Source organism: Euleptes europaea, chromosome 12, assembly GCF_029931775.1.
Source record: "Euleptes europaea isolate rEulEur1 chromosome 12, rEulEur1.hap1, whole genome shotgun sequence".
NCBI classification, from domain to species: Eukaryota; Metazoa; Chordata; class Lepidosauria; order Squamata; family Sphaerodactylidae; genus Euleptes; species Euleptes europaea.
Genome location: NC_079323.1, coordinates 51,644,872 through 51,789,050, shown reverse-complemented (window position 1 = coordinate 51,789,050; position 144,179 = coordinate 51,644,872). Strand labels below are relative to the sequence as shown.

General features: G+C 40.6%; 1 protein-coding gene across 1 annotated transcript; it reads left to right on the top strand.

The window, feature by feature from the left end:
- Positions 1-57,815: 57,815 nt before the first annotated feature.
- On the top strand, positions 57,816-142,181 carry TMPRSS15 (transmembrane serine protease 15). Its single transcript, XM_056858205.1, has 27 exons — positions 57,816-57,939; positions 59,014-59,135; positions 62,704-62,771; positions 70,311-70,455; positions 73,119-73,126; positions 74,763-74,797; positions 78,854-78,865; positions 80,518-80,637; positions 83,891-83,999; positions 86,728-86,837; positions 89,325-89,462; positions 91,186-91,335; positions 94,897-95,002; positions 95,962-96,112; positions 97,381-97,522; positions 101,980-102,069; positions 104,460-104,585; positions 105,543-105,683; positions 105,802-105,912; positions 116,158-116,290; positions 121,922-122,017; positions 125,549-125,598; positions 126,296-126,470; positions 135,627-135,808; positions 136,622-136,717; positions 140,265-140,404; positions 142,026-142,181. The coding sequence occupies exons 1-27, from the start codon at positions 57,816-57,818 to the stop codon at positions 142,179-142,181; spliced, it is 3,036 nt and encodes a 1,011-aa protein (XP_056714183.1).
- The last annotated feature ends 1,998 nt before the right edge of the window (positions 142,182-144,179 follow it).

Genomic DNA, 144,179 nt, shown 5'->3' with positions numbered 1-144,179 from the left:
GCTATTGCCTAAGAAGATCTATGCTTCACAGTCTTGGGAAGTATGAATAATTTAGGAGTTGAGCCTTCTTACTTGACCAAATGGTTGAGTGGTGGTTTTAACAGAGAAGGTGCATTTGTCAGATCACATTATTAACCTGCCAGCATCATGTTACCCTAATTGTTAGGTCCCTTGGACAATCACAGGAAGAAATGATCTTGGTTACAGGGCCATAATTTGTGAAAACTGGCTTCCACTTGAGTTTATAACTGAATCATTCAGCAATTTCATTTGTGAAGAAAAAAAAATCAAAACCTCTGTTATTTATCCAACAAACTTGGGTTGCTGTTTGTGGTGAAATGATATGAGGTTCTCTGGGGGCTCAAAGAAGTCATGGTGACATATTCCCAGAGTATTCAGGAAATCAGACTGCTTGCTGCTGGAAGTGTCTTAAGCAGTTCTTTTTTTGATCAAATGACTTATCTGTAATTTCATACTTCATGATTGTCCCATCACTTAAGCCATCTTGATGCCAAAAGATTTGAGGGTATATTCTTACATCTCTGGCATCAGAAGGGCAAATGATCTTAGGGTGTCACCATTGTGGGTGGCAGGTCACATGACAGCTCTGTAGAAATGCGTCCTTTAGAATTGACTCAAATTGGGTTGTTTTCTTAATGTCTGTAATAAACTGATGGAGGCTACAACTGAGACAGAGCTAGCAGTGGAAGACCTAACTCAGTTTTCTAAGCACTACCTCAGCAAGCATTTCTCTTCCAACTGCCTATGCAATGCTCTCACCCTATCCTTTAAGGAAAGGAGGGGGTGTCAAAAGACCAAGTGAATCCAGATTCCATTCATGTGGTTAATCCCAATTCTAATCATAGCTGCTTGCTACTCCAGACACTTGGTCTTAATAATATAATTGGAAATTTAATCTAGCTGCTTTCTCATGCAGTGAAATGTCCTATATTATGCATATATAAAGGAGATTTGGTGGTTCACAGTTATTTGAGTCCACCGAAAAGAAAGCATAGATGAGCATAAGAAGTAAGTATATCTAGAGCATTTAGTTTCCTTGGCTTGCTGATAACAAATTATAGAATAATTATGTGGTCATGACCAAAGTTTGCTTAGACAATTTACATTTCCTTAGAAAGGCAGCTATCATTTGAAGAAGGGAAAACTGCACTTGTTTCTACTAAGTACAATCATACTGACTAAATCAGAAGTTAGCTTAGAAGGAGGGATTTACTTAGGACAGGGAGACAAAAAGTGGAACAGCCCAAATGGTATCTCCAAGGCTTTCCAACTCTCAGCTAACTTCACTGTACTAAGCATTCAAATGCAGTACTTAAAACAAAAATAAAATAAAAACTAAACAATATTCCTATGTAACTAATAACCCCCTAAAAAATGTAACACAGGGAATCAGTAAATTGATGTTTCCAAATGCCTTTCATCTTATCCTTGTGGGTATTCTCCCTGATTCTGTCTGCACAATAGAAAAGTATATTGATTAGCACTGCTAGGGCCACTCACTTAGAAGGGACTGCAAGCTTGCATAATGGGAAAATCAATTTGTCTTAGACAGTCACACCAACATTTCATACTTAGAATTATCCTTTATGGCAAAGGTATATAGATTTTCTTTCATAAAAAAGAACATAATGTAAGAAGAGTCCACACAATGTAGTTCAGCATATTGTTTCCCACAGTGCTAGTCAGATCCCTCCAGGGACCCCACAAACATAGCATAAATGTATTCAAAGGTGTTCTGCATTTGAATATGGAGGTGTCATTTAACTGCAATGATCAATAGATTTCTTTTTCTTTCATGAATTTTTATAAAACCTTTTAGAAACGATGAGACCTAGTGGTGGGGATGGGTGCAGAGAAAACCTGCATTATACCTAGGGTTGTGCATATCGATATACCTGAACCAAACATAAACCCAAAATTAGCCATTTTGGCAATATTCAGGTTTCAGGTAGACCGAGTACCAAAACCTGGGAATCTGCCCGAAGCTGAATAGGCTATTCCCAAAAATTTCAATGGGGAATTTATATAAGGCTGCTTATAAAGACAATACCACCAAATTTGCCCAGAACATACTCCTCCTTCTATTCAAAAAGTTCCCCAAGTTTCAAGTGAATTGGACCCCAAAGGTCAATTTTACAGACCCCCGAAGTAGATACCTCTCAGTTCTCCACTGATTCATAAGATGGCAGTTAAGCAACAGCTGAGCAGGAGCACTCCAGCTGGCCACAGCAATAAAAGGGAAAAAAAAAAAAACAATTTTCCTACTTTTACAGTGACTGGCTGACAATAAACATTTCTTACCTTCCTGCTGAAAAATTTGCATTTAAGAACATAAAAACATAAAAAGGTCATGCTGGATCAGACCAGGGCCCATCAACTCCAGCAGTCTGTTCACGCAGTGGCCAACCAGGTGCCTCTAGGAAGCCCACTAACAAGAGAACTGCAGCAGCATTATCCTGCCTGTGTTCCAAAGCACCTAATATAATAGGCCTGCTCCTCTGATCCTGGAGAGAATAGGTATGCATCATGACTAGTATCCATTTTTACTAGTAGCCATGGATACCCCTCTCCTCCTTGAACATGTCCACTCCCCTCTTAAAGCCTTCCAGTTGGCAGCCATCACCATAACCTGGAGCAGGGAGTTGCACAATTTAACTGTGGCCATTTATGTATGGATTAATATTCTGCTCCCTCAAAGCTCTTTTTCAAATCTGCCTTTTAAAACGCTTATTCATGGCACCGAATCAAATGAGAAAGTCTGATGTTGACTGGAGCCTTGAATTATGCAATGGTATCCCAACGTGCAGAACTTTGCTCCGATAGGGCTGGATTATCTCAATGGTGTTCCTCCCACAGCCATTTACCCACCTCTTTCCCCGCCCTCTGTCATCCCACACATGCGCGCGGCACCCTCGAAAAAGCCTGTTTTCCATTGGTGGAGATCTCGCTAAGGACTATGTTGTCCTTTTTAAAAAATGTATCCCCGATAAAATAGTGATATACCGATAAATTGGTACCTCCCTCATGGGAGGTCTTGCCTTGGATTTGCCGCTCTCCGGATGCACATCTTCCCCACCCGAATTCTCAAAACTGAAAAACAAGAGGTCTCAGCATTCACAGCAATGGGAAAATATGCATCTACAAAGTGGCAAATTCAAGTCAAAACCTCCTATGCAGAAGTATATTGATTTCCAGAGCAAAGTTTTCTTGGCAGCCCAAAGCAGAGGCTGCAAGAATCCCAGCTGCACAAAGAGAAGCAGGGTGTGCGTTGTGTGCCTTTTGCCCAGGGTAAAAGGACTGGGAGGATCACACCCCCACCCCCATCGCCGCCTTCACCTCAGAGCTGCAGCCCGTTCACTGGAACCTCCTGAATCCTTGCAGACTCCCCCCCCCCATGGCCCTGCTCCCCCAAAGAGAGAGGAGTTTTTCCTTCAGAGAGCAGAATTCCAGAAGCTTTTCCCAGAGCATGCAGAGAATTCCAGAACTTTTCTCCTGCAAGCCCCCCCCCCAAAAAAGGCAAAATGTGGGCCCAGTATCCCAACCTCTAGAGAAAAGGAACAAAAGCTATTGAACAAAAGTCTAGTGCTTTATAGCAAGAGTTGGGAAAAAAAATGTTCCTGCATGGGAGGGCATGCCTTGGATTTGCCGCTCTCTAGATGCACATTTTTCCCAACAGAATGTTGAACACTCAAAAACAAGCACCCCTGCCTGCTTAGAAAATTCACGAGAAAATATGTATTTATAAAGCGGCTAATTTGAGTCAAAACTCAGTTGTCATGAAGAGGAACATGGGAGGTCTTGCTGTGGATTTGCCACTCTCTAGATTCACATTTTACTCAAAGAATGTTCATAAGTCAAAAGCAAGCACCCCTACTTGCTTTGAGAACTCAAGGGGGGAAGATGCATCTACAGATAGAAGGGGGGGTTTTTATGAGACCACTGAAAAAAGTTTCCGGGATCTGAGAAAGAGTGAAGCAGGAGAAGAATATGCTGCATGGCAGTGGCGAGATAGCAAAATAGCAATATATATCGATAAAGGAAATGAAATAATAATTAAAAAATAACGGCGAGTTGTTTGCATTCATGCCGCATTCTGCGTGCGAAAAATGAACAGGGAAATGGCTTCCTCCCTTGATGGCAGGTTCGGAAAGGGGATGGGGTTGGGAACAGCAGGTAGGCGGTACAAAGGTGGGGGGAGACCTGGTGGGCGGAGGAGAGGCGGGGACAAGATCATTCGCAGCTTTAATTATTCATGCAACCTATCGCGGATTCTTCGCAGTCACGGCGGGGCAATCCAAAAAAGTCGCGTTAGAAGTGCTTTTCCAAAATGCACGGTTTGTGAGCACTGGCTGTGCAGTGGCGTCTGATTCATCGATTTTCCATGCAAAACTAAAAAAAAAAAAAAAAAACCTGTGGGGTACTTCAGCATGGACTGCGCAACAAATTGCCATGCATAAATGGCCTGTGTGTTGTGTGAAGAAATACTTCCTTTTATCAGTTTTGAATCTCTCACCCTCCAGCAGATGACCCCACATTCTATATTATGAGAAAGAAAAGCTTCTCCCTGCCCACTCTCTCCATACCATGCATAATTTTATAGACCTCTATCAATGCTTAACTGCCTTCTTTCCAAGCTAAACAGTCCTAAGCATTTTAACTGCTCCTCATAGGGCAGTTGCTCTAGTCCCCTGATTATTTTGGTTGCTTTGTTCTGCACCTTCTCAAGCTCTACAATAATTTGCCATCTTTCTTGTTGTGACCTGTTTGTTTCCTTTCACAAAGTAAAAGTGCTTTCCTTTGCACACACTCGTGTGTGCGCGCGCACACACACACATCCCTTTCTGTTGTTCTGCCATTAGGAGGATATAATAAAACAAATGACAGGCATGCCTATTGGGAACAAGGGGAGAGGCTTGAAGGCTTATTAGATATAATGGGAACCTGGAATGCTAATTGACTTGCATAGATGCCATTGAAATAAATTACAGCACGCAAAAGTTGCGATGAAAATGTGGAACAGATTACAAGAAACCTGCCTTGGGCCTCGAATGACAGCCTCCAGAGTGGACTGGCCATCCGAGGGAGAATAATGATGGTCCCTGGAATCAGATAAAATGCCCTAGGGTTGGAATGAAAGCCCCCCAGAGTGGAATAACAGCCCCTGAGACTGGAGTCAGTGCTCTGGGGGGCTGTCATTTCAGGCCCACGGCAGGTCTCTCTAAACCCATTATGCAATTTTATTGCAACTTTTGTTTGCAAGACAATTGGCATTCCTGGCTCCCATTATATCCACTGGGCCTTCAGGCTTCTTCCATTGCCAATGGGCATTCCTATCATTCATTTAAGTTAATAGGGTTGCCAGCTCTGGGCTGGGAAATTCCTGGATATTTTGGCAGTGGAGCCTGGGGGAGGGAGGGGTTTGGGAAGGGGAGGAACCTCTGTAGGGTACAATGCCATAGAGTCCACCCTCCAAAGCAGCCATTTTCTCCAGAGGAACTGATCTTGGTCATCCGGAGATCAATTGTAATATATCTCCAGGAGCCACCTGGAGGTTGGCAACCTGATTTTTATTTCCTCCTACCCAAGCTCTCTGTTGATCCAGCTGTAGATGAACAGAGGGGCTCTGCCTCCCACAAAGGAAGGAGGGAAAGAGAACTGCAGCTCTCTATCACTTGTCTCCAAAAGTGATTGGCTGGAAGCAAGGATCCGATTGGTCAAGAAATCAGTAGATTCAAGGAAGAACAGGAACACATGCTGTTCCATGGGGCTTGCAAGTAAAGGCAGCTTTTTGCCTTGGGGGGGGGAACTGAATCCTTCTTTGGAGGCGGCATGGCTGCGCTGCCTCCAGTGCAGCCCCTCCCCTCAGGAATGGGCTGCCCATCCCATTAACTACACAGAAATGCTCTTAGGATTGCAGCCTTTGTCCATTACAAAGGTATTTGCCAACTGACATTTCTAGACAGAAAATCAAGGATTACTCTTGAAAATGTCATGTAAAAGGGAAAAAAACAATTGTCATTATCACCTCCCCTAAATGAAGATACAAGACAGCCATAATTCACTTTAACCAGTTTATTTAGATAGTTGATTAACATCATATGCTCATTAACATATTAAAGGGCAGGATGCATAAGGGAAGTGGCTATCATCATATTGGTTATTCAACCCTATGCAGTCACTATGGCAAGCAGAAATTTTTATGAGAGAATAACACCATAAAACAAATTATATATAAAAAATTGAAATTATATTGTATTGTTACTTCACATAAACATAAAAGTGATTTTCATATACATTTTATATACTTTCACCGCAATAAAGGAAATAAGGTACTTGTTACTTCACAAGCCCACAAGAAATATTTCTTTTCCATCATATTGGTGACTGCACCCTGGCTCCAAATTGGCCAGCGATGACCATAGCATTGTTCATTCTTGTCTGTACATGAATTATGCCAACCCTCCCTATGTGACACACAGTCAACTAAGGGTTGGTTGATGCTGTTCAGCACCAAGAGCATTCCCTCCCAACCCACTGTACAAATGCCATTCTTCGTCTGATGCTTCAGTCATGTCCTGTGCCTCATTTGATTTCTGAAGGGGTGGAACCATAACCTTTTCAGCCTTTAGTGACATGAATGCCTTTATATTTGGCAAGTAATGTGAAACCCCATTTCCTTTGAAATGATGCTATTCTGTTTTAACCAGCCACTGAGAGTTCAAGCCAGGCACTTGATTCTAAAAATGTTGAGCTCCTAATGTCTTTTAGATAAAAGTGTAGTTTCACCAACTTTACCAGACATCTAGCAATGTAGTGGTTCATTTTGCTAGATAATGGCAATTTTAAGTTAGAACTGTACTTGCCATTATAAAAATAGTTTTTGAATTGCGTGAACAGTTGCACTCTTCCCCCCCCCCAAGAATTTGCATTTCCCATTTAGATGGGCACAAGCTGTGAAAGCTGTCTTGAGAAAAAGCTTTGTATAAATGCAGCAGTACATTTCCTGGTAGGCGGTTTGAGAGGACCAAGACAGGAAGGGGAAAAAATAGCAGATGGATGCAACGTGAGGGAGACTGAAAGGAAGGGTGTGGGTCTACTGACAGCGGTTTCCAGGGGTGGCATAGAGCTTTCAAATGAGTCCTCTGCACCACCTGGAAATAATAATAGTATGCCCTTGTGCAATTAGTTCTAATACTTCCCAACACAGACCAGTTTGATTGCCTTATTTAAGTATAGAGGAAAACACAAAGACAAAGCAACTCACAAAGAACTGCAAACAGCAGTTGTTTAATGGTACTATATTTATACCCTGCCTTTCTCCTCAAAGGAGAAACCCAAGGTGGTCAACCAAGAAACAGCAAATGCAAACTGCTGAATGCAGGCTAATGAAAGAGACCTTGCTATTTTGCCCACCCTGTCCTGGAATGATGAATTAGTGACAGCCTGGGTCAGTTCCATTGCTTTATAATAGCAAATATGTTAGTCATTATTCATAACATATTAATTCTCCTGGACCTCTCAGCAGCTTTCAATACCATCAATCATCTTTCTGGACTGCCTTTTGGAGTTGGACCCGGAGGCACTATTCTGCATTGGTTCTAGTCCTACCTCGAAGGTTGGTTTCATAGTATAGTGTTGGGAAACTGCTGCTCTAGCCTATGGCGATCCATAAGGCTCCATCTTGTCCCCTATGCTTTCCAACATCTATGTAAAGCTGCTGAGAGAGGTCATCTGGAGATTTGGGCTGAGTTGTCACATGCAGATGGCACTCAGCTATATCTTGTGCTACCAGCAGATCCCAGAGAGGCTGTGGAAACTCTGAACAGAAGCCTGGAGAAAGTTTTGGAATGGATGACAGCTAACACCTGACAAAATGGAAGTACTAGTGTGGGGGGGTCTGACCCAGGAAATGGGTTATCCCCTGTTCTGGATGGGGTTACACTCCGCACACTGGTTCATAGCTTGGGGTGCTCCGGGACCCACGCCATTTGTTGAATAAACAGGTGGCAGCAGTAGCTAGGGATGTCTTTTACCAGCTTCAGCTGGTGAGTCAGCTGCAGTCCTTCCTGGGGAGAAAAGATCTTGCCGCTGTGGTGCATGCCCTGGTAACGTCTAGATTAGATTACTGCAATAAGCTGTACATGGGGCTGCTCTTGAAGACTGTCTAGAAACTGCAGTTGGTACAGAATGCTGCTGCCAGAGTACTGGCTAGAGTGAGTCACAGACACTGTATCACTCCCATCTCGTTCCATCTACACTGGCTTCCAATTTGCTTCCGGGTTCAGTTCAAGGTGCTGGTGGAAAGGTGGCACAGAAATATTTTATATTAATAAAATAAAATAATTAATTTTGGTGGCATACCTAACAGTGCTATAGTGAAGGTTCTTTAAAATATACATATATAAAAGCCTTTGCTTCAAATGGAAAACGGAAATAACATAACAAATGACAAATTTCATTACATCTTATCTTGTCTCTAGTTGATAACTGTGATAATCTTTTAACATGACTGTGCTGTCATATAAGAAACATGACCATATTAATGAGACTGTAAAATCTCCCCACTGCTGAATTCTGCGTCATTGCAATTAAAATATGCAAAAATAGGGTGGAAAAAACTGTTAAACTCTTTCATACTTTTATATTTTGAGTAATCTTAAATTGGCAAGCCACTTTTGTGTCATGCACTAATTTTGTATATCTTATTAATACCAGATTTTTTTAAATCAATTTTTGTAAATTTGTGGCAGTTTTGGCAGTTTTGTCAGGTTGGACAATAAGATGGACTAGCTTCTGGCTGGTCGAGTAGACCGTATTAATAAACTTGACTTGACTGTAAAATCGTTTGCAGCACAAAACTGATCTCTCCAAAAGAAATGCTGTGCCACGTATGAATTTAAAAGCCATTCTAATTGTGCCACATTACTGCTTTAAAGAAATTCTCTGGAATTTCATTTGAAATCATAATTCTATTCTTCAGGAGAAATAATTTTTACAATTGCCAGGTCATAAATGCACATCGTGCAATTTGGTCAAATGCTCTTCTGTTCATTTTATTTTATGATATCTGAATTTGTCTCTTTGGACTTATTCTAAGCATAAGTAGTTGTAAAACATCATAAAACTCCTCCCTTGTGGTTTAGCTCATTTTGTTTAGAATGCTAGAAGATAGTCCAGCCATCATGTGAGTGCAAGAATTTCATTAAAGGGAGATATCTTATTAGACACAAAACTGCCTTTGTACTGAAACACTTTCTTTCTGGTAGTAATCTGAGGTCATTCAGGCAGTAACATTAAATGCAAAATAATATTCATGGTCTGGTGCCTTTACTGAATGAATGTTTTTCTGCTCAGCAGAAGGGGCTAACTGAGATTACAGCACTACCTGGCTTCAATGAAGAAGAAGAGTTGGTTTTTATATGCCAACTTTCTCTACCACTTAATGAAGAAACAAACTGACTTTTACAATCACCTTCCCTCCCCCTCCCCACAACAGACACCCTTTGAGGTAGGTGGGGCTGAGAGAGTGTGACTAGCCCAAGTTCACCCAGCTGGTTTCATGTGTAGGAGCGGGAAAACCAACCCAGTTCACCAGATTAGCATCCACTGCTCATATGGAGGAGTGGGGAATCAAACCTGGTTCTCCAGATTAGAATCCACCGTGCCAAACCACCACTCTTAACCACTACACCATGCTTGTGAATGGATCATAAGTAGCAAGGCTGGGAGAAGCCTTTGCCTAAATCCTTGGGGAACTGCTGCCAGCTGCAGTAAGAGCCAGGCAGGGCAAATGGTCTTACCCAGTGTTGTGCAGCAGCTTCATGGGCTCATGTGTACCTGCGGAAAGCCTATCTGAAGGATTCCCATTTGGGTCTTCAGAGAGAATGTATTTTCTATAGGTACCTATCCTCAATCAGCAAATACATGTTATATTTCAACTCGGCTCTTCAGAAGTCCCCCTTGCCACGGTAAACCACTTCATCTCTAAACTGTTTTAAATCTTCCTAAGAAGTAGTTTTCAGATTTGCATAGTGAAAGTCAAGAGATAATTCTTGCATAACTAATCAAAATCTGATACAAACTTGCCCTGTTTATTACCCTTGGAGGATAAGAAATCCAAATGAAATTTCTTCCAGCTTGCAGATCCAAATTAAATAAGCTAGACCTGACCATTTTCTGATGAATCCATTATGAATGAAACTGCACTCTGTTTTCAGCTTTATTTCCATATCTTGGCTTTGAGTTTGTGGTACCAACACAGTAACCGAAAGAGAAGATTCAATGGGGAAACATATTTGCCTGACAGTCATGCTGACAACCAAAACATTTAGTCCATGTCTGTACCACACAACCTCATCTCTTAGTTTATACGGTTGTCCATAGTGATTTCTACAGTTACATTCCTGGCTGATAGGCAGCCCACCAGAGCAGAGACTAAGGTTTCCATTGTCACACCAGTAAAAAAGAAGAAGAAAGGAGAAAGGGATATGATAACTATGTTCAAGTACTTGAAGGGCTGTCATACAGGAGAGGGTGCCGAGTTGTTTTCTGTTGCTCAAGAAGGTTTGACCAGAACCAACGGGTTGAAATTAAATCGAAAGAGTTTCTGTCTAGACATTAGGAAGAATTTTCTAACAGTTACAGCGGTTCCTCAGTGGAACAGGCTTCCTCGGGAGGTGGCAAGCTCTCCTTCCCTGGAGGTTTTTAAGAAGAGGATAGATGGCCATCTGTCAGCAATGCTGATTCTGTGACTTTAGGCAGATGAGAGGGAGGGCATCTTGGCCATCTTCTAGCCATTAGGGGTGTGGAGGGGGGAGGTAGTTGTGAATTTCCTGCATTGTGCAGGGGGTTGGACTTGATTGCCCTTGTGGTCCCTTCCAACTTCCAAATGATTCTATGAGAAAAACGCACATGCACAAATACACATATACCAAGGAGAGAAGTATCTGACGTTTCTCTATGGCCTTTTAGGCATGGCTGTTTCCCTCATGGGCACCCCTCCAATGACTTCTGGTCTTTCTGTTTCTGACCGTCAGAGGTCACCTTGCTCTCCCCCTGCATTTCCCCTCATTTTGCCTGTGTTTTCAACTTTGAGATAAATCAGGTCCCTGAAAAAGTGGGCAAAAGGCAGGGTAACGCAGGGAGAGAGTGAGATGACCTCTGACAGTTGGAAACTGTCATGCAGACATGCATAAAAGGCCTATGAGAAGATCTTTCTCCTAAGTAGCCCTGCGGGACCTATTAGTTTTTACATCCTGATCTTAACGTGTAAAGCAGAAAGTGGGGTATAGAGGTGAAGGGAGGCAAATCTTGTGATCTCTTGTCTTCTTGGATTCTTCAAGCATTTTCCTCTTGGGTCAGGCCAGTGGAGGGAGTCAGGGGTTGAGCACCATCCAAACTACCTCCTCTCCACCTCTCACGGCCAAAACCATGAGGAACCTATCGCACCTTCTGCATAATCGCTTCCCAGTTGCTGCCTTTCCCCATACCCATGGTGATCAGCCCGGACAGTAGATTGTCGGAGGGCTGCTATCAAGATGCCAGCTGTCATTAATTGGCTGATTCTTAAAGGGCCAGCAGCCATTGATCTGCTAGCTGATGTACAGGCCTTTTCAGGATGCATCCATGGCTCCACTGGGCCTGGTGGGTGTGGGGCTTTACTACGTGGTGTGCCAAGAAAGAGGGGGGTCTGGTGTTGACCCCACCACCCCTCACACCAGCATTTTACTCTGCAAATGAGAATTTCAGTTGCTTTTGGAAAGGATGTCCGGATCTCATCTGCTTGACTTTTGGCATGGAGGATCCTTTGAGTGATACATACAATCCTTGAGAATTTAATTCCAGTTAGTTGGATCACAAAGAAATTTTAGGTTCTAATTTGCTTCCCATTGAAATCTATCACCTGAATATAGTAACAATATTGAACTGCACTATGATAAACAATATAGGCAGAGTATGAATAAATTTGTGGGCAAACCCTTTTACTAGAGTTGAATGAACAGCTTGGGGCTTAAGTCATATCTGAATTATTAAATACAAGGGCTGGGAAAACAGTATTGTTTATCAAGAATTATAAACTGGCACACTTTTGGAGGACATACATATTCTTACACTGTTGCTTGGGAATTATAGTATAGGTTTTTTGGGATGGGGAATCTCATTGCCCAAGAATCCCTTTCTTTTTCTGTACACTGTCACAATGCCCTGCCCTATGCTCCATAGGTACCAGCCAAGATCTTCTAGTAGCGGTGACAAATGAGGTAGCAGTGACTCTGTGGCATTTGCAGCTACATTTACAAAGACTCAAAACAGTGTCAGGAATCAGGACATTTTATTTTTACTAGATTGGAAGTTGAATGTAGCAGTACTTTCATAAGCATGCAACACCATAAGAAAACACAAGGGCCATGCCACTATGTGGGCTTTGAGGTGCCATACCTACTACATATACCTTTATGATGTCTTCTACTCAAACACTTGACAACATTTTAAACCTTCTAATGTAATGTCAATACTTCATAACTAAATCAAATCTTATTGGCAGATCTTCTTTCCCTGCCCCGCAAACACCCTGTTGCACCTGTACAATTAATGGCAGTGGCTACACATTTTTGGTCCAAAGAACTTGCCCAGATCAAACTTGGGGGGGGGGTCAATGCTAAATAGCTAGTTAGAAGATAGTCTATGCCAATTGTACAGTAGCACCGCATTGCTAAGCATATTGATTTAGAAATAAAAACACTTATTGATTAGCCCATTGCATTACCAAAATGCCAAAAGCTATGCAATTGTACACAATCATGGCTGTACATTTCAGTGGATTCGTGGTAACACTGGATTCACTGGTTCAGCATAATATTGGATTCTCATCATGGCATATCCCTCTATCTAGGATAAATAGCATTGCTACATCACAGAGAGAGAGAGAGCAATTTAAAGCAGCTATTATCTAGTATTAATGAACTCCAGTTCAAAATTTTGCAGCACCTTACAAAGCTTAGGGCTGGGTGTGCCACCTCATTGCAACATCATCTGAGATGATGGTGGATGTCATAACAACATTCAAATGATGTCACAATGACTTTTCAGGAAGATGTGCCAATTAAAATATGTCTTTTACTTTACAATATTTTGGGTCCTTTGATTACCTTCTTCATTGTGAACATAAACACAGTTTTAACGAATTATAACAAAGCTGGATTTGGGGAAATGTGTTTCCTTTTTCCATTTGCAAAATGTTCAACTAATCTTGTTGCGGTTTGGCGTTAAACAAATCAGTAAATGGAGCACACAAACAGAACTTGAATGGAAGTCTGTTATAGCTTAGGTTTGAGAGATGAATAAATGCTAGAAATTTAAATCTGCCTGAGCTGTTTCAGGAAATGTGGGAATTTATTCATATATTTACTTATTCTAAAATTTCTATCCAGTTCTGTAAGGTAGCTTACAAATGAATAAAATCATAACACCAATAAGTGTACTAAAAGCAAATAATCAACACTAATCTAAGCACAATTGCATTCACAGTCTTTTTTTTGTGATTTCTACAAGGAAGACACTACATAAGGTCCTAAAATATCTTTCAGCTTTATTAAGATCACTTTGAGATAGGGCTTTAAGCTTCCCTGTCAAGTTATCAGCTATGCCACAACTGCCTCTTTTATTTTCTTGAATGGAAACTCATGTGTTATGCTACTTGATAATTGGTTGATAACATGAATTTGTCAAATTGCTCTCACCATGGATCATTACCTCTTATCAATGCCTATTTTCACCCAACAGTTAAGCCAAACTGGAGAGAACAAGCTTATCATATGTTGGCTGGTTCCTGTCATCTGATGGCTATCACTTAAACTGAATGCATTTAAGGAAAAGCATCTTAGGAAGCAGCTAAACTTCTTTTCCTGTGATAAGAGAATCCTACATTGCTTGCGGTGTTGCACATGATTCCTTAATCCTTACATTGTATTTGTTGCAGATACTGATTTCTGTCACTCTAGTTTAGATTGATTCCTGTGGCCAAGAAGTCTCAGGGAGCAATCCTAAGCAGGACTATTTGGGAGTAACTCACATTTTATTCAATGGGGCTTAATCCTAAGAAAGTTTTTTTTAAAAAAAAAATTACAGCTTTATACTCCCTTGTTACCATCCACTCACTTCAGAGGATGGGATAATGTTCCATTCGTATTCCAACCAGACGTATGCCACACTGAAACTGAAAGGAGTAAAAAAAAGGCTTTCAAAGACTGCTGAGTTTTCTGTGTCAATGCAAAGATAGCTACAGATTTCAGAAATGAAAATCTGCTTTAAAATATTAGGTTGTAAAGCTTGCATTTTTGTAAGCGTACAACATATATTTTAAACCTACTGTTGTGTCTTGCTCCATTTACAGTATTTGCTTTGTAGCATCTTTGCAGCTAGGGTTGCCAGTCTCCAGGTAATAGATCTCCTGCTATTACAATTGATCTCCAGCTGATAGAGGTCAGTTCATCTGGAGAAAACGGCTGCTTTGGCAATTGGACTCTATGGCATTCAAGTCCCTCACCTCCCCAAACCCCGCCCTCCTCAGGCTCTGCCCCAATAACCTCCTGCCGATGGCAAAGAAGGACCTGGCAACCCTATTTTCAGCAGTTGTAGAAATGTGACTCAGCAAACAGGCTGGGTTCAGACATGATACTTAGTCACATTTACCCCCTGTCTGACTCAGTTATTCCTTGGAGTTCTGCATGAGTTTTCCATCCATTAGAAATGACCTCGCTGCCATCCCTCACAATGTCCTGGTTCTTCCCATTCCTCTGTTAACCCAACTCTTTCCTCTGAGCTCAGCCTGGCTGTAATTTCCATGCAGAAGGCAAAGCAAGGGAAACAGAAGCCAATCACAAAGCAGCATGTAAAGAGGTGGGGATTCAAATACTCCCTGTTTCCTGCTTTCTCGGAGTTCTTTCTGAGCAAAAGAAAGACTTTTTAAAACCGAGGCTTGGATTCCCCCCCCCCTCCTTTCAGATTGCTCCATTTTTTGTTTTTTGTTCTTAAAATGCTTTTTCATGCGGCAATTGGGTTTGGGGGGGAGGGGAATCTTCTCTTGCAGTGAGCACTGCAAAGTAAGCCTATTACAAAGCAGCATTTAAAGGGGCGGGGCTTGATTTGAGTTTGGAGACTGCTGGTGCAGAGATTCCCAACTGGAAAGGGAGGGTCCAGCCAGCAATGAACCTCAGGTAAAACTCCCATGCATAAATGACCAAAATCATGGTTTATTAGTTTGTGAAACTAGGATCTGGCTCACAGATGGTCATTCAATGCCTGGGTGCCTCACCAAATGCAAGAGGCAAAAGTGTATGACCTCCTTTTTCTGAAATGGTAGACAGCAATCTGAACAATACTGCCTGAAGGGGGTAGAATAAAGGGCAGGGATTTAATTGGCTCAGATGGTCAAAAGGCATGGCAGACCTGAAAGAAGTTCAAATGGCACTGTGAGTGCGGCATCTCTGGCCATATTTACTGGGTAATAATAAAGAAAGTATACCTCTATGCTCTGTAAAAACCATCTAATAAACTCAGCATAGGAAGCCAAAAAGAATAGAATGCAATGTAGCATATTCAGCTAGTAACAATGTATTGCAAATTTGTGAAATTACAAAGTTACAATAGCAACATCAACAAATGCTAAATTATGCTTGGTAAATTGGTGTTTGGTTTGCCATTCCCTTGCTGCACAGTTTTCTAATGCGAGTTTTCAAATCCCTATGCATGGTGGTACTTCGCCCCACAAAAGCTCATGGCATTCCAGAGTACTTTGCTGCAGTGAAGAAGTCTTGGGCAAAGTGCGGATAGTCAGAGTCCCTCCCCTACGGAATACCCAAGTCTTTCATTGGCTGCTTTCCCCCCATGAAAATCACATCACCAGCCCTGACGAGCCCCTCACATAGTGCTCAGCAACGTAAGACTAGCAGGCAGGTCACCTCATCCATTTTTTAAAAATGTAAAAGTTAAAAATAACGATATAATGAAAATATTAGCAAACACAAGAACTCTTCCGCACCCTGGCACCCGCCATTGACCGAGGGTAATCCTTTTTGTAATTTTTTTTGTGATTTTGTGATTTTCTTCCATTTCATTGCCAGGGTCATGCCCCTTTGGCAAGCTGCCCCTTTGAAGGAGCCACAAAAGAAGCCTCCCATCCTGACCCTGGACACTCAGCAGAGTGGCTATTATTGATCTTATTCAATGCTCTTAGTCTCTTTCTCTCTCTCTGCCACCGCTGTCCTGGTTTGCTGCTCCCTTGCTGCACAGTAATTTGAGTTTTTTTATCAATCTTCTACTATGTTATACTATATGGCTGGTTTTAAAGGAAATGAGTGTGCCACTACATCTGATCATTTTGCTGAGCAACCTGTACTCTGGACAAGAGGCCACAGTTAGAAAAGAATATGGAGAAACGGAATGGTTTCCAATTGGCAAAGGTGTCAGACAAGGATGTATTTTATCTCCCTATCTCTTCAATCTATATGCAGAACATATAATTAGGAAAGCTGGATTAGATTTAGATGAAGGTGGAGTGAAAATTAGAGGGAGGAACATTAATAATTTGAGATATGCTGATGACACTACATTATTGGCAGAAAATAGTGAAGATTCAAAACGACTACTGCTGAAAGTTAAAAGACAAAGTGCCAAAGCAGGACTACAGTTGAATAAGAAAACAAAAGTAATGACTACAGGAGAATTACACAACTTTAAGGTTGACAATGAGGAAACCGAAATTGTTCAAGACTTTCTATTCCTTGGCTCCACCATCAACCAAAAGGGAGACTGCTGCCAAGAAATCAGAAGGAGATTGAGACTGGGAAGGGCAGCCATGAAGGAGCTAGAAAAGATTTTGAAGTGTAAGGATGTGTCACTGGCCCCCAAGACTAGATTAATTCATGCCATCGTATTCCCTATTACTATGTATGGGTGTGAAAGCTGGACAGTGAAGAAAGCTGATAGGAAGAAAATAGATTCCTTTGAAATGTGGTGTTGGAGGAGAGTGTTACGAATTCTGTGGACTGCCAAAAAAACAAATCAGTGGGTTATAGATCAAATCAAGGCTGAACTGACCCTAGAAGCTAAAATGACTAAACTGAGGCTATCGTATTTTGGTCACGTCATGAGATGAGAAGAGTCACTGGAAAAGACAGTCATGCTAGGAAAAATTGAGGGCAGCAGAAAAAGAGGAAGACCCAACAAGAGATGGATTGATTCAATAAAGGAAGCCACAGCCTGATCTGAGCAAGGCTGTCAAAGATAGGACATTTTGGAGGACTTTCATTCATAGGGTCGCCATGAGTCGGAAGCGACAAAAATGACATACAATGGGTGCTGGTAGGGGAATTGGAGGGAAAGCAGGCAAGAGGGGGAGTGGGAGGAGGAACAAGAAAGAGGGGGGAAGGCAAGAGAGAAAATTCTGAGGAATTGTCTATTCACAATTTTCCCTTCACTTTGGGTTCGAGGCAAAAGCCATAATCAAGATAACAAAGGTCCCAGGAAATGTGACACAAGGGTGCAGCGGATGCAAAGTGACTGCTGAGGAAGGGGGAAATCATGGATAATTAAAAACTAGTTGTGGAAGAGTCCTGCCGGGATTGCGCAGCTGATAACCAAGCATAAATGGCCAGTGAGAGGCTGTGGTGGCAAGAGATGATGGCTAGGATGATGGACTCAGGGAGGACCCAACTCACTTTCCTTGCATCCACACAGCAGCTGCAGCAAACTAATTCTGAAAGCACCACAAGGGTCCAGTTCAGATCAGAATTGGGGAGCAGGGGGAAGAAGGGGTTCTGTTTTCCCCTATACCATTTTTCTGAGCTGAAACAGCCCTGGAGGGTAGTTGCCCCATTTTGGAGCTGCACGTGTTGATAACTGATTATGCAGCTCCAAAATGGGGCAAATGCTGCCCAACAAGGACAGCAAGTATTGAAACCAGACCAAATGGCCATTAAAATGGTTTCCCTCTCACGAAAAGGCAAAGCTTGTAGTGATTGGAAAAACTTTATTCTCATACTGCTGGTCTTGTTTTGCTCCTGGACTGACACAGATAACCCTGCCAAATTATTGTTGTTGGTGTTGTCTATAGGTACAGCTGTCTTGTCACTTCAACCACATCCAATTGCCAACTCTTCCCCCTCCCCATAGAGGCAGCAAAATTGTCCCTTGGCTTCTATATATGGCAAGTGGCTCAAACCTTTCTTGTGTTGTGCAGATGTGTAGAACTAGAGTTGCCAAGCTCTAGGTGGAGCCTGGAGATTAATGGAATTACAATTGATCTCCAGAATATATACATCAGTTCCACTGGAGAAAATGGCTCTTTTGGATGGTGGACTCTATAGCATAATATTCCCCTGAGGTCCCTTCAAACCCCAAACCCTATCTGTCCCTAGGCTGCACCCCCAAATCTTCAGGAATTTCCCAATCTGGAAATGACAATCCTATGTAGAACACAGCCAATCTCCCCCTTCCCTCAAAGAATAGCATAAACAAATTACTATGAAGATTCCAGTGCAAACGTTTAGGGTCTTGTATCTTAAAAATAGGTTTTTGTTAAGAAAAATGTGTTGGAGGAAAATTACCTGTGATTGCAGGTAATATATAATTTGGCCCTCTTTCATTCTGAACTTGAGACTTCTCTGAAATGACTGCACTGGGCATATGGAGATAAAGGTATTTAATAGCTAGATGGACAGCAAAAGCACAAATATCTTGATCAATTACTACTGGCCTGACCTTGAAGTCCTAATTATTAAATAGTTTTATACTATTCTGTGCTCAGATGACACTGATTCATCAATCTCATTAGATCACCTTTTCCCAAGGCATTTTTCAGTAAATGAACAGCAATCTTGCTTGCCTACAGTTCCTCTGGTGTACACGGCTGCATATATAGATTATACACTGTCTTTGTTCAAAGTATTAAAATTCATCATTCAGATGTAGCAAATGGCTATAAGCGTGTGGTCATTTATTTTACTTTAAGTGGTTCTATTAGTCACCTCAGTTAGACTTCACTAGAAGGAGAAAACCCTTGTGCAGTGCATGCTTGTCTACAAAGCAAGGTACTGAAATCCAACTATGACAATTTTTCTGTGAAGAATTGAAAATAAATTATGCTAATTTCCCATTGAGATATCAATCTGTAAGCACTGAAGATACTTTTTTCTTTAATATAACACACCAGTAAGAATTTTAGAGTCAAAGTATGCACAAAAATGTTATTGTATGATATTCAAAGAGCTACTTGAGATACAATGTGCTAGCTCAGATGGATGTTTGACTTTTCCCCCTTTGATGATTCCCCCTTCTTATTAAAGTCCCCTTAATTTGAAATATGTTTTCTGTGTAGCTTTGAACACATGTTATAATGAATGCACATACAACTTGAATATACTTGTGTAAACTGTAACAAAGAACCAACACAAGCTCACTTTACAAATGAGACTGGGGGGCAGTGCTGGGATAAATATTGGTTAAATCACACATTCAGCTATATGAGCATTAAATGAACTGTGAGAATTACTTAATGTACATAGAAACAAAAATCATGTGTACCCTATAGACAGATTGTACATGTGTTCACTGTAACTTGTGAACAGGGTTTGTGACATCCTGGGGGGTGCAGGTTGCTGCTTGAGAAATATAAACCCAGTGTGTGTTTGAGAATGAAGAAGGCGTTGTACCATTCTTTGACTCTTGATATAACTGTTGTTTGTAAAATCAAGAGCATCACTCTTATGCTGCAGTTAATGTGTGTACTTTAACCAGAGTTCAGATTCCCAACCAGCCATGATGTTCACTGGATAATTTTATGCTATTTACTAAAGTAATTTTTAAGCATTCTGAGATTGGAGATGAACATGCATGGAGATTACAGGGGCAAGCTCCAACTTGATCTCTACACATTCATTAGGAAACCTTTGTAGAGACTGTATACATACAAGTATATGCATATACAACTTTTTCTGCATGATACTTCCTCCCACCAGGGATCCCAGTCAGGGTTGGCTCAAGGTGCCCATGTTCAATAGAGAGAAAAGTGGGAAGTCTAGAATTAATATTTTCTTTTCAGGTATTCAAAATGAATGAATGAATGAATGAATGAAGGAAGGAAGGAAGGAAGGAAGGAAGGAAGGAAGGAAGGAAGGAAGGAAGGAAGGAGGTCTTCAGAAGCCCTCTGTATTCCACCATGGCAGTTATGAAAGACCAGATTCAACAGATATGGAGATTCTAGAAGCTTCCCTTCATGCCAATAGAAGAGGCTCCTCTCACCTTTTTGCCATCCCTCACAATCTGATTCCATAGATGATCATCTAGGTTTGCCTAGTGGTCAGGTGAGCCCCAATCCTGGTTTGAAATAAGAATCTTATGTGTTCAGTTGTGTATGAGTAGGCCTATAACTATGTTCTAATGAATGTGCATAAATTGGGGGAAGATCTCAGTGCCCTTTTCTACGCTTGTTCTTTTGCTAAGCTTAGAACAGTTGAGAATATCTTAGCTTTTTGTGAAGATATATTAGGATAATCCCCAGACATGTCACCCTGAGAATGAGTGGGTAGGTAGGAGCAGTACTGCTGTATCAGAACCATGGTGCATCTGGTCCAGTATTCTGTTTCATACAGTAGTGAACTAGATGCCCCCAGAAGGCTGACAAATAGTAGACATCCGCCAAAGCCTCCCTCTTCAGCTGCTCCTCAGAGACTGGAAACTAGGGCTGTTGAATTTTTTTTTTTTAGTATAGTTCAGATTCGGCTGAATTTGGCCCATCTGGATTCGGGATATGCCGAAGTCCGAACTCCCCCACTTCGGGTCCTTGCAATTTGGCGCGAATTCAAAGTTCGGGAAAGAAATTCGGCCGAATAAAGCCATTAAAAACACCACCGTGCCTTTCTGCGGCTCTGGGGGGGGCATTTTTGGGGGTAGAGGTCCCAAACTTCAGGGGAACTTCAAAGGACCCTTCTTGCAAGACCCCCCAAGTTTTGTAAAGATTGGGTCAGGGGGGGCTGAGATATGGCCCCCGAAAGGGGTCCCCCCACCCTTAATGTGCATCTCTGAGCAGAGCTTGCCACCCACGCACAAAGCTCCCAGCCCTGACAAACAGCTGAGCTGCAGGGAGCAAGGGCGGGGCAGGTAGGAAGAAGTTTGCAAAGCAACACAACTGCAAAGCAATACGTTTGCAACCATGCAAAGCAACACCTGACACCTGGGAGTTTGCAAACCATGGAAAGGGACAGAGGCAGCTAGCTATGCATAATGAGCAGAAGGGGGTGGAATTTCCCCTTTTGCATAGGACTCGGGACCAGGAAAATGCATTCTTTAAGTCACCATCTGAAAACCAGTTTTGAGCAAGCATAAAAATAGACCTAACCGATCTTATGAATGAGGGAAAACCTGAGGACACACAACTGAAGCCCCCCCTCAAACCAGGGAGAGAGAGACTCGAGGGGGCACACACACCCCAGGCAGAATGGGCGAAAGCCCCCTTTGGCTTCCCCCCACCCACAGAAACTGCTCCCTCCCCACACACAGAGAGACTCTGCTCCCCCCCCCTCACACACACACAGGAGAAAAATTATAGATTAAAGCCCCCAAAGGGGTCTTACTGTGGCTGTCTTCTGTTCCATCAGGAGGGGCTGGGAGGACTGGGTAATCCAATATGATTCTATTTAAGCACGGGAGGTTTTGCCTTGGATTTGCCGCTCTGGAGATGCATACAGGATTGGGTGATCCATTCATCCCAATAGGGAAAAGGGGAAAACCCATATCTCGGGACCCCCTGACCCAATGTTTACAAAACTTGGGGGTCTCTTAAGAAGGCTCATCTGAAGCAATGCTGAATGTTTGGGGGCTGCACCTCCTGCAGCCTCGGAAAGAGAAAAGGGGGGAGCCCATATTTCTGCCCCCACTGAACCCATCTTTACAAAACTTGGGGGGTCTCTTAAGAAGGCTTGTCTGAAGCTATGCTGAAAGTTTGGGGGCTGCACCCCCAAAAAAGCACCCCCTGCAGCCACGGAAATGGAAAAGGGGGCGAGGGAAAAGGGGTGGAGCCCATATCTCAGGTCCTCCTGACCCAATGTTTACAAAACTTGGGGTCTCTTAAGAAGGCTCGTCTGAAGCTCCGCTGAAAGTTTGGGGTCTCTACCCCCAAAAATATGCCCCCTGCAGCCACGGAAAGGAGCGAATGTGCACACGCACCTCCCACGAGGATTTCTCTCTCTTTCTCTCCCCAGCCGGGCCGGGCAGCAGCTGATTCCTCCAGTACTCAATCCTGATTGATTGGCCAGAAGAAGACCCATCTTGGCCACCAATTGGCCGGGGGAGAATGCTGCTTACTGACGGATATGATGCTGCACCCCGAATTTGCCGAATTTATTAGTGAACTCCCGAACTCGCTGAATTCGGCTCCCCCGTTTTCCCGCCATTTTTGAGTTCGGTTCGTCCCGAACTAAAAACCGCCAAATCAGGGGAAGTTCGGCTGTTTTTCAGTTCGGGACGAGCCGAATCAACAGCCCTACTGAAAACAAATGAGACAGTACTGAAATGATTTGTATAGTTCTATAGTGATTTTTTTTTTTTTTTTTGCCATCAAGTCACAGTTGACTTATGGCAACCCCTTAGGGTTTTCAAGGCAAGAGATGTTCGGAGGAGGTTTGCCATTGCCTGTTTCCACGCAGGTTGGAAGACTTCTGAGAGAACTGTGGCTGGCCCAAAGTTACCCAGCAGGCTTCACATGGAAGAGTGGGGGATCAAACCTGGTTCTCCAGATTAGAATCCAATGCTCTTAACCACTTTAAACTACACTAACCATAAGTAAATTAAGTAAAATACAATTAAGTAAAATACAATTTCCTCATTCAACCCAGTCACAACTAAGTGCCAGCATGGTGTAGTAGTTAAGAGTGGTGGTTTGGAGCAGTGGACTCTGATCTGGAGAACTGGGTTTGATTCCCCACTCCTCCTCCTGCTGGGTGACCTTGGGTCTGTTACAGATCTCTCAGAACTCTCTCAGTCTTGCCTACCTCACAAGGTGTCTGTTGTGGGGATAGGAAGGAAAGGCGATTGTAAGCTGGTTTGATTCTTCCTTAAGTGGTAGAGAAAGTCAGCATATAAAAAACCAACTCTTCTTATTCTTCTTCTCTAAACTGTAATCTAGTTTAAGAAAATGAGACTACCAGTAGTTCTGATATAGTAAAAAAAGAAAAAGAAAAAAGCAGGAGTCCAGTAGCACCTTAAAGACTAACAAAATTTCTGACAGGGTAGGAGCTTTCATGAGTCACAGCTAACTTCTTCAGATACCACTTCTTCAGTAGTTCTGAGATGACCTTATTTTCTCCACTGATTGATGTATTTGCATATTTTCCCAAGATGAAATAGTTCCCCCCTCAATCGTCATTTTATCAGCCATACGATATTGTAAGTGGTCCTCAGATACTTCCTGCCCAGTTTTTATGAATGCATACATTTTGTTTTCATAAATACATGATTTCTGTTTTGTTCATTTTTATACACCTGATTTTTAAAGAATGGCCTTCTTAATAATAAGATTTATTAAAATGCAGGTTACTACTGTGCCTGTTTCGTTACTTTTATACCCTTTTTTATTAATCTCTGAATTTCTTCACTTTTATGAAAATGTATCATTAAGAGCCAGAGAAGTGTAGTGGTTACAGTGGCGGACTTGTATTTGGGACACTGGTTTCATATCCTCATTACCTCACAAAGTTCATGTGTTTACCTTGGACCAGTAATTCCTTCTCAGCCTAACTTTCTCACAGGGCTCGTAGGCTGAAATATAGAAGAGTTAACTATGCATGCTGGTCTAAGCTCCTAGGAGGAAGGGCAGTATAAGATAGATCTAACAGATCTATCTTATACATAGATCTAATAGTAACAATGTTCCAAAAGTTGAAGATGGCTTTTCTGTATTCTGCTTTTTCAAATTCTTTCCTTTCTCTGCAATATCTTTCACAGCAGACATCATCTTAGGGAAAGAGTGACAGACAATCAAATTCTGTGAACCTTATATATACAAGTCCTGTTAAAATTGAGTAGCTGATGTACTTGTCTGGGTGATCATTTGCATGTAGACAACCCAAACCTACCCTGTTGGTCAAAATGACTGCATCAATCCTCCCTTACACCATGCTATCAGGGCTGTCTTAAGAGAATGATGGGTGCCTACTGTGATTTTTTTTTAATCTGGATCTAACTCTCTGCCAGGAAATTAGCTCTATCATTTCTCTGATGAACTAAGATGGTAAAGTCATAGTCTCTTGTTTCAATCCTGCACACTGTCAGATAGTTATTAATTTAATGTTTCCCTACTGCTGCTTCCCTTGTAGATTTAGCCTTTCATCTGTCAGGTGAGCAATTGTTTCTGCTGTACTTCCTTGCATTTTACGTGACCAGATTTTGGATTACATATTTGGGGGGGGGGGGAGGGAAACATACCTGAGCTTGATAACAAAAATGGAGTTGCAACTGTTTTATGTTTTCCCACATCAACACATTTTGGCCAAAGTGGAATTCACCTTTAAAGAAACAGTCTTACAAAATTACCAGGGCTTTTGTGACAGTCCAGTAGTGCCACCCACAGTACACAATGTTTTTTTTTAAGAATTGCTTACCTATTTTCTAATTATGGTTTAAAAAAGCTCTCTTTCATAAGTGTAAAGCCTGAAATCAGAAAATAAATTTAACTCAATGATTTTGAATTAACTAAATTAAGTGAAAACATAATTAAAAACCTTCCTAACATGTTATTTGAATTTCTACTACTTATGGCTAATGAGTAAGCAAGGCTAAAACTGATCTGGATCTCTAAGCAACAGGTATATAATATTCATATAATCCTTCTTTGAAAATTTAACTTCATAAAAAATGCACCTGTTAGCTACTCTAATCCATATTCAGCAGTAATTTTTTAATGGAATTGAATATGCTAATGAAAGTCAGGTGTAATTCTGTTATATCTACAAGTCAGCTCCTGAATCAGAAGTAACCTAATGTTATAATTTTTCCTCTGTTTCTCAAAACTGTTTAAAGATTCCACAAAGCACAAGGAAGGATTGGAGCAATATATTAAAGAAAATCAAATGGAAAACCTTACAGCAGAAGATAGATTTTGAATCAAAGCATATCTATGCAAGAAATTACCCAAGCAATAAAAAAAAACTTAATGTAGCAAAACATCTATAATCCACATTCAGAAGTGAAATAGGTCTGTATGATTGTGGCAGTGTTGCTTCCTTGTCCTCTTTATATATCAATGAGATATGTGCTTCCTGCCAAGATGTTGGGATCTGTCCATCTTTGGTTATATCATTTATAACTTTTTGTAGATTCAAAGGTATTTGCTCTTCAAAACATTTATAATACCAGTAGTAAGCCCATCCGGGCCAGGTACTTTCAGATTGAGAGCTCCCTTGACCATAAGGTCTCGAGCAGTAAAAGGGGAGCCTTTATTTCTTTAAGGAAAATATGGTGGATAGATACTTGGCTTCCGCCAATGTTGTTCTTGGGTCTCTATCCAGCATCAAAAAGGGGACTGTTTTATCTTTTGTTACAGTGACAGGTAATTTGATTAAGATAGGGGTAATCCATACTGCACTCCAAGATCTGCTCATGATCTGAGTTTGATCTCAATGAAGTTGGTTTCAGGTAGTCGGCTCATGGTTGACTCAGCCTTCCACCCTTCTGAGGTCAGTAAAATGAGTACACAGCTTGCTGGGGGTAAAGGGAAGATGACTGGGGAAGGCACTGGCAAACCACCCCACAAACAAAGTATGCCTAGTAAATGTCGGGATGTGATGTCACCCCATGGGTCAGGAATGACCCGGTGCTTGCACAGGGGACCTTTACCTTTACCTTTTTTAATCCATTGATTGTGATAGGAATTATATTGGGGGCAAGAGGGAATTCTATAACCTCGATAACCTGTGTCAAGTTGCCTCCCATCTAGCCTCATCTAATTGTGGTCCACTGGGTTTTTCATCAAACTTCGAAGACAATTCCAATGGATTCGTATACATAAAACTCACACACACATGTACACAGTACTTTATTCAGTCAAGGATGTGTGTGCTAGATAGGGAATCCTGTGGGCAAACAGGTGCTACATGTGCAATTTACAGCTCATGGCCCGGGCTGCATGCAAATTAGCCCTTTTAAAAAGGGTTAAAATTCTTGATTGGCAGTTAAGGAGCAGGAGCAGGGATCTAGATTTATAGTGCCAACTATTCCTTGTTTGCCAAGGATTTTAAAGGCGCTACCTGCACATGCTGCCTCAACTTTTCCATGTTCACACTCCTGGATCAGAGTTAATTTATTTATAGGTGATTGCGTAAGTACTCTGAAATAAATCATTTTATTAAACCTTTAATCTTTAGCATCATTCTGTACATTCAGAACACCATTACATTAGAATTGGTCCTTTGACTTTATATATCTGGAATGTCCAGACTGTTTGACATCAAGAATTAAATTGGACTGTCAAAGCCAAATTCAGGATTTATAGGAATCCTGTAATTGCTTCTTCCATGCAGGAAGTGTTCTTGTATGCTAGGATGTCCCTGTCTGAAGTGCCCAAGAACCAATAAAATATGAAGAAAGAAAAAAGAAAGTGTTGTTTGATATGACACAGGAAAGAAGAGATGATCTCTAGAATGAATGCAGACCCCAGTGTCTAAAAGATTCATTTTTCTCACAGAAAATAGACACCTAGATGCTATAAATCCTCTCATAAACACCACAAATACATTTCTTTGAGCTGCTGTCCCTCTCACTGTACTTAAAATCAAGCAGATTCTTGAAATGGTACCCTGAAGATACAATTCTGTTTGCTTGGACTCTTTTAGTATCTCCTGAGAAGATCTCGTGCAACTAGACTTGATGCCATGCGTGTTTTTCTTTTAAAATGTTTATTTGAATGTGTGAGTATTTTCTTTATGAATTATTTCTGTGTAAGATTGGAGGCAGGGGTCATATTTCACTAAAGTCCTCTTTACATATTACAGAGTACTCATCTTTTTGAACCCTGAAACAAGGACTCGAAACTGGCATTCAGTGGGAATGTTATGTCTCCCAAAATCATACCAGAGCTTTTCTCATTGCAACCAGCGTGTGCAGGCACAAGCAGTGTCTTTCCTTCCCTCTGCACGGTTTTCTCCTTGGCAAAGCTCCCCACAGAAAAGCTATCAGCTCCATTTGTGAAATCTTATTACACACCTGCAAGCTTTACAATGGAACTGCTCCATGAGGACTTTAAGGAGGAGAAAATAGTGCTGAGGGCAATGCAGCCATAACTTCTGCCTGTGTACCCTTGTAGGGTTGCCAACCTCCAGGTACTAGCTGGAGATCTGGTATTACAACTGATCTCCAGCCGACAAATATCAGTTCAGGTGATTTTCTCCAGGTGAATGGCAGCTTTGGCAATTGGACTCTAAGGCGATGAAGGATCTAGATTTATAGTGCCAACTGTTCCTTCTTTGCCTCCCCAAATGCCACCTTCCTCAGGCTTTGCCCCAAAAATCTCCAGGTATTTCCCAACCCAGAGCTGGCAACCCAAACACCCTGGTCACAAAGAGAAAAATATTCATGTGAGTGTGGACAACACAAAACTACTACTGGACAACTCCTTCAAAAGCCTCATATTGTTGCTCAGCTAATACAACGACTTGGCAACATGCATACATGCCCTAACTAATAAATGACAGAATTGTTATTGGTGCTTCAGCAGAAGAAATCTGCTTGTAATTTTGTGATGGGGCAGTGTTCATGAGGCAATGGACAGATCATGGCCATAGCTATAAAGTGAAAAGTTATAACAATTAAATGTATTTATTACATTCTTATTATATCTTTTTTTTCTCCATCATGGAACTCAAGGAGGTGTAAATGGGATTCTCAAGAGTTCTTCTCTCCAGGCACTATCAGACACAAAACTGCCTAAATTCACCAAGATTGCTGCAGCATATATTTTCCAACCCTAACTGGGGAAGCCTCCTTTTTGCAGGCTACTAAGAGCTCATGCATTCACAGTCAGAAATGAAGTAATGCTTCAGTGTTTAGAAGACATCTTCAGTACTGTTAAGAAACTATAACGACACACAAAGGATGGCTTTTAAAGTGGGAATGTAGTATCACTGATATTATCATTAGAAGATAACACAAGGACACACAAGGACACACAAGGACAATCAAGCCTGGGTTCAGTAGATCAATCCTATATACCCCACAGACAATTCTGATATGTTTCAGAGTACATTCACATGTGAGATTATTTCTACTCAGTCATGAGTACCAATGGTGACATCAAGAACATATATATTTAAATAATTAAGTGGATTTCAGATCAATCCTGAGGGAAAGGCAGATCCTCAAAGGCCAGGAGCAGAGCAGCCATGCCGCCTCCTCAGAGGCTTCCTGGCCACCAAAAAGAAATGTAAGTTATTTAAAAATAAAAAGGAAAGTGCCCCCACTAACTAAAGTGAGGCTGTGCCACTAAAAAAGGTGGCCCTGCCGCAGTGCAAGGGGGTGTTCCTGGGTCGAAAGGCATTAGGAAGCTGCTTAAAGGCAACTCCACCCCCAGGAATGCCTCAGGAATGCCTCCCTGAATGCCAGCATGGGGACTTGAGCTGCTGGAATGCTGGCATGGGGCAGTGCAGGTGCCTGAGCCCTGTGCTGCTGTGTCGTGTCCCGGCGTTGGCATGACTGCCACCTATGATGGTGAAAGTGCCCCTTATGCTGTGTTAAATGGGCACTTATGCCACCTCGGGATCACACCGACTCTTAAGGAGCTTTGCTCCCCCTTTAGGATGTTAGCCTTTGTTACGTTTTTAGCATTCATGAAAATATTAGTTTTATGTAAAACTCAAAGGATTACCTCCTTCTGATTCCCGTTCTTGCTCTTCCCTCCGTACATGATAGATGAACACAAATGGATAATAATAGATATGCCCTAGTTACGTTCACCCAAGGAGAAAACTACTATCAAAAATAGCCCCTACTATACAGTCAGTCACCTTTGGCAGTCTTTGACTTTTAATCGTTGTGATGTTATTTTGTTTCATTACTTTAATCTCAGAGAGCATCTCAGTCAATTCAGAGATGCTTTTATCTTAATCATCTATCCTTTGCCATTTTTATAAAAGCTCCGAACAGCCCTAGCACCAGTACAGGTTGAATTTTCTGCAAAAAAGGGGGGTTGGAAATGATTTTACTGATAGCAGAGAAAGCTATTATTTTATTCCAGCTTAAAAGTTTGATATTGATATATCTATAAGATCTCCCCCCCCCCCTGTATGAAGAATCCTAAAACATGAGTTCTTGGGTAAATTAGGGATATTTTGGCCTGCTTATACAATTCTTGATACAATAAATCTTCCAGGGAAGGAAAGATGGAAGAGAAGCAGATACTTAAATAGAAAGTATTAATCTAACCAGATACAGATTGGAGTGTGGAATCAGTATGAAGATGCCACAAAGTGAGTAGCTATACTAATAATATTAGTCATTTGGCTGGCCCAGAGAAAAGCCCAATGAGAGAGGAAAGAGAAGATGGGGCTAGGAATGCCTATTTCCCCCACTGACAGAAAAGAAAGGAGGGATAATTTCACCCTCTTCACCTTTTTTACTGCACCTCCATGACTCACAAGGCTGTGGTTCCCACAACCCTTTGAATGAGAGGTAATTTTACAATCATATTAACCATTAGTACCTTAATTCATTATTCATTGATTAGCATTAATTTAATTTTCAGAGTTTTGGGGTTCCATCTAGACTATTTTTTAAACAATTAATTACATTGTTGCTATGCATTTCAGTGCGATATGTTTACCTGATGCTTTATCATATACATTAAAAGTTGAAAGCACTGACTGTTGCTGTTGTTTTAAGATTATTCCACAGGAAAAATCATATATCTGGCAAAGTACTTTTACTATAGCCAAGCCAAGCCAATCCAAGCCAGGCCAAGCCAAGTGAAAGAAAGAAAGAAAGAAAGAAAGAAAGAAAGAAAGAAAGAAAGAAAGAAAGAAAGAAAGAAAGAAAGAAAGAAAGAAAGAAAGCTGTTTTCCTCAGTTCGGAAGCTAATTTGCATGGACATCATGCTATGTGCCCCAGATATTAATGGGGACCCCAGACTTAAAGGCACCAGCCTGCCAATTGGCTCTTTCTGCAGTCCTCAGCAATGCGGACGTTCTGTACCTGAAAACCGATGGACAGCTCAGCTCACAAATGCCTGGAGGATGGGGGTGACCCCTTTGCTGGCCCAAAAAATTGGACCCCCTGTCCCAAACTTCACCAAACGTTGTTGTCCTTCTGAGGAGAGGCCCTTTCGGCAAATTTGGTGACTCTACCTTCAAAAATGCCCCCACAGGAGCTTTGGGAATAATTCCCATAGACTATAATGACCCGAATTTTTCAGTAAACCCGGAAATAAAGCCGAATACCCATTTACTGGTATGGGCATTTGGCTTATTTCAGGTTTAATGGGGGGGAAATCAGGCCCAATAAACCCAAACCCAAAATTTACTGATTTTTTTTCCACAACCCTAATAAGAACCAATATCACTTGCTGGCTAATGGATGTATGTATCTGTGATATAAACAAAGCACTCATAAGCTTTTTTACTGGGAGGAGGAGGCATGGACTCCTGTATTTTTGTCTTCCTCCTCATAGATTGCTCCAGTTACTTAAGGCTGATTCACATATGCATGAATATCATTCAGGGTTTTGCTGGACGAGACAATTATCATCATCATTATGTCAAGACTTATTGGTGCCATTCTTTGATTAGCAACTTAATATGTGAAATTTTTCTATTGGAAACCACCATGTGTAAGGTAAAGTGAAATCTCTGTATTTGGTATTTGAATGCTTATGTCCGTATTACTGATGGAATCACTTCGTGTTGAAGTCTGTGTGAAGGTGCCCTAATGCTGGACTATATCCCGGTTATATGGTACAGTATATACTCATCCTACTTGTGTCTTGATAGATAGATAGATAGATAGATAGATAGATAGATAGATAGATAGATAGATAGATAGATAGATAGATAGATAGACAGATAGACAGACAGACAGACAGACAGACAGACAGACAGACAGACATGTTTGTCTTCAGTACATCTTCCTTTTTGTTAATCCAGTCTCTAAAGAATTCATATTTCACTTGGGAATTTGGGATGTTATGTTTACAAATGATGAAAATTTAAGGAAGAACAATAAGCAGGTGCTGCGGGGATATAAAACAACTACAAATATGCATGGCATGTATTATTATTATTATTATTTTTAAAAGAGCATCCATACCATAAAGGGAGGAGGAGGGAGATAATGCCATTCATCCTGAACCACTGGAATGTGGCACAATAATTACTGTCAATTTAACAGACAGAACATAACCATTGAGAATTCTGTCAGCCTTGAGCATCTGAGCAAGTCATGTTTATTGCCTGATTAAATATTAATATGATGAGAGGTCATGGTCTTTTGTGAAATCTCATTAGTAGACTGCACAATAGTAGGGGGAAAACCGTCTCTGTTCAGCGCTATTTGTAATAGGCTCTGTTTAGAACTGCATGACTAACCGTCAGCAAATAAAATAGCCTGAGTTCTCTCTTAATCTTGAAAGTACAATCTATAGGCTTCCTCGCAACATATTTTGGGCAGCAGCCTGCCTACTTCATGTATAAGACCAGATTGCAAAGCATTCATTATGTCATTGGTCCATCTAGTAAAAACATGTTCTTGCAGGTAACCAGGAACAGAATTTCAAAAGTCAGTGAACTATTGTTGGGTCTGAGCAGGTACCAAGATGATGAATACCACTGAGTGATGGATGTTGGTGCCTTTGCAGGTGCAAAAACAGGACACATCCTTGAAATGCAGCTGATCCTAAAAGATGCATGACCTATCTATGATGAACCCAGCCCATATGTAATCCAGGCAAAGAGTAATTTATGAACTCATGACAACAGTGGCTCTAGGTGAATCACCATGTTAACTTGTGTGGATGCAAAAACCATTCAAAATACAGTTTGCTTTGAATTGTTAACATATTAATATTGAATGGTTGGTGTAAGAAAATGGACAATAAGGGACAAGTAAATTCAATTGCCAGACATAAAAAACAGTTCCTCACTAGCTGTGACATGGCAGTCTTTGTGTGTGTGTGTGTGTATTAAACATGTGTGTGTGTGTGTGTGTGTGTGTGTTTAACATCAATCTGACTCAATTTACACTTTCGACCTGGAATACTGTAACTAGCTTGCCATTAAATTGCCTACCGCCTGATATAATTAAGCTATTCCTAGCTTTCAAATTAGGATGCTAAGGCAAAACCGTGTGAATGGCATGGCAGGTTGCACAAAATGGCTATTTATTAGTGAGGTTAAATGAAAGGCAGTGGTTCAAAACTGTGTTAAATACATAATACTCTTTGGTACACCATTTCAAAAGATGCTTTAGATTTCGAAGCAAGAACAGTTTTTAAGAAAAGCTTACTTAGAAACACTACTGCTAACACTTAGAGATGTCTACTATTTTAGGATACATTGATTTTAATCAAAGCTCTTAATCTTCAGCCATTCAGAAGCTCAGGCACAATTTGGCTCATGCCGGGCTCTCCAAAAAATAATGAACTCATCTGAAAATTGGGCAATATAGTCCTTTGTACATGTTTTGTAACTAATATCTCTCTGTAGTCAACACAACATATGTTTCTTGTTAAATGTAAGTGCTGGCCTAAGCTTTTATGTGAATTGTCTGAGAATTAATATCAGTAGCACTATACATTGTCTTTATTTATAAAGAAATTGAAACCTGAATTCCACAGTCACAGCATTTTTAAGTTTTTTCATTGTTAGCAAGGCAGCTGCGGAAGCCATATTGACAAAGAGCAGCAGTGACCTCCAGTGGTAAAAAATATTGTTCTCAATAGAAGTTATTTTCATTTTTTTTAAATGATGTTAAAAAAAAAAAACCCAACCCTAAGACATTCTTTTAAAAGTCAGTCAGCTAATTGCTTGTTCTGCAAGAAAATCATTTGGTGGAAGTCTTCATACTTTGCTCCGTGGAGTGGTAAGATAGGGGTAGGATTCGCTCCAATGCAATTTTAAAATATGCAATTTTCTTTTGCTGACATTCCCTGCAATCTATAAGGCAGTAATATTCTTTAATGAAAATTTATTGAAAAGACAGATTTTGGACTTAATGGCCAGCTTTCCCCTCACAGTATGTAACAATCCTGTGGGATTCTTATGCAGAATATATCTTTACTTCTGTCATATTACCATATTACATTCTGTCATATTACCATAGAACCCTGTGGCGCAGAGTGGTAAGCTGCAGTGCTGCAGTCCAAGCTCTGCTCATGACCTGAGTTTGATCCCAACAGAAGTTGGTTTCAGGTAGCTGGTTCAAGGTCGACTCAGCCTTCCATCCTTCCAAGGTCGGTAAAATGAGGACCCAGCTTGTTGGGGGTAAAGGGAAGATGACTGGGGAAGGCAATGGCAAACCACCTCGTAAACAAAGTCTGCCTAGTAAACGTCGGGATGTGACGTCACCCCATGGGTCAGGAATGACCCGGTGCTTGCACAGAGGACCTTTACCTTTACCTTACCATATTACCATATATCATACATCTCACTGATTTCCCCATTGCTGGGCTTCACCCATCTTCATAAAATGTTTACCCAAAATGTACGTAGTATAATAATTTATTTAAATCAAAATGTGTTTCAAACAATGTTGCCATACTTGTGTCATATTTTCTTTTGTTGTTGAACATTCCAGTACTAAACTTAGTTACATAAGAAATAAGCCGCATTTTATTTAAACAGGACAGCTACATAATGTGCTTAGGACTGGGGAGCTTTTGCAAGTGTCCAGAAAAAAGAAACAATAAGCAATTCTTAAAAAAAAAAAAAAAAACCCACACATTTAAAATCAATACCCCTCCAAACTACAGGAAACCCTATATGGTCTAGGAAATACTTTACAATGGATTAGACTCTGCAGGTAGTCCCTTGCCGGTAGGTTTCAAAGCAACCCAATTTTTGTAGTTTCCATGTATATCTGTTCTTGTTCCTCTGAAGCATATTTTGCTTCAGGAAGCAGATCAACAGTTATCTGCATTTAGGGTCTGTTGAAAATAGCATCCTTTTTCCCCCCCACTCACTAGCATTTATGGTGTATCGTGGGAGCAGCCAGCAGGGAGGAAGTGAATACAATTAAAATCCCACAGTTTTTGCACTTGGGAAATGACAATGCTGAATGTAAAGTTTGAGGCATTAGCCTCATTAAGATCAGCCATTAGGTGCTGGCAAATAGTCAGGAAAAAGAGCCTTTCTCATCTTTAAAAAGAAACAGGTTAGATTCATTATTTCTTATGTTTTGTGGTACATGGGCTCTGTTGTTCCTGTGCATGTCACTTGGAGGGTACGTTCTGAGCAGGATAAAATAAAGTTGAGACAAATATGAAAACATCACCAATGTTAATATCATGTTTTACAGTGAGATACAATATTTCATTGTGGTGGAAGTGGTTTGAACACATGTTCACTATATTAGGCATCTTGAGGTATGGACAGTGTACAGGGGCCATTACTAGGAATCATTTTTCTCTCACTGGCTTGTGTTTTGAAAGTGCTAGCTATTTGTGCTCTTTTTAATTTAAAAACCTGTTCTTGAATAAGGAGATGGTTGCTATTATAGTCTGGTTGCAAAGTTGCCTTTTCTCGGGTAGGTGATAGGGTGGTGTCAAAACAACAGATGGTACTGAATGGCATATCTGCCCTTGATCCTTTTCCAAGTGGTTGGATTAAAATTATATATTTAGTTAAAGAGCTTAGGACCACAAATCTGGGAGGAAATCTTATTGAAAGTTGGAACAGTGATATAGAGAGGCAGGGAAATGGTGGGCATAAGAGTGGACAGATAAGAGGGCAAGGAGGCTGAAAAGTATACCTATAAGATTACCAATGAACCATTACATCATCAGCCTGATTCTGAGGGTATGTGTTTGCTTTTTGGTCTAATAGGGTATTTAATGTTCTGTCAGAAAGTCTATGCAAGAGGTGTTGAACTCATTTGTTACAAGGGCCACATATGACATAAATGTCACTTGGTTGTGCCAGGTCATAACTTGCCAGCCCAGATCAGGAGCGGGGCGGGAGGTTGCCTTGGCTGGTGAGCCCACAGCACGCTCGCCAGCCCAGATTGGGACTGGGGAAGGGGGCTGCCTTGGATGGCTCGCAGGCCAGATAATAGCTTTCATGGGGCTGGATCCAGCCAATGGGCTTTATGTTTGAAACCCCTGGTCTATACCAATCTTTGCTTTTTATTTGTGGAAGACAAAACTTGTAAGAGATTCCCACAAAATCTGGCCATGGAGTTTTCAGAGTGATTAGGGTGATTTGGAAATATATTAATATATATGGATATATATGAATGTTTTAGAAAAGATCACATAAAGCATGAAGAAGCTAACTAGGGACTCAATTAAATTTTGTGTGTGACCCAGTTTGAGTTGGGAATCTTGCAACCTGACTAACAGTACATGTAAAATCCAGAAATTCTTGTTCCCAAGAACTGCAGAGCCAGTTTCTGTTGAGGAAGAAGAAGAAGAAAAAGAAGAAGAAGAAGAAGAATTGGTTTTTATATGCCGACCTTCTGTACCGCTTAAGGGAGACTCAAACCAGCTTACAATCACCTTCCTTCCCCTCCCCACAACAGACATCCTGTGAGGTGGGTGGGGCTGAGAGACTGTGACTGGCCCAAGGTCACCCAGCTGGCTTCGTGTGTAAGAGTGGGGAAACAAATCCAGTTCACCAGATTAGCCTCCACCACTCATGTGGAAGAGTGAGGAATCAAACCTGGTTCTCCAGATCAGAATCCACCGCTCCAAACCACCGGTCTTAATCTCTACACCACGCTTCAGCCTTCCTTCTCATGGCATTTTCATCAGCCCAAATGACCATGTTTTAAGATGTGTATGAAAATTTACCTATTGTGAACAGGGCTATGTTTGGATCTGCTTTTTGCATGCATTCCATCTCAATCTCAAATAATTGGAACTACATGCAAAACACCAGCATGAGCTCAGCATATAGCTAATGGCCGCAAGTAGCTTTCATATAACTAGCTCAACTTGAGAACGTCAAAGGGAAAAAGCAGCACATACAAAAGAAATACTGGTTTAAACAATTGGTCATGTGAATTAATCCTGACTTCTGGGACTTAGATCATGGATGGTGAATCTATAGATTACTGAAGAAAGATAACTGGAGGAAACCCTTGGAAGAAATAGGGAAGTGAAATTGCAGTTCATTGTGCATCCATGGGATTCTGCAAAATATAGAGCACTAGAAGAAAACAATCCTACACACTAGAGAAGACATCACAATAAGATATCGTGGGGAAAATATTATTGTGATGAAAGGATATACATTTCTTGAAGAAGACAGAAAATAGTTTAAAAAGCAAAAACACACCCACACTCACTTGTAACACTGACCTTAATGACATAACCTCTCTATGTACAGAAGCAAATAAAGGCAGACCAGATCACTGACCCTAACCTAGCCACATAAAGAGAAATTGACACAAAATCAAAGAGTTTCTGCACTGCAAATGATGTACACATTTCTTTTTCCATTAAAGAAGTTGAAAGCATTGCTCCCTTTCCCCCAAAGGACACCACAGTGGAATAAAGTATATTCATTTGTATGCAATAAAGATTTGCCACCTAGGAGTTCTAGTAAAAGAGTGAGCCACAAGAGCAAAGACTTTCAAATAGCACAGCTGTGAGTGCTTTTATCTTTTACTTTTTATTAAATGAGCTTAGGGACATATTTCTTCCCTAGGTGCAGGCACATAATTCTCATTAGCACTAATGGGAATTATGCATTCAAAGAAGAATATAACCCTAAATTGAGAGTTTATAATGCTACAGCTTTTTTTCCTATTATTTTTGAAACTGAGCTGTAAAACGAGGGCAGCCACAATGAAACAATGCTGGAAAGCAAAAACTTACAATGGAAAACTTCCTTTCTAATGAGGAAGTGCAAGCAGTAGTAGTAATGAAACAATGCACTTTGTCTTTACAAAAACATTGGATCCTTGCAAGGGATCAGGACAGCGTCCCCGGCTAATCATCATTGGAGACAAACCCCAGAGAAGGAATGTTTAAGACCTGCAGCTACTGCTCTGAGTCAAATAATGTTTTCAGATAAATGAGAGAAAGGGTTGCCAGGTCCCCCCTCAACACTGGTGGGTGCTTTTTGGGGGTGAAGCTGGAGGTGGCGTAGCCAGGCTGCGTGCGGAAGCGCTCCTGCGTCCCCTCCGGTGGCAGTCCCTCATTTGTGCGACTGCACAGCGGCAACCATGTCACTTCCAGGGTAAACCTGGAAGTGTGAGAGAGTGCAAGCGCGTCCCGCACAATGCCGCGCTTCTGAGAAGTGGAATCGTCGCCGCTGTGCAGTCGCACAAATGAGGGATTGCCACTGGAGGGGACACAGGAGCGCTTCCGCATGCAGCCTGGCTAATTGGCGGGCAATTGCCTGCCAGAACGTGGCATATGGCAACCCTAATGTGAGATACCACACTCTGGGAACTTCTTAAATAGTCGTAGTAATTGAGGTACCCCTACAGTAGACACCCAGTGCGAAGACATGTCCATACCAATTGGATGATTGATTAACATGCATATCACACATACATGTGTTCTATTTTTTTTAAAGATTGAGATTAAGATTTCAGTGACAAGGTGGAGGGAGTGGTTCTGCAAAGGAAATCTTCTTTACAGGCAGACCACAATAAGGAAGGGTGAGAAATGCAGAGAGAAATTTGTCAGTCTGCCACTGTAAGAATATATGAAGAAACTGGATATAGTCAGGGTTTTTTTAAAAAAAAAAAACTTCAGCAGCTAGTTCTCGCCTACTGTGCCTCCACCGTTTTCTCTCTATAGGAAAAACTGGAGAGAAGTGTGCCAAGGGGCAGCTGATTTAGAGGTCTGTGAACTTTGTCCATTCTGCTGAAACTTAGAACATTTTTAGATTAGAAGGAGAATTTAGTGCCGTGGTCTTTAAAAACAGCTGCGCCAGACCCTCAAATTGGTTCTCCCATTAAAAGTAATGGTCTGAAAATTCTGGAATCTGAGAAAAAAACAGATTTGAACCCACAACCTGTAGTAATAGTAGTAGCAGTAGCAGTAGCAGTAGCAGTAGAAGAAGAAGAAGAAGAAGAAGAAGAAGAAGAAGAAGAAGAAGAAGAAGAAGAAGAAGAAGAAGAAGAGTTGGTTTTTATATGCCGACTTTCTCTGCCACTTAAGGGAGAATCAAACCGGCTTACAATCACCTTCCCTTCCCCTCCCCACAACAGACCCTGTGAGGTAGGTGAGGCTGAGAGAGAATGTCTAGCCCAAGGTCACCCAGCTGGCTTCATGTGTAGGAGTGGGGAAACAAATCCAGTTCACCAGATTAGCCTCCACAGCTCATGTGAAGGAGTGGGGAATCAAACCCAGTTCTCCAGATCAGACTCCACCACTCCAAACCACCGTTCTTAACCACTACACCACGCTGTACTGTCCTACCTGAAAATTAGTAACACATTGTGAATGTGTCCTATCCAAATCCTGGGTCCAAAAATTATAACAATTATAGCATTTTTTTTTCCTTAGAGCACAGCCCTACTGGATGCAGAACTATGAATACAACTACATACAACATACGCAAACATTGACTATGAGTAGTAGTAGCAGCAACAGCAATATATTTTTTATTATTTAATTATCTTTTTATTCAGTTTTGAAACATTCACAATATATACATAAGATGATTACGCAGGAAACAAAAGGATCCAACCTGCCATACAAATGGTCTTGATATTTAAAACAATAAAAAATCAGAAACATTTTTGCCTAAATATACTATCATATGGTTCTACTTCTAATATTTAGCCTACCGATATTTTTATTTCTTTTTATAAGGTGCCTACTCTACCTTTGACGTCTATGAGAGTTTCCAGAATTTCTAGGTAGTTTTGCTCATTCATTTTTTTTCCTTATGTTTTGTTATTGAGCATTGTCTAGGTTATCACATGACTTACAAATTAATTATTTGCATGGTTGGGCAAAATCGCTGTTATAAAGATGAATATGCTCCCTCGGATGTCTTTTTTATTTCAAACAATTCCTATAAAAATAAGCGATAAGGTTATAAGCAAGTGGCAACAGAAAATTAACAAATTCGTGTGGAGAGGGAAGAAGCCACGTATCAAGTTTAAAATCATGGAAGACGAAAAAAAAAGAGGGGGACTAGAAATGCCAAACTTAAAACTTTACTACCAGGCGGCAGGCCTAGTATGGATAACAGACTGGATACTATACCCGAATGACAGAATGGCAAAAGTTGAACAAGCAGAATTACGGTGTGGACTCCATCACCTACTTTGGGGTAAAAATACAGCAAAAGATCTACTCAGTGTAGACAATAGTGAAGTAGATGGTCTAATGATCGAACTTGGTATCTGGTCTAAGATACCAGTTAGTCCAAATCTTTCAGCTACATTAAGTTTTAAGGTGGTCTTCCTTGTCATTTTTGCAACATGACATTTAGTATATTAAAAATCTGTAAAATTATTCATAATATTATGTCTCCAAAACTACCCTCTGTTAGCTGTACTGCTTTTAGAACAAATGTTGGGTTTTATCAAGATATCTTACCTGCAAAAATCAAACTTTTCCAGGCTATCCAAAAGGTGGTAATTACTGATTGCAAAGAATTTTTTGAAGTGAGACTTTGAAGATACTCAAGGGTGTAGAAGTGAAATGGCCAGTAAAACATTTATAGAGCTTTGTGAGCTGTGGGTTTTTCTTTTCTAGTATATTTCCCAGTGCAGCACCAGCAATTTTCTATTACTGAAATGAAAGAGGAAAAGTTGACTTATATTTTCCACTGAACAAATAGTCAAAGAAACTGCTTGCAAAGTCAAGCTAAACAATAGTCTTTGCCAAAAAAAAAAAAAAATTAATCAATTCATGCTTGATCCAAAATGATGGCATGACAAGATCCTCACTGTATTGATGGAAGCTTTGCCTAATGCTAATTCTGCATGTGTGAATGTGCATGCATGTGTTTTGCAATGCTTGGGTCAATTCCTAAAGCATTCTGTTTTAAAACACCTAAAATATCTTTGCCTACTTCAGATGCCCTGCAAAATGATTGTAAAATATACAATAAACCAACCGTGTTTTCCAAATGCATGTGCATTTCTGTACAATCCTACAAAATAAAATTAAAAAGCCCATCACATCAGTCCTGTCATCATTTTATTGCTCAATGATCTTGTCAAGCGTCCACTGTGAAGTGCTAATTAGGAGCAAGAAGTTAATTGGATTACCACAGAGGTCTAACCTGAATGTCTTTTCTCATGAGGTGCTTAAAAGCGCATAAATTATCTCTCATTCAGCATTCAGTTCCCCTGTTGACTATGGATCTTTGCAAAGAAATAAAATAAATGTGATTGAGCAGCTTGATCCAGAAATATGCCTCTGCAGTCCTGTTCTCTCAATTGTTGAGAGATAACCAGCAGAATCCTCAGGCATTTTACACATTGGATGGATAATTTTCTGGTGATAAAACAAAGATATATGAAGGTTATACATAATAGACAAGTGATTAAAAGGCAAAAAAGCATTGTTATATTATTTGCACCCCCCATGTTTGTTATGTCCAAACTCAGATTTGAAGCTTTTCCACAGGTACAAGAGGGAGAAAGGGTCATATGACCTGATTCTCCACCTCCCTTTTGTTTATCTTTATGTCCGGGTCCCACAATCTTCAATTTGGGGTTTCCCAAAAAGGTTTCCCCTCCTGCACTAGGGAAAAAACTGATAGGATCCAACCCAGAGATTTATTTTCATGAAACATTGGTTCATTTTATAAGAGTTATTTCCATAACTTAGTATATTACCAGTACTACTTGATGTATTTCACAGGATTCCAGAACAATTTTTCATTACTTCATCATTACTGGTTGTGAAGAAAACGCGTTATCTGATCTAACTGCACATGACCTAGTAAAGTAAGGCGAGGCAAATAAGACTATAACAAGAGTCCTGCTGGATTAGACCAGGGGTGCATGTAGTCCAGTACCCTGTTTACACAGTGACTAATCAGTTGCCCTGGACAACTAACAAACAGGGAATATATGTCTGGTGTTGCCTCCTAGCATTGGTATTCAGAGGCAGTAAACCTCTGACTACCAATGCTAGGAGGTTCCCTTTAGTTATCATGGATAGTAGCCATTGACAGATCTATCCTCCATAATCTGTCAAATCTCTTTTTAAAACTATCTATGTTCTAGTAATCCAAGAATGTGGGGTAGGGGTGTTGTCCAAAGAGGAGAATAGGGTCCTGAATACAGCATTTGGTAATCAATATGCCATACTGAATGATTGCAGGATAGATTACTTTCTGATATGCATTAATTCAGCAAGTACTATATTACATTACGCACTGTATTATTAAAGCTTTTCTAAGTACCAGTAAAATTTCTCCTTCTTGTGTTTCAAGTTAGCGTCTAAGGTATTTATGCAGGAACATTTCCCCGCAGTCATCCTCGCCAATTACTTTAGGACTTACTTTTGATTATGCATACCTTTTCTGCCCATCAGAGGTTGCCTTGCACTCCCCCCACATTCTGCCCATGTTTTCCAGATGCTGTTTTAGCCAGAATCTGGAAAATGCAGGCAAAACACGCTGGGAAAGCGAGGCAACCTTTGACGGGCAGAAAAGGCATGCATAATCAAAAGGAAGCCCCGAAGCAGTCGGTGGGGGTGACCGCAGGGAAACATTCCTGTATAAAAGTCCTGTGTTAGCTGTAAGTGGAGAAGAACAGGAGTTTATTTAGGTTCTTAGGTTTTGAAAAGTGGATTTGCACGTACATTGATAAGAACCTGGCATTGCTGTTGTCTTGGCTGTTGGCAGAAGGGGTAATATATGTTAAAATATGCTTGGGTTCAGATTATCTCCTTCTGATAGTACAGCTAGAACTTTGCCCATCACAAAGTTGTTATTAACTTACTGTTTTTCTGATGAGTGATATAACCATTTTGGCACCACTGCTACTGTTACTTCTCTATGACCTTCTTGCTGTGCCTGTCTCTTCTGCTATTAGCATTATCAGCAAAGATAAGAAACTGATTCTCTCCTATTTATGGCACATCTACTGCCCTTTCCTTTGGCACAAAGGACTTTAGACTCATATCAATATATAGTTATGCAGTTGATTAGGCAAGGAACTTTTGTTTCCCTTTAACACATTTCTTGTATAATCTTTTCATGCATTTTCTGTCCCCCTCCCAAAAAAAGAGAAGTGCTAAGAATTTGATGGTGAATGTGAAAGGTACTCTGCACATGTTTGGAGCTATCCTTTTCTTTTTTTATTAAGAGAAAATGAGAGTATAACGATAAAAGAAAATGGAACTATAACCTTACTAAAATACACATACTACAAATTCTTGAAAATAAACTAAAACCGTGTTGCTAATATAACTAAAATACCCATACCAGTGAACCAAACATTACACTATCTATTTATCTAAAATCCGATGATTATTACATCACTCCCTCTCTGTGATTTACACATTGGAGTGTTTTTTTTCCATCCTTGAGATAGTTGCATTCCTGCGAGCATCCAGTTCTTCCGTATTTTTGTCTTTATTATAATATGTCAACTTAATTAAAGCATAGGTTTCTTTAACCTTATCATTTGGAACTATTCTTTAATATTGATTCACATGTTTTCTGGTTGATCACTACAATTTTTTTAAAAAAAAATGTTTTATATCTGAGCCATGGTGAGCACATATCAAACCCTTCACTTTTTATAATGTTCTTTACAAATAATAGCACATAAAATGTATGCACAAACACCCCACACACATATATGCTTAGAACCAAAATTGTCTTTATTTTGTCTAATTGAAGCTCTGTTATGATGTCACTAAATTCCAGCTTGGGCCAAATTCTGGGCCCAATCCTGATCCTTGGATCAATCCTGATCCTGGGAAAGTTGGTTCCCATGCCAAACTATGGAATTTCCTCCCATAAAAGAATCAGCCCAGGTTGGTGAAAAGTGTGCCAGATTCACCCATTACCTGGATACCCCTGCAACTACTTTGCAGGCTTCTTTCTCTTCACTGGACTTCTACTGCACGGACGCCCTGGGATTCTCAGTTGTTCACTCACCTTGGGTCAGGTTGTATTAACCTCTTTCTCTCCCTATCCTTGTCTCTTCCCCCTCATTCTCGGCCCCATTTTCAGTTTTCTGAGCATGCATGTGTTTCGTGGGAGGGTGGTTTTATTCTGAATGTTACTTGTGTGGTTGTATTTGTGGTCTTAAAGGTTAGAGGCAATTTTGGTCTGCGTCCAATTATGTGTCTGAGTGCTTTTAAATAAATATTTTATTTACTTTGAATTGGTTGTTCTCTGTTGCTTTTCTCTTTGGAATATTGTTCAGGAATAAAACCTCCATATACATGGGCAAAAGATCCCTTGTTTATCTGGCTGGAGACCCTGTAACACACTAATGTTTCCCTCTCTGGGTCCAATTTGACTAATGCAAAGTTGTTAATGTCTCCAGTGCAGTTGTAGGTCCTAAGGTATGTTAGCTTTCTCCCTCTTCCCAGTATTTTTTTCCAGATCAAGATGACCTACCCTAGCTCTTGTTTGAGTCATGAAGAGAAAATACAGGTAAATGGTATAGAGAAAATTTTAATGTCTCTTTATCAAAGAAAATTGGCCGTCTCACATATTTCTTCTTCCATTAAAAATCAGGAGATCCATTTGTCAATTTTATGTTTAACGTGACATGTAATTTGGCCTTTACTGTTATTGTTGTATGTTGATTTGGTCACCAGTGCTATCCTAGGCAGAGTTACTCCAGTCTGAGCCCACTGAGATCAAGATGCTTACTTTGGTGCAACTGAGCATAGACTTGTATTGCAAATCTTGTGTGCTTGCTACTCAGAATTAGGTTTGACTTGGAAATGCCTTCTAAGGCTGAATGAGCCATTTTTCAGGGAACAGAATTTCAATTTATTCAATAAATTGTCCCAGATTGCCTTTTCCCAATGAAGAGGAGAAATTAATGTGTATGTTTTTATTATGACACACAATGATAGGCCTCAGGAAATGTAGATGTTATTCTTCAGTCTTTTTTGTTGTAAGCACAGTTGGTGGAAGCCTAACTGCAATAACAGTGTTGTGTGTAACCTCATGAAATATGGGCAATGGTTGAATGTTCCTGAGCTGTAAAAATGAGAAATGCTGTGAACTTCACAACAAATATGTTCATCAGATGAATATCACATTTTGACAGCCATGATCATTCATGAAGTGACCTTCAGATCTCATGCCTCACTGCTGCCTAACATGAACAGGTTTGTGGTTATGGAGTTCCAGTCCCTTCAGCATGAATCGATTCTGCCCTAGGGTCACGGATGGCTAGGTCAGGTAATTCAATTATGCGGTGGAGACTGTGCATAAGACAATGCAAATGCATGTCATGTATGCATGAAGTAATGTTAAGAACTCTGACTTAGATGAATGCCAAACAGTAAGACAAAACAACCACAGTTTAGCACTGTACTGTTTAAATATGCATAAAGTAATCCGCTGAACAATTTCAAGCTGTTCACAAACAGTCAAACTGTTCAACAAAAAACGGGGTCCATGCTAATTACAAGCACATGAACCAATCTCTTGGCTGCTCAAGCATCCCAACTCTAAAATAGAAGCTGGTTTTAATTTCGGACAGCATTTTTAAAAGATGTTATTGTATCTATCATCTTCCAATTGCTCTAGTACAGAGGTTCCCAAACCATGCTCCAAAGAGCGCTTGGTGCTCTGCAAAACATCTCCTAGCGCTCTGTGGAGAGACTGGAAAGAAAAATATGACTGTTGTTTGGTTTAGTATATAGGTGCTAGTTGAAAATCAGCGCTCCGTGATGAATTTCTCTCCTGAAAAGTGCTCCATGACTCAAAAAGTTTGGGAAACTCTGCTCTAGCAGACCTCTTTTGGGGGGATATATGAGCCATTTTTGAGATTCAGTAGTGTTCAAGGGGCCCTGACTGAATGGCCCAGGCTAGCCTGATCTCGTCAGATCTCAGAAGCTAAGCAGGGTCAGCCCTGGTTAGTATTTGGATGGGAGACCACCAAGGAATACCAGGGTTGCTGTGCAGAGGAAGGCAGTGGCAAACCACCTCTGTTAGTCTCTTGCCATGAAAACCCCCAAAAGGGGTCGCCATAAGTCAGCTGTGACTTGACGGCACTTTACACACACACACAGTGTTCAAGGATCCCTTTTTTGTCCCTCCCTTAGATCTTTCCTCCAAAAATCCAGGTTAAGCTGTTATGTCAAATGTTAGATGATTGATTCATGTTGTTGTTTTTATGTTTAGCATGAAGCATATTTCCAGTTGATGGTAATATCTCCTGATGTGTAAACTGCATCAACTTTTGCATAAATAATGGCAGGTGGGGAGCAAGCTTCAGAGTACCTGTCCCCTTCTCTGCACTCTGCTGTGTGCCTCTCAGCAGCTCTAACTCTTCTCTGACTTGAACTATTAGTGCAGCCCTGCATTCTGCCTTCCTTTGTGCCCAGTTCTCATCCATCATTTCCTTCTTGTGATATTATACGTCCTCGAACGTTCAAAATTGTCTGCTGGTTGTGCAATTTTACTCTAACACCTTTAGGGCAACAAAATTAGAATTTCCACCCCCTCCTTAAGATAATCAGTCTTCTTTACTGGGTATTTCTTGGCTTTCTCCCACCCACCTGAGGTAAACAAAAGCATGCACTTTTCTGGCTGCTGCCTCAGTACGCACCAAGCTTGGCATGACTGGGTCCGGGGCTTCTGGCAGCCAATGGGAATGAGCTTTGGAGTACCCTTTTCTTCTTCCTCTCTAGCAGCAGACTCCATATCCCTTGCTCTTCTCTCTTGATCCTTTAATTAATCAGTTTCATATGCTGTTTTGTCTTTGCAATTGTAACACTTGCTTTTTAAAACTTGGTGTACTGAAAATACTTCTTGTTGGGGAATAGATAGCGAGCTTCGATACATGTCAGACAGACAAAGGTTAAAATTGATTGTATTGATGCTGACCAGTTCAAGAAGGTGATGTAATCTCCAATGTGTCAATTAGCTATTGGTCAGTGAGGATCAGTTGTAAACATGTTTGTGGTTGTGTAATCAGAATCTGCATATTACTGCTTTCTTCCTTTGTTTAGAAGAGAAAGCAGTACTCAGTTACTTTTTGGATCTCAACCAGAGAGGATGGGGCAACAATGTATTTTAGAGATGCCATGTGCTTAAGTTTAGAAACTGCCAGATCTTTTTCTGGCCCGTTTAGGGAGCTAGAAATGTAGTAAGGATTTGTTGTTTTAACCTCAAGTATACCTTACCCTATTTTATAGTGAGTAAAGTTTTATTTTTGCTAAGAGAAAGGACTTTGTCTATTCATTGTGTGTGTGTGCCTTATTTGACTTTCACCAGCCATAATCATACAATTCATAACCTCTGATAAAAGGGAATTTTCCCAACACTTCTTCACTTCAGCATCACAGAAAATTGAAAACAAAACAAACAAAACTATATTGTATTGGTTTTGCCCATAAAAAGTTTTACTGTTTTCTACATAGGATTTATTTATGTGCTTCATTTGTACCCTGCCTTTCTCCCCAATGGAGACACAAAGACACTTGCATTGTTCTCCTCTCCTCCATATTATCCTTGTAACATCCCAGAAGGATAGGTTAAGCAGAGAGTACATGATTGGCTAAAGAAGATCAGCAAGCTCCTATGGCAGAATGATGTTTCAGACCTTGATCTCCAAGATCTTACTCCAATGTTCTAGCCACTACACCATGCTCGCTTTGTGGATGGTAAACATAACATCCCCTTCTCCCATTCTCTTTCCCAACATAGCCCTTCAGCAAGAGAAGTAAGACAAAGAAATTGAAAGAGAAGGAAAGAGCTGCATATATTTGCAGCTGGGAGTAAAATAAATAAAAAGAGGATAAGAATGGTGGGGAGAGGTGAGAGGCAGCAATATGGATCTAGTTAAATAAGACACGGCAAAGGTGGGCCATCGTAACTCAACATGATACAACAAATTGTTCCAGTTGGATGTGAAGATCTCAGAAGCTTTTCATTGGTTGGATGCAATTCACTCCCTTACACAAAGAGCTATTATATCACTCACTCAGTCATCTATATAGAGAGGAATATGAGATTTTCCTGTTCTGCAAGATTTCACTTGGCAATCAAGGCTACCCTTTGAATCCAGAACATGTGATGCTTGAGAAGTGCCCATAAAACTGGTATATAGCATAGGATTAGATTATTAGCCCTGAAGCTCAATTTGCTAGACAATGTAGATTAATCCCAGATATAACATGTTGCCAGAAACGTGCAATTTGGGAGCATCCCCAGACCATATGGACCAAATTGGCTTTAAGTGTCTGGCAGATCATTAGATATCTGTGAGTGCCCCCTTCAGCCAGTGGGGGTCCTTCACTCTCCTCTGTTGTGCCCAGCCTTGCAGATCTCCTCTGGTTTCAGAAATGGGGACAAGAGGATGAGGTTTGTGCATCCCCCCTTCTCACCTCAGGAGCAGTCAGCCTTTCTGTCGCCTGCTTTTCCTCCTTGGCCAGTCTCTGGAGCCCTTCTTTTATATGCCTCTTTATTCCTGACTCCATCCTTTTTTGGTCCTACCTGGACATATCCCCTGGCCCCAGGGTGGAGTCCCTCCCATTTCCCCCGCTCCCTCCCTTCCTTCCATCCTTACTTCCTTACTTCCTTTATTCCTTGCCCCCAAACTCCCCATCTCTCCCTGGATGGTGACATGACCTCCAGGTACTGTTAGAACAAAAAACCAGTAGTAGGCTCAACATGCAAGCAAGACGCTGATACTAGTTATGAAAACTCAAAAGACAAAATGTATTGATACAAATAACAAGGAAGCAAACAATGCTAAGTAACAGGGATTACAAAGCAAAATTGGACAACATGAAAGTTGAACAAAATACAAGTGTGATACACAGCTGACAGCCAAAAATGCTTATGCTTATAAGTATTCGAAAAACAAGCGAACAGTCTCTGTTAATAACTTGACTTGTCTCTAGTCAGTTTCACTTCAGGCAGAGATGGTGGGGTGGAAACGCCTTTCCGGATATTTTCAGTGCTTTCGCCACTAAAAAGTGGCTTCATCGGCCATAAAGGCTTGTAAATATTTCAAAGGTACAAACAATGAGTAACTTGTAATGCTCCCAGCCCGGGCTGCTATCTTCACAAAATCTTTCAAAGATGATCTGTGGCCAAGTCTTGGTCCTTCCCTGGCCCCTTCTCCAGCTCCCGTTGCATCTCAGGTGATGTGAGCGGTTGCGGTCCCTGGCCCCAAACTATTGGCTAGTCTCTGAAGCTCGGCAGTGGCATTGGGCTTGACATCACCTTGTAGATCGTAGTGTTTCTTGGACCAGTAAGTGTGGTCCTTCCTGGGGAGTCAGCGCAGACTATTCTGGGCATGGTTCTATGTCTGGACAGTATCTCTCTCAATGAGACATAGTGGCAAAATCTAGTGGGATATCGGTGTACTCATAACAGTTACATATATTTGCAGTCAAGTCACAGCTGACTTATGGCAACCCCGTAGGGTTTTCAAGGTGGTTTCAAGGTTCAGAGGTGGTTTGACATTGCCTGCCTCCATGTTATGCCCCTGGTATTCCTTGCAGGTCTCTCCTCCAAATACTTGCCAGGATCAAGGCTGGCCCAAGGTCACTCAGAGACTGGCCCAAAATCACCCAGCAAGTTTCCATGGCAGAGTGGGGAATTCGAACCTGGGTTTCCCAGATCCTAGTCTAACACCATAACCACTACACCACATTGGCTCTTGTTCAATGCCATAAGTAATAACAGAACAGGCAAAGATTTCTCTGGCATCTAATTTTTGTAGCATGGCACATAAAATATCTTTAATTTTCATTTAAAAAGTTTATTCTGGGAGTCACATATGGAAACCAGATCTGTCAAGATAATTAACAGAAGTGCAGCACAAATTAGCCATTTCTAATACTCTTCCATATGACACTATAACAAGCCAAGGTAATAATTTGGATTTCTCTCAAATGCCAGGCATATTTATATTTCAAAATTGTTACATTTCCTAGGATGTGAGAATATCTATTTAAGATGCATAGCCGGTAAGGCATCAGCAAGAATAAGCAAATGGTCCTTTTCCAGGTTTTCATCACAGATCCATTGACGCCGTTTATCCCCCCTCTATCACAGCAGCCAACGCTGCAAAATGGACCAAATCGTTTAACACACCTGCTACAAGAAAGCTGAGTCTGACTTCATCTTCTTAATGGAGGGCAATTCTGTGCATGTAACCAAATCATTTCCTCGCAGATGGATTAACAGAATGTCTTCAGCATAGATTAGGAATTCAGGGGATTTTTTTTAAAGCATAATGCTCCTCATTCTGTGTCAGCAACCTCTTTGCCCTGTGCAGTAACGATTAAAAGGGCAGAATAAAGACACCACAATGAGACTGTAAATCTCACTGAAGCTGCTGATGTTGCTGACCCAACATAAATTTCAGCATGACGTGAATTTGCTAGAATTTTTCACTTCAAAAAGAAGTTAACAAGAGTCCGGGTCTTTGTCCGACATCTAGAAGGTTATGAATAGCACTTAACTAACCAGTATTTAAGGTAATATAACCCTTCTGTCATCTGGTGCAGAGGTTGCCTTACTCCTATGAACCACTAAATTCATTTTATATAAATTATACCGGAGATCAGAAACTCCTGGAGTAAAACGGTGATTTTTATGCTTGGATGCTTTAGCAGTTAATTAGGGGTCTGTCAGAGAAAATATCAGTAATCATGCACAAGCTGTCTTGGTACATGGTGTGTTACATCACCGCTTCATTTTGAGTACTGGACTATCTACTCTGATGAGAAGCCTTGTTCTTTCATTGTGAGGGAATTGGACCTCAGTTAGGACCATCCAGTCAGCTTATAGCCCTGACCTGGATGGCCCAAGCTAGCCTGATCTTGTCAGGTCTTGGAAGGTAAGCAGGGTCAGCCTTGCTTAGTACTTGGATGAGAGACCACCAAGAAAGTCTAGTGTTGCTACACAGAGGCAGGCAATTGCACCCCTGTTTTTCTCCTGCCTTGAAAACCCTATGGAGTTGCCATAAGTTAGCTGTGACTTGGCAACACTTTCCATCACCACCAGTCATCTCATGTGGACCTTTTGCCACAAAAGACTCTTCTTACCTCATTTATATACTGGGGGAAGGGGGTTGGCCAAATTTACCTATCACTAACTTGCCCCTTTGTTCACCCAGTTATCCTGTCCATATGTAGGCCAGCCACATCCTTTCCCTGTTTCCTGCTTTCCATGCAATTTAAATTTGCACCTGGGCTTCTTTCCCTACAGCACCAACCCTATTCTCTCCCACTGGCACAGTCATGGCACATATTTCCCCTCACCCCATCCCATGCTCTTCCCCCCCCCCCAAGTAGAGTTGCCAGATCCCTCTTTGCCATCGGTGGGAGATTTTTGGGGCGGAGCCTGAGGAGGGCAGGGTTTAGGGAGGGGAGGGACTTCAATCCCATGGAGTCCAATGGCCAAAGCGGCCATTTTCTCCCGGGGAACTGATTTCTATCAGCTGAAGATCAGTTGTAATAGCAGGAGATCTTCTGCTATTACCTGGAGGTTGGCAACCCTGCCCCCAAGCCCTCTGAGCCCTGCCTGTGTGATTCATTCACTGCACTCCCCGGCTACTGACTTGGGTGAGGCAATTGTCCCTTCTCCATCTGAAGACTTGCACAAGGGGGCTTGGCCATGAAAGGCATGTTTTGCACATTTTGATCTCCCAGTCAATGGCCCCTTCAATCATATGTAACTTCCTTTCCCGCTTATTGTTCACACTCCCATCATGCACTGTTTTTGAGATTTGATTGAACTCCAACTTTTTGCTACATTTCCCTGATAACGGGGGGGAAAACTAGTAAATCTTTGTAGTGTAATTTTTGAGAGGGCTGCATCTCTTTCATATAAAATATTGCCATTGGCAGTTTTCTAAAGTCTTGCTTTAGGAAGAAAGTCTTGCTCTCCTGGCTTCCCTTTAAAAGATTAATTTATGCAATTGGCAAAGCTCCCCCTGATTTCTAAGTTGGCTCTTTATTTGATTGCAAGAGCCTCAGAGTTTCTATAAAAAAAAAGCTGATGCAATAGCCACTCAAAAATTGCTTGGCAGAAAAACACTATGCACCAGGTTTATGTTGTGGATGGTAAAATATGAGTCTTTTTAAATACTTCATATACAGAATAATGTACTTTCATGAAGAAACTTTAGCATTATCTGACTGCTTATTTGAAAGAACGTAAGATATTTCCTTGACTGTGGTTGTTCTTCCTCATTTAACCAGTTCAACCATAAGGTGAAGCCATGGTTTATGTTAAGTATGCTTGTGAAACCAAAATTTGGCTCACGGGTACTCACAGGCCTTGATAAATCACCTTCATTCATTGTCCTGTATCTCCAGAATGGTCTGACTGATATCCTACATTGCATTGACATGAGGGTGGTGGAACTAGGAAACAAGCAATAGTTAAGACTTACTGCGGTAAATAAACCAACTTCAATCCACAGTTTCAGATTTTGATTTAACATGCCCATTGTTTCACACACATAAATCCACATATAGTTTTCTTCTTTTAAAAACAGGGCCTCAGACTTACTTGAGAGCCTGTTTTGGTAGCACAAGCTGGGGAGTTGGGAAGAGCCAGCTCTGGGGGTCCAGGAGAAGCATCGGGGATGTGGTGAGGCTCAGAAAGCCCTCCACGGGGTGTGGTTGGCCACCTTGAGTGGCAATGCATGTGGCACAACGAGAAAGAAGCTGCTATTTTCCTGCAGACACCACACCTTCCCGCATTGCTGCAGGCCTGCCCCAATTTCAAATGAGCCAATCAGGCCTCTGTGGTCTGAGGGACAGACCCTCCCTGTGCGTGTGGACCTGGGTGCATCCACTCAGGTTCAGCAACAAAACATAAAGGAGGGCCATTCAACATGCTTTCTCTCAGAGTGAGGCTTAGTGTACCCTGGATGCCCTCGTCATCCAGTTGGGCGAGAACAACTTGGGCTCCAGAAATGGCATTGACATGCATAGGCAAACCTGTTGGCCTTGGCTGTGGAGTTCTCAGACACCAACTCTCTGTGGTCCATCCTACTGTAAAGGCAGGAGAGGTGAGGGCAGAGTGGCTGTTGGGCAAAGAGGTGAGGGCACTCAGGAGACTCAGTGATTTGGCACCTAGACATTTCTTGCCGCTGGGAAGTCTGGTATTGCCCGGATGGGGTCCACTGGTCATTCATGGGATGAACGTTTGGCTGCATGACATCTGGACAGCCTTAAGGTGTGGTTACAGCATTAGGCATTGGTGGGAGATGACCAGGCCTTCTCAGAGGACTCAGCCATCTCTTGTGGCAGTTTGGCATGGGGACTGGAACCCATTTGGAACCATTTCCCCCACTCTGAGGATCCCAGTAAGGCCCGTAACTGCATAGAGGCAAGCCCAGTCAGGGGCTTCCAGGGACAATCCCAGCTTGGGGGCTGTCAAGGGACTTGCCCAGTTTGGGAGCAGTCAGAATGGCTTCCCTTCAAGTAGCAGGGGACCACTCAGTTGGCTTCTGTCTACATGTTTCCCAAAATACTGCCATCTCATTCTGCTCCCAGCAAGTGGACTGGGAGGTAAGGCCATGTAAGGTATCATGCCGCAATACCATGCCAATGCTTATTTGCTGTAACAAATAAAGTTGTGGCTGTTTCCATCCAGCTGTTGCCTCAAGTATTTATTCCAAAATGGACTTTGATGTTGGGAGGGGGGTTCTCATGTCTGCATGCAGGGTATTTTTCTGAGGGCAGTAAAAGTAGCTGGTTCTGCCTGCTCCCCCATAAGTGCTGTGCCAGCAAGACAACGTTTTAGAAGAGGGACAAATCAATACGTTAGATCCTGCAGTTCGATTCTATTTCAGACAGAGTTCTTCTTTGGCAAAAGGAGAAATTAAAGACATCCAAAACTCACAGAATGCAACTTTCATACTTTCTCTTTCCTGCTACAGCCACTGGGCCCTTGCATAATTTTGCTAATTTTGCTACTGGGTGTTGGGAGGGACCTCACAAAACAGCACGGGGAGCTTTGCAGTGAGAAGATGAGTGACAACACTTCCCCCTTCCTCAATCAATGGAAGTGACATTCCACAGGAAGTGGCATTCCACAGGAAGTGACATTCCACAGGTGTAAGTATCATGAAGGTATCCACCATTATGATGTTTATGTATAAATACCCAAGAAACAAAGGAAATATCAACATACAGTGAGGGGAAAAAGTATTTGATCCCCTGTTAAATTTGCCCGTTTGCCCTCTGACGAAGAAATGAGCAGTCCTTAATTTTAATGGTAGGTTTGTTGTAGCTGTGAGAGACAGAATAACAACAGGAAAAACCCCAGAAACCCAGAAGACAAAAGTCAGAGATTGATGTGCATTATAATGAGGGAAATAAGTATCTGATCCCCTATCAGCCAGCCAGATCCTAACCCTAACCCTAACCCTCAACCTCCCTTGGCCTGGGGCTCCATGCAAGATCTCATCTCGTGGAGTTGCAATGATCATGAGAACGGTGATGAAGCAGCCCATAACTACACGGGGGGAACTTGTCAATGATCTCAGGGCAGCTGGGACCATAGTCACCATGAAAACAGTTGGTAACACACTACGCCATGAAGGACTGAGATCTTGCAGAGCCCTCAAGGTCCCCTTGCTCAAGACAGCACATGTACAGGCCCGTCTGCAGTTTGCCAATGCACATCTGAATGACCCAGAGGAGAACTGGGAATCAGGGCATCCTGCACCACATCTGCAGTTTCTAACTGCATAGGGTATTTTTAGGGATCTGCCACGAAGAATCGCCGAGGGCAATGTGTTGGTTCTGTCTTGCATAAAAGCTTTCCTGAGCTTGGGATTGTCAAGATGTTCCAGGTATTTTGGACCAAGGTTTGGTGGAATTCCGAAATGTTGAGGTGAGCAGATTGGAGGAGTTAGAGGGAATTTTCTCTGAGATTCATGGTCAGTTAATCTTTGTTTTATTTAGTTTAGGATGTAGCTCTCTCCAGCAAGGGATAGAGAATCCAAGTCAATGCCTAGCTGGGTGGTTTTCTTTTTTATCTTGATTGACCAGTCAGGACGATCAGCTCAGAGGGTGCCTTCCAGTAGGTATCTTAATAGGGTTAATTCTCCTGCATGATAGTGGATCTGTAGCCAGTATTTTATTGTGTGAAACCAGGCTCTTGTGTTTACTAGTTTTTGATTTGGTTCAGAACATAAAGTAAGGTAGGAAACGCAGTTTGGCAGCCCTACTAGTCTTCTGAGGAATCGGCCTTGGATTCGTTCCACTTCGTTGGAGTAGGCATGGATCCATATTGGCACTGCATATAATATGCTTATTCTGCCTGTTAGGGCTGGTCCCCATATTTATATATTATCTGACATATATCGATTACACCTGTGGTTTTATTATACATTGCTGACCTTGACAGGGATAATACATTCCAGACCATCTCGAGGTCTGCTGATTAGCTTTGGTGACTAGCTTTCATCCCTCGACACCCTTAACTTTAAGCAGCATACTTGCGAGCCCCAGCACTTAAAAGGAAAGGGGGGGGGGGAAAGAAACACCAATGTCTGCTCAAAGCATCCATGTCTGAAAGGCAAATTAGGAACAAAAGGAGAATCCTGTGCGCCACCTAATGCCTCAAATGACAACAGTGTTCCAGACTTCCATTGCAACTGTTCTGTGGTGTGCTGATGAGCTGATAAAAGAAAAAAAGAAAAACTTTGCTGGGTCAGACCATCATTTCATTTAATCCAGCATCCTCTTTCCCACAGTGGCTAACTGGGAAAGGCACAGCGGGGGACCTGTTGTCCACCCCCGCTGAAATAAATGGCATTCAGAGGCAAATTTATTCTGAACATGGAGGAGCCTGCCAGACATACCCACCACGATGTTGTCTAAGCTCCTCCTTTAAATCCAGGTAAGCAGGCAGCCTCACTGCATCTTGTGCAGAAGTATTTTCTGTATGATTGCAGGCCCATGAGCGTGACTGTTAGTGTTCAAATATAGGTCGAAATTAAATTTAAAAGCCTCAGAGAATTAAAAAAAATGACACTTACCAGGGTTATGTGACCAAGAAAAGCAATGACAACCGTAAAGGGGTATATTCAAATCCCATTTGCAATCCAAGGCATGTATTGTTTCATTCCTTTATGAAGATGGTTCAGATGGTAACACATGTCTATTTTTAGAATTCTTGTTAACTAAACTGAATTGATGTGAAGGCAGTTACTAATTACAGTGTGAATAATTGTGTGATCCAATTAAATTGAATATGAAATAGAATACTTAGATACATTAATAATGAATAGTTAGCAAACATAAATTAGTTTGATAAAATTGGCACACAGGACAAGCAAACAAGGAGTAATGCATTGTAATCCCCAAACCCTGCCCTCCTCAGGCTCTGCCCCCAAAAAAACCCTTCAATGGCAAAGGGGGACCTGGCAACCCTAGGCATAAACTAAACTGCCTTTTGTCCCTCAATACATTACAATCCCACATGCTTCACCCTCAGCATTTCTCATTTTAGAAGTTATGCAATATGTACCTGGAAATAGTTTTGGCAGGCCAGTTTGTTAATCAGGGAGACCTTATCATGGGCATCACATACCTTATCATGTGTATCATGTGTCTTATCATGTGCCTTGGCCGGGGAAGAGAACGGGGTATAAATCTAATAAATAAATAAATGAATAAATAAAGTCTTATGATCAAATATCTAGGATACAATCCTCTCAGCAATCTTGTCAATTTAAAAGTGTTTGGCTGTGTTGCTATTTCACATACTTGAGTCCAGTGGACTGTATTATATTTTTAAAAACCCTGTATGTTGCTTGTAATATAATAAGACCATTACTGACATGGCCTTGAAGATTTGCATGCTAATTATGACTACTTTCCACAAAGCTGGCAAAGTAGAGAAGTATATCTTTTCTTAGATTGTTAATTTCTTCTGCACATCCTGACCAGAATAAGAGAACGCACAAAAAGTTGTGTCCTTAACTCCACACACACACTCTAGTTGGATCCAACCATATCTGCTACCCAAGACTGGTTTTACTATTCATTTAGCAGTATGGTTGCCATCACTTCAACCAAATAAATTCCCTACTACTTCACCAATGCAACAAAAGTATTGCTTGCTACACAAACACCACTCTCCTAAGTCATCCTGAAAATATTGATGTTTGAACCTATGTATGTGTGTATGAGGGAGAGACAGAGACAAAGAATGTAGTTGCCTAAAAGGCCAAGATGCTTTCATCTTTGGTAGATGAGATGTCCAAAGAAGGTGTTTTCTTCTGCAGGTAGTTTGCTTGGTTGCATTTTAGTGTCACCCAGAGTCAGTTCTCTAGGATAGCAAACTGTCAGTCAGAATTTATTATTATAGTCCAAAAACTTTAAGGTAGAGCTCTTGTGCAAGTGGAAGTACAAGAAGACCACACTGGTCATTTCCATTAAATTAAACTTATTGTATCCCCATTTAGACGGCACTTTACACACACACACACACACATCCCCATTTACATTTCTGCTTGCCCAAGATCTGTGCTATCAACTCCTGCGCACTAGAATAAATAATCTAGAAAGCTCTAGGTGTTGTGCAAGATCTCACACAAGTAAAACTATATTGAGTCCATTTATGTGTTGGCTTGTGCATCTCTGGATCTAAGCCTGTGCATCACAAAAATGCACATATACTATTTCCCAATGACAGCCCTTCATACTATATTTGGTGAAGATCCAGTAGAACATAACAGGTGCAAAGAACTGTGAGAGGACAAGGATCTGGAAATCCTCATTGCAAGTTTGGCAGCTCATGTGTAGCCCTTTGGATCCTGACCTAAATCTTCTATGCACAATATGTGGTGGGAAGAGCTGCTACATTTAGGATTTGGGTGCCAATATGTCTTTAGCTCATGTTGAGCAATTGTGCAAACACACACAAACACACACCAGCCTTCATAATGTTTAACGAGTGAGATATGCTTTCAATATCTGTCAAAAACGGCCTTTGGAAACAGACTGCCATTGTTTCCATAAATCTATAACTTTGGTTTTACTTCTTGTTGATGCAAAGGTAAATTGATATGTGCCTAACTACTTGCAGGAAACTATAAGCCAAGCAACAGTAAGAAGCAACGTTTAATATCATTTAATGTCACTGGTGCAAGATAAATGGAAGACTAATAATGCAAAATTGACAATTAACATTTACAACCTTGGGTGTTTCTTGTGTACATATTTTATCTTGAAAATATTATCTTTTTTGAAGGAGGCATATTTGCTTCCTATGAAAATATACTTTCAGACAACCCTGCACTGGATGACACAGATGAATGAGCTGAAATTACTATATGTAAATGACGATTGAAATTCTATTTAATTTCTAAGCATCTCTGTTATATAAATATCTGTCCACACTGATCATCGTCCTTGTCATCCTTCAATGCATCTGGCGACAACTCTTGGTCACTGTTCCTAGGTTGAAACAAATCTTTAAAAGTCAATAATGAAGAACAGAATTCCACTTAATATTTATGAAATTCTGTTTGCTGTTCTCTTCATAATTTTGATATGTGTCTCCACTGTATTATTGACACTGCTGTGGCTCATAAACGAGACAACTCAACAAGGTAAGGAGTTATGTGAATTCTGTGGTAAATCTTAAGTCGCCTTAATTATTTTTCATGTTTGATGCTAATAGTATGACCTACTTTTTTGAAACAATGCTTTAGACCATGATTTTAATTGGAAAAAAATCAATAGAAGTGGGGAATAAGTTTGCTTTAGTATTGAAGTCTAGAATACCTTTCTAAGTAATTGTCCATCCCGTTGATTTAATGCTGTCTTAAGTCAATGGGATGGAGAATTACTTTAAAAGGAAGAACAAATGTGTTAATGGAAGCATATTTTGATTTATTACTGTGTTCTGTTAGGAGCCATGTTTGGTTGTGAACTGAGAAGTCTCAACACCAGTCTAGATGAGATAGCAAATTCTTTCTCTGAAGTTATTATTTAGCGATAAAAGTACTCTGGAAATCCAGTCGTGGATCTTTTCACATGTTATCTAATTTGGCAACCAGTATAAACAATTTAAAATCTGGGAAATTCATGAATGGATCTCTTGAAAGTTATGTTTGATTTAAAATATGCTGTGAAGGGAACTACAGACTGGATCAGCGCAGTGGCATGGGGGAAGGGGAGGACTGACAAATGTTTTTTTTTTCAAGTAAAAGCTTGAAAATAAACACATGGAATTAGATAATTCTAGAAAACAGAATGGAAAAATAACCTTCTAAATAGGGTATAAATGGGAATTTTGATTGGCAGCATCCAATCCTGTGGTTCCTGTGAGACCAAAATGCCTTTGGGTTTTATGCAATGAACATGAACAGCCCCTTTAGTGCTAAGCTTATGGACTCCTAGGAAAATACTAGTTCAGCCACACCACAGGAAACCTTTGTGCCCATTTATGCCCAGGTCAAAATTGAACACTAACACCAGCACTGCTGTGAGCTGTACTTCAAAATTCAGAAATTGTCATAAGTAATATGGTCCTAAACAATACATTTTCTTCCATTGCTCCTCTTTGAATCCAATTTTAAGTCAGTAAATAAAATAAAACACGAAGAGCTATAAACAAAATGCAAAATGAAAGAAATTTATCCTTGCTTTAATGCATCTGTTTTCCCTTTGATCTCTATCAGGTGGAAACAGTTATGCAGCCCAAGGAACATTCACAATGCTGTCAGGAGCATCTTTCAGCTTGGCTTTGCAAGACAAATCATCGACAGCCTTTAAAAGTCTTGCCTTTGATGTCCAGCAAATGGTAAGAATCAGCTGACAATTACATAAGAAACAAGAAACTATTACTAAATGTCATTTTTGCCAAAACAAAAAAGCCCTGAGGTGTGCAGAAAGCAGGAGGTATAAGTCTCTCTCTGTGTGTGTCGGTCTGTGTGTCTGTGTGTCTGTCTCTCTCTCTCTCTCTCTCTCCCTCACACACACACACACATACACACCACTCATCAGCACCAGGAATTTTAGAACACAGTGCAAAAGAAATTGTCTTTAGAAAATGATCTAATCCTTATATCCTTATGTTGTTATTGAGGGTTGGCATTGATGTGGGTACCTTATAGTAATAGTTGCTGTTCACATTTTATTTTTCCCTTGAACCCTGGAATGAAGATATGACATGAATTGCCAAAAAGTCTGCTGTATTTAAATGCAGGCTTTCATTTTATTTGTTTGTTTTTCCAGCAGATTTTAGTGTGGCTGACAAGTTAACAGTTTTGAGCCTGAACCTGTGTCAAGAGAAGCCAAGTGACACCCCTATCCTTCCATGCCATATAACATTTAGTGTTTATTTGATGTTGCCAGCACCAAGAGAGTCTTCCTACTCCAATCTCATGGCTGTACAGCTGATAGATGGCAACTTCTTTCATCACTTAGATGCCTCAGGCGCTCAGCAACTTTCTGTTCCTATATGTATCAGCAATACGCATTGTTCCTCTCAAAGCTAGTAAGAACCTCTTCAATCCCTAAAGGCCATGGTTTTTTACTATTAACCACATTCTTGTCAAGGCAGTGCAAAGCAGATGAAAAAAGGTACAATCCATAGCAATTTGACAGAAATCCCAAAAATTCCTGCTGAGCTGGAAAGTTTTCACAAAGGCTGGAGGGCAATCAGATACTGTAAGAGGTGGGAATGCTTTACATAGCAGCTCCTTGTCCAGCCCTGATTGGCCACCATACATAAGGCACTTAAATCCACTCCACCCCCTCATATGAAGAGAATGCCATAACCAGGTAGAGCAAGGAACAGGCTTCTGTCCACAGTGCCATACCACTACCACAGCAGTACAATATTTTTCTAAAAATATGTTCCCCACCAAGAATGGAGGAAATATGGAAACATGTTGTGATAGATTTAATCCTTGACTCCTACATTTCCCCCCCCCCCAAGCTATCTTAATTCCTTTTTTGCTAAAACAATCGTATGTTGGCTGGGACATTAATTCACCTGAGAAAATTGTGGAACAAATCTAGGCTAAGCATGTAGGCTTCCAAAATTTTCTTCATCCAAATTGGTTCCCAGATGTTGGTGTTCCATATTATCTGATAGTTTGCAAAGCAGAAGCAGTACATTAGGAACCATTCATTGTTTTGTTGTTATTTCCAATGTGTATACATACAGCTAAGTATGCATACCTAGTTTGTGCTTGTCTTTTTGGTTTCTACATGTTCATTAGCCTTCATGACCAGGTTGTTGGATTCATAGAAGCATCACTGGAGAATCAGGAAGCTGGACTCAGTGGATCATTAGTAGGATTGTGCAAAAAAACAAATTGGTAAATTTTAGCTTGGGTTTTTTGGGCTCAATTTTACTTTTGGTAAATCCGGAACAAGCCAAATACCCATATTGGTAAATTTAGGTAATCGGCTTATTTCCAGGTTTATATAAAAGAAATTGAGCCCAAAAAACCCAACCCGAAATTTACCAATTTACCAACAGTAAAAAAAAAAAAGATAGAAAAATGGGAGAAAGCACAGAGCCATGCCTTTGAGCGAAGGTGAATAGCCAAACCCCAATAAAGCTGAATGTTTATTTGGCTTTTTCGGGAACTGCCTATTCGGTTTTGGGAAGATGCCCAGGTTTTGGTGTTCGGTAAACCCAAAGCCTGGAAATTACCAAAAAGGCTAATTTTTTTTTTGGGGGGGGGGGTTATTTAAGTTCGGGTTTATCGATATGCACAACCCTAATCATGAGTCTGATTCAGCAAAGTTTTCTTGTGTTTTATGTTCTTAATTTGTATATTTCCCTGTGTATTAACTACATCCAAGAATGATAAAACGGTAATCTTGAGGTGATCATATGTATGATTGCATCAAGATTTTTTCTCCAGTTTTTTTTAACATGTTCATATGCACAAAAATCCTCCAAGAACCTTGGTGAGACTGCAGGTATTAATGTATCAATATTGTTTTAATGTTATTTTGTTGCATTGTTTACATAGACGTTGTATTGGCAACACAAAGAGGGAAAGATACAAATGTACTGAAGGAACAGATAGCTGCAGAATGAATGGTGGGAGAAATCCTTTTGTGGGGGCTGTCAGAATAGGACAGCTATACCAGTTTTCCAGCCACTGGCACCTGTTCTGTTTTATACATTTTTTCTAAGACTCTCTTTTTTGGGGAAAAAATCTAGAATATCTGAAAACAATATATTATGGAAGCTTGTTTTCACTGTCCTTGTGAGGACTCAAAATAAAAGCGATATAATAATTTGTATTAGAACCAACCAAAATAACACAAACATAGTATGCAACGTTTGAGTTCTCCAGAGTTCTTCATCTGGTTGGATGTTAAAAAGAAGAATGGAGGTGAGGGAAGATGCTTCAGAACCTTATCTTAAGGCCACTTGTTTGTATCCTTTGTAGACTGTCAGGTATGTTTGAATAGACACAGTGGCGCCAGGAACTGGTATCAGGTCTCTTGTATAGGTTGTTTCACTTTTTCCTGTATGGAATTATTTCCATCTATGAAATAAATCTGGGCCTCCAGGCATAACATAGTGTCATGCCTTTTTCACTGGTCCTCTGATTGCATTATGTTTGGAAGGTACCAGTGGTGGCTCATGGAGTAAGTCACGAGGGGATATCTCAGTCCCCACCGCTAAGCACTTTAGAGGGCAACACAGTGCCCTTACCAGAAAGCTTCCAGAAGTAATGACATGAAGGCGTGCAGGTAGTTAGTAGTGGTGGATCTCAACAAGAGAATGGGGGATAGCATTTCTTGCTGGCCACAGGTTCCATTAGCTACTCACAGGTCTTGAGCCTGCAGGGTACTGCACATGTGGGCCTAGAAGAACCATGCTGCTTCCTGAAAACACTAGGTGGGGGGTTGTGCTCTTGTCCACCTTCAATGGTGCTCAGTTGTGAGGGTGGGAATATTTCCTGTGACTCACCCCACAAGCTACCATTTAACATGTGTGCTATTTTCAAGCATGGTGCTGTACATGAGTTTACACCTCTCTGTGCATTGAGATTATCCCTAGGTTTTTACAAATCATGTATGAAGCGATCTAAATAATAATTCATGTATCTGAATATGGCATGCTTGGGTGGTGTGGGGGAGTAACTTCCTAATCTATGACGAAAAGTTGGAATAGAATCAGTGTATGCAGTATTGAATTTATACATTATCAATTTATCAGACTCCAATGTACAGTAGTGCTTTGGTTTTGGTGAGGAAAGCCAGTTATATGATTCCTTTTTATTCATCTGAAAACTCTCTGAAAAAATACTTATTTAAAGTACATAGATTTGCAGATAGGCACTTACAGTTATTAATCCAAGAAAAAAGACTGTCTCCCTCATATTTTTATCTAGGTAGATGACATCTTTCAATCAAGTGAAGTTCATAACGAGTATAAGAGATGTGAGGTTTTGCAGTTCAGGTGAGTGGACTGATAGAGTGAAAGTCTATATCAGGGTTCCCCAACATGGTGCCCATAGACACCCTGGCACCCGTCAACATATTTTCTGGTGCTAGGGTTGCCAACCTCCAGGTACTAGCTGGAGATCTCCTGCTATTACAACTGATCTCCAGCCGATAGAGATGAGTCCACCTGGAGAAAATGGCCTCTTTGGCAATTGGACTCTATGGCATTGAAGTCACGCCCCTCCCCAAACCCCTTCTCCTCAGGCTCCGCCCAAAAACCTCCTGCCAGTGGCAAAGAGCGACCTGGCAACCCTATCTGGTGCCCTCCAAGTGTTTTTAGGAAGTGAGTGGGGCCAGGAAGGGCTTTTGACCAGCAAGGCTTCTGATTGACTATTAGAGATTTGATTGGCTGTGCAGATTATTTTTAAATGTTGCTTTGGCAGCAACTGCCACCAAAGCAGGATCTGTACTGTGTTACTGAATTTAAGCTGTGGCAATCATTTTGTGGCTGGCTTCACCTCCTCAAGCAGCCATTGTGTGGCAGCCATTTTGTTGCTGCGACCACCATGCATGTCAGAACTCCAAATGTGCCCACAGGGTCAAAAAGGCTGGGGACCCTTGGTCTATATTGACTGTTTGCACCGTTACACCAGAAGTATCAACAAATGCATGGAGATTAATAGGTATATTATGGTGTGTAGGATTACTGACCAAATTATTTTAACAATACAATAGGTATATATTGTAACAATATATTCTCATCCATTTCATTCCCTTGTTTCACAACTTTTAACAGCAAGAACCAAATAATTGGGTAAAACTTTCAGAAGGAACCATGTAAACAGGGACTCTTGCTAGATCAGTTCTAGGCCCATTCCTTCTGATAGTTGATTTGATTTTCCCAGTCATCTGCTCAGAAGACCCTCACTCAGGTCAATCTGGTACAACATTGTGCCAGATTCATATTCCCCCTCCTTACAACACACACTATTGCTATTCTGGTTAGTTTTCAAATGACTATATCAAGAGATAAAGGACTTCCCCCCCTCATTGCTAAATACAACAGCTGGTTGATATATCTGAACATTTTTAATGAATCCTAAATCACCATTTCAGTGTCATCCTGGAACCTGTGATAGCAAGGAATGTGAACATTGAGTATAGTCAGATGCATACCCTTCATGTTAGAAAGCTGGTTTCAAAGGACTTGAGGGTTGGGGGAGAGACAGAATTCTAAGGCTTGAAACCCTAAAGGAGAAATGAATTCAAGGGGGGTGGGTGATTGTGAAAAGTGAAATACTGAAAGCACAAGGGCAAATTATTCCAAAGACAAGGAAAAATGAGAGACTGCTAAAGAAGTCAGTATGTGGTTTCACAAGGAATTCCCTGAACTAACTTAAAGGACAAAAATGTATCGAAGATGGAAGCTATATCAAAAAAATGAAAACAAAAGAGCAGCCCAAAGCTGTAAGGATGGTATAAGAAAGGCTCGAGCTGGGCCTTGTGCGGGATACTAAAAACAACAATAAGAACTTCATTCGCTGTGTTCTAAACTAGAAGAAGATAAAGGAAGAGGTAGGCTTGCACTTGTGAAATTTTAACAGGCAACAGAGACAAAGTAGAACTGTTTTAATTCCTTTTTTGCCTTGATCTGTTCCCATAAGAGGACTTGTGTCCAACCTAGGAAAAGCAGAATGAACAATATGAAGACTGACTTGCAGGCCAGGATATGCAAGGAGATAGAAAAGATTTTGCTTCTTGAAATGAATTCAAGCCTCCAAGGGTAGATGAATTGTATGGCAAGCTACTGAAGACATTAACAGGTTTTATTTCTGAGTCTATGACTTTAATCTTTTAGAATCCTTAGAGAACAGGTGATGTGCCAGAAGATTACAATGGGAAAATGTTGTCCCAGTCTTCAGAAAAACAGGGTGGGAGGTTGTGACAGCTGGTTTCTCCTCATAATAGGCCAAGTGAATGCCAAGTGGCACCCTGAGCCAAGGATTGTACTCATCAAGGGCTGGGAGACTAAGTGGTCCCAAAAACCTCAATTATAAAAATAAATGTATAGGGGGATAGTTTGTAGGGCATGGAATTAAACTCCCCAATTTCTAGGACTGTAGACTGGAGGATGTCACAGAGGTGGACCTAAAAACTACAAACTGATCATCTGGAGCTTATACCTAATAAAATTATATAATAGAAAAAAAAACAGAAAACAGAAAACAGAACCTTTATTGGCATTAACAGTAACAAAACAAACATGTAAAGCAGCTAGATATGGATCTAAAAAAGAATAAATACACAGTTCATCGGTAAATATTATAATAAACAATTAAATGAGGGTTCCCCTCCTTCTTTCTCCCTCCTTTAGGACCTTGGCCAGGAATTATATAATAGATTATTGAGTAGTTGTTCTGTGAACTTTTAAAGAAGAAAGTATGCTTACTAGGGAGGGACCATGGCTCAGTGATGGAGCATCTGCTTGGCAAACGGAAAGTCCCAGGTTCAATCCCTGGCATCTCCACTTTTAAAGGATCAGGTAGTAGGGGGTGTGAGAGACCTTTCTGCCTGAGACCCTGGAGAACCACTTCCAGACTGAGTAGATGGTACTGATCTTGATGGGCCAATGCTCTGATTCAGTATAAGGCAGCTTTGTGTGTTCATGTGAACCAGAGTGTTTTTATCAAGAACAAGTTGTGCCAAATTAAACTTATGTACTTTTTGATAAAATAACTTGTTTGGTAGACCACTGGAATGTTGTGGTCACAATGTGTCTTGATTTCAAATATTTGACAAAGTATCTCATGATATCTTTTTTGTCTCCTTTACATGTTACATTGATGTAATTGTTGCAACTGAGAAGACAAAGCACAGTTGCATTTCTGGGTGGAAATACATTTCTGGGAAGTGGATCCCATGTTGTTTTAACCACATAAGAAAACATTATTTTTCATGGGCTATACTGCATTGTGCAGCAGTTAAGGTGTCAGACTGGGGCCTGGGAAACCCACATTCAAACCCCACTTGCACCATGGAAGCTTGCTGGGTGACCTTGGGCCAGTCACACACTCTCAGCCCTGACTCTGGCTAATATTTAGATGGTAGATCTCCAAGGAATACCAGAATTCTGACCACCTCTGAAGGTCTCTTGCCTTGAAAACGCTATGGGGTCGCCATAAGTCAGCTGTGACTTGATGGCAAAAAGAAGAAGAAGAAGAAAATATTGGTATGGTTAAAGTAAACTGAAGATTCCTCTCATTTATGGCTTTTGTTTGCTTTCTTGACAATAGGCTTGTGTGTTTCTTTCATAATTAATTATAATAATTATGAAAATGAGGAGTTCCTAATTATCATAATTAATATGAAAATGAAACAAATTCCCCATCTAATCAGCCTGTAAAAAAACACACATGACTTTCTTCCATTTTGTTCTGGCTTCTTTTGTTATCGTCTTTGTGTCTCCTAGTGTAATGTATGAAGCAGCATTTTAGTGTAAGCACTTCCTGGTTGTTGTTGTTGTTATTTTGCCTCTTACAGAGCTTGGACAGTATTAAAAAACATTGGTGTAAATAAGGATTCTTTTGACTACATGAGAACATTGATCAGGTCTATAGTACTTTAAAGTTTTGGTATACTTTTCTTCTTTGAAGAAATATTTAAATTGTTATTTCACTGCAAAGAGCACATAATTGGACTGTTTTTATAAGAAAAACTTATGCTCTATGCTTTGGAGCAAGCATTCTTATTTTATCTTTGGAACATAGATGAGTCATCATGATAGCAACAGAAGCCTTTGTTTACTCAGCATGCCCTCTGGGTTATCAGAATCATTTAAGCGATTAAATAGAAGAATACTGTAGCCTCCGCCCTGATAGGTTTAATCACGGCTTCCCCAAAAGCCCAGACATATCAGCGACAGTCCTCTGGCACACATGCTTTGAAATACAAAAGTCACAAGTGATTTTTTTTCCACCAAGAAAAAACTTTATTCAGTTGAGTAAGCATGATTATAAAGTCACAGATTGTCTTCAGTCCAGATCTTGCTACAAGATAAATCAATACTGAGAGTTACTGAAACCAAGTACCAGTAGCAGTTCCCAAAAGGCAATCAAATATTCCAAAGCATTGCTCAGTTTAAAAAGAGCAGAGGCAAGTTACCTTTGGATGTCACAGACTCAACAAATTTTGAGTAGTAATATTATATTTCCAAGTATTGCCCCACCATACAGATTAAAAAAATCTAGAGTAGAATTTTGCAAACCCAGAGAAACCCCAGGTTTATTAAAATTAAAAAGAAAAGGGGGAATGATCTCCCAACCCATGCAAACATAGCAAGCATTTTAAAATAAAAATTGCAGAATGATAACTGAGATTGCATCAGGAGATCCTGGACACCATTTTGGGCTGCTAGGCAACCCCACACAACATTACCAAGACTCCCGGCCTCACATGGAGTATTCTGTCAAATTTGTTGATGGACTTATGGCCCATTCCAAAGCATCAGGTGAAATAACAGAAGCATCTGCTAACTCTTCCGGTTGATGGATGCTACAGCCATAGACAGTGCATTCCTAAGGAGAGTTACCCCAGTCTAAGCCCATTCATTTCAATGGGCTTATACTGGAGTAACTGTCCTTAGGAATACACTGTAAGTATACCAGCTTTCACCCCTTGCAACCCCTCTCAATTTCATCACCTTGAGTAACCATGCAAAGAATGCAGCGAGGTACAACATTACACATGAAGCTACCTTATACTGAAACAGACCATTGGTCCTTCAAGGTCAGTATTGCCCACTCAGACTGACAGCAGCTCTCTAGAGTCTCAAGCAGAAGTCTTTCACATCACCTACTATCTGAGCCTTTTAAGTGGAGATGCCAGGGATTGAACTGGGAACCTTCTGCATACCAAGAATATGCTCTACCATTGAGCTATGGCCTTTCACATTATTTCAGAAGGTCATTTTAGAAGGCTTCTGATGATTGTTATTATGTTGAAGATCATCATTATTTTTAGCAGCTGGGTTAGGTATATTAAAAATATTAAGTTATATCTAGCCAGGTTTTCTGCTTAATATTTCCAGATTCCCCTCCCTACTACTGTCTTGATCCCACATGGTATTTGTACATGCAGGTCCCATAATATCCAATGGATAGTCTTGGTTGGTGGTTAAAGGGGGATGCTTCTTTTTTTCACCAGCAAAAACTTGGTTAGAACCAGCCTATTAAATAAAAGAAATTATTTGAGTTGGATTTTCATAGTATCTAAGTGCATACAGCCTAGGGCTGCCAGGTCTCTCTTCGCCACAGGTGGGAGGTTTTTGGGGCAGAGCCTGAGGAGGGTGGGGTTTGGGGAGGGACTTCAATGCCATAGAGTCCAATTGCCAAAGCAGCCATTTTCTCCAGATGAACTGACCTCTATTGGCTGGAGATCAATTGTAATAGCAAGACATATCCAGCTAGTACCTGGAAGCTGGCAACCCTAACACAGTCCTTGTGTAGGAAATGATGCTGAACCTACACGCTTAGGGCCAAACTAGACATTATGGTTCCACGAGTCAGACCCATGGATGCTGATGTTGTTTGAGAGCTGAACTCAACCATTTCAAAATCCTGCAGGGACCCAATCTTGATCAGCCTGCAGCAAGTGGGACCAGACAATTTTGTTCCCCCCACCCAAAAAAGTGCTTATTCATGCTGAAACATTCAGTGTTCCAACATTTGAAAAGGTACAGGAGGGTATAAGATTGCCTGGTCCTACCATGCCCTCAAAACATTTTTAAATGGTAAGTTAGCTTGTTGTGCTGCTGTGTCATTTTACTGTTATATTGTCTGTTTAGGGATATAGTTATTTTATGCTACAGCATTAGTGTTTGTGATATGTTAAGGCACTGGGATTTTATGGTTATGTAGTTATAGGAAAAATTTTAATTGTTTTTAGAATGATGTTAGCTCCTCTGAGCTTGGCCTCGGCCGGGGAAGGGTGGCCTATAAATCAAACGAGTGGAAAAAAATTATGATCAACTTGATTGTATTTGACCTGCACCAGTTCCATGTATGGGTATAGATTTATCTATGGGCCAGACTAGATCTTATGGCATCCATGGTTTGACCCGTGGATGCTGATGCAATTGAAATTGCATAAGCATCCATGGGTCAAACCCATGGATGCCATAAGATCTAGTCTGGCCCATAGATAAATCTATACCCATACATGGAACTGGTGCAGGTCAAATACAATCAAGTTGATCATAAATTTTTTCCAGGTCAAGTTAGTTATTGATCTCATATCTAACTCTCACCAGGTCAGAGGAACAAGACAGTTTGATTAATTTGGGTAGTTTAACCTGTACAATTATAATTTGTGATTTTTTTTCCCAAGAGAAGATACTGGTCAGTAAGTAATTATTGTGATAGAACTTCCATTGTTAAAAAAAACATTGGTCTGAATAGATTAATAATAACAGCCCATCATTGGTCAGACAATTCAGAACATTTAATTGAATATTTTAAGTTTAATTTCTCATTAAATTCAGCCTCCACACTCCAATTTACTGACTGCTCATTTATTGTAGTTATTTTTATTATGTTAACTTATTTTGAATGAAACTTTTCACCTTCATATGAGTTATATTTTGTGAACTGACCTCCTGTAATTTTTGTTGTAAAAAACTATTCTGTATTCTTTAACATTGTGATTTTGATGGATATTCTGTAAACTCCATAAACTTAATTAAATGATAAGTTAATTTAGTTGGTATGATTTTAACTACTAATACACTGGAAAACTAACATTACAATCCCAAGAACACTTTCCTGGGAGTAAGTCCCATTGATCTGAGTAGAATTCTGAACAGACGTACTTGGATTGTTCTCTTTATCAAACAGATGTTCAGGACACATTGAAAATAGAAACTGAACTATAAGAGCCCTTCTACCCACTCAACATCTTATATCCCTCACCACTTATCAGTCAAACCTCACTGAAATTTATCAAAAGAGTGGGTGTGCTGCTAGGACAATTACAATTAGCTTCCCTCCCATTTCTACCATTACACACTCACACACAAACACAAGCACATTCTTTCCAAGAAATGAGAAGTCCAGAGAGAGTGTTACAGGGTTTAGATCCCTTTGGATGTGAGGGAATACTGAAGTGTATTTGTAATGTCAGGTAATCAATAAGTATGCAAAAAACATATCAGAAGAAAGCATACACTGAAAACAGGCAGTAGAATTGCTTCTCCTGCATTACTTTCTGAAATCTAACTGCACATCAAGGAATTGTTAACTTTAGCTAACTCAACTAGAATCTGGAGGTCTCTGTCTTACTTTCTCTGTATCCATATTCATACCTATCCTGCAAGCTAAAGGGCATTACCTTCCAAAGGCATGGGGGAGATTTATACACTTTCAGGAACATTAATGCTCTTTTGTTAATTCCACTTTCTATTATTTACCTGGGATAGGCCTATTCACTGCTATCAGGACAGCACAATTTGTAATGGCCCTGTTTTGATGGCTAATTTCTATTCATATTGCTTGTTTGGCAGAAATGGCAGTGTTATTGTGGTATTCAGTCTCTTCTTTGAACAATGGTTATCTGATGTAAATATAAAAAATGAACTGGCTTTGGGCATTGAAGGAAATAAAAGTGTCCATTTGCAGACTTTCATCATTGATGTGAACAGCGTACAAGTAACAGGTAACCATTATTTCCTTTTAAAGCCTTGAAACATTCCATTTGCTTAATTACTGTTGTTGGTTCCTTCCCGATCCACATTGGTATCTACAGAGGTATACTTATCTACTCCATCCAGTAACACTTTCATAATGGGCATAGCCACTGGCACTTCGCATCATCAAACATCCTCAATCTTGGTAGGGTGTACTCATCTACAAAACATTAATGATAGTTAATGATTAGGTCTTCAAGTAAGATTCCATATAACTTTCTGTTGTTAAGGATGTGAAGTATAGAAAGAGGTGAATGTAGATCTCATACTAATTAAGACCAATTTAGCTTAAAGTCTACCCAGAGATTCTGGCACTAATTAGTTTACTGTACTACATTAAAAACACTTGCTTTTTCAATTAGTAGCTACCCTGACAACCAATTCCAGGTCTGGTTTTAATATAGTGTGAAATATGATATGTATGAGCTACCCTTGTCATCTTATATTCTTATAGCAAAGTTAGCCAAATCTTTGGATACCCAAATCCAGTGACTGGAGTTGTGAATGGGCAAGATAGATCTTTCTACAAAGCTGAAAAGCACCCCAGGTTTGAAAGGGGAAAAAAAAAGAGAAAGTGAAATGTAAAAAAAAGGAGGGGGGTTAAAACCCAAATGGTAAAACAAGCACCTGTAGCTTTAACAAACTGATCTTTCAGTGGCTGTTGCTAGGCAACCACAGCATCCCAGGCTTGGAGTTTCCATGAGCAAAAGGCAGGGGGGCATTTTTCATGGTAGATTTTGCTTCTCTTTTGCCACGGACCCCAAAAAAAACACCCGATTTAAATGTTTTTTCATGGCCGCGATTTATCCACGTCAATCTCGATGTAGTTTTGGTTTTTCATGGGAACAAAGCACGCTGTATTTGACAACGGTTTGGTCTGTCCCTTTTTCAGGAGGCCTCCCCTTCCAACAGGCTCATTGTTTATGCCTGCCCCCAACTCCGCCCCAACTCTGCCCAGCAGATTACCTTGTGCAGATCACCAGCCCCAGCGCAAAAAACAAGCACCAGTCCCTCTGGTCTCCTCCATTTTTCTTCCACCCTTGCTCTGTTCTGCTTTTGGAACAGTCAGATTCCAAATTGGGGGTGGGGGCAAGGCAGCGCTTCCCTCAAGGCTTCCCTCTATATTCTATAGGTGTGGAACCCATTGCCCTTTAATGACAGACAGGATGGGGGGCAGGAATTGCATCCATGTGCCCAGAGAAGTGTTTTCCCCCCAGAAGGCCCCTGGCTTGCGCGCTGGCCCTGATCTGACCCCAGTGCTTCGTGAGAGAGAGGAGGGCTCCTGGCTTGCGCGCCGGCCCCGATCCAGCCAGTGTTCATGGCGGGGGGAGGGGGAGAGGAAAGAAGGCCCCTGGCTTTTGCGCTGGCAGGCAGCAAAAGGGGTGGTATTCTTGTCCAAGCATGAAACTCCCCCAGCCAATCGCCGTTCTTGGGGGAGGAGAAAGTAGACGTCACGGGCAGGGGCAGCGGAACTGAAGCAAACAATCCTTCACGGGCCTCTGAGCCACAAAACGCACACCAACAGGAAAGAACGGCTCAAAAGTGGTTTGATTTGCCGCTGTTATAACGCGGCTTATATTGCTCAATCTGGAAAAATCCGGAGCTGCAATGAATAACCCAAAATTTGCACCGACGCCAATCAGATTCGAAACCACAGCAAAGCTCCGTGAAAAATGCCCCAGGGAGAGGAGGCAGGACCTTTTCCAGGGCTGTTTTGGCCTGACTCATAGGGGCAAGGCCTGGCTAGGGTTGCCAGCTAAATGAACGGACATTTTGGCGTGGAGTCAGGGGAGGAAAGGGTTTGGAGAGGGAAGGGGCCTCGGAAACATATAATGCCATGAAGTCCCTCCTCCACAACAGCCTTTTTCTCCAGGGTGACAGATCTCTGTTGTCGGGAGTTCAGTTGTAGTTCTGGGAAATCTTCAGTTTACACTTGAAATTGGCAACCCTAGGCCTGGTAGGAACCTCTGGGTGATACCACCTGACCTGTATGACTAAATCAGTCCTTGCTGCTTGGTACTGATCAACAGCAACCACCCTATGAAAGCCAGTGTGATGTAGGGGATTAGAGCTTCAGAGCAGGGTCTGGGAGACCCAGGTTTGAATCCTCATCTGGCAGTGGAAGCTCACTGGATAATTTTGGGCCAGTCACATACTATAAATGTAACCCTCACAGGGTTATTGTGTGGATAAAAAAAGAGGAGAGGAGAATAATGTAGGCTGTTTTGGTGCCCACTGTGGGAAAAGGTGGGGTATAAATTAAGTAAATAAATAATAAATATAGCTGAAGATAGGCAAATAAAAGGAACATTGGTGAATGGCTGAGAAGGAGAGAATGAGGCAGGGAAAGAGGAGAGGATATGGGGGTTGCCAGGAGGAGGAAAAGAGGAAATAGCATGGGGAAGTGGATACAGGAGGAAGTGGATACAGGAGGAAGCCTTGAGGCTTCCTTAGCACACAAGAGGGCCTGGCCAAGAGGCTGGCACCACACAACGAGGCCACAGTTTTCCCAGGTAGAAGCTGCTGGGGGGGGGGGGGGAGAAAAGGAAAGCTTAAGACAGAGGAGCAGATTAAAGTAGGTTGGCTGTTGGGTGGGAAAGAGAGAAGGAAACATGAAAAGGGTAGAAGCTAGAGTTTCCAGGTCCCCCTTTTACACCAGCGGGAGCTTTTGGGGGCAGGGATCCCCCATGCACAGCTGCGCATGACACACTGATGTCATTTCCAGGTTTACTCTGGAAACATCAGTATTGTGTGGGACGCTCTAGCATGCTCCCCCAAATACTCTGTGGAAACCATAGAGCATTTGGGGGAGTGTGCTAGAGTGCCCTTGTTGTGATACCGATGCTTCCAGGGTAAACCCAAAAATGATGTCATTGCGTCACACACAGCCATGCATGCGTGGGATCACTGCTGCAAGCAGCCTGGTTCATTGGCGAAGAATTGTCCGCCGGAACTGGCAACTTGGTAAGCCTAGTAGAGGCTACGGGGGCTTTCAGGAATGGGGAATAGTGAATACAAAATGACAAGTGCAGGGACCAGCAAGAACTTGTGGGGCATCTAAGAAACAATTGCTGATATGCTTTGTTTTGTTTTGTTTTTTGCTTTGCAGATTTGGGAACATACACTACCAGTGCTCCTCTGGCAACTGCAGGTTAGTGCATACAATATGACAAGTGGGGAAACTTGTGGGGTATCTCATTTCTCAATCCCCCACTATTTCAACATTCTTTTTCATGAACGCTCCCATAGCCTCTCCCCCTTTTCTGCTTCCTTCTCTTCTTCCCATCCACCAACCAACCTATCTTCAGCTTTCCTTCCTTCCTTCCTTCCTTCCTTCCTTCCTTCCTTCCTTCCTTCCTTCCTTCCTTCCTTCCTTCCTTCCTTCCTTCTCACTTCCTGGCAGCTTCTGCCTCAGAAAACTATGACCCAGTTGAATAGTGCCCAACAATTTTTTTCCTTCAAACCTTCTTTCAGGTTTTCAGAAAGCTCTGTCTTATCTGTCCATGGCTCCAATCTCCAGATTTAAGTATCCACAGCTTTGGAGCTGGCGTGACCCCAGCACCAGCAGTTGTGCCACTTATGCCATCCAAAGTGGAACAGACGCTGGTGCAGGGCTACTTACACCAGCTCCGGGGAGTGATGTGGCTGTGTGAGGCTTGGGGGCTGGCACTGCCTCCCCAGCAGTGTTTTTCTGGTGCAAGTGCTCGCGCTGGTGACCAGGGGGAGTTCCCCGGGCATTTCCAGGGACAGAGCTATCAGCCTAGGAACACCACTTTTTGCAAGCAGCTACTTGTGCCTTAAAAATAGCTGGCATAGCCCCATGAAACTCAATGGAAGAGTATTCACAGGATTTTGTGCGAATTGCCATTTTTCTTTTTTCTTTTGTGCTGGGAAGCCTCTCTGCTGTGCTGTGCTGTGCTTAGGCATCCCCTAACTATCCCCCACACTCAGGATTGTGCAGTTATTCTTTTGCATAGAGATTTTTTTGTGGAATGTGGACAGCAGGGGGGCATTTCTCTTTACAGACAATTGTATATAGTCCATTGATAGATGAACAAATGAAAAGGCCCCTGAGAGTGTGGTTGTTATGGATTCTATAACAGTTTTGCCAAATTAGTAATGGACATATAGTTCGCAGCTATATCCTAGGTTCCTGGGCTTCTTTCTGTTAGTTGGCCCACTGTTAAGTAGCTGTTTTAAATTATCATAGAATCATAGAGTTGGAAGGGACCACCAGGGCCATCAAGTCCAACCCCCTGCACAATGCAGGAAACTCACAACTACCTCCCCTCTCCACACCCCTAGTGACCAGAGGATGGCCATGATGACCTCCCTCTCATCATTTGCCTAAGGTCACAGAATCAGCATTGCTGACAGATGGCCATCTAACCTCTTCTTAAAAACCTCCAGGGAAGGAGAGCTTACCACCTCTCGAGGAAGCCTGTTCCACTGAGGAACCGCTCTAACTGTTAGAAAATTCTTCCTGATGTCTAGATGGAAACTCTTTTGATTTAATTTCAACCCGTTGGTTCTGGTCCGACCTTCTTGAGCAACAGAAAACAACTTGGCACCCTCCTCTATATGACAGCCCTTCAAGTACTTGAACATGGTTATCATATCCCCTCTCAGTCTTCTCCTCTTCAGGCTAAACATACCCAGCTCCTTCAACCTTTCCTCATAGGACTTGGTCTCCAGACCCCTCACCATCTTTGTTGCCCTTCTCTGAACACATTCCAGCTTGTCTACATCTTTCTTAAATTGTGGTGCCCAAAACTGAACACAGTACTCTAGTTGAGGTCTAACCAGAGCAGAGTAAAGTGATACCATCACTTCGCGTGATCTGGACACTATACTTCTGTTGATGCAGCCCAAGACTGTGTTTGCCTTTTTAGTTACAGCATCACACTGCTGACTCATATTCAGTTTGGTCTACTAAGACCCCAAGATCCTTTTCACGCACACTACTGCTCAAACAAGCCTCCCCCATCCTATAATTATGCATTTGATTTTTCCTACCTAAATGCAAAACTTTACATTTGTCTTTGTTGAAGTGCATTTTATTAGTTCTAGCCCATTTCCCCAGCCTGTCAAGATCATCCTGCATCTTGGCTCTGTCTTCTACCGTATTTGGTACCCCTCCCAATTTAGTATCATCTGCAAATTTAATAAGCATCCCCTCTATTCCTTCATCCAGATCATTTATAAAGATGTTGAACAACACAGGGCCCAGCACAGATCCCTGAGGAACTCCATTAGTCACTTCTCTCCAAGTGGACGAGGAATCATTAACTAGCACTCTTTGGGTACGATCTGTCAACCAGTCACAGATCCATCTAACAATAACAGGATCTAACCCACATTTTCCCAATTTGTCAACTAGAATACTATGTGGAACCTTATCAAAAGCCTTACTGAAATCTAGAGAAACTATGTCTACAGCATTCCCCTGATCCAGCAAGGTAGTAACTTTCTCAAAAAAGGAGATAAGATTAGTCTGACATGACTTATTCTTGAGAAACCCATGCTTAGTGATCAGATCCATCCTTTCTAAATGCTCAAGGACGGACTGTTTGATGATTTGTTCGAACACTTTTCCTGGTATAGAAGTCAAGCTGATGTGTCGGTAGTTACTTGGATCCTCCTTTTTCCCCTTTTTGAAGATTGGGACAACATTTGCCCGTCTCCAGTCTTCTGGCAGCTCACCTGTTTGCCAAGACTTTTCAAAAATAATGGACAGAGGTTCCGAAATTACATCTGCAAGTTCTTTGAGTACCCTTGGGTGCAATTCGTCTGGCCCAGAGGATTTTGTTTCATTTAAAGAAACCAGGTGTTTGTGCACTACTCCAACGCCAATTCTAGGCTGCAAATCCCTTCCCTCATCACATGTGCTGTTTATGCAATGTTGAGCACCACTTCCCTCACGAGAAAAAAACTGAGGAAAAATAGGAATTGAGGAGTTCTGCCCTTTCTTCATCTTCTGTTACAATTTCACTTTCAGGTCCACGCAATGGGCTTATCTTGTCCCTGTTCTTACTCTTACTCTGTATATAGGAAAAGAACCCTTTTTTGTTGCATTTAGCATCTCTCGCTAGCCTAAGTTCATACTGAGCTTTAGCTTTCCTAACACTCTCTCTACAAGCACTAGTTATTTGCTTATATTCCTCTTTGGTTATAAGGCCCCTCTTCCACTTCTTAAATAAGTCTTTTTTATTTCTCAACTCTTTAAAAAGCTGTTTATGGAGCCACCCTGGTCTCTTTAGGCTCCTCCCATTTTTCCTTCTCATAGGAATGGTTTGGGATTGCAGTATTTTATTTTTAAGAAATGCCCACCCTTCTTGAACTCCCTTCTCCTTAAGTATTTCTGACCATGGGATTCTACCTAGCATAAGTTTAAGTTTGTTAAAATTTGCTATTTTGAAGTCCAACCTACATGTCTGACTACGTACAGGTTTTCCTTTCCCCGAGATTGTAAATCCCAAAAGTACGTGGTTAGGAGCTTATCAATAAGGACAGAGTCACCTTTGCTGATTGTCCAAAGATGACTGGTTTTAGCTAGGTTTACAGTGTTGTCCTAAGAACATTTAGGTGACAGTAAGCCCTATTGAGCAGACTTGAACGGGATTCTGAATGGACTGGCTTAGGATTGCTTTCTTGGGTGACAACAGATGATGTGCTGTCATTTTCACTTTTGGACCTGTTTTTTGACATTCTCAATTTTATCATTTCTAATTTTATTATTTCAAATACATTTGTTTGTTTGTTCATTGCATTTCTATGTTGCTTTCCCACCCAAATAAGGACCTCAAAGAGATGAACATCAATCATTCAATAACTTCAACATTAAAATCATTTAAAATAAAATGTGTGTGTGCACGCACACACACACATATACAATATTTCAATTAAAAACATAACCACATAACACACACACACACACACACACACACACACAAACCAGTGAGCATCCTGACCAATAACAGTATTGTAGTTCTAAGAATGTCTGAAAATTGTACTCAAAATTCTCTTTTAGTAATTAAAGTGGCCAGCTTGCTGGGGGTAAAGGGAAGATGACTGGGGAAGGCACTGGCAAACCACCCCGTAAACAAAGTCTGCCTAGTAAACGTCGGGATGTGATGTCACCCCATGGGTCAGGAATGACCTGGTGCTTGCCCAGGGGACCTTTACCTTTTTTAAAAATTAGAGTGCACAACTATTGATGATCATTAAAATAGATAGCTGGATCTATATATTTTTATATTTTGTTTTTTGGGGGAAAGCATTTGAATGGGGGAAAAGACAGGCTTTTAAAAAGGCATGTCTTTTCTCCTTTTAAAACTGCTAATAGTGCAGGGAGTCCAATTTTAAGTCAGTTAACTAAAATGACCATGGCTTGAGATTAAATTCCTTCACGGAGCTGATCAAAACATGGCTTTGCATTTACATAGTTTACTTTTTAAAGACTAATGGTCTCTATCACATGGGTTCTGAGAATGCAACAAAACATTTTGAAATTGACTCCTGTTGTCTGTTTCCAGTAGATGGCACTGTAGTGTAATTTTCTGAAGTTATAAGACTTAAAAGTCAATCGTCAGCACTGTCTTTAATACTAGTTTTTGGTACACTATTGTAGTTGAGAGTGGAGACTATGTGGAGGACTCCCATGTAAGTCTTTTCTCAGCTTTCAAAAAGAAGTCTGAAACATAAATGCAGTAACAAAGCATTAAGTTGTTTTGTGCTTTTACATAGTTATGTTAAAATGTGGATTAAACCACTTACATGTAGGTCTGCCAACAACTGCTGGATGTCTTGAGTTCTTATTCATAATTTCCTTGAAGTAAGATGCAACAGGTAAGGGGCAGAAGGGGCATTCACCTGGAGAAAGTGTAATTTCCACTGTCTTTTATTCAGGTAACTTTTGTCAAATAGACTAGCACAATTAGAACACAAGTACATGGCTGTCTTCTATTCCAAATTCAGTACTTTCACATAATTCTGAAAGGATGGACAATGTTGCTTTTATTCTGGACTTTGGATAGGGCAGCCCCAGGACTTTTAAGCATGGCTGTTTCACTCGCCATCACCCCTCTGATAACTTCGGGTCTTTGTTTTGATTATCCATGTCGTTTCCGACTGTCACAAGTCGCCTCGCTCTCCCCCTGCCCCACGTTTTGCCCTCATTTTCAGGGACTTGTTTCACCTTGAATTTGAAAATGTGGGCAAAATGCGGGGAAATGCAGGGGGAGAGCGAGGCGACCTTTGGCGATCGGGAATGGCATGCATAATCAAAACAAAGACACAAATTCGTTGGAGGGGTGACCGCAAGGGAAACAGCCATGCATAAAAGGCCCCAGTTCCCCTAGCTATAGTGTCTGGTCGGCAGTCAGGTGATAAGCTCAGAGAATGTATGGTTTACAGGGCCAAAGCGCTCACATGCACAGCTTTTGAATCCCTCAGCAGGCATTATTGAAAGAGCAGTTAGAGTCCAGTAGCACTTTAGATAGTAACAAGAGTTTCAGGGTGTAAGCTTTTGAGAGTCAAAGCTCCCTTCGTCGGACACAGTAGAGTCAAAGGGGAGATCTGAGTCCTTTTATCCTACTCAGTCTTTTGACTAGGAAAAAAGATTCAGATCTTCACTTCTACTCTACTGTGCCTGACGAAGGGAGCTTTGACTCTCAAAAGCTTACACCCCGAAACTCTTGTTTCTCTCTAAGGTGCTACTGGACTCAAATCTAACTGTTCTACAGCAGACCAACACAGCTACCCTCTGAAATGATTGGAAGAGATTTGCCATGGGAGTACAGTTGAGAATAGCTGCTCAACATTACATGTTCTGTTGAAGTTTGTGATTTCCCCAGACCAACCCCCCCCCAATTTAAATTATGTGTATGTGAGCTAGAACCCAGCTTTGCTTGTGTTAGAATGTTGAGTGCCATGAGCTCCAGTGTGTGTGTGTTAAGTGCCGTCAAGTCGCTTCCGACTCATGGCGACCCTATGAATGAAAGTCCTTCAAAATGTCCTATCTTTGACAGCCTTGCTCAGATCCTGCAAATTGAAGGCTGTGGCTTCCTTTATTGAATCAATCCATCTCTTGTTGGGTCTTCCTCTTTTCCTGCTGCCCTCCACTTTTCCTAGCATGACTGTCTTTCCCAGTGACTCTTGTCGTCTCATGACGTGACCAAAATACGATAGCCTCAGTTTAGTCATTTTAGCTTCTAGGGTCAGTTTAGGCTTGATTTGATCTATAACCCACTGATTTGTTTTTTTGGCAGTCCACAGAATCCGTAACACTCTCCTCCAACAACACATTTCAAAGGAATCTATTTTCTTCCTATCAGCTTTCTTCACTGTCCAGCTTTCACACCCATACATAGTAATAGGGAATACGATGGCATGAATTAATCTAGTCTTGGTGGCCAGTGACACATCCTTACACTTCAAAATATTTTCTATGAGCTCCAGTAGTGTTGTTTAAATAATTTAAAAGCTTCAGTGCTCCTACATCCTGAGTAAGAAACCCCATACTGATGATTCACACACCATTGTCCAGCTCATGGGGGGGGGATATAAACTCTAGGGGCATTTTTGGAGACTCCTGTGGTTTCGCATCTTTCATCAGACTAAGCCCCATTGGATAAAATGGTATTTACTTCTAAGTAGACCTTCTTAGGATTGTTTTCACAGACATTCTTTCTTAACAGATATTTAGATTATGCTTCTTATATGGTTCTTTTGTGCGCCATTAGAATCACGTGTTTCTGCAACAATGCCTTTATGAACATTAGCGTTTCCATGAGCACAAATCCTTGCACCTTCAGAGCATGATTTTATCATCCTTTCTCTCACAGCAGCAGCCCAAAACACTCCCTGAAATACAGTTCCTGCCCGTTGTTGTGAGCTTTCAGCAGGAAAATTTTAAAATTCTCTTTTGTGGCAGGGGGATGCTGCTCTGAAGTCACTCAGAGAAGTTTCAAGTCCAGTAAGCAATCCAGAATAATGCCATTTCTCATTTAAAAATTAATTTTAGTGAAGTGTTTACCTCCTGATGACCTTTGTGCTGATGGTGTAAGCTGCATAAAAAGGGACAAATTTTGTGATGGAATACCAGACTGCCCAGATGGTTCTGATGAATACAAGAAAACATGTGGTAAGTATTTACGCAACTGCAATTAGCCTTTGAACTTCTTTGAATCATTTTCTAATGCGATCTATTAAAAATCTACTAAAATAATATTCTTTTTCCCAAGGGTAATGAATATTCTTTTCCAAAGTGTAATGAAGAATAGCTTATTATATGTAAATTACTATTGTCCTGTCTACAAAAGTATTTTATATGCGCAATCACCAGTGTCCTTTTTTGATTATCTCCAAAAGGTTCAAAGTAAATTTCTAGCAAATATTTCTGAACGAACTTAGCACTAGAATTTATTTATTATGGTCATTTAGATACTTTTCCTCTCCTGCCAGTTACTGATATGATAAATGAAGTACTTCCTTTGAGTGAATTCAGATCTTGTGTTGTAAGTCCAGCTCAGAATATTGTTGAAAAATGCATTTGAAACAGGGAAAAAACCCTTCAGACTTCCTAATACTTCAATGTTACCACTTAGTTTAGGAATGACTGCAACAGCCCTAGGAAACATGGCACAAGCAGTATGGTGCACACATGACAAAGAGAAAGGAAGAAAGCATGATAACAAGATCAGCAGATAGGGTTGCCAGATCTGGGTTGGGAAATATCTGGAGATTTGGGGGAGTGGAGTTTGAAGAGGGCAGGGTTTGAGGAGGGGATGGACTTCAATAGGGTATAATGCTATAGAGTCCACCTTCCAAAGCAGGCATTTTCTCCAGGGGAACTGATCACTATTGCCTGGAGATCGATTGTAATCCCAGGAGATCTCTAGCCACCACCGGGAGGCTGCCAACCCTATCAGCAGGCCTATTAAAATTTGGAAAATATTAGAGTACATTTTGAGACAGGGGAGTGTAGCAGTTCTGGAGGGCCCAACATCTCCCCAGCTCCCCCCACACACACACACTCATATCCCATCCCCTCCATGACAACATTGTTTGCATAAAGGGTTAAATGGTTCCGTATTTGTAAATTTCCATAAAGTACAATGAAATCTGTAGTGATTTTACAGCTACTTGTGCCTACCAAATAACATATTTCTTTCAAAAGAACTATGTCTGTCACCATTCGGCCTGCATTACAATTTCCTATAGTGGTATTTAAGTTGAGCATGTGCTAAAAATATAAAAGAATAGCACAGGAATGGCGTAATTTTAACAGTTTCTTCCCAGCTCAGTTAGAGTTCAGTAAAATCAATTAACTTCTCACTTGACATGTAGTCAACAGGTGACATCACTTCCCAGTTTTAATGATAAAATGATCCTGAAATGAAGTGGCACCACAACCATCACAGAATACCTTAATTCAGCTACAGGAAGTAAGACTCACAGCCTGAAATACATTTAGTGGAAATGGTTAAAAAAAATTCTGGAGGCATGAGAAAATCAAAAAGGTTTCATTAATCTGCTGTTTTGTTGAAAAGAAGCCATGGAGCATATCAGTGTAAATGAGAAATGTAAGCATGATAAAAGGGTAGCCTCTTTGGGCATTCTTCCTCCTAAAATTATAAATATATAAATTTTAATAAGGTGCACATATAGATTAAAAGCCTAAAACTCCTAGTAAAGACAAAAACTAACACATTCAATATATACAAACATAAACAACTGTTCATGTTTGTATGTATTGAATGTGTTAGCTTTTGTCTTTACTAGGAGTTTTAGGCTTTTAATCTATATGTGCACCTTATTAAAATTTATATATTAGCATATAATTGTCTGAAGTTGTCTCTCACTAAACTTATATAGCTGCAACGAATGAACAACATATAAGTCATGAAGGAATGCCCACTCCTTTTTCCATCTGTAATCATAGAGCATGTGGAAGGCAATAATCTGAGAAAAAAATGTGGCTCCAAACTGAGATCTCTACAAGCAGGGGATGATCAAGGATCTATGGGGAGGCATCTTATCTCCCCTCCTCTTCTATTTCCTCTTTTCTTTCCCTAAAGCCCCCTTTGTTTCTCTGCTTTTCTTGTTTCCTTTTCTCCTTCCCACTCACCAGTCAATCTATCTTTTTCTGCCCCCCACCCCCGTCTTAGCCTGGAGGCTGGCACCCCTATCTGTGAGGCCGGTTAGTCTGAGAACATGCAACTGGCCCAAAGTCAGTCAGTGAGCTTCCACGGCAGAGTGGGGATTCCAGCCTGGGTGTCCCGGACCCTCATGTCAAATTCTAAGCACTACACCACATTGGTTTTGTTGGGTGGCTGCTGTTGAACAGTAGCAAGCAGCCAGGCCTGGGTGAGCTGTAGAAGTCATGTGGTAAAAAGTCACCTGCTTATTGATGCCAGGCCTGTCCCCGATAAGTCCTCTCTTAAAGGCCAAAAACAGCACTGGAAAGGGGTCTGCCTTTTACTGACAGAAAACAAGGCTTGAAGACTAGTGATGCTGTTGTAGTTGCCTAGCAATGGCTATTGAAGGCATTCATTTCTTAAAGCTACAGGTGCTGCTTCTATTATTTTGGGGGATTTTAACCACCCCCAATTTTTAAAAAATTGATCTGTAGGGAAAAAAAGATCTGCAGAAAGATCTGTAGAATGATCTGTCATGTCTGTTCATAACTCCCATTGCTGGATTTAGGTATCCACAGATTTATCCATGTTGAGAATTAGATATATAGGTGGATTTTATTTCAGCATCCTTGGACAATGCTGAAACACCTGGAAACTGGCAAGGGGAAAACTGTGGGTAGCCTCCCTCGATCAGAAAGCAATATTTGCCTTTGCCTTGGGGAGGAAAAAGTTTTGAAAGTTGTATTGCTCCATGTTCAGAACTTACTTCACTATGAAAAGAAGAAAAAATTAACTCCATGCCTTGTGTATGAAATCAGTTATTCAAATTTCTACAGATCCCCCCCCCTCAATGATGATAGGGAAAACATATCCATAAAGAAGATGCTATCTAGCATGAGCAATTGTTGCACAGCTGTATTGACATGCAAGTTGATTTGCGAAGAAATTTGTCTATTTTTCTCTTGTTCATGTTACATAAACTCAGTTTAAGTAACACAGGAGCAACTCCTTAAAACAAGGAAGTTGCTTCTTTCCATATAACTGTCAACTTTAAAAAATGATATAAAGAGCAATGAATCTGTATTTCTATCTTGCAATGTAACTAGGCTTGTCTCTAAACAAAAAGGTTATTTTTCCATAACATGTCAGGTAAACCAAATAGTTTGGAAACTCATATTGTTTTACTTTAATCACGGGTGGGAATGGTCTATTTTTGGATCTGTATTCATTGAGAAGAAAATGGTTATTTATTTACAGCTACATCCTGTGATGGGAAATTTATTCTGATGGACTCCTCTGGGTCTTTTCACTCTATTAATTACCCAGAGCCCTATATTTCAAACTTGGTTTGCCGATGGATTATACAGTAAGTGGCTTCCCAGAATTTTATGGTCCACAGAATCTATTTGAAGGTAAAATGCAACCAGATTTCCCTATTAAAGTCCTAACACTTTCCCTTAAGCATTCCAGTTAATGTCCTATGTTATGTGTTCTATGAGTAACTTTCCTACATTCCAGATAGGTCAGTGGCTCTTGAGATTAAAAGACACGACAGAGCTCTAAGGACATCTGCTAAAGGATCTACAAATATACCCTATTTCATTGCTAATTATTTGAACTTGTAGAAAAGGTTACAGTCAAGAAAGTGTACTTCCAGTTAGCAATTTCCAGGTAACAGTGTCAGTTGTGTAGACGAGGAGAGGAGAGAAAGGGAAAAGCTTGAACTCTTCAACAAATTGTCTTCTGCTTAATACTTCCTGCTATAGCATGATGACATCAACAAACACCTGCAGATGTTGTTGTCCTTTCCAGTTTACGGAAAAATTAATCAGAGGCAGCATTTAAAAAAAACCCTGAATCAAGACCAAGATTATCTGTAATTTGTTTTGCATATTTCCTTTCTATATCAACTAATTATAACTGCACTTTTCTAAAGATTTTTCAATTTCCTTTTTCAACTTTGTGTTTCTTTCCTGAGCAAAGAAATAATATCATTATTCATTTAATAAATGTAGACAAATAACTTGGTTGTGGTCAAATTACCCCATCACATTAAATTAACCTAATATGCCTTCCTCAATTTTCCCAGCATTCTTCTTGAGTACTTTTATTGTCGGATATAATTTTCCATGCTTCTTCTACCTATGCAAGTGCTAAGAAAAGAATACATTGAGAGAATTATAGGTTGCATAAAAATGTGCTCTACTGCAGTTTCCAAATAAGCTTTGACAAGCATGTTGAAATGATTGTGGTCAAATATATATTTCAATCCCTTTGGGGACTGTAACCAAAAAGAAGAATAAGCAGATACATTCAAAATATTTTGCTTGAGGGGGGAGTCATTTGGAAATTTGAGCAGACATGATTTTCTTTTTATAGAAGGAAGAAATATTCTTATCAAACTGCAAGTTGTTCTAAAGTGAAACCCACTTTATGCAATTAGTAGATACACTATAGTTACCTAGGCACAACCATAACTTGTGAGAAGGGTAGATGCCCTTCAAAAGCTTTGCATATATTGCCTACATGCTTTATGGGAATTTAGGACAAACGTCACCTTGTGGTATATACATCTAATAGTCAAATAAGGTTATAATCCTCTCACATGTTATTTTACAGAATTCACTGCTGATTCAGGTAACACTTGCTAATCTTGTAGCATAATAAGTGATCATTATATTAACCTGTATTATCTTAAATACATGGATCTTATGCTCAAATTGAATAAAACTATGACAAAACCAACCATCGACTTATTCAACAATCAAAACTTATTAACAGTGAATAATTTACAACATCATGGTACAAGTAATCTATCATTTTTTAAATCCCACCCTTCTCCAAAATGGACAGGACAACTGTGGTCATCATCCTCAAAAGTCCCGCCTCTCCTCCAGGGGTCTGAAGCAATCCTTGTGATTTAGGCCTCATGTAAATCCAAATGATTGTCAGCCAATGACTGTCAGCTAATCGGAGCCCATGGAACTCCACTGCATGGGAGGGAATAAACTAGCCTCAGGGTGAAGAAAATATATATTGGAGAGGGATTTTGTCCTATGCCTTTTCTTTGGCTTTTACTTAGGGTGTGGGGTCAGTTTAGGGGGGAAAGCTCATTTTAGACAAATAAGCATCCTGTTAAGGGCCCCTCATTCCTAACTTGTGCGTATAGGTTCTATGGAAAGGAAATGAGCAGACGTGAACCTGCTATGGTAACCTGTTAAGAGAAAGGGGAATCAAATCTTCCTCCAAAGTTATCTAAGAAAATATCAAAGAAAAAAGTGATCTCTATTTACCCCACAACAAATAAATACAGCCTTGGTCTAGCAGGTTTCCAAATAAGAGACCTTTAGGTAGTGCACACACTACCAATCCCAAAGCTTGTGTTCCCCCTTTTTTATTTGATTGTGAGCAGTTGGGGTTTAAAGAATCTATAAGAGAGACCAGAATGGGGGACTGGACATTCTTCAGTCCAGAAAGCAGTTGCCTCAGAGCTTCCCCCCTCTCGCCCCATAGCCACCACAACAGCATACACAGTTTTCCCTTCATTTCACAACAATGTGAGCTAGGCTAGACTAGGCTAGGCTAGAGAGAACAACTGGCCCAAGATCATCCAGTGAGCTTCATGACAGAAGCAGGATTTGAACCATTGTATCAAACTTGTATAATGGGTAGAAGTGATTGCTTATTTAAATCTTTTTAAATATTTTTTTTAACAGGATTCAATCCAGAGAAAATTAAGTGTACCCAAACAGGATTTAGATTGTAAACCTAAATTATTTGCACATAAATCTAACAGAACTCACTACTAGGATTTCCTTCCAAGTAAGCAAGTTTAGGACTGGCTGTTTACCTCTTATTTGTCTACTTCAGCATGATTTATGTAAACTTAATTATCTCTGGATTAGTTTATTTGGGTACAGTTCAGAAAATGCCTTCTTGTAAAAGTAATTGAACAGATGCAGAGAGCTCTCCTATCCCTTTACGTGGATAAGAAGTAGTGCTTGGAGATCTGTCCTTAAACTTCTCTGTATCCTGCCCATTGCTCAGAACTATCACATTGCTATTAAATAATCAAATATATTCTTCTTCTTTAGTGTAAACCAAGGTCTGTCTATCAAAATAAACTTCACTTCTTTTGATACACAACAATATGTGGATACACTAAGCATTTATGAAGGCCTCGGTCCAAGAAAGATTTTACGAGGTAGGATGATTTTTAATAATAATTTGTAATCTGTCATTTGCAATGCATTGTTACATACCACCAGGTGGTGAACATGAGGCTCTTCGTCCAAAACTTTGCATGTGCTTGAGTCTTCATGGAGTTTCTGTCAGAGCTGGCTTCCACAGGGCAAGCTCCACAGATATCTGCTTATTTGTGTACTGTATATTCATGTACTAGTCAAATAAACCCAATCCTGACTAGGTGTGAGACACATCCACATGAAGGATAAAGAACAAGGTGCTAGGAGTTGAGTAGCTGCAGAGTATCTTATATGCCCTGCCTAAAGGATGGCAGACACCCCTGCTTTTTGCCTGGCTGTTGCCCATTTTCCAACCCTTGAGAATGCAGGGTAGGATTAGCTGGTTGCTTTGGAGCCAAATGGGTCTTTTTTGCCTTCAAGTGAGGAGTTTAGCAATAAATAGGCCTTCTCCTTTGTGACTGGAAGTACCCACAGGAATACTGCAAATTGCTATGACTTTTAGATAAGAAATATGGCCAGGTGTTTGGATTGGAAGGGGACTTCCTTGGTGCTGGATAGCATCGGGCAGGTTAGCATGCAGGCAAAAAGACAAGCTATGGGAGTAACATTGGGTTGAACATTGTGTCAGGGTGGTCTTGCTCAAATGCAGGCAGCCAACAGAGGCTGCCTGTTAGATAGTAATCCATGATAGAAAGGGAGAGTTGCATTTAAATAGCCTCTGCAGATCAGATATTCCTAAAATCCTAGTTCAATCCGTACACTGATACCTTGCATCTTCATCCTTTGGTACAGGAGCAATGGAGGTAGTAGCAGCTTGCATGCATACTTTTTATCATTTTTTAAAATATTTTATTCCACCATGTGAAACTGAGATTTCACAATTAATGTTTTTTATCACTTTTTTTATAATTTCTCTAATTTCCATTTTCCAAGAATTCATGAAGAAACTGTAACACATTTCGAAAAATGTGCAGTTCATCTCTTCCCTATGGGTAATAAGAGGCATTCATACTGTAGGCTCTCTGACCTTTTTCTCAGGCTGCAGTTACTCCTGACTCTCTTGGGAGTCAATCAACAAGCATTGGAATTGGCTTAGGCAGGGTTCTTCCACTTGTCTGCCCTCCTGTGCCTTTTTACAGTTGTGGAGTTGATTTATTTTCTTCCACCCGTGGCTTAAATAATGAGGGTTTTCAAGGGAGGGTGCTGTTGTCAGAGGTGCCATTATTTATGGCATCAGAGCACACCTTTTTTTTTTTAAAGGACCTAAAATAACGATGCAACACTATAGTGTTGTAACAATAGTTTAAGCTGGTTCTCTGCATTATGCTGCTCAAGATCAATTGATCAAGGAGCTTCTAAGGGATAAAAGGAAAGGAAAGGAAAGGAAAGGAAAGGAAAGGAAAGGAAAGGAAAGGAAAGGAAAGGAAAGGAAAGGAAAGGTACTCTGCATTCCCAACTTTCATTTTTTTTAAGTAAGTCTCTATCTTATCTCCACCAAGTAGGGGGCTAGAGACTTTCTTATTTTTAATGAAAGTTGGGAATCCAGAGAACCGGCTTAAACTATCATTTCAACACTATAGTGTTGTGTCGTTATTTTAGGGCTTTTCTTAAAAAAAAATTGAAACCACTTATCTTGGGGGGGGGAGGGAGTGGTTTAACGATTCTGACAGTCCAGTCTTTGAAATGTGGGCTGGAGGTGGGTGGAACAAAGAAAACTGATAGAGGGAAACTGCATGAGGGAAAAGCCGACGCAAAATTGGCTTTCGGGGCGGGGTGGGGGGAACATTGAGGTAAAAGTGGTGTCGAAAGAGCTGGCAAGAACTCAGGAGAAAAAAAATGAAATGAAAACTAAAGGCACAAAAATGCATATGGAAATCAGGGGATAACCTGAAGCTGTATGAGGCCAGGGCCACCGGAAAAAAACCTACGTGGAAAAGCAGTCTGTTTAAAAACATCCTATGCAGCAAATATAACCGCATGGAGAGACAATTATCTGTAGATTTCAACCATGCAGCGAGTCAGACATTACTGCATGCCCTCTACCATGGGGAATAGTAATTCTTGGGGTCCTCATGTGGCAAAGGTTTATAAATAATTGTTTTGTTTAAATCTTTTCTGAAGCAGCTAGAGCCACCCTTCATGGTGCTTTTAAGCAGCCATCAGGTTGTAAAGAACGGTTCTGTTTTTATTCTGAATTTCTAAAGCACAAACAAATTGGAACACATGTGAAGCAGAAAAAGTCTCCATGGCAAATTAATATGGCCGCTGTCTGGCTCACAGGCTGCATAAAGACCCTTGACTTCAACAGGATTTAAGCAGTCTGCTTGCAGGATGGAAGCACATTACATTATCTAGGAACAACTACTTAGAAATAAATAGATGATGACTTTGGAATAAATGTAGTCTATACCCTGTAAACATCTGATGGGCAGATTGTTTGAATTATTATCATTTTTGACAATTTATTTTTGTCTTTTTATCCTTAGCTTTCCTTTGGGGTTCTAATCCTGGTACCATACACATTTTTTCTAATAAAGCCACTGTAGAATTTGCTACAGATTATTCTGAAAATTACATTGGCTTTAACGCAACATATACTGCATTTAATACAAGTGAGCTAAACAGTAAGTATTCTTTGTTACAATGCATATTGTGGAAGATGCTATAGCCACTGCTGCTGCCTAAATGTGAGCACTTTTTTTGGTGCAAATAAATGTGCACCCGATTTCACTGTGTGGCTGTGCCATTGATTTCAATGCCCCCCCTCCCAACATACTTCGGATCCGAATGGTTTCATCACGGTCCTAAAGAAATCCACCGGGCAGTTTTTTATCATTGATTCTAGTGCAGTTGCCTTCCAGTAGAACTACTTTTAGAAATGAATAAAAGTTAAAATATCTAGTTTTAAGCAGTGGCCCAAAAACTAGAATGATTAATCAGCAAAGTGAACCAGTCAGTTCTTTAGCTGGAAAATTTGGAATCTGTAGTATTAATTAAATTTTAATCAGAGCTTAATTTTAAAATAATGTTTGGTGCTGATAAAACTGTTGTATTTCCCGAATTTCAGCAGTACACTTGAGATTAATTTTCTCTACAAACAATGGTTATCTTACTTATTTAGTGAAACGAAAGCATAATCCTAATACTAACCTGCTTCAACAGTATGTTGTTACTTTAATTGGTTTGCTAATGTGTTCATAGTTTTTTTTTTAAAATAATAATAGTCAATTGATTGAAAGTTTAATCCCAAAATTGTTGTACCAGCATTTATTTTTGGATGCATATTACATTTCATTATTATTGTTCCTATTATATATAACATTCCAATATGAGTGATGGGCATAGCAACTCCTGTACTAGCGCAGTGTTCCAAATAATACTTCCTGTTGTGGGTCTGGGCAACAAACATTTAACAGATTTAAATACCTTCCTGATGGCAGGATGGGCTGGAACAGGATCTGCAGAAGAAGAGATAGGATGACAGCTATGCCTGAATGAGAGAATATTATTAGCTCTAAAAAATCCACCATAATTTTAAAAATTAAGTACTGTGAGCAACTATGGCCTTTTATACATGGGTTCTTTCCGTGGCGATCATCCCCTGATTACTTTGGGGCTTCATTTTCATTATGCATGTCCTTTCCGAACTTTAGAAGTCACTTTGCTCTCTCCCCGCATTTTCCCTGTGTTTTCTGAATGCTGCCAGAAACAGCATCCTGAAAATGCAGAGAAAGAGTGAAGTGACTTCTAAAGTTTGGAAAAGATGTGTATAATGAAAACGAAGCCCTGAAGTAGTGTGTGTGTGTGTGGGGGGGGGGTTGATTGCCACGGAAACAACCCATGCATAAAAGTTTACTTCTTGTGGATACATTTTTGGAAGTCTTCATTCTTTTATTTTGGGTAAATGATCATGGATAAAAAAGAAGGACCCGGAAGGGGACCAATCTCAAGAGTTTTAACCAGACAATTTAATGGTACATCACTATACAGCTTTTGGACATACATCAGAATGTTTATCTGTACCTCCACTAAATGCTGTTTGAATAAACAGGTCTTCCATGATGGATCAGACCAAAAGTACTTAATGTAACTGGGAAAGCCTAATAAGTTTGTAATGGTACCACTGTAAAGAAAAAGTATGTGTGGACTATGTGTGATATCCTATATCCAGACAATTATGCAAATACCAAGATTTACAGAAAATAATTTGTAGATTCCTTTTCAAAAGGAAAAGCAATCTCAGTATCTCCCTTTGGTTTGTGATATAAAGAGACTAATCAGTAGATAAATTATAGAATTTCATTGTTCATGCACTGTGAAGTTATTTTATCCAAATTTCATTTCAAGATGGTCAGAAAATTGACTGCAGTTTTGAAGACGGCTTTTGTTATTGGAGTCAAGATTTAAATGATGATGATGAATGGGAGCGAATAAATGGTCCAACCTTTCCTATAACATCTGGCCCTGATTTTGATCATACAACTGGCAATCTCTCAGGTAAGAGCCCAATGGAGATTTTCTGCTAATGTTAGTTGTCTTATCAAAGTAACTTTTTAGAAATAAAACAGAAATGTTCAGAAATAGAAAATAATTTTGCTGCTAGAGACATGGAGTTTTAGCTTATTTGGCTACAGACAATTAGGGCTCCCTGGACCTGTTATTTCCCTTGTGCAGGTTAGGACCTACCGCATGGAGCCATCTGCATTCTTTAGCATCCAGTTATGTCACCTGTGTCAAAATGTGCTGCCAATATTTATCCTATCTTTGTTTGTTTATTTTCTGTTTATTTTTCTGCAGGAAGGTATGCTACAGGAAGGTTGGATGGTTCCATCCAACAATGAAATATAACTATGAAAGTTCACAGCTGCAATGTGTTTATATGGAGCTATTCATTTACTCAGCTTTCTCTGACATCTGCCAATGCAAAGCTAGATAGATATACTTACAGTGAAATGCTATGCCAAATTATTTATTCCATTCTAACCCCATTGATTAAAATGTTTAGACTGGAGTAACTTTGCACCTTGGCTCCATCATCAACCAAAAGGGAGACTGCAGCCAAGAAATCAGAAGGAGATTGAGACTAGGAAAGGGCAGCCATGAAGGAGCTAGAAAAGATTCTGAAGTGTAAGGATGTGTCACTGGCCACCAAGATTAAGTTAATTCATTCCATCGTATTCCCTATTACTATTTATGGATGTGAAAGCTGGACATTGAAGAAAGCTGATAGGAAGAAAGTAGATTCCTTTGAAATGTGGTGTTGGAGGAGAGTGTTACGGATATCGTGGACTGCTCCCCCCCCCCAAAAAAAAATCAGTGGGTTATAGATCAAATCAAGCCTGAACTGACCCTAGAAGCTAAAATGACTAAACTGAAGCTATCGTATTTTGGCCACATTCTGAGAAGAAAAGATTCACTAGAAAAGACAGTCATGCTAGGAAAAGTTGAGGGCAGCAGGAAAGGAGGAAGACCCAACAAGAGATGGATTGACTCAATAAAGGAAGTGGCGATGAGATGATTCCATGCGTGCGCAGCCGCGCAACACGATCACATCACTTCTGGGTTTACCCCTGGAAGCTCTGCATTGCCGTGGCTGTTTTAGTACTTTAGGGCTAAAGTGGCTGCAGCGATGCGGTGCTTCCTGGGGTAATCCCGGAAGTGACAAGATCGTGTCACGCGCAGCTGTATGCATGTGCTATCCCTGCGTCAGAGAAGTCCAGTGGATTGGTGGGCAATTGCCCGCTGAAACCACCCACTAGGCAACCCTAGCTCAAGGGAATGTGATCTAAGCCTGAGTGTAAACCCACTCAAGCCTGAAACAATCACTAACAGGCACAAGATGGTTTCTTTTAAAAAGTGAAAAAGAACACATAAAAAGATAAATATTAACATTTTTTTCAAACTAACCCTCAAAACCTAACTCCTAATTGTGTGTAGGGTGTGGTGGAGATAATACCAGGCCCCTCCTTCTCAGACCCCCCACATCGTCAAGGCCAACATCCACCAGGCCCAGTGGAGTCACAGATGCACCTTGTAGAAATCCTCATACCAGCCAGCTGATAAGTTGCAGCTGGCCCTTTAAGCTGGCCATGAGTAGACAATACTTACTTCGATGGACCAAGGGCCTCATTCAGTAGAAGGCAGCTTTGTGTGTTCGTGTGTGTGAGTCAGGCAGCCACTGACAGCTGGCCTTTTGACAGCTTGCTGTCTGACAATCAGCTATTGAGAAGTTCCAGTCTCAGGGTTGAGAAGGAGAGATGGCCAAGTTTGCAGATGACACCAAATTATTTAGGGTGTTTTTAAAAAATCAGTCTGTGAAGAGCTCCAAAACAGGAGGAATGGATATTAAAATGGCAAATGAGATCCAATGTAAGTGTAAGGTTATGCATATTGGTGCAAAAAATCCCAGCTTCACATATACACTGATGGGAGGGATCTGTGCTGGCAGCAACAGACCAGGAAAGGGATCTTGGGGTAGTAGTGAATAGGTCAATGAAGATATCAACCCAGTGTGTGGTTGCTGTGAAAAAGGCAAATTCCATGCTGGCCATAATTAGACAAGGAATAGAGAATAAAACTGTTGTTATCATACTGCCCTTGTATAAATCTATGGTGAGACCGCACTTGGAATACTGTGTACAGTTCTGGTCACCATACCCCCCAAAAAATAGTATATTGCAGAGCTTGAGAAGGTGCAGAAAAGAGCAACCAAAATGATCAGGGGGCTAGAGAAACTAACCTATGAGGAGTGGTTAAAATGCTTAGGGCTGTTTAGCTTGGAGAGAAGATGATTAAGACGAGACATGATAGAGGTCTATGCATGGTATGGAGAAAGTGCACAGGGAGAAGCTTTTCTCCCTCATAATACTAGGACACAGGGTCATCTGCTGAAGCTGGAGGGTAACAGATTCAAAACAGATTAAAGGAAGTATTTCTTCACACAATAGTTAAATTGTGGAACTCCTACCCCAGGATATGGTGATGGCTGCCAACTTCAAAGGCATTAAGAGGGGAGTGGACATGTTCATGGAGCATCCATGGCTACTAGTTAAAATGAATACTCGTTGTAATGCATACCTATTCTCTCCAGTGTCAGAGGAGCATGCCTATTATCTTGGGTGCTGTGGAACACAGGCAGGACGGTGCTGCTTCAGTCGTGCTAGAGGCACCTGGTTGGCCACTGTGTGAACAGACTGCTGGACTTGATGGGCCTTGGTCTGATCCAGCATGGCTTTGCTGATGTTCTTATATTCTTATGAGAGTAAAACCACATAAATTGCCCTGAAGGCACTATTGGTTGATCACAGGCTTGGCTATGCCCCATAAGGCTTCTGGGTAAGATTGCTCCATGCCTGGCCAGGGCCTTCAAAATGTTTGAGGAAAGAGGCCATTGAGGACAGACCAGCCCTGGCTCACAGTTCAGAAGAAAGTAGCACTAGAGGAGTGGAAGTGGAACAAGGTGATACTCAAACCCTGCCCCTCTGTCTGAGGCCAAGATAAGCCACTTCAGCCAAATTGGGCCCTGGTGTTTAATAGCCAGGGCCAGGAATGCTTTACTCTGTTTTTCTCACCTCTCTTCACCCTAACAGCTCCTAGCTCCTCCAGATGTTGGATTTAGAGCACTGTTCTCATTGACAACTTTTTGTCTGGGGCACCTTCATGTGGAACATTTGGACTCCACTTGAAGCCAAATCAGAGACAGCATGGTGGAGTGGTTAGAGTACCAGAGAAGGATCTGTAAGGTATATGTTCAAATTTCCACTCTGCCAGAGAAGTTTGCTGTGTGACCCTGGGATAGTCATTCTCTCTCTCTCTCTCGCTCTCGCTCTCGCTCTCTCAAAGTTACCTATCTCACAGAGTTGTTGAGAGGAAAAAAATGATGAGGGGAGGAAAATACTGTAAGATGCTTTGGATCCTTGTCATAGAAAAAAAGTTGGCTATAAATATCTAACCAAACAAATGTTCTAAATTCAGTTATATGAAAGTGTGATTCCTGGAGCATGGAGTCATAAGAATTAATACCTTAGTGATGTAACATTACATTTCTTTGTTTTGCAGGGTATTATATTTCGACACCTAGGTTGCTTGGAGGCAAACCAATGCGAGTTCGCCTTCTAAGTTTACCTTTAGTCCCTGCTTCAGAAATGTTCTGCCTGATTTTCTGGTATGATAAACATACATTTACTGTAAAAAGCTATATGGAATTCCATATTATATGAACAAATGCCTAATTTATTTCCATGTAATTTAATTATTGTAGTAGCCATAATCCAAAACTCAAGGGAGCCTGGGGTCCACATGGAAGTTTTGATGAGCCTACTAATGTAATCAAGTCATTAGGATTTCAGGGCAAACTGTGAAGTGATTCTGCAGTGAGCTACAACAATGCCCAAATAGCATATTGTCAAATACAAAGCACATAGGAAGAGAGGGGATTTGCATCACAGATATTTTTTTAAAGGAATCTGCAATGCACATATCTCTTCCATGCAGTCACCCCCACAAATATTTTAGAAATGGAACAAATAGAATCCGGTGGCATTTCCACACCCACAAACATTTGAAGCCACCCCAATTTTCCTGCCCTGAGGTTTTAAATCAGGTCTGCACAGCACCTAATAAGCCCCTCCCCAAATTTAGAAGATCTTTGGAGTATCATTTGCTGCAGCATCTGGAATTGCAATCAGAAAAGATTAATGAGCCCAAGGAAGTACGAAGAAAGAGCTACAGAAGTTATTTGTGTTACTTCCTTATTTGCCAGATTTCAAAAGTGCTCATTGATTCATGTAATCTTTGGATAGAGACAATGTAAATAGTATGAGAAGATCACAGGGCAGAACATCACAGCCTAAATTTATGTATTTATTATGTATTATCAAGAACCTTGTGCCAAGAACTGATAATCTGAGTAAAATTTAGAAAGCATCTGTAGCATATTGGAAAGCTGAATGACGAGATAGAAGAATAGTAACAGGTGCAAAGTGTAGACTTTGTTATAAACCAACTTCATTTCTTGACATGATAATATTACTTCATATATTCAGTATATTCACCTGATTTATATTTGTTCAGTTGGATAAATTTTGGATTAATCAAATCGAGTAACTATTACTGTCCATTCAGGTATCACATGTTTGGTGCTAATGTTTATCATTTGAGTATTAACATCACATATGACCATGACACTGAGAAGACAGTTTTCCAAAAAGAAGGAAATTATGGAAACAACTGGAACTATGGACAAATACTTCTAAATGAAACATCTAATTTTAAAGTACGTCAAACTATTAATATTCAACAGTATTCTCAGCCAGGTCTCGTTTACTTTTGTTGTGGCCATTTATGGACTTTCATCCCAACATTCACATCTGCAAAAATAACATCATCTAGTCTCATCCTAGTACAGTCTGTCAAAATAGATAAACACCCAGAGCTAGGAAATTATATGTAGCTGGCAGTTAAAATTATTATGATTATGTTGGAGCCTTGAAACTTCTGTCTGTCCTAGACAAGCCAATTTTATCACTAGTTAAAAACCTCTGCTAAATCTTTGAAAATGTCACAATATATCCTCAGCTAAATGTAACTTTAATGCCTTAAATATGAATGAAATATGAAGTTTTTCCTATTGGGATTCACACTGGGGACCTTTTGAATCCAAAACAGAATTTCTAGCTCTACACATGTTGTGAAACTTGTTTCCCAATGGGAATGTGCTTAGATCTAGTTTATAAACTATTGGCCAAACATATTTGATAAATCAAGAGAAACTGAAATGTTCTTTCAGCTTTACTGTACTAATGCATGGATGTGGTCAATAGGGTTTACAAAAACCTTTATCTTCCAGCTGTTATGATAAAAACTTTTCAAAAAAAATGTTGCCAGGGAAGAACACCAAAGATGCAGTAGGAACATGAATGTGTTTTCATTTATTTTATGGATTCTAAAATTCCTTGTAAATCTAGTAAATGGATAATATTTGTGGCTTACCCACAGATAATTATTTTTTTAATGATATTTAGAAAGAATCTTGCTTTAAGAGGTTGATAAAAATAGTTTTTGCTCATAGTATTGAAGAATGTTTACAACTATTGACAAGGTTTAAGAAGCTATTGCCCAAACCCATTTCAGTATTTTATATAGTGTGAAATTGCATGTTGCATATTTTACAACTGGTACTTTCACATGTAATCAAAATAGCTGTAAATGCATCAGACCTCACTAGGGTGTTTCTCTTTTTATGAACTGAATAAATACTAAATGAACAGAAACTCGGCTGCGACTTGAAGGCTCTTTACACACACACACACACACGCGCGCACACACACAGAGAGAGAGAGAGAGATCCTTATTACACTCTATGTAATTAACTGTACAAAAACTTAGATCCCACTGCACAAAATGTTCCTAGCTATGTGTTAGAATAAATCTTTTGTTTCTTTTGGTGATGTCCTCCCCAATACCATATGCATAGTTCTACATGGGTTTGCTTACTAAATCATAACTGAAAGGGTCAGTGTAATTTTTGTGATGTTTTTTCAGGTTGCTTTTGATGCCGTTAAAAGACCAGGGTGGGATGACATTGCTATTGATGACATAGGATTAACAAATGGAGGCTGCCCAGAAAGTCCTTATCCAGATCCTACTGTCATCCCCACAGTACCTACCACCCCTCTTCTCCCCAGTAAGTGTAGCTATTGCTTTGGAGTTGTTGTTGTTGTTTTTTAAAACAATCTGTTGGAGCAGATTTTGAGATTCTTGGAGCTTATCATCCATTGAAAACAGGATAACCAATGGCAGAAAATGCAATATTTGAGAAAAGAATTGTATTTTCTGTTCTGGCATTCTGCTGTTCTCCTGCCTAATATACCGTACTTTCACTCTGCTCTTCTTCTTCCTATGTATCAGACCTGTCCTACATATCAGATCTGTCAAGTGGGGGAGTTTGGGCCAGGGGAACACGTCAGAGCAGAAGATACCATGTTTTTCAGAATGTTACGTTTGAGGTTAAGAGCCCCGTGGCGCAGAGTGGTAAGCTGCAGTACTGCAGTCCAAGCTCTGCTCACGACCTGAGTTCGATTCCAACGGAAGTTGGTTTCAGGTAGCCGGCTCAAGGTTGACTCAGCCTTCCATCCTTCCAAGGTCTGTAAAATAAGTACCCAGCTTGCTGGGGGTAAAGGGAAGATGACTGGGGAAGGCACTGGCAAACCACCCCATAAACAAAGTCTGCCTAGTACTTTGGGATGTTGGGATGTGACATCACCCCATGGGTCAGGAATGACCCAGTGCTTGCACAGGGGACCTTTACCTTTTACATTTGAGGTGAGAGGATGTAGCTGTGTTGGGTGGAGTCTCATCACTTCTTCACCACTATATTTCCCCTCATTCCTTCTGTATATGCTACCAGCATCATACATTGATGCAAATTTATCAGTGACATCACCTTACTGATGCAAAATTCCATTAATTACATTACCTAACAATATGATGTTCACTGAAATATGAGTGAGAGCACTGATACGCTATGACTTGTAGCCCAGCCTAAAAATACCTTAATCAAATTCATTCATTTTCAGCATTGCTTGCTATTGCTGTGTTAAATATTGAAAGTCATCCAGCTGATGATGCACATGGGCAATTTTATCAATTTGAGGGGAAAATGTTGTGTGTAATAAATGTCCAATAAATTGGCAAATAGCAACACAAGAAGCAAAGATACAAGGACAGCAATATATGTGTTCGTGGAACAGATAATGACATTCAGAAGCAAGATTAGATTGCTCTATATAATGAAATAATGGCACGGATTGTATCAATTTAGGCTCCGAAAAGCTGGCTAATACGTCTCATTTTATTATCTTCTTTCTGCAGCTAAGACATGCTGAAAAATATTTTCCCTATAGAGCTATCAAAAATTTGAATACCATCAAATTCAATCACTCAACTTGTCACAGTTTTATCATGCTACTGATATTAACAGTGCCCTGCCAAAAACAACAGAGAAACTGAACTCACTCTAGTGAATTACAATAGAAATTGGCAGTAGTCCAGCAGACAGAAGTAAAAGTAAAATTTCCATGACTTTTGATGGAGTTATATTATGATTCTATTTTTTTAAAAAATATTTCACAATATCACAAATATCCATTACAATTTTTTTACTTGCATGCCATTTTGTTTTGTTGGGCAATATCATATTGTGATAAATTATGGCCTTAGACATGTCGCTTTCCCAAAGCTTCAGTTCCGTGGGAAATCAAAAAGTTAATATCTTACCCAGGGCTGTTTTGAGTGTTAATGATATAAGGGACTATGAAGTGCTTTATGCATTAAAAAAGTCCTCAGAGATACTTAATAATAGTGTTTTGTATGCTATGAACTTTGATTGGAATGCCTTTTCCTTGCTCATTCCCTTTTCTTCAGAAACGTCTTGAGAATCCACTCCAAAGCTGTTCCTGAGCTTTGGAGAACCCTCAGGAATGGTTTTGTTTGTGGTGTACTAGACTGCTGCTACAGGGGGGAATTGACCACAACCACACCCCACTTTCCCAAGCTCTTCTGCAAATGGAGTAAAAGCTTACATATCAATCCCAAAGACCCCCCCCCCTCTTCTGGTGTGGCCTGAGAGGTGGCTGAAATGGTTTTGGGGGAAAGTGACTTAAAGCGTCCATGAACCATTTATAGTTCACAGGATATAAGTCAACAGCAATAATAGCAACAGCAATTATACAGCACCATTTTTCAAAATAATTTGACAGTGATCTGGGTATAAAGTATTGTGAAAATAACTCACAAGAGACAAGATGAATTAGCCAACGCTGTCTGAATGAAAATTATAGCAACTGCACATAATTTCTTGTGTTTTATGTTTATATTCTTTAACCGCACACAACAGATGGTACTATTTCATGTTGTTAATTCTAACAACAGCATAACAACAGTAAGTGGCAGTCTTCAGAGCTAGTTGGTTCTTTAGTATCCAAAACACTCATTACTAAAATGAAAGTTGGAATTGGGGTTTGAAGTGCATGTTGTAATTGGTAAAGCTGTCCCTCTTGTAAATAGACATGGAATCCCCATAGAGTAATCTAGAGCAGAAGATCTAGGGGAAAGTACTCTTTGGACTGCTATTTTCATGTTGGCTACATTCAGATAACATTAGGCCAGCAATAAGCCACCATGCGCACAAACCTGGTTTGTAACTGTGCTTGACTATATATTTCATTTCTCCCCTTTTACTTCTTGCACAAAGCATCCTGGTTAGGAACTTGCTGTGGTTTATCCTGATGTATGAATGCAGGTACACAGATTAACCGGAACAATTTCCCTCACACTGTTATTGTAAATGTGAACATTTTGAACACAGAGATGTGTGCAGACTACCTGTATTAGCACATGGATTTTCAACTACCAGCCCTAAAGCACTGAAGTTACAGGTTTTCTCCATGACCATATACTCTGTTCATATGTCCTTTGGAGATAGAAATGAATAGGATAAGGGAGGGATTGGGATCACCATATATTAATGTGCCCATGTGAAAGTGAGACATGGGCCCTTGAATACAAACAGTCCTGAGTCGCCAACTGGTATGACTTCTGTCACCAATGCAGATGGGTTCATTTCTACATGTATGAATGAGTAAACAAGTCTCATATAGATTTCCTCTTGGTGGCTATTAGTCACATACATCACTTAGGCAAATATCATTACTTTTCTTCTACTTTTCACTACTATTGACTTTTGTCATTATATGCTTATTTTGAAGCTGTTACTAATAATGTCTAATAACAGAGCATAACAGAGATGTATAAAGCCATATTATAAAAGAAAAATAGTCAAATTATCATTAGACTTAATGGTGTCATTCTTGTAAAGGCAGATCTGGTAAGTGCTTCTGACAAGCCATTTCTACCTACACCACTGTTAATATATCTTGTGACCAAGAATAAATGGTACCTTACCTAGTAAGCTGTACAATTTTACTTGAAATTATTCTAAAAAATTAGCTATGTGATATTTAGGATTGCCAAGCTTCAGGTGGTGGCTGGAGATTTCCTATTACAACTGATCTCCAGCAGATAGAGATAATTTCCCCTGGAGAAAATGGCCACTTTGGTAATTGAACTTATGGCATTGAAGTAACTCACCTCTCCAAGCCCCGCCCTCCTCAGGCTTCATCTCTAAAATCTCCAGGTAATTCTCAACCCGGAGCTGGCAACCCTATTGAGATTTAAGAAGCTTTTCTACTTAGTGCATAAATGCTAGGGAGGCTTGTAATTTTGGCAGGTTTGATAATACCAATAACATAGTTTTATTTTATTTTTTACATAGAGCCACAAATACAAAGTCCTAGTATGGCCTTATTGGCTATAAAGTCCAACCCAATGCTCAGTACAGGAAATCCAAAGCTAGAGCATTCCCATCGGCTGGGTGCCCAGTTTCTACATGACCTCTAGCAAGGAGAAAGCTCCCACAATGAGCTCCATTGTCAAACTGATCTCATGGTTAGGAAGTTTCTTCTAATGTTCAGCCAATGTTTATTCTCCTGAAATGTGTTCATGCCCTATGGAGCAGCAGAGAACACTTCTTTGCACTCTTACAATTGATAGCCTTTGAAGAGAAGGATCACATCTCAGTCTTCACTGGGCTCCTTCAACTTTTCCCCATAAGACTTGTTTTCCAGATCCATTATTATATTTTCTTCTATCCTCTGAACCTGTTCCAGTTTGTCTGCATCTTAAAGTGTAGCACCCAGAACAAGACACAGTGCTCCAGATAAAGTTTGGCTAGCACAGACTGGTGGTTTTATCAATCTTAAGATAAATAATCTATTTTTGGATCTCTTTAAAGTCATCCTCTATTCTAAAGTATTGTTAAATGACGTCTTTGTACACGATGAATAATGATACTAATTCTGATAATGAGCTTTAAGCTAAATAAATGAATAAATAAATGGAAGCCTTTTGATAATTTGTCACCTTATTTAGACAAATGGGAAATAAGAATAAGTAACTGGACAACTGAAGTTGTAACAATAATTTAATATTTTCAAATTTCTAACAGAATTAAGTATTCTTACCTGCAATACACTAGTCCAAAGTAAGCACGTTGTCACTTCTGAACCTTTCCCCCCCTTTTAGCTGACTGTGGCGGGCCTTTTGATTTGTGGGAGCCAAATACTACATTTGCTTCAATGAACTACCCCAACAAATACCCCAACCTAGCCACTTGTAAGTATTAAAACTTCAAAACTGAAACAGAATTGATGAGAATACATGCTTGTAGCAGCACATATTTAGTTTTCTTTAAAGAAAACTGTACAGGTCCATGGAACATTTTAGGATTTTTATATTGTAAGAGTAACTGGAGCCTAATGTGCCTATATGAGCTATAAGAAAGCAAGAAAGTGCATCTGGAAATAAGCCAATTGAAATCTGAATAAAATAATCTCTACCCTTTAAAAACTTTAGTATAATTAATCTGATTAACAAAAATTACATTTAGAAGGTGCTGAAATTATTCAGAAATGCCTGTTATTCTGCTTCTTACAGTTGCACAATGTGAGGAAAGAATATGTGTGAGGCAGCAAAGGAAGACTATGCCATTACAATTCTCTACTGAGATATAGGCCATGACCGCACTACTCATTTTCAACATTTAATTAAACGTCTTATCTTTGTGTGATCGCACTAAAAGCCTTCCCTTTAGTTTTGAAGATGATTTCAGACTGTAGATTGTCCATGCTTCTAACAAATGCTTATATGACAAAGTTTTTCCTTTCTCTGTTTTAAAGATGACTTCCCCCTTGGTGCGATCATTTAGAGATGTGTTATTCATTTCTCCACCCATCTCCCTCCCCTCCCCTCTTCTCCCCGCCATCCATTTCTGATCGCCAACAAACAACTGCAGCTGAGAGCATGGAAAACACACACACACACACAACGCTTCCCCTGGAGATTTCCCCCACCGCCTGCTCACTTGTTCTTGTTTTTTAAACACAACACTCCTACCATGCTTCGTTAGACCCAATGCTCAAAATAAGCAAAAAAAAAGTGACTTTGGTGCCCCAGACTAGCTCCCCCCCCCCCAATAAAAGCAAGGAGCAGAATCCAAGTGGGGATTTTAACCCTTTAGCTGATCATCTGAATGCAAAGGAACTTGTGGGAGAGAAGGCAGTGATGACTTGGGCACCCCAGACGAGCTCACCCCCCCTTCCAGGACATTTTCAAAAAGGACAAGTGTGGTCAGAAAATTAGCATTCATTTCCAAGTTTCGGCGATTGACAATGAGGAAAATGTGAGGTATGTAATTAGTGCAGTCATGGCCATAGTCTAATCAGAAGAATTATGATTTTCCCTAGAAAAAAATCCCCATCAGTGTTTCCAGTCAGTGCACTGATTCCAGAGAAGGCCTTTCTTGATTACAGGATCAGTAGGGACTTTTTTGTAGTTGATATACTGGGGGATAAAGGCATTGCCAGGTATCATAATAGGTTTTTCCCCATATCGATATTCCTTCAAGTTGCAGTTTTTGTTAGCTTTAGCAGACAAAAAGTACAAGTTTGCCTTCATGGCTCAAAATGCTTAAAAGTGACCTTGATATACTTGAGTTCCAAAACAAATGTAATTCTGGGAGATGGTCTTTTTTAGAAGGGCAACAACAGACATGCAGGATATCCCTCTGAATCAGGGCCCTGCACAGCAGCAATTATCTCTTCAAAACATCCGGAAGAACCACTGGCAGATCTCCCAGGGTTAAATCTGTTTTACCCTGAGATTAAATTCCTTAAAATGTTCCTTTATTTTGAGTGTTGTATGCTATTTTTGTCCTGATCTGGATAGCCCCAGGTTAGCCTGATCTCATCAGATCTCAGAAGCTAAGCAGGGTCAACCCTGGCAAGTATTTGGATGGGAGACCGCCAAGGAATACCAGCATCACTATGCAGAGGCAGGCAATGGCAAACCACCTCTGAACATCTCTTGCCTTTAATACCCCACCAGGGGTCACCATAAGTCATATGTGACATGATAGCAAAAAAAAAAAAAAAGCTATTTTTCACAGAAGTTTGCCATAAGTTTTCATTAAATAGTACTTTACTGTTCGTAAAATCTTTCTATTGTAAATCAATATTCTGAAATCTTACAATTTCCTTTTCATACTTTGTAGATGTTTATCTTTTTTTTCATATGTTCCCTTTTCTTTAAATGATTTTCTTGCCAGACCCATTTGCTGCATTTTTAAAGCCTTCAGAGATATTCACGTAAGCAGTTACCTTCAGGGTATCAGTTTGGGTAGAATGGGTGGTCTGTTGGCTGCAGGCGGGACAGCTGTTGATGCTCTGGAAGCTGGGCAGAGATAGCTCATTTTTCCCCTTCTTCCATCCCCTAGGCTGTCAGTTAAGGTGGCATTCGGCAGAGGGTTTCAAGAGGAGAGGAAAGGAGCATTGATTTTGTTTATTCACTCTCAGACTAGAAGGGAATGCTGCTGCATGTGGACGCCACTTTGAATAAGCTGCTGCTCTCATTTCATTATGTGCAGATGTTTACAAATGAGCAATCTGGTTGTGTCTATGAAGCAAAGGGGGTTCTTTGTTCTTTCATTCTTGAATGTTATTTTCTAGGTGTGTGGTATTTAAATGCGGAAAGGGGGAGAAATATACAGCTTCATTTCCAATATTTTGATCTGGAGAATATTGATGATGTTGTAGAAATCAGAGATAGTGGAGGAGAGGAGTCTTTATTTTTGGGCAAGTATGATTTACAAGTTCATTTGATATAGCATATACAATTAAAATGTGCAGCATAGTGCGCGTATTTCATTTTCGCTGAAAAATGCAAGCCAACTGAGTTACAAAAGCCGTAAATATGTCTGTGGTACATTTGGTAATAATTTCAGTTGGCTGAGAATCAGGGCATAGCATTGTTACTGTATTCTTAGATTTTACAATAAACATCACAATCCAAAAGGATTTTCAACAACAACAGCACTGACTGCATAAGTGAAACTAGAACTGGGCAGAAGAGTCACAAGTTACCACTGCAGAAATGATTTGGTAGAACTGAACTTTTTTCACAGATTTCACTGAAACTTCCTAGTTGATTTCCAGAATTCATATGGATTTTGGAGTGGCCCTTCTGGATTCCCAAATGATTTGGACACCATGATATGGCTGCCATGAGGTTGTTAGGATAATCAGAAAATGGCTTGGTGTCGGATGTGTGCAATGACATCGTTGCACTACATTGCTATGTGATGTTACAGAGACCTTCATACACATCTGGAAAATTCTAGTAGTGAATTTGCAACTTTGTGGAACCTGCCAGATCTGTTTATGGATTATAAATCCATTCCAGGAAAATTATACCCAGGAAGAATCTATAAAGTTTATACAGATTTCAGTAGGGGAATAATTCAGTGAAATGTGCAGATTAAATGCATATACCACAGGAGACTATTGGTAGAAAGAAGGCATATATTACATACTTTTATTGAAAAAAATAGGGTTTTTTTCTCTCAAAGAAACATTTAAAGAATTAAGGAATATTTTTGAAAACTAATGTTGGAAAAACATTAGATTAGGATGAAGAAAAAATGGATAGTATGCTATTAAAAGCTTTTTGCAAACTTTGATCTGTAACAAAATATTACAATTTTTATAAAAAAGACCTATATCTGGAATATATCCTTTTTTCTCTATGAGCAGCTGTATATACAGGAAAATCTCCAGTACCAGATATATTCTCCACAACTCACCAAATGACTGTCCTCTTCATTACTGATAAGGCTGGAACTAGGAATGGATTTGTAGCCAATTTCACCACTGGCTATCATCTAGGTGTGGCAGGTAAGTTTAGCATGCTTTAAAAAAACTTCCATTGAGAATATTTCAGCCTTTAAAAAATAATAAGTCCAGAATTTCAATTAAAAATGTTTCTTCATGAAACATCATTTTTATTTTACAGAACCATGTACGCCCAAATATTATCAGTGTGGAAGTGGGGAATGCATACCAGTGGTTTACCTTTGCGACCAATCCCAGCACTGTAAAGATAATTCTGATGAAACAGACTGTGGTAAATACTTCCTTCTTAAACTGGAAACAAGATGTCTATTTCTGGTGTGTGTGATATATTTGGTTATTTAAAATCACCCAATATATAACACAGCTTCAAGGAGGATAATGGTTTCACCATTGTTTGCAGTCCTAAGGGCATCAGCAGCACCATGTGGAAATGAAGAAAGTAAACACATACTGCCAGGAAGTGGGTAAACAAAGGCCACAGCTTTATTGATTAAAGCAGATGGAGCATTAGTGAAGCATAGGGCATGGATCCAGGCATCGGGCGACCACCCTGTCAACCGATTAAATAATCCCCAACCTGAGTGTTGGGGGGCTACCATGGAGTGGCAAATTAGTGGTTCCACTAGGACAGAGATCTCTAAGTGGTACCTTTTCCACCTGTCCTCTGAGCCAGAACGCAAGGCCAAGCACTGGTCAGGAGAGGCAGGGGGATGCTCCTGCCCCCTCCCCTGAGCAGCAGCCCGCCCCCTCCACCCCAGTGATTGGCTGCCAGCTGAGGAGGGTTGGATCAACCAAGCAAGCATGCAGCAGGGCAGAAGCAGCCAGGAGAAACTTCTCCAGCTGCTAGGCTCCATTTCTTCCCAATGTTATAAGAACATAAGAAAGGCCCTGCTGGATCAGACCAAGGCCCATCAAGTCCAGCAGTGTGTTCACACAGTGGCCAACCAGGTGCCTCTAGGAAGCCACTAACAAGACGAGTGCAGCAGCACCATCCTGCCTGTGTTCCACCGCACCCAAAATAATAGGCATGCTCCTCTGATACTAGAGAGAATAGGTATGCAGCATGATTAGTATCCATTCTAACTAACAGCCATGAATACCCCTCTCCTCCATGAATATGTCCACTCCCCTCTTAAAGCCCTCCAAGCTGGCAGCCATCACCACATCCTGGGGCAGGGAGTTTCACCATTTAACTATGTGTTGTGTGAAAAAATACTTCCTTTTATCTGTTTTGAATCTCTCACCCTCCAGCTTCAGCAGATGACCCCGTGTTCTAGTATTATGGGAGAGGGAGAAAAACCTCTCCCTGTCCACTCTCTCCAGACCTCTATCATGTTTTCCCTCAGCCGCCTTCTTTCCAAGCTAAACAGCCCTAAGCGTCTTAACCGCTCTCCATAGGACAGTTGCTCTAGTTCCCTAATCATTTTGGTTGCTCTTTTCTGCACCTTCTCAAGCTCTGTAATATCCTTTTTTTAGTTGTGGTGACCAGAACTGTACGCAGTATTCCAAGTGTGGTCTCACCATAGATTTGTACAAGGGCAGTATGATATCAGCAGTTTTATTCTCTATTCCTCGTCTAATTATGGCCAGCATGGAATTTACCTTTTTTACAGCAGCCGCACACTGGGTTGACATCTTCATTGAGCTATCCACTACCACCCCAAGAACCCTTTCTTGGTCTGTCACTACCACCACAGATCCCATCAGTATATATGTGAAGTTGAGATTTTTTGTCCCAGTATGCATCACTTTACACTTACTCACATTGAATCTCATTTGCCATTTTAATGCCCATTCTTCCAGTATGCAGAGATCCTTCTGGAGCTCTTCACAGTCCAATTTTGTTTTAACCACCCTAAATAATTTGGTGTCATCTGCAAACTTGGCTACTTCACTGTTTAACCCCAACTCCAGGTCATTGATGAACAGGTTGAAAAGCACCGGTCCCAACACAGATCCCTGAGGCACCCCACTGCTCACATCCCACCATTGTGAGAACTGACCATTGATTCATACTCTCTGCTTCCTATTTTTCAGCCAGCTCTCAAACCATAAGAGGACTTGTCCTCTTATCCCATGACTATGAAGTTTGCTTAGCAGTCTTTGGTGGGGGACTTTGTCAAAAGCTTTTTGGAAATCCAAATACACAATATCCACAGGCTCATTCCTGTCCACATGCTTATTGACACTTTCAAAAAACTCTAATAGGTTAGTGAGACAGGAGCTACCCTTACAGAAGCCATGTTGGGTTTTGCCCAGCAGACCTTGCCCTTCTATATGCTTGACAATTCTATCTTTAATAATGCTTTCCACTAATTTACACGGAACAGATGTTAAGCTAACTGGCCTGTAATTTCCTGGGTCCCCCCTGGAACCTTTTTTATAAATGGGTGTTACATTGGCCATTCTCCAGTCCTCTGGTACAGAGGCTGATCGAAGGGACATATTACATATCTTTGTTATAAGTTCAGCAATTCCCCATTTGAGTTCTTGAAGAACTCTAGGATGAATACCGTCTGGTCCCTGTGGGGAATTTTTCAAGGAGATTTGCTGCGCTTTCAATTCTGATTTGTGTCGGTGCAAATTTTTGGTTATTTATTGTAGGTCCGCATTTTCCCAGAATGAGCAATAAAAGGCGCGTTATAACTGAGGCAACTGAAACCACTTTTGAGCCGTCCTTTCCTGTTGGTGCGTGTTTTTTGGCTCAGAGGCCCATGAAGAATTGTTTGCTTCAGTTCCGCTGCCCCTGCCCGTGACGTCTACTTTCTCCTCCCCCAAGAACAGTGATTGGCTGGGGGAGTTTCGCGCTCAGACAAGAATACCGCCCCTTTTGCTGCCTGCCTGCCTGCCTAGAATCCTGGCACTTCTCTCCCTCCGTCCCCGCATGCCTTCCCCGCCCCTCACCTGGGATGGGTCTTGGAGCTGGGCCCACACCTCCAAGCCCAGGGGGACGTTGGACGGACGGCTCCAGGGGGAGACTGTTGGGGCCACGCCATGTGCTCCTCGCGCGCTGGATGGTGGTGGTGGTGGCAGCTCGGTCTAGGGCAGCTGGACCCGTGGGGGGATGTTCAAGGGAAGGGGCTGTTGGCCCCTCTACCCCAGCGGGGAGGGGGGAATTTTGAGAATTCGGATGGGAAAAATGTGTATCCTTAGAGCGGAAAACCCAAGGCAAAACTCCCTCCTATCACTCTTCTGAAGAGGGGCAGCCACTCTGTTCTGGGTCTCCCTTCTCTCTCTCGATGCACTGGGGCTGGATATGGGCCGGCGTGCAAGCCAGGGGCCTTCTTTCCTCTTCCCCCCCACCATGCACACTGGCTGGATCGGGGCCGGCGCGCAAGCCAGGAGCCCTTCTCTCTCTCATGATGCACTGGGACCAGATCATGGCCAGCACAAGCCAGGGGCCTTCTTTCCTCTCCCCTCCCCCTCCATGCACACTGGCTGGATCGGGGCCGGCGAGCAAGCGAGGAGCCCTTCTCTCTCTCACGATGCACTAGGTCAGATCAGGGCCAGCGTGCAAGCCAGGGGCCTTCTTTCCTCTCCCCCCCTGCCATGCACACTGGCTGGATCAAGGCCGGCGAGCAAGCCAGGAGCCCTCCTCTCTCTCATGATGCACTGGCTTTAATGCAAGAGGTTTACAGTGGCCATTTATGCACGGGAGGTTTTTCCTTGGATTTGCTGCTCTCTAGATGCACCCTTTTCCCATCCAAATTCTCAAAACTCAACAATCAGCCCCCAAGAAGAGTTTTGAGAATTAGGCTTGGGAGAATGTGCATCTAGAGAGCTGCAAATCCAAGGCACACCTTGGATCCAAGGCACACCTCTTGGCACATGGATGCAATTCCTGCCCCCCTATCCTGTCTTTCATTAAAGGGCAATGGTTTCCACACCTATAGAAAATAGAGGGAAGCTTTGAGGAAAGCGCTGCCTTGCCCCCCCCCCCCGCAATTTGGAATCTGACTGTTCCAAAAGCAGAACAGAGCAAGGGTGGAAGAAAAATGGAGGAGACCAGAGGGACTGGTGGTTGTGTTTTGCGCTGGGGCTGGTGAACCACATGAGGTAATCTGCTGGGTGGAGATGGGGCAGAGTTGGGGGCAGGCATAAACAATGAGCTTGTTGGAAGGGGATGCCTCCTGCAAAAGGGACAGACCAAACCGTTGTCAAATACAGCGTGCTTTGTTCCCATGAAAAACCAAAACTACAGATAATTGACGGGGATAAATTGCCGCCTTGAAAAAAACATTTAAATCGGGTTTTTTATTGGTCCGTGGCAAAAGAGAAGCAAAATCTACCATGAAAAATGCCCCTGTGACTTGTTAGTTTGCAGTTTGTCTAGACATTCTAGGACTTCCTGTCTTGTTACCACTATTTGCCTCAGTTCCTCATTTTCCCCTCTTCAAAATCTCTGTTCAGGAGAAGGAATCTTCCCTGTATCTTCAACAGTGAAGACAGATGAGAAAAATTCATTTAGTTTTTCAGCAATCGCTTTATCCTCCCTTAGAGTTCCTTTACTCCCATTGTCATACAATGGTCCAACTGCTTCCCTAGCTGGTTTCCTACTCCTAATATACTTAAAGAATTTCTTATTGTTTGTTTTGATGTGTTTAGCAATATGCCCCTCAAAATCTTTTTTTGCATCTCTAATTATCTGCTTGCATTTCCTTTGTGCAAGTTTGTGTTTGCTTCTGTTCGCCTTGTTTGGGCAAACCTTCCAGTCTCTGAAGGAAGACTTTTTTTCTCTAATTTCTTCCTTCACCTTACCCGTTAGCCATGGTGGTGACCTCTTGGACTTATTACTACCTTTCCTGACCTGCGGTATACAAGCTAGCTGAGCCTCTTGTAATGTGGACTTGAGTAACCCCCAAGCCTTTTCAAGAGTTTTAACCCTCCTAACTGTTCCTTTCAACTTCCTCTTTACCAGTTTCCTCATTTTAGAGAAGTTCCCTCTTTTAAAGTCAAAGGTGATTGTGTGAGATTTCCCAGTCACTTTCCCACTTGCATATAAATTAAATTTGATGCAATAACTATTGCCAACTGGCTCAACTACATCCACATCCCACACTAAATCACTGGCAGCACCACAGAGTATTAAATCCAGGATCACCTCCCCTCTGGTTGGGTCTATGACCAACTGTTCGAGGGCATAGTCATTTAGGATGTCTAAAAATTTTATCTCTTTGGCTTGACTGGAGCATACATTTATCCAATCAATATGAGGGAAGTTGAAGTTTCCCATTATTACTACTTCATTACCTTTACATGCTTACCTAATTTCATTCTCCATCTCAAGATCACCCTGAGCCATTTGGTCAGGGGGCTGATAGAACGTCCCCAGTATTAAATCTTCTTTGGGGCCCGGAATTGTCACCCATAAGGATTCTGTGGACGAGTCTGCCTTTTTTATGGTCTCTAGCTTATTAGACACTATGCCTTCCTTGATATACATAGCAACACCCCCTCCAATACGCCCTTCCCTGTCATTTCTATACAATTTGTAACCAGGGATGACTGTATCCCACTGGTTCTCTCCCCTCCACCAGGTTTCTGTAATGCTCACTATATCTATGTTTTCTCTTAAAACTATGCACTCTAATTCCCCCATTTTTGCTTGGAGGCTTCTAGCATTAGCATAGAAACACCTCCACACTGTTTCTCTCTTTCGACTTGCCTGGCATGTGCCTTTGGGCATCTTTAAGTGGCTATCCATCATTTTCTCTCCATTCCCTTTCATGTCCAAGTAATTCTCATGTGGTCAATCTGAAGCAATTTTCCATTTGTCCGTGTGCTCTGAGTTTGGCTCACAGTGGTTTTGTTTGTCCACTTCAGTAAGACCTTACAATAGTTGTCCTGGCTTATCAGAATTGGGCACCAAGTTGATATTGATGGACATGGTTAATACCATTGAAACAATTACATCGGTGAAACATCTGGTGTTACATATTGAATCTAGTATGGTGTTACATATCTAAATGTATATATAACAATAGTTAAAACAGTCTAAATCCAAAAGGTGAAGAGCCAAGCTTTTTTATTCATTTCAGTGCACACATTTTTCTTTTAGAATGTTTGAGAAGTATGCTTAGAACTACATTATTATGCTTATTTTCAAGTAAATGAGTTTCGGCTCAAGCATAAGCCTGATAAAAGTGTTTGACAGAGCATAAAACAGCTGTGTGGAGCAGCATTTCAACTGTTTCACAACACATATGTGGGTTACTTTGACAACAGTGACAGCTGTTGTCATAGTACCATCTGTGGAGATAGTTATTTCCAAAATTAAATGTTCCATACATAACTTTGTTTCACATAAAACAAATGTAAAAGTCTCTGTACAACAATTTATATGCAGAACTGATGTTAAAGTGATGTTGAGGACTGGTAAAAAAATGAAATTGCTATTACAGACCAAGTGCTGTCTGACACAATTGTTTCTGTGGGTGGATGTTTAGATTTGGAGACATATCTCCTTAGTTTATGCTAGATGAATCAAAACTGTTACAACTGAAAACCTTAGACATCTGTTGGCAGGTATCTTGAACTTCATGATTAGCAGTATATATGTCCAGAGGCAAAATATAATTCCGCATATATCTTATCATGAGACATTTTTATATAAAAAAGCAAATGTTTTCTGTTCTGTTAGTTTTTGTAAGAGAGGACAAGCAAAATCACAGGCTATCCCCCCACTCCCTTCCAAAAATAGGAATAAACACTGTTATTTTAAAAGAAGCACATGGAAATATTTTGCAATAATTTCCTAAAGGGTTTAAAATCTAAATAAAGGAAATTATTTATGTGCTCTTGTTTGAATCCAAAAATGTGATTGGTACCAGTAAATGCCACAGTTAAGCCCAAACTGCAGAATGAGACATTCTTATCAAGTGCCCCAGCTGATGTGGTTGCCCTTGTCTTCCACATCAGTCATGGCCTGTGTGCGCTGTAGCTTTTGAGCTGGGTTTTAACACTGATCATATTTATTTTACTAGAAGTTCAATGTCCCAGAAAAGATCCCAAAGCAAAATCCATGTAATAGCTTCTATTAAGACAAATAACACAAAATAAGATAAATAACACAAAATAGTATGTGAACATTACATTACAGTTCCCTCAGCAGGCTGGACTTTAAAAAAAAAAAAAAAGATGAGAGAATTTATTTTTCTTTTAGCCCATGATCTTGACTTGAGGCCATTTGTATGCTCCTTTGTGGAGAGGCATTCATGCTGACTTAGGGCCAAACTAGATGTGAAGTGTTCTGGTACCTGAAAAGTCATGAGGGGAACAAGATCACCTCTGCCCACTGTGCTGCAGGCTTGATCAGAAATGCGCCCTCAGACCACTTTTAAATGTTCTGTACAATGGTGGCATTTTTAAAACGATGGTAGCATCTCTGTGGCAGACATGAGGATGCCACCACATCTAGTCTGGTCTTTAGGAGGCACTGAGTATAGAGCAGAGATGGTTTCATGAATCCTTTCCCTTGCAGGAAAAAGGGAGATCAACAGTAGCCTTCCATTAAATTAATCAAACATCTCTCTGAAACCCTGAACTAATTGGGTTTAGAAGTGTCAAACTGTGCTTAGGATGGCAATGTTGTCATGGTTCTGTTCAAGTAACCAAGCTCTTAGAATCGACCCCTTCCTGAAAAGGGATGTGTTATCTTATTCAGCCTGTTACCCACTAGGCAGGAATCAATGCTTTCCACCTCTTTCAAGATAGACTTTCTCTTGAAATGCTCCAGTAAAAATATATGAGTAAAATACTATTTATTTCACATAAAATATATGCATGTAAATGGTTACAGAAATAAAAACTATATTGTTTAGTTCAATAGTATATAGGTATTCTTATAAATGCTATCTTATGTATGCAAGCAATATTAGCAATATCAACAATCTCTATGACTCTATATGAGAGTTTCCCAAGTATATATTTCATTCAGGAAATAATACTGTTTACAGAAATCTTGTAAAATAATGGTTAGTGCATTGAATAAGTATCTCACTTCAATTTATTCAAATATAAGACATACTTTACCTAGTCATGTCATTGCAGAGTTTCTGTAAGGTTTCTATAAGTTCACTTAGAATAGTTAGATTTCCTTCAGGTATTCTCTAAGTATTACTCTGTTATTTCAATGCCTTTAGCAGTTGTAAAGGTAGGAGAGATCTCTTTGGTTCCATAGTTTCATGTTAGAGCGGATACTATAGCTCTCCCAGCAGTCTGTTTGTGACTGAAGGCATGAGACCATAGAGTCTCTATATGTTTAAGGTTTGTGGGTCTGAAGCCCATGTTCAGATTAGAAAAGGCTATGTGAAAGCCATCTTTGAGTATGCTTTGCTGTATAGCTAAGAGCCACTTATAAGGCTTTGGCTATACCGTAATTAATCAGTATTTGAAGCTATGTGTAAAGCTTATCATTATGTGTAGAGTATAAACTCTATTGTACAATCTCTCTGGCAGTGCCAATCTTTAGAGAGTACTGAGTATAGTTCAGTTTAAGAGTTTAAGGCTCCATGGATCTCCATCCATGTATTCCAATTATATGTATTCCAACTGGAGTAATTCTATGTGTTAGCCATTGTTGGCTGTGATGCATGTTTGTATGCATATGTATATCAGACAGTTCTGTGTAAGACCTTAGTTTTAGAACTGACTGCAGAGCATATTCAGTGCTTTCTCCTTGGAATATGCTCTGGTAGTGGGCTTCTTAGAGAAGCTGCATTTACACCTTGTCTGTCAGAACTAGGGAGTCTATACATAAGATAGATCTTGTGAGGACTTATATTTGGCCAATAGCTTCTATAAGTTCTCAGTGACACCATACTCAAGTATGATAAGATCCATACCTTTATAATCCTTAGATTATGAGGGCCTTCATCACATATTTAGGATGAAGCATTGCACGGACAGTTATTCCAGACAATCAGTCTCAGAGAGACAAACTGTGTGGTATAATATCTCTCTATGTGAGAGTTCTCCAGACTTAGAGACAAGTATAAATGATTGTTCCTAATTCACGCAAGAATCAGGTTCCTAATTCACGCAAGAATCAGGCTGCCAAGTTTTACATCTTTGGTAGATGGGGGAAGTCCATAGGTCAATAGGTTTAGACCATCAGGAACTTCTCTAACCTGTAGTCAGAGAAAGGTCTCTATTTATACCTTTTCAGAGCCATTATCTTGTAGATGTGCTGGAATAGTTTCAGTCACCTTTGGTTCTATAATCCTTTGGCTAAAGCATTCTATAAACAAACAGTAACTTAGTCAGTAGTTAGTCAGTAGGCCTTATTCATAAGTAGTACTATGTACTTGACTGCCATCTGCAGTAGTAAGTAGATATGGCCTTGTCTATCATTCCTTGTCAAGCAGTATGTTTTGCTTAATCAGATGAGCACATCTGCAGCTGTGACCTTCAGCTGTATTATACAAGAACACTGACTATAGCAGCAGCATCTGGGTTTGGATTCTACAGCATAGCAAGTAAGCCTTGAGCTTATACAGTCAAAGGTATACTATGCTCTTTGCAATAAAGTAACACAACATCTTTTTAACATGATTCTTTCCTTATGAAGACTAATGGGACATGTTTTCATATCAAAATCCTGTTCATATGTAGTTGCCTGGGACAATGTGTTCCACTCAGGAGGTAAATATATTTTATGTTGTATGCTAAGCATGTGATTAGAAGGAAATTTTTTACACAAATCTCAGCCAGTTTAGGAGCAACCATGGTGGTACTTAGGGTTGCCAACCTCCAGGTGGTAGCTGAAGAACTCTTGATATTACAACTGATATCCAGGCAACAGAGATCAGTTCTCCTGGAGAAAATGCAGCTTTGGATGGTAGATTCTATGGCATTATACTCCACTGAATTCCATCCCGAATTCTTCCTTCCTCAGGCTTCACTCCCAAAATATCTAGGTATTTCCAAACCTGGAGCTGCCAACTCTAGAGGAAGTGGTAACCATTAATATTGTGGTATGGGTAATGAGCCTGGTACCTGAATAGTTTCAGACATTTTTAAGTTTTGGGGAGTGTGTGTGTGTGTGTGTGTGTGTAAAGTGCCGTCAAGTTGCAGCCGCCTTATGGCGACCCCTTTTGGGGTTTTCATGGCAAGAGACTTACAGAGGTGGTTTGGCAGTGCCTTCCTCTGCACAGCAACCCTGGTATTCCTTGGTGGTCTCCCATCCAAATATTAACCAGGGCTGACCCTGCTTAGCTTCTGAGATCTGACAAGATCAGGCTAGCCGTACAGGTAATTTATTTGCAGTCATAGAGAGTATGTATGATAAGTTTCACAATTATTATTATTATTATTTTGGTCCTTTGTGCCTTAAAAAATGAATATGGTACTAAAAAGGTTAAAGTGGTCAGGACGTTTGGGAAGACATGATTCTGTTGAGGTTTTATTTATTTTTCTTAATTAATGTAAGCTGTTTTGAGTCTCACTGGTCAGAAGAAAAGCAGAACATAAACATTTAAAATAAATAAATGAATATTTCTATGTATTTTGTCCACAGTGCGCTTGCTTAATGGTTCTCTGAGTCTCAATGGACTGGTTCAATTCAAGATTGAGAATAACTGGTTCATAGCTTGTGCAGGCTATGGGACTGAACAATTAGCAAGCAGTATCTGCAATTGGCTGGGGCTAGGGTAAGTAATGTTGCTTGATGAGTTTTCATTTCCTTGTTTGCAGAGCTCACTTGTATATTATGCTTTATAGCTACATAGAGCACTGAGTTTGGCCATCTTTACAAAATGCAGTGTGCTCATATTAATGATTGAGCAGTTTCTTCTAACAGCCATATTTTTCAATGACATATTAAAAATGATGGTAAGTATACACAGTTTCAAAGCAATAGTGCCATGAGGTCACATTTTCCCCCTTTCTTTCCTTGATTAATCATTCTTACTGTGGTAAACAGTATATACATTGAATATCAGCCTTCCACTTGCAATGCCTACTTGCATTGCAATTTTTGACCAAGTAGCAGAAATTGTTGGAAACTAGAAACTCAAGAAAGACCCCTTGAAAAGATATTAATAGGTGTAGGACAGTGTCATCCAGGAACTTAATTTCCAAACAGATTGATGGTATTTATGAACTCATTACATCTCATCTTTTTTTCTGTTATGGATCTCAGAGCAGCATATATAGTATTCCTGGGAAGCCTACCAGCCATACACTAATCTATTTAGCTGTATACAGATTTCCTTATCATATAATGGATCCAGAAAGTTCTGAAGAGTGGTTATGGGCCATGGTAGACAAATACAATTTGCATGTCATAGTATGTTCATTATTATTCTTGGATCAACTCAACCCTTGCCAGCTACACACTTTTTACTGTCCTGGCATGACAGCCCTTACAAGCCCTGCTTATGTTCTCATCTTCTGAGTAAGGATTTCCATTCTAATACTCTAATCATCTTACTATTCATTAAGCACTTCTAGGAGAAATAAGAGGTACCTATATTATGCCTTTTTTTATTTCTGGGACTAACGCAGTAAGTGTCTGTGTATGTTAAGTACCATCAAGTTGCTCCTGACTTATGACAACCCTCTGAATTAAGGACCTCCAAAATGTTCTATCATTAACAGCCTTTTTCAGGTCTCGCAAACTGACGGCCTTGGCTTCCTTTATTTAGTCAATCATCTCATGTTGGGTCTTTCTCTTTTCCTACCGCCTTCAACTTTTCCTAGCATTATTGTCTATCCAGTGACTCTTGTCTTATCACAATGTGTCCAAAGTATGATAGCTTTAGTTTAGTTATTTTAGCTTCTAGGGAGAGTTCAGGTTTGATTTGAACGAAAACCCACTTATTTGGCTTTTTGGCAGTCCATGGTATCTGTAAAATTCTCCTCCAACACTACATTTCAAATGAATCAACTTTTACCTGTCACCTTTCTTTATTGTCCAACTTTCACACCCATACATAGTAATGGGAAATACAATGGTATGAATGATCTTGCTATTGGTCATCAGTGACTCATCTTTACACTCTTCATTTTGGTTGATGATGGAGCCAAGGAATAGAACATTTGAACAATTTCAGTTTCTTCACCATTAACCTTAAAGTTGTGAAATTCCCCAGTAGTCGTTACTTTTGTCTTCTTGATGTTCTGCTGTAATTCTGCTTTGGCACTTTCTGCTGTAACATTCAAGTTGTCTCTATTTTCTGCCACTAATGTTGTATCAACTACATATTTCAAATTGTTAATCAACCGTCTACCAAGTTGCACTCCACCTTCATCTTAATTTAGTCCAGATTTCCTTATGATATGTCTGCATATAGATTGAAGAGATAGGGAGGTAAAATACATCCTTGTTTGACACCTTTGCCAATTGGAAACCATTCTGATTCTCCATATTCTGTCCTAACACAATAGTGGGGGTATTACAACTGGTAAAGTTCATTCCCTATATACCTTCCATTACAGTAGCCACTATTTCTGCAGCCTGGAAAGACCATAGCTGACCTCAACCATAGGCCTGGTGAAATAGCTCAGTCTTACAGGCCCTGTGGAATTCCCTAAGGTCCCACAGGCCCCTGGTCTTGTTAGAAAGGCTATTCCATGAGGCAGGGGGCAGGGCAGAAAAGGCCCTGGCCCTGGTTGAGGCCAGCTGGACACTCTTTGGGCTGAGGACCACCAGAAGATTGTTTGTAAAATGAAGAGTTCTCTGGGGCACATACCAGGAGAGGCAGTCCTGCAGATATGAAGGTCCCAGACCATGTAAGGCTTTAAAGGGTTAAAACCAGCACTTTAAACCTGAACCAATGATCCACCTGGAGCCAATGCAGCTGTCAGATCACTGCCTGAATATGTGCTGCCAGCAGGGTCCCCGTAAAAAAGCCTCACAGAGACGTTCTGCACCAGCTGGAGTTTTCAAGTCAGTCTCAAGGGCAGCCTTATGTCGAGCGAATTACTGTAATCTAATCTGGAGGTGACCATTGCATGGATCACTGTGGCTAAGTAAGACGGTAGAGGTAAGGCACCAGCCGCTGGGCCTGGCAGAGATGGTAAAAAGCTTTCCGGGCCATGACTGTGACCTGTGTCTCCATTGACAAGGTGGCACCGAATGTCACACACAGGCTCCTGACAGAGAGTGCAGGTGTCAATTGCACCCCGTCAGGAGCCGGGAGTCAGCACCCCACCCAAAGGCTGCCCCCAGCTGAGCCACAGGACCTTTGTCTTCGATGGATTTAATTTCAGCTGGCTTTGTTTCAACCACCCAGTCACAGCATCCAAGCACACAGCCAGTGTGTCCAGGACAGAGTCCAGATGGCCATCCATCAACAGTTAAAGCTGGGTGTCATCAGCGTACTGATGGCAACCCAGCCCAAACCTCTGGACAAGCTTGGTGAGTGGGTGCATGCTCTTCCCATTTTGCCTTGGAGGAATAAATCAGAAAGCTGTTCATGTGCTCAGTGGCTGCCTTCTTCATTTGAGGAACAGTTGGAGAAACTGAATGACCTTAAAGAAAAGAAATGGAATCCCATACATAGAACACTGTGTGAAATTCAATTAACTACCTCTGGAATCCTAATTGTTTGAAATGTCTGGGGAAGATGAACTATACTGTGTTTTGTTATCTGTTGATATCTCTCAAGTCTCTGTACAGATCCTGCTGCTTCCAAGCACTTTAGTAAAGTGGCAAGAGTAAAATCAATCATAAAATCAAAGAAGCTGGAGATAGAAAAGACCTGTTAGGTCATTTGGTCTATCTTCCTGCCAAGTGTTAGATTATTCTCCACACTTGCTGCAGCTAGCCTACTTTTAAAACTTCAGGGTATTCTGCCAATTGTCCAGTGGCTGCCATACATTTTACAATCACTTCAGTTGGGAAGTGTGCTGAAGCTGATAGATGGCTTACATTGTCCTTTCCTGAATTCTTCATCCTAATGGATATGATGATACCTACTGAGTGTTGCTGCCATCATATACAAGAGCAAATTATATTTGTACTTTCATACTAGGGTTACCAAGTTTGGGTTGGGAAATTCCTGGAAATTTAAAGATGGAGCCTGGGAAGGGTGAGGTTTGAGGAGGGGAGGGATCTCTGTGGGGTATAATGCCATAGAGTCCACTTTCCAAAGCAGCCATTTTCTCCAGGAGAACTGATCTCTTCAGTCTTCAGATCAGTTGAAATTTTGAGAGATTTCCTGCCCTCACCTGTACCCTATTTCATATACTATTCCTAAAATAAAAGTAACCTGAAGCCAGTGAGCAAATTCTACTCCTGTAGCACCTCTCAGACCAACAAGATTTTGAGGGTATAAGCTTTCATGACAATGGCAATGACAATGAAACCTTTAATGGCGTAATTATTATTACAGTTGTTACAAAATAATCATAAAACCTAGTATCAATAAAATGAGCTCAAAAATCAAAGGTTGAAAGCTTTTGAATTTTCATCACATCCATCAGGAAATTGGCAACATCCACAGTAATCTTTGGAGCAAAATCATTTAATAGGAGTTGACATTTTGCTTTATTGGATAGATAATATTTTGAATGTATCCAATTTTTAAGCCTTTTCTCACAGGATATTTGGTATAGGGGGCAGTAAAGCAGTATATGATCAATCATATCCAGGGAATTGGACCCAGAGGTACAAAGCCGTTCCTGTTTTGGGATTTGATGGTACCTTCCATACAACATCCTTGAAGGGAAGGCATTGACCCTGGCAAGAGAGAAAGCTCTACGAAGGGGAGGGATGTCCCAATTATAAAAATAATGGGGAATACTGTCAGATTTGTTCATAAGACCCAGCACAGCTGAGGAGCAGACCGGGGGTTGAGTGGGATGCAGCCTCTGTAATTCCACATCTAAAAAGCGTTGAATACGCTTTCATGAATCAAACCTACCTTCATCAGATACCAGAGATTTGACTGGTATATCCTGAAATGTTTGTTGGTCTCTGAGGTGCTACTGAATTTGAATCTAGCTGTTCTACTGCAGACCAACACGGCTACCCTCTGAAATAGAAGTCAGTGGTAGGTAAAGGTTAGGCATTAGCCTTTTGTTATTTTACTGAAGGAAAAGTAATTGTAAAATGGAATGAAGTTTGGAGGTTGGTTTTAGTTTATGGATAATGTCCAGCAAAACTGATCTTTGTACCAAAGAAAGCTGTGTTGCACTCATTCCCTTGCTGAATTAAGATTCAGGAACTGATCATGCAAATAACCATTCTATGGGATTTCCCAGTGGCAGGATTGAGCCAATACAAAATTCCAGTTTCTGGACTGGGGTTAGTGTTCAGTGCAGACAGAACAGCTTAAAATTACTATACAGGCATTCTTGTACATTCTCTCTCTCTCTCTCTCTCTCTCTCTCTCTCTCTCACACACACACACACACACACACACACACTCACTCACTCACTCTCTCTCTCTCTCACACACACACACACACACCTTTCTTTGTCCATAAAGTAAGACCATCATGACGTCTGAGCCTTACATTGACTCTTACTTTTACCTTTTCCATGGTACTTTTTATGTGGTTAGTTCAGGAATAAACCAAGGATCACAATAAAATCTGAGCTGAATAATTAGAATTAGGGGAGGGGCTGTGGCTCAGTGGTAGAGCCTCTGCTTTGCATGCAGAAGGTCCCAGGTTCAATCCCCGGGATCTCCAGTTAAAGGGACTAGGCAAGTAGATGATGTGACAGACCTCTGCCCGAGACACTGGAGAGCCCCTGGTGGTCTGAGCAGACAATACTTTGATGGACCAAGGGTCTGATTCAGTATAAGGCAGCCTCATGTGTTCAGTCACAGAGTTGGAAGGGGCCATATAGGCCATCTAGAACATCCCCCCTGCTCCATGCAGGATCAACCTAAAGCTGATACTAATTGTAGTATATGACAACTTTACATATTCAAAGCATGTGATTAAAGCAGTTCACCACAGGGAAAGTATTTCACCTTGTTAGACAGAATCTCTTTGGTTGGAGTACCTGTAGTAGCAGTCAAGACACTAGCTCTGAACAACAGTACTTATAGTGTCATCTTATAGCTAAACAACATGCTAATAAGTTCATTGCTATACAATTACGGATAATTTGTGGTTAAGTATAAAAGAGTTACTTACATTAGCAATTACCTAGAAGAACCAAACAAACAGAATGGGATATTCTCAAGTGTCCTCCAGATCAGCTCACGTTGTCATCATGTGTCATGATCATGAAAGCGGACCTTATGGGGTATTCGGACCATGTCAAGCAGCCAGTGTATTTTTATTTGAAAATAATAATTATTCCAAACTGTTTTTCCTTATAGAACAATGAATACAACAACTCCTTTACTATTGGATGGAAACGGGCCCTTTGTAAATGTTACAAAAGCAATCAACAACAGCTTGATACTAACACCAACGTAAGTGATCACAGCATATTTAAAAATTATCATGATGAGTTGTGCTGGACATGTATTTATTTATATCTTTAATTCAGTTTGATACCTTAATCTTTTACATATTATCTGAGAATGGTCCATAAATATCTTACAAATAAGAACCAGATTAATAATAATTCAAGGGCAAAAACACCTTCCCTTTCCACCCTACTGCCATGAATTTGGCTGTCAAAAAGGAGGGATGCTACCATTGCTGCTGCTTCCATTCATCATAATCAATTGCTAAGAACAAAAGGAAACTGAGACCATTTTCTATTTTCATCCATTTAGTAATTCCGTTATGCAACTTTGATTTTGTTAGCTGCCTTGAGCATACCAATGGAAAAGCAGATATAAATTTCATAAATATATGAAATCCAGAGTTACACTTATTAAATATTGAACATTTAGTAGTGGAAACAATTTTTAAAGCATTAGAGACTTGGCGTAAATACTGGTGAACGAGACTTTTCTTGGGTCACCCAGAGGTACATGGGTACATGACTCCAATTATGTAGAAGACATGTATGCTATGTGTGTATATTCATATACTAGGTATACCCAACAGAATTTTTTCAGTAATACTTCAGTGCAAATATTAACGAGATTTCTGTACTTTAATTTTCATTATCCTTTTTAGGAACAATGTCTTTTATCATGGATTATTAAAATTTTATTGCTTATTGTATATATTAATAAAGAATATGTTGTAAAGAAATCATTTCATTTTTTTCTTTTATGTGATTATATGGTAGCTTTCTGTCAATTTTTATCCATGATACATTATGGTACTTAGCTGATCCATGATGGTTTTAGCTGCTGGCACAAGGACAGCCTCTGAGGTTCAGGTGAATTATAGACTAACAGTGCAATCCTGAAGGGGTCTGGGGATTGGCATAGGAGCCAGCGTGACCTCACACTGATGTAAGTTCCCATTTATCCCAGGATAAGGGGCACTTACACTGGCACGGGGGGCATTCACTCCTGTGCCGGTAACCATGCTACTGTGCAGGAGTCCGCCACCAGCACAACCACACTGGGAGTGAAATCCCAGTGGAGCCTGTGCCAACTTGTGTGAGGGGGGGGGGGTTCCAGAGGTGGAGCTGCCTTTTAGGCAGCATCCTAACCCCTGTGCCCCGGGAACACCCCCTTGAGTTGCAGCATTGCTACACCACCTTTTTTGGTGGTGTAGCCTCGCTGTTTTCTATGAGGGTATTTACCCCATTTTTACATTTTAAATTGTTTTATTTTCTCCACGGCGGCCGGGAAGCTTCTGTGGAGACTCTGTGGCTGTGCTACTTCCAGCTGCTGCACATTCCCCCCCCCCTTCAGGAATGGGCTGCCTGGAAATATTCTTCAAGCTGCCGAATAGTAGAAATGCTTGAGTCATTTAGATCTTTGTCTTCTGCTGTTCTGGAATCTGTCTTCTTTTTACTTGGTCAAATATTTCTAAAGCTTCTGAATCAGGCTAAGATAAACTTTAAAGAGCAGAGTTATATCACTGAAAAGTATTTTTCTCAACTATTATGCTAACATTTTTTTCTCAACCATTATGCTAACATTTTTTTAAAAAAAATCTTTGGTCACACTGATTTCTAGTGGCAACTGACTGTGTAAACACATAAGAAAGTAAAGCAACTGTCCGATGAGCATTCTGCAATAAAAAAAAATGTTATCTTTTCCGAAGGAAATTTAATTGGGGAAGTACAGATTTTTTTTCTCAAATTTTTTTGGGGGGATAGTATTTACGTCTTTATTATGGATACTTGTTTAGTTTTAATAAGATATGAAATCTATCAAGCAAGAAAACACTATCGAAGACAAAAAAACCCTCCATATTGCTTTAGGTCTGAAAGGAACTTACGTGCATCAGAAATCCATGTCACAAAGGTCACAGAGATGTGTGTGATATCAATGCCTAACAAGAATATCAGGGTCAGGAAACAATTTGCCTCCAGGCCAGATTGGCCAGGGACACTGAAGTTTTTTTGGGTTTTTTGGCATCTTCTGGGCATGGAGTAGGGGTCACTGGGGTGTGGGGGGAAGTAGTTATGATTTTCCTGCATAGTGCAGGGGGGTGGACTAGATGACCCTGGTGGTACCTTCCAACTCTATGATCTATGCTTATACACAGTTACCAACACAGAATGGTCTCTGGTTGTGGGCAGTTCCTTAGATGCCATTCAGTGTTCAGCTGACCAGTCCTTCATCTTTCTAGAGGAAGTGAAACTGATCCTTTTTTTGGTCAGTCTAAGGCCACAACCTTTTCGGGGCTGTGGGCACCTTTGGAATTCTGATACAATGTGATGGGTGCAGCCACAAATTGTTTTATTTTCCACAAAATAAACAATGTGATGGGTGCAGCCACAAAATTGCTGCCATAGCTTACCTACAGTCACATAGTGAAGATCCTTGCACTGTGGTGGCAACTGCTGCCAGAGTCAATGTTCTTAAATATCTGCACAGCCGATCAAAGCTCCATTGGAAAAACAGGCAGAGTGTTGGACCTCCAGAACTTTCAGTCTGTTTCCTGTGTGGGTGAAAAGTCCCAGCTTCTTCAGTACAGATGTATTACCATCGGCCAATATATAGGCTTGCCCTGACCTGGATGGCCCAGGCTAGCCTGATCTCGTCAGATCTCAGAAGCTAAGCAGGGTCAGCCCTGGTTTGTATTTGGATGGGAGACCACCAAGGAATACCAGGGTTGCTGTGCAGAGGAAGGCACTGGAAAACCACCTCTGTTAGTCTCTTGCCATGAAAACCCCCAAAAGGGGTCGCCATAAGTCAGCTGCGACTTGACGGCACTTTACACACACACAATATGTAGGCTTGGATCCTATGCCTGTTTTCTGCTTATGAAGTAATTTCTCCTTTATTTCCTTTTGGGGTTTTTTTTTTTTTTTTGGTTGTTGTTGTTTGTAAATGGTTCTCCACTACTGAGCATTTTGTTCTATTGCTAGGCACTTGCACTTAATGCTACCTTTCAATGAGCCAAAAAAACACCCTGTGCCACAGTGGAGAACTATCTTGGCTACAGGTGAGAAGGTGAGGAAGCTGATCCAAGCCATAGCATTTCAGCCAATATAGTTCTTATGAAACGTATTTAAGAAGCAGAACCTGCTTCCAAGATGCCAATGTGGGGCAAACGTCAGGTTGATATTTCCTGTAATTGCCTCTATCCCATCAACTTTCTGTGTGGATCTTCTTGTCATACTCCCATCCCATGGTCTTGCACATCATATTATTTTAGTTTGGCATGCTTAGCATACTTCCCAAATATGTAGCATCAGGAAATATGCCAGTGAGAGACAAAGAGATCAATTGTCCAGCAATTTTTCCAGGGACCATCACATACAGACACCAATATTCTAGCCAGTCTATGGCCAAAGTGATACACAGCTCACCCTTCACAACAAGTGTTAAAACATCATTTAGGAAAGCCCTATTTTGAATAAACTGTCTTGCAATTACAAATGGCCTGCCTGAAATGAAATGACTGTTCTCTCGTTCTAGGAAAGAGTGTCTCAATAACTTGGTGATACACCTGCAGTGTAATGATAAACGTAAGTCTATACAAAAGGGAAAATGGTCAATCAATCCCCATGAATTTTTCTGATCAAACCTATTGCAACATGTTTTTCACATTAAATGTGAATAAAATAGACAGAAGCTAGAGCTCTTATTCCTAGATCTTAGTTCAGACTAGCAAAAGGCAGCCCGCATAAAACATCCTTTCAGTTATTCTGAAAGATACTCGGACTCATGATTTATGGAAACTCTGGGGAAAAGAAACCCCGCTGTTGTGAGGCAGTTTTGAAAAATGTGTCTCTTTTCTGTCTGTGTATAGGATAAATTGAAAAGGATACTCTTGGTAATCTTGAGATCATAATTGACTACAGAGGCAATCTTAGCCATATCGAGCCGAAGCCATTATAAAGACAATATACGTTTTGTAAAATTAAACTAATGGATTTTAAGTAATCTGTATTGGGTTATTATAGATATTTGTGTGAATCGAAAGATGTGTGTAATATCACATGATAGCCATTTTTCTTCATAATAATAAAAGAATATTTGTGTGCATTATCTATTTATAGATTTGAAATATAGAAGACTGAAGACCCAAGTGAAACTCCCATACCTAAACTACTCTGATTTTAGGAAGGTCATCATAACCTAATTATAGATCCTGAAGATCATGAATCCTTCTTACAAAATGATGTGCTTTTGAGTTAAATATTGTTCTCTTTTCACCCATAGCATGCGGGAAAAGACTGGTTATTCAGAAAAGTGGTATGAAGATTGTTGGTGGTACCAATGCTCAAGAAGGTGCTTGGCCTTGGGTGGTGTCATTACATTTTAATTCCAGACCGATATGTGGAGCCTCACTTGTCAGCAATGAATGGCTGGTCTCAGCAGCACACTGTGTATATGGGTAATTTTCATTATTTCCTTACTTCAGTATGTAAACTCTATATACCTGTTCTCTTTCTTGACAAACTGTAGTTTAGGCTTATCTGTCCTTTCATACACTTTGTAGTATCATGGCATACAGTTCATGGGTGGCCATAAGGTTACTCAGGAGTGACCTGTCACTCTCCAAGCAATATTAACTAGCTCTCTGCTGCTTCTCCAGTGCTACTGTAATCACTTTTTTATTCTTCCCTTTAAAGCATCTCTTCTGTTTCTCTTTTATGCAGAGGAAAAGGCCTTTTCTCTGTATGGGAAAATGACAGCACCAGCACCCTCTTCCATCTGCCTTTCCTCCTCCTCCTTCATGTGTTCACACACACACACACACACACACACACCTGTTTTGTGTGGGAAAGGAGTATGCTGTTAACTTTTTACTCTTGAAAGCTGCTATTTGCCTCTCTCAGGAAAAAAACACAGAGATAACAGAGATACCCCTGCAGGGCCAGCTACAATTTGGGGTGGCAGGAATGGTTTGATTCAGCAAACAGGAGAGGAAAGGTTTCCCCACCCAAGCACGGCAGACCTACCGTGAAATGCTGTGATTTGTATACAAGTTACCATTTTGTGACTGGCTCTAGCCACTAAACTGTCACTTTGTGATGCGCTCCATTCACAGAGCTGCTATTTTGTGGCTGGTAACTCCCAAGGCTCCTGGGGGGGGGGGAACCTCCCAAAAACATACAGCATGGCTTCCCCTGGTTTAGTCCATATCACTTACCACCCTGAGGACCCTAAGTTGGGTGGAAAGGCAACATTAAAAATATTTAAATCGATAAAATCTGAATGTAAAAGTGTTAAATATGATCACTATCCACACACAAGAGAGTTAAATGTGGCTGCTATCAACAAAGAAGATTCTGACTCCTCAAACTCAGCAATATGCATCCTCCGGAAATCAGTGTAACTTGGTGCTGTCATTGCGTTTAGTGGAAATTTTAACTATGGAACAACAGCAGGCTCATTATGATTTGTGTACTAGCTGCATGATGAGTTTCTGGGAAATAAGCTTCTATCAGCACTAATGATAATGCACCATAATCGTTCAGCCTCTCTCCTTGATTCTGGTGCTGTCAGATGCCTTCAGTTATAACACTGGCTGTACTGTAAAGGATTCACAGTAAAGCGCTTTCTCACATAGACAGATAACTGGGTGGTATTTCTTCTACCTACCAGATATAGGAAATCTAAAAGATTCAGAAATAGGTGTGTAATTTCTGCTAGTGGAGTTTCCAAATTTATTTTATAATAGGGTTGCCATGAATAATCCATAGCCCTCTCTTCAGAATCATTTAATTCCCCTGTCTAGATTCATTAATATTTTGGAGGGGTTTGCCAATTATCGGTCTGTTGTATCATCAATATAACTAATTCTCATCATGGTCAAATCTGTGGATATTTAAATCCAGAAACTGGAGCCATGAACAACTAAGACAGATCTTTGCACAAACCTGGAAAAGCCCCAAGTTTTCTGGGGGGGAAATGACATCTAAAAATGAAATTAACCCCCCCCCACACACACACACACACATAATAGAAGCAATGCCTGTACTTTTAAGAAACAAATGGCCTCAGCGGTCATTAGTAGGCAACCACAACAGTATTGCAAGCCTTCAAGCCTTGGTTTCTCACAGTAAAAGACAGGGAAGGGGGAAGGGCCCTTTCCAAGACTGTTTTGGCCTTTGAGGGAGGACATAGCAGGGTCAAGACAGGCAGCAACCCCCGGATGTCTGTCTGTCTGTCTGTCTGTCTATTGAATCAATCTCAGAGTTGGAAAGGACTTGTTACAACCCAGCTTGCATGATTCACCTAGGCCGTGCTACTGTTCAACTGCAGCCACCCCATTCCAAGGAGAGGCTGCCACTGGTAGGAAAGGAAGGAAAGCAGTCGATGGGAGGCAGATAAAGTTGGCTGGTGGGTGAGAAGAAGAGAAGGAGGCATGAAAAAGTGAGAGACTGTGGGGGCTTTCAGAGAAGGTAAAGAGGAAATAGAGGGGGACAGGGAAATAGGATGCCCCCAGCAAGTCCTTGTGGGTTCCTCAGTTGTTTATTTAAGTTATTGTAAGAGGGGGTGTGATTTGGACTGCAGAATCATTGAAGCACTCCAGCTGATTTGCACCTAGCTTTTAAGGGGCTGTTAGTGTATAGGACTGATTTTTATTCAAAGGTTATGTCAACCCATGGAGCACAGCTTCTCAAGGATTTTACATTTCCTTCAATGCTGAAAGTGCTACTGTAAAGGTTACTGTTCTATAGTTCTGTAACTATACCCTAATTCATAAGAATTCTAAACAAAGCAGTAGCTCTGTATCCTTACTTCTGTGGTCTCAGATTGAAAGCCCCAGATGGATTATGAGTTAATGGCTTTGGAGGACATATAAATGTCTGCTAAAGAGGCATTAAAAGGAATTGAACAATCGGCTTGGTTCACAGGGAAAATGTGTGAAGCTGAAATAACATTTTGTTATCTACAGATCAGGAATGGCACAATACATTTCTCTATTGCACGGCTAAGCCCTTGGTTTATAAATATACTAAACCGTGAATGATTTTGGATTGGAAGCCCAAGAAACAAATGGTGTATGAGAAGTCTTTAAAATGCATGCAAGAGGAGACCACACGTACTTGTGGGGGAGGGAATGCAGGCTTCTCCCATTAACCCCTACTTATACTAATTTCAGGTTGTTTATACATGGGAGTTTCACCTGAGGTCTGTTGCTTGCTGGACCCACACTTTCCTGTTAGGAATATATGCACCAGCAGTCTCCAAGTTCAAATCAGGAAGTATTTGAATCCCCACCCCTTGAAATGCTGCCTTGTAATTGGTTATAGTGAGAGAAAAGTCCCCTGCCGAAACCCAATCACCACACAAAAAAGCATTTTAAGAGCATTTTAAGAACAAAAAAAAGGAGGTATTTGAAAGGAAGGAGGGTGGAACCCAAACCTTGTTTTTAAAAGCCTTCTGCTCAGAAAGAACTCAGAGGAAGCAGGAAGTATTTGAATCCCTGCCCCTTGACATGCTGCTTTGTAATTGGCTGTTTGCTTGCTGAGAGACAAACCAAGCTTCTGTGATGTGAACTTTGCCTTTTGCATGGGCTTTTCAAGCAGGCTGAACTCTGGGGAGAGGGAAGAATCAGGTTAATAGAAGGATGGGAAGTCCCAGGATTTGTGAGTGCTGGCAGCGAGGTCATCTCTAATAGAGGGAAAACTCATGCACAACTCCAAGAAATACCAGGATAGATGGGGAGGGTGAACGTGAGTGAAAGTACCCAGGCATAAATGACCCTAGTCTCCTTCTTTTTTGACTCCCAATTTTCCTGAGTCCACACTTGATCCTACCCGTGTTGTCTCTAGTAGGCTCTCGGGTCAGTGTTTAGGTACGTAGCTGGGATCCTTCCACCAATCCCAGAGCTATACATCCTTTTTATTTATTTCTTATTTTGACCTCCCCTGAAATTTGGAATAGTAGAAGGGAATGCATTCTCTGATCTAGAAGCAGAAAGGAATATCAGTGCAATATGTCCTTCACTTCAGAAAGAGGAAGAATGGGCACTAACACTGTGCTTGGGAAAGGATGAATGCAGGCTCTCTCACTCACCCCCTCCCTCATTCTAAGGTAATAACAGTGTCTTAATTAATTGAATTCAACATTATACAAACACCAAAAGGATCAGTCTGAAGTCAAGTCAAGTCAAGTAGCCTTTATTGGCATAAGATAAAGTGTATAAAAGCAAATACATAAAATCCGTACAGTACAAGAAACTCCATAGTTTTTACAGTAAAATCAGTTAAGGTGCATTAGACAATTTAACAGTACTAGGCCAGCATTATTTGGTGCACAAGCGCTCACGTTCTTGAATCACGAACTGTAAGAATCTTGCCACCAATTCAATTTTTATGGGGTCCTGGGTGGTCATGAGGAGAGACACCTTAATTTTGGCGGGTAACCATCCCCTGTCCACAAATAACGGGTCAATAAATTGAGAACGGCCCCTAGAATAAAATGAACAATTAAGGAGGACATGGGAAACTGATTCTATTTTGCCCTCCCAGCAAGGACAGGCCCTATCCATATATGAGACCTTATTGAATCTTCCGTAGAGCAAGGCGGAAGGAAGGGCATTAAATCTAGCGAGCATGTAAGCCCTTCTCTGTTGAGGATCAGTTAAGCATGAGAGGTAGTATGCTAAGGACTGATTGTATGGTCCAGGCTTCCACTATATAGGGGAGCATCTACTGCTGGCCGCTCCTCTAAGCTCTTGCCGATCTATATCCAAAAGCATGTTCTTAATCAGCTCAAAAGCTGATTTCTCTGTGAGGCAGAGCAGAGTCCAAGGGGATTCCAATTGATCTAATTTTGCTTTCAATAAAATTTGTCCAACTAGCACGTTCAAATTCAGTCTGAAGATTTAGAATTGACATGTTAACCCATCCTTCTCTGAGTTTGGTACATTCTTTTTTCTACGTTTTCTTTGGGATTCGCACTGACCAAATGGTGACCATAGACACGTTATTCTATTCAGGCCATAAACCTAATCAAAGAAGACATTGCATCCCAGTTTCTCCCTATTTGAGAGGTATCTTTCCCACACAACCGTAATCACACAGAATCACCAATGAGATTTGAAACTTTTGGCTCCAATCGTGAGAAGTATCTTGTTTCCTCCTCTGTCTTCACACTTTTGCAGTGTAAAATAGTCCTGAGAACCCCAGCACTTTGTTCCAGCCAGTGGGTCCCATCTTGAGACTGGTCTCCAGCAACTGGCTCCAAATCCCTGAGTGAGATGAGTATTCCCTTGGGGGAATGTCTGTGTGACTCTGCATTGGCGCTGCTATCCTGACACAGGAACCTGTGAAAATCATGCACTGTTCCTCCTCCCCACTTTTACCTATGCTGCTTTCTTCATCTTCCGACTACCTTGTCACCAGCTTGTCTTGGCTATACTCCACTGACTTTCTGTTCCTTCCTCACAATAATCTGTTCTGTGTTCACCTTCCCTATCACTGCTATGCTTGCTAAACCCTCCCCCCCCCCACATTCACCTCCTTATTGTGATGTTCATTGTTGCTGCTGCAACATTGCTACCATTTTGTGTTTCTTTGGAAAACCAAAATGCCACCCAAAGGTTTTTCTTTTTCTTTTTCCTGCAGACATTGCTATTATCATTTAAGGATTAAAAAACACTTTTTTAAAAAAAAACTTCTCATCAAGGCTGGATGATACCCAGATTTTTGAGAAACCTATCTCCTAAACCTGGTTGGCCCCATTGTGTGGATTTTTTAAATCCACGTGGGACCATGCATGATTATTAAATATATAGGTGTGAAAGATATCCACAGAAGGGATGGAGAAGAAATACAGAGGGGAAAATATATACTGTGACAATAAGTATGGGTCTTAGATTTTGTGAGCAAGGATTAAAGGTCAGCTCACACATGTGCACTCACCACATGAGGACTACAGCATCATCTAATGATTGGCACATGTGATGGAGAGGCTATAGAACTTCCATGCCATTTGGCTACTCTACAATACAGTTGGTTCACACTTCCAGTTGCAACCTAGTAAGAAGTATGTAGGACAATCCAACGTTGAGAAATTGAGTACATGCTGCAGTAGAACCAGTTTGCTTTTCTTGAATATAAACCTAGGTTGTATCTATAAAAGCAGATGTTGTGGAAATATATGGCAGTAGTTAGGATTCACTCTTCTGTGTAAATACTTATAGCTGCTGGCTCGCAGGACATGCATACCAACTTTTCTTGGGAGCAGTAAATATACTTTACAGCTAAGGCTTGTTTCACTCAGTCCTTTCTCATCTCCAGCAAACTAAAGGATTTAGATTAGAAGGTTATGAGATTTCCCACCCACCCCCCACCCACCAAATATCTTTCACTGGGTGCACTTGTATTCAAAGGTTTCTCTACTAAAGTTCATGTTTTAAGGCACTACCAGATAGACAAGGGTCAAACTAAATGAGATAGAATTAAATAGAAACAGAGGTCTTCAATCTCCATATTATAGCTGTGCTATGCCCTGATTCAGATTGAGGCCAAATGGATTGGGAAGAAGGTTTTAACTGCTCTACCTAGGGTTGCCAGGTCCCTCTTCGCCACCGGCAGGAGGTTTTTGGGACAGAGCCTGAGGAGGGTGTGGTTTGGGGAGGGGGGACTTCAATGGCGTAGAGTCCAATTGCCAAAGAGGCCATTTTCTCCAGGTGACCTGATCTATATCGGCTGGAGATCAGTTGTAATAGCAGGAGATCTCCAGGTAGTACCTGGAGGCTGGCAACCCTACCTCTGCCCCACATAGTTCTTTCAACCTAAAACATCTCCATTTTGGATAGTTTGACCACAAGCACATCGTTGAGGAATGAATGCAATGTAATGCAATTTTTTCTTCCTGCCACGTGAGCTGCTTAGCTCAATGATAGCCCACAATTCTCTACAACTACCTGATGAAAATGAGAGGAGCCTGGGTAGACTGTTTATTGATACAGTGTGCTCCACAGATGGACATGTTCAGGATGCATAAAAGTATGTGTGCAGAAACACTTTTACACTATGTATTTTCAAATGGTTTACATCTATATCGGCAAAAGAACATAGTAATGAAGAGAAATAAGAAATAAATCAGTTACAATAAATAATGTAAGTAAATCAAGAGTGATCACATACTTTAAATATATACTTTAAATACATCAGTCTAAGTGTTCCTACTTTATCTAGAATCAATTGAGCATCTGCACTACTCATCCAACATGTTGCCATTGGTGTGATTAAAAAATGACCTCATATCTTTCAAAGGTACATTCAGAATAAAATCCTTACTGTCATCCCATTTAAACTTAACAGTACAATCCTGAAAATACTTTCCTGGCATGAAGCCCCAACGAATGAACCCCAGAAGGATTCTGAGTAGATTTACTTAGGATTCTCTGTACTCAGAATTCTACTCAGGTCTATTCAGTGGGATATACTTCCAGGAAAGTGTTCTTGGAATGCTAATTTATTTATATATACTTTAAAATTTAAAATTTTCTATATTTTTATTCAATTTATTTTTTATTATGATGTTGTCTATTTAATTGTTGTAAGCCACCCTAACCTGGCCTCAGCTGAGAAAGGGTGGGATATAAAGCCAATAAAATAAAATATATGAAAACAAAATAAATCATAAATCCTGTAAATTAACTAAGCTATTCCTGTTTGCCCGGATCAGCAGCAGTTTCATCTTCTGTAGCTAGAGTGCTCTCCTGGTGTAGGGAAACAGAGTAAAGTCATTTAGTTCTGCCTCATTTGTCATGAACAAACTTTAATTCTCCTTTACCTATTTAAAACACACACACACACACACACAAACAGCCCCAGTATGTATGCTTGGACTGACACATCTCACCCTGGAATGCTCTGGTCAGTTGACTGTTTGGAAGAAACCTTGCCCCTTTCTCTTCAGAACTGTGCAGTGGCTACTGCTGTCTTCCGACAGGTCCATGTCCCTGTAGTGTGATAAATGGCTTCAGTTGCTTTGGTATCTTACCACCCAATAGTACAATCCATAGTGCTCAGACAGCATATAATGCAAGTATAAATTATCTTAAATTCAAGTACTTTGATTAAATTGTTAATTGGTCTCTAAGACAGCCATCTTTTCATAGCTATATTAATTGTCCAAAATAACCTTCAGTGCCCATAAGCATATTTTAATTCAGTTTTTTAAAATCACTAATATACTAATTATTGTTACTATTTAATTAATAAATTATAAACCTACCTTCCTCCCACCAACTGGGATCTAACTTGGGTAGCAAAGTTAAAACTGTCAATATCAATTACAAATAAAACAAGTGAAGGTATTAGCTTACAATCCTATTTGAACAAGTTTGCATAAATTATTATTGTTGTTGTTGTTATTGTTGTTACTATTATTATTAGTCCACCTTTCTCGCTAAGAATTAAGGCAGATTACTGGTTAAAGCAATACAATTAGATAGCATAAAACAACCAATGAACAATAAAATAGGATTAGGAATTAAGAATTAGGGAACAATCCAAATAACAAACTATCTAAGATAACAGCTACTGTAAACGATACACAGACAGGATCACAAGGTATAACACCATTCGGTAAATATAAGGTGATACCTACAATAATCACTGCCATAAATACCATCCTGTTCCATTATAAAAGTGCCCTCCCAGACTGTTCCTTTTTACTAGACTTCTAACTGCCTTTTATAGCAGAGTTATACCCTTCCATTAAAGTCACTAGACTTAAAAGGGTTTAATTCTACTTAGAGGATTGCACTGGTAGTGGTATAATTCTAGAATCAACAGGTAAATATTTGGTATGAAAGTTTTAAGTCAGTGATTACTTAAATGTATCCTGGGACACGCTAGTGTACTATAAAAGGGACTGAAAGTGTGCTCTCGAAAGTTGAGTTGTTCCACAACTTTTGACCTCTGAGGTACAGTTTTTTTTCCTGTTGAAATTGTACATATATTTTACTTTTACATCCAGAAAGATGCCTGTATATTTTCTTGATCAGTTCACAGACCAATGGGCATACACTTTTTTGCACTTTAAGATAGCACAGCTAATATTGCCTTATCTCCCTACCATTTCCCAGACAGTTAGGGATAAAACAAGCTTTTGGAGCAACAGAGATGCATTTGGAATTTTCATGTTCAGGTTAACTATAGCAGTAATGAATCATAGCGCACCTTTACTCTTTTACTTGGAATGATGTTTCTGCATATACATTGGAAAAGAGGGATTGGTACTCCATGGTGATTTCCTATGCCATAGTGGGGTGGATATATGCCTAATATGGTGGCTTAATTTTTGAAGGCTCGCTTTCAAAGCTATTTGGAACTGGAAGAGATTGATGAAAACGCTATTAGCATTGCTATCAATCCCTCCCAGTTTGAGATAGCAATATGTTCAGAATACAGAACATAGATGTTCAGAAACTTTCCTACACAAGCCATGTTGAATTAGAGTGGTGGAAGATAACATTGTACCAATATGATCAAAATGTAAAAAGTAACAAATCACAATTTACTCAGCTCTGTTACTTAATCATAGTTGGTTCAAAATATGCCTTGTAACCCCCCAGGAGGAATTTAGAACCATCTCGATGGAAAGCAGTACTTGGTTTGCATTCCAGTCTGAATCTATCATATCCTCAAACAGTCATCCAAAAGATTGATCAAATCATCATAAATCCCCATTACAACAAGCGAACAAAAGATAGTGACATTGCTTTGATACATCTTCAATCCCATGTCAATTACACAGGTAGGAATATGTATATTTTTCTACAGTTGTGACTGATTTAGACTCAGGTCTGTTTCACTCTGGAACTAAATAGTCATAAAAGGGCCTTTTCACAAGCCAGATGCTCTGCCTTCCCCTCAGCACTCCTAGGGTAGATATAAAAAAATCCACATCTTAGAGAGATTATGCCAGTGTGGTATAGGGAAAGTAGAAACCATGGAGCATATCCTCATCCGCTGCCTTTACTATGAAGAGATCCGTGGCAAATTTATCCGGCCCTGGATTAACAAGCTCTCTGATAACTCGGAGACGGAGAGAGCAAGGAAGCTCCTCTTGGATGAAAATCCAATGGTTACCATAGATACTGTTAAATTTTGTGCTGCCACAACCAAAATTAGTCGCAAACTGCTGGGATGCCATCCCTTATTACTTATGCATATAGTAGCGCCCTCTTAGGATTTTATGTATTTTATACTTTTTATAGTTGTATTTATGTATTTTATATTCTTATATTTGGAATTTCTGCTTTTAACATCGATGGGATTTTAGTCAACTGTTGACTATTTTATTCTTTGGTATGTGACTGGCTATGTGCCGTATTAATAAATGACTGACTGACTGACTCAAGTCTGAAAGAACGTCAGACAATTAAGATATTATGTGTTTCTAATAAAAAGAATAATCAATTACAGAGTATTTGGAGTCCTCAGAAAATGACACATTCTGGGCTGAATCCTATCAACTGTCTTTGGAGAAGCTGCCTGAGTAATGACATCATAAAAGACTGGAAACTGGAAACTGGAGTTATAATTGATTGGCCATCTCTTTTCACAGATTACATTCAGCCCATTTGCTTTCCAGAAGAAAATAAACAATTCTTGCCAGGAACTAATTGCTCCATTGCTGGCTGGGGAAGAACCACCAATCAAGGTATGCCATCACTTTGTTTAAAAAAACGAAACACAAAATTTACAAAATCATTATTAAAAGCTCCTGCCTCGCCATACTTTAAATGTTATTCTGTGATGTAATCAAATTCTTAGAATAAAATGTACTTTTATGTTTTGAAAATATACGTCTCTTAAAAACACTTGTCACCATGGTACAATCCATTATGCTTGAGGACCAAGCAACATATGGCTTAGAGCCAGCATTCCTTAAGGACCTCCTTCTCCCATATGAACCTGCCCATCCATTCTGATTGTCTTTGGAGACCCTGCTGCAGGTGCCCTTGTTATCTGAGGCTAGATGGGTTGCAACCCAAGAAAGGGCCATCTTGGTTGAGGCACCAAAACTATGGAACTTCCCGGGAGATACATCTGTTTCCATCATTGTCTTCCACCATCAGGTGAAGGCTCTTTTGTTTCATTTGGCATACCCCCTGTAAACTCTTATTGGCTCTCCTACCTGGCTTTGTTGTATTTGTATGTTTTTATTGTATCTTATGGTCAAATGTTGGCCCATCTGCAGATACATAAATCCATGGATCAAGACCACAATTACATAAAACAGATGGATCAGGAAACTTGGTTTGCAGAAAAATCTGAAAACTGTTCTTAGTAGATGCATGAGAAGGAGGAGGAGGGTGGGGGAGAGATTTTGGATGGGGGGACTTACTGCTGGGGCAGTGAAGCTGCAGGCTGGGGAGTTGGGAGAGTTGCCACCAGTGTCAGCAGTGTGATGGCAAAGGTGTGGGGCAGATGGGTAGGTAACTGGGAGAGTTGCCATTGCCACCTGGCAGTGAAGATGTGGGATGGCCAGGAGCGTCGCCACCACCACTGGCAGTAAGGCAGCCAAATTGCAGGGAGGGCAAGCAGCCTGCCAGAAAAGTTGGTACCACCAGTGGAGAGAGGTAGCCAGTCAAGAGAGTCACTGCACCCCCAACAGGCCCATCAAAGCTCCCTGCCTCACCCCCATCAGGCCTGCCATGGCTCCCTGCCTCACCACCACTGGGCCTGTTATAACTCCCTGTCTCTCCACCACCTGGATGGCAGCAACAGCAATGATGGGAAACAGGGAGCTAGGCCAGCAGGGAGCTCCCTCAAATTGACCAATGGATTGAAAAGACATTTTGACATTCTGTGATTTTATTCATTCTATACAATTTATGATCTTCTTGCTTTTGTACTTCATTCCTTGTTCTCAATGAATTCGCTCCAAAGGTGCCAGTGTGATGTCATATATCTACACAAACATACAAGAGTCAGAGAAAAAAATGTAAAGAATGGTGAACGCTAATCTGTGATTGTTAGACTGTTAAACAGCATAAGACTCTTCATTGTTTTTTCTGCCTATGCTTGTGGCCTGCAGGAGGTTGAAGATGTTCTTCATTGAATGCGTCTCTCCAAGGATCATTTGTTTTTCATCTGAAATTCTTTGTGGGATTGCCTGCAGTGATTCTGACAAATTATGGTGCAACAAAGATAAATGGGGCATGCAAACTTGGATGTAATTTTTTTCCAGCTCAAGATAGTAAAATTTCTTGTTTAACTTAGGCTTGTTTGTTTGTTTATCTTCCAGTAGTTCTTAACCTTTTTTGCTCCATTCTCCACTTTCACCATTGTTCAGACTATAATTCCCCCCTTCCCAAATAGCCTAACAGTTATTAAAAACAAACTACAATTTTACAAATTGTACATAATCTACAGGACATCACACTTTGCTGAATAGTGGTCCCGATTCCCCCCCCCGAATCCTAAAATCCCCCGGGGGGGATTCTCCCCTTGTTGAGAACCCATATCTTAGACTATATTGTTTATCTTAGACTTGGACCACATTTAATGTTTCATCGCCATGAACTATGGTTTGGTGGCTGTTAAGATCTTCTGTGTTAAATTTGAATAGTTTCCAATGACCTCTGGTTTTGAACAAACAAAATTAAGCGAAAGAATGAGGATGCCACCATGGCTATGCCAATTCAAACGTAAAAGCCAATTTGTATACCATCACATAGCTATAATCTATGAGATACTGATGTCTCATTAGATTCAAATGCAATCCCAAAAGTTATACAGCCAGAAATAATCCAAAAGAATCTGTTCACATAAAACTTTTCATAACTGAGCTTTTCATATATTAGAATTATTGATTTATTATTTGCCTTCTCTTTCCATATAAGGCTGCACTATGTGCTATTATTACTTCATTTCCCACAGCAAAGGACTCAGTCAGCTGTCCCAGATGTGGGTACAAAGGTATTTAAGATATTTGTATACACTACGCTTCATCTAGTTGTCCATCACCAGCAGATGCTGACGGCTGGGTTTATCTTCTCCACCTGCACCTTAACCATTTCCAGCCTCAGGAAATGCTGATTCCTGGATTTGTGGTACCTGCATAAAGTATCAGTCACATGGGTCATTGGGCTGTAGTGAGAAGAGGGGATGAGGCAAACTTGCCCTTCCTTCTTCCATTAGCAGAGCTATCACTTCTGTCTGCAGAGCTCCCGTGATGGAAAAGGGAGGAGATAATGGGTTTATCCTTTTGCCCCACCTCATTACATATAAGTCCTATGAGCCTGGGAGTCAACTTTCCCAGGACTGGAACTGACTGATTCAAGTGAGGTAAGCAGGGAAGGTCTACAGTCCTTGGGTGAGGATCTGTAGCCCTCCTATGGGGTGATCTCTGGATCTAACCCATATGTTTGTAATTGACACCTCTGCTGCTGAAACTCCACTGTCATACTGATATGTTTTGCAGCAACTGCAACACATAGCTTGAGTCTTAGTATGAGGATGAAATTAGATTTTATTTATTGTGTTTTACTTCATTTATACCCTGCCTTTCTTCCTAGCCATTTTCTCCATTTTCTTCTTACAGAAACCCTATGAGGTAGGTTAGGCTGAGAGTGTTTGACTGGTCCAAGGTCACTCAGCTGGCTTCCATGGCAGAATGGGGATTCGAGCCTGGGTCTCCCAAATCCTAGTCTGACATTCTAATCATTACATCACACTGGGTCTCAATATCTTTCTGATTCTTTATGTTGTCATGGGTTTTGAGCTGCCTCATTTTCATTGTTGCTACGTATTTATTTATTTTTATTGTTAAATTGTGTTAAATTGTATATGTAATTAATACATAAAATGTGGAAAATATATATACTCTGCCATCAGGATGTCTCCATCAAATATGTTTGGAGCTGAACGAGTAACTCAGGCAGCCCAAATAATCTGTTTTTACTCATTGATAAAAAATGACAAGTGTTGGGAGGATAACACTATTGTTTAGAGCAGCGGTTCCCAAACCTTTTGAGTCATGGAGCACTTTTCAGGAGAGAAATTTCTCACGAAGCACTAATTTTCACCTAGCACCTATATAGTAAACCGAATGACAGTAGTGTTTTTCTTTCCAATCTCTTCATGGAGCACTAGGAGATGTTTAGCAGAGCACCAAGAACAGTTTGGGAACCACTGGTTTAGAGATTTGTGCAAATTTTTGGAATCAGGCTAGTTAAATTTATCATTCCATATTTTAACAGGTTCAGTTGCAAGTATCCTGCAGCAAGCTGAAGTCCCTCTTATAACACATGAAAAATGCCAGCAACAGATGCCAGAATATAATATTACTGAAAATATGATGTGTGCTGGGTATGATCAAGGAGGAATTGATTCCTGTCAGGTAACTTGAAACAGAAAGGGAGCAATCCTTAACAGGTCTATTCAGAATACTACTCAGATTGGCCTTAATCCCAGAAAAGCGTTTTTAAGATTGTGCTGAAAGTCTTCTCTGCTGGCACTACAGTATAGTTAATGAAAGCATGGCTCGATGTGAGATTTTCTGATCCTTAAAAAGGTAAAGGTCCCCTGTGCAAGCACCAGGTCATTCCTGACCCATGGGGTGACGTCACATCCCAACGTTTACTAGGCAGACTTTGTTTCCGGGGGGGGGGTTTTCCCAGTGCCTTCCCCACTCATCTTCCCTTTACCCCCAGCAAGCTGGGTACTAATTTTACCGACCTCGGAAGGATGGGAGGCTGAGTCAACCTTGAGCCTGCTACCAACTTCCGTTGGGATCGAACTCAGGTCGTGAGCAGAGCTTGGACTGCAGTACTGCAGCTTACCACGTTGCACCACAGGGCTCCTTTTCTGATCCTTATTTGAGGCAAAAATACTTTATACCCTAGTTTCATACTGATTCATGGTTAAGCGCTGCTTATCATGGCAGCAATAGAATAATCTTCTCCATTGGTGGTGTCATCACTGCACCACTTGCAGTTGTGGTCCTTCGTTAGCTTAACATCCTTGCATATATATTTTAAGAGAAATACAATTCTAGACAACATCTAGATCCTACACTCCAGAGGAACAGGAAGCTATTAGAATAATAGAATTAAAGAAACATAGAGTTGGAAGGGACCACCAAGGTCATCTAGTCTTACCCCCTGCACAATGCAGGAAATTCACAACTTCCTTCCCCTCACCCACTCCCAGTGACCCCTGCAAAAAAAACCCACCAGGATCCTTGGCAAACCTGGCCTGAACGAAAATTGCTTCCTAACTCCAAAGTGGTGATTGGCATTACCCTGGGCATGTAAGAAAGGACCAAGAGAGCCAAACACTGATGCAACCCTTCCTGCCTTCCCTCTCATTTTCTGCCTAAGTGCACAGAATCAGCATTGCTGTCAGATGGCCATCTAGCCTTTGCTTAAAAACCTCCAAAGAAGAAGAGCCTACCACCTCCGGAGGAAGCCTGTTCCACTGAGGAACTGCTTTAACTGTTAGGAAGTTCTTCCTAATTTCTTCCTAATGTTTAGCTGAAAACTCTTTTGATTTAATTTCAACCCATTGGTTCTTGTCTAACCTTGTGGGACAACAGAAAACAACTCTACACCTTCCTCTATATGTACTTGAAGATGGTTATTATATTACTTCTCAGTCGTCTCCTCTGCAGGTTAAATATACTGAGCTCCTACTATAGATACTGTTAAAGGCCATGGGCTGCTGTCGTAGCCAATGTGCCTTTAAAGCTGTTCTGTAGGCTAAGAAAGGCAGTGTCTTTTTCACCGACACTTACAAAGCCCTTGTGACACAACCTTCATGCAAGCTCAAAAGAATTAGCCTAAAAATAAGAACTCAACCAGAGGGATGCATTAAAACTGCACGTAACTGTCAGGCCTCTCACTGGATGTTTAAAGACCACTGACAAATCTCATTTTGACTCAACAGACATATTTTATTTCCAATAAAAAAGACTGCATGTAAGAACATTTGAATGGTTTCATTTCTATTTGGCTTTCCAGGGAGATTCTGGTGGGCCCTTGATGTGTCCAGAGAATGAAAAGTGGTTGCTGGCTGGTGTGACGTCCTTTGGCTACCAGTGTGCTCTGCCTTATCGCCCTGGTGTGTATGTGAAAGTTTCAAAGTTTGTTGACTGGATAAAAAGGATCATTCATTAGCATTTCATTTAAATGGGAAAAGCACATAAATTCATGGCGAGAAGGCATACCGTTTAAACAGGACATGGCAAACAATATGTCAGAAGTTTTCTTTGTCAATGTCCTCTGCAATGTCCAAAGGATCATTTACTCCCATAAATGATTGTTCTCCAATTAAGATCTTCAGCAGCTGTTCAGCTGGCTCCTAGCCTTCTTCATTATTGATGCCAGCTGAAAACCATTTGGTTCACATGGTTTTGAGCGGGAGGGGGGTTGGGGGTGCTTTGCTTTTTATGTGTGGATGATTTCTTAAAGCTTTTCTGTCAGCTATTGTAAGGGGCTTTCTTTTATATGAATTAAAAATGTTTCAATTGGTTTTAATTGTGGCATACATTGCATATTGTTAAATATACTTTTGGCTGCTATCTTAGAGCCCAAATGGTGAAAGGAAGAGGAAAAGTAGCAGGAATGATTGCATGACCTTCAGATTGCATGAGACAGTGTCGTTGAGATTAAACTCCTTTCAATGAGTTCTCCCTTCAATGAGTAATTAACCTTTTCAAGATGTAGGGATGGCCACTAAAGATAGCTGTATAAGACAAGTTCATAAAGTATAGCTCCAACAGTGTCTATTAGCCATGATGACTACATGGAACCTCCTTGTCGAATGCAGGAAGCCTCTGAATACCAGATCTGGGGGCAACAATACAGGAAGGTTTTCATATCCACTTCTGGGTCTTCCTGGGTAATCTGGTAGACCATTATATGAATTTTGGAATAGATGAAAACACTGATCTCATCCCAATGGTTGTTCTTATGAGGTTATAAAAAACCGTGTCATGCTAAAAAGACACCCATATTTATGTTCCTGTTGCATTCAAAATCAAATTTTGCATTCATAAGAGATATTTAAATAACTTCTTGAAAATTCAGTAATATTTTTCTCACAAGCATAGAATCAGTATTCAGTTCTAGGACTGTGATCATAGAGCTTTAACTGAGAATTCATGCAACCATTTTCCAGGAAAGGATAAGAGCCAAGGTGCCATATGGCTAACTAAGTGGTCATGCATATCTGTAAGTCCATCTCCAAGGAATGGAACGTGAAACGGAATATTTATAGATTGAAAAATAAATAAAATTTTGTAACCCATCTCAAGTCATTTGAGAAAGTTAGGACAATACTTTAAATAAATAAATAAAAATATTGCAAATAAACCTTCCACTGTTGTCCATTGCTTCCTTCAGTAATCAAGTTAATTGTAGCTGAGTAGCATTGTTGTGCGAATATTATACACAAAAGTCCAGTTTCTTTAAAGAAACAAGCGCTGCATTGGATAAAATGTTCCAAGTTTCCTGGGGCAAAAAGATTTAGTTACATGCAAGAATATATGTGACCGAACGTATCCATTTTAAAAATGGGTTTCCATCCTTGCATAAACAGCTGTGGGGAAGTGATGGCTGACAATGCAGATATACCAGATATAATATTATTTTCTCCACACCACTACAGATACGGCAACTTTCACAATAGAGGATTTTAGAACATTTGATCCAGGCTATCATTTCAACTGTATTAAAAATAATAATTGAAAATGAAATAACACATTAAGGGAATAAAAATGAGGAACACCTCTAGATCATTTAATCCAGCTACCTGCCCAAAGCCCAAATGTCAGCGAAAAGTTTATATTCCACCATATATTAACATATGAAGCTCCCATACTGAGTCACCATTGGTCCATATAATCTATATGATATACTCTGAAGGGCAGCTTGAAATATCTGGTAGTTTTTCTAGCACCGCAACTAGAACACCAAAAGCATACTGGTCTCTGTAGTATCTACCCCCCCCCCCATATAGCTCCTAGTTTGGGAGAACATTTAGACGCATCATAGAGGGGATAGAAAGAGATTGATCAGCACCTTCCAGCACTGCTCAAATTAGTAGTCCCTGAGGGCCTAAGTACATGACATATTTTTCCAGATTGTGTTTCTGTGACAAGTTAGCTATTTGCC

Bases quoted from the DNA above. Each gene is read 5' to 3' on its own strand.
- TMPRSS15 (XM_056858205.1), top strand. From the start codon at position 57,816: ATGAAGAACAGAATTCCACTTAATATTTATGAAATTCTGTTTGCTGTT. The intron at 95,003-95,961 runs GTATGATAAACA...CTGTCCATTCAG, and splicing joins ATGTTCTGCCTGATTTTCTG to GTATCACATGTTTGGTGCTA. The intron at 125,599-126,295 runs GTAAGTCTATAC...TTTCACCCATAG, and splicing joins CCTGCAGTGTAATGATAAAC to CATGCGGGAAAAGACTGGTT.